This window comes from Castanea sativa, chromosome 11 (assembly GCF_040712315.1).
Source record: "Castanea sativa cultivar Marrone di Chiusa Pesio chromosome 11, ASM4071231v1".
NCBI lineage: Eukaryota > Viridiplantae > Streptophyta > Magnoliopsida > Fagales > Fagaceae > Castanea > Castanea sativa.
Window position 1 is genome coordinate 40776473 of NC_134023.1, and position 144179 is coordinate 40920651.

The following is a 144179-nucleotide window of genomic DNA, read 5'->3' on the forward strand; positions in this document are numbered from 1 at the left end:
TTGGTTGTGTATAATAATATATATATAGGTCCACAATAAATTATTTATTTGTTATTTTTTTATTCAAGTTGGGCTTACATATATATATTTCTTGATTAATTTATATTAAAATTATTTTAGTAAAACTTAAAATGATGCTGTTATTAATATATATTTAATAAAAAATGACCGATACACCATTCAAATTACAACCACATAAACATGATTTAAAAAAAAAAAAAAAAATAGGGCGGCAAAAAGAATGGCCAAAATATACCCCTTAAACCTAAGAAATGGCCAAAATACCCCTAAGCCTAAAAAAAGACCAAGATGCCTAAAAAATGCCCGAAATACCCCCAAAAACTAAAATATGACCATAATACCCACTAAACATAAAAATGTCCAAAATACCAAAGGGTGGTCCAACAAATTTGGAGGCCTAAGGCGATATATTTGAATAAGGGCTTTTTGTTATCATTCAAATAATATTTAACTAGTATTTAATATCATAATTTTTTTACAACAAAAATCTATTCCTTTTATTTTGTAATATGCTTTTTTTGGGGAAAAATGCTAAAGCTATAACAAATTTTGCTAAAAAAAAACATTTCAAACGATGTAAAAATGAATGCGATTAGTGATACTTCAAGAAGATAATAAACAAGTATTTGAATGAATGATATTAGGAATATTATAAATTTTACAACATGAGGGTTACAAAGATGTATCACTAATCACAAAAAATAATTCAAAAATGCATTTAATAGGTTATTGACGTATACATATCATATTAATTGCCACATCAATTTGTAAAGTTTTTAAGTAAAATTAATAATATTTCTAGCATTTTCCTATCTGAATTATTTCTTGCGATTAGTGACACATATATTTGTAAGGGAAAATGTGAGAGATACAAATTTTTTTACAAAAACTTTTACAAATTGATGATATGGTGAATGATTATAGATATATAAAAAAGTAATGTTATCGGTGCGCTCAAATGAGAACTAGTAAAAAGTTGGTCACAGCAAGAATTTGTAAAAATGTTGTAAAATAGTTTGTAACTGTAGCATTACTCTATTTTTAAGATCCATGTATTTAAAGTTGTATTATCTCTAGTATTACTCAATTCTTTGGGACTTCTCAAAAGTAGAGGAAAAATATAAAACTAATTTTTTTCCTATATCTCCAATTTTCTTTTTATAAAAAAATATCAATTTTTGCCCCAAAATTTGAGGCATTTCTCTAGTAAGGGGCCCTAGGCTGTGGCCTAAGTGGCCTAGGCCTAGGGCCGGCCTTGAAAATACCCCAAAATACTCCCTAAACTTCACACTAAGAACATTTCACCCTTAGAGGAAATATAATGTATTATTAAGTGAAAATGACTGAAGTATTCCTAAGACTAAAAGAAGGCCAACCAACTCCACAAACTTAAAAAAAGGCTGAGACACCCCTACCACCCAAAAAATGACTAAAATACCACCGAAGCAAGAAAATATCTGAAATACCATTGAAGCCTATAAAAAGACCACAATACTCTTGAATCATAAGGAAAAACCAAAATTGGAAGAAATATAATTCATTATTCATTTAAAAAGGACTAAAATACCCCTAAGACTAAAAGAAGGCCAACCTACCCCACAAACTAAAAAAATGGCTGAGATACCAAAATACCCCCGACAGCTGAAAATGAACCAAATACCCCATACGCATTAAAAATGTCCACTATAACGCTGCCTTCACAGCTTCTTCGATCATTTTATACGCTTTAGGGGTGTATCGGTCATTTTTTAGGTTCCAAGTGTATTTCAGACAGCTCCAACGATTACGAGGGCATTGTGGTCATTTTTTGATTTATGGGGGTATATTGGTCTTATTTTACTCATCGAAGGGTATTTTGGTCTTTTTCAAACATAGGGGATATTTATGGTTGGTTTCCATGTTTCTGGGGGTATTTTGGTAATTCTATGTGCTTTAGGGGGGGGGGGGTGTTTGGTCATTTTTTAAAGTTTCGAGAGTGTTTCAGTCATTATTTAGGTTTTAGAGGTAGTTCGGTCTTTCTTTTTTTTTTTCTTTTTTTTTTTTTATGTGATGCATTGGTCTTTTTCTCGGTATTGAGTGTATTTTGGACATTTTTTGTGGTTTCGAGGGCATTGTGGTCATTTTTTCAATTTATAGGGCTATTTAGGTATTCTTCAAGTAATCGAGGGGTTTTCCACCTTTTTAGGCACGGGGGGTGCTTTTGTCATTTTCAAGCTTTTAGCAGGTATTTCGGTCGTTTTTTTTTTTTTTTAATGTTTTGGGGGTGTATCAGTCTTTTTCTGGGTGTTGGGTGTGATTTGGACATTTTTTGTCTTTTTGAGGGCATTTTGGTCATTTATCAGACTTACAGGGCGTATTTTGGTCTTCAACTAGTAATCGAGGGTATTTTGGTTTGTTTCAATCACAAGGGGTACTTCGGTCATTTTCGATGTCTTGGGGGGGTGCTTGGGTCAATTTTGATGTTTTAGGGGTATTTCAGTCTTTTATTAGGATTCGGGGGTATATTGGTCCTTTTCTAGGTATTGGGGTGTTTTGGACATATTTTTGTGTTTACGGGGGCATTGTGGTCACCTTTTGAATTTATGGGGTATTTTGCTCTTTTTCAATGTTTTGGGGGGTACTTTGGTCTTTTTATAGGTTTAGGGGAATATTGGACATTTGTTAATTAACAAATCCCTATAGACCTATTCTAGCGCTTTTAAAAAACGCCACAATAGGATCTGTGTATGCCAGTGCTTTCAAAAGCCCTGAGATAGGTCTCTCCCATAAGAGAATGAAGTCATTCTATTCGAGCGCTTTTGGAGTGCTGATATAGGTGGACCCTATTCCAGTGCTTCAAAAATCGCCAAGATAGGTTTCCATCATATGGGAATAGGATAGTCCTATTCTAGTGCTTTTCTAAAATGACGAGATATGTTAACCTTGTGCTAGCGCTTTCAAAAGTGTCGGGATAGGTCTCTCCCATAAGGAAAATCAGTAACCTTATTCCAACGCTTTTAGAGTGCTAGGATAGGACAACCATATTCTAGCGCTTAGAAGCGCCGGGATAGGGTAGTTTCAAAAATTAAATCAATTAAAAAAATGAAGATAAACCTAACCTATAGCGGCGGTTATAAAACACTGCAATAGGGCTTCCTATACCAGCGTTTCTAGAAACCGCCGCAATAGGCCTCCTATTGTAGCGATTATTAAAGCGCTGGTTTTAAGCAACTGTAATAGGATTTCCTATACCAGTGGTTTCAAAAAGCGCTGGTACAAGCCTCTCTATTACGACAGTTTTGAAAAGTGCCAGGAAAAAAACGCTGCTATAGGCCGATTTTTTTGTAGTGCTAAAACTTGATTACCACCGGACCATAGACCTAAATATACGGGTTGGGTCGGGTTCTTCCCTAGAAAATATCGGGTCGGGTTGCAGGTGGCTGTGAACCCAACCTGACCCAATCTCAGCCCTAGACTCCTACTATTCATGAGTCATGATAGTTAGAAGTTAGTGCCCATATTAATGGGCATGTTTGCCTTAATGACCTTGAAGGATTAGCTAAGATAACGTAAAGTCAAGGATCGATTCTAGAATTCTGTAAGAGATGAGCATGATTGTGAGTAACCAAATTCAAATCCAAATGCTTAAAAAGATAAATTTCTATTATGCACACTCACATATATACATGGGTATCCAAAAAATGATTTTCACAATAAATTTCACAGCTAGTGAGTTAGCAAGTTAATATAGATTCAAACATAGGTCCACCAATGATATTACTTTATTATTCATCATTAGTAATTTACCAGCTTAAACAATTGTGAAATTTAACGTTCAGCTTGGGTCCAATGACTTGTGCACTGGACTTGATATGATGTTTTCATGCGTTCAAGAATTGTCACGGGGCAACATCCTATCGGGTTGAGTGCACAAAACGTATTGGACCTAAGCTTTTCCTAGAAAATATTGTAAATTTGGTGTGACTCTGGACTTATTGTAGCAGGTTATTGGCATTGAAATGACATGTTTGACTACAATAAAATAACTTTTGATATATAATAAAAGTAATTCAGCATATGCATCTAGTATAACTATGACTGAAATCAGTGAGGAATCACATATAGGTCAACCATAACATCAACTCTTGGTACATAATAAAAAACAATTTAGCACATATGAAAGCCCACTTAGTGTAAAAACACTAAAGCTTGTTCAGACTCCCAATAGCTTTTACTCTAACTTATTTAAGTGTGGAACAAGAGAAAAGGAGCGCAATAAACCGGTAACACTACTCTAAGCCATATACAACCACAATGAGCAATAAATGTAAAGCTTAAAGAGTAGGGAAGAGAGATGCAAACACAAGATAACACCGAGACGTGTTATCGAAGAGCAAAAAACCTCTCCGCGACCTTCCAAGTCGAAATCGATCCATTAGTAAATAAGTTGGAGTACACAAATATCAAAAAAGACCATCCAAGCCTAATCTATCCAACGTACTTGAGCCTTCCAAGCTCCTGCTACCAACGGACTTCTCGGAGTCTTGTCTTTACTAGCTTTTTAGATCCCGCAATTCAGCCCGATTGCATCTGCCAGTCAATGGGTTCTTCCAATGTTTCCCAAAGGTACCAAAACTTCTCTTAACACTTAGGGTCTGTTTGGATAGAATTTATTGTTGAAAACTGAAAATTGAAAACACTGTAGCAAAATAATTTTTAAATGTGTAAAAAATACTGTTCATGCCAAAAATTACTGTTCATTGGCCTAAAATCACTGTTCATGGCCAATGAATAGTGATAGACGCGCGTGAAAAAAAAAAAAAAAAAAAAAAACTAAACTCAGACGTGGACGTGGACGCCAATCCAAACGCCCTCTTAGAGTGGGTGAGATGTTTAGGCTAAGAACCTCTTAAGGATGTATAGATGGAGAGGTAAGAGTAGAGGAAAACCAAGAGAAAATGTGTAGATGATTATGGGTATAACCATCTCTAACTCTCAAGTGTTTTGCTAGGGTTTTCCCTTTGAAAAACACTCATATTTTGTGTGTAATGAGGGTATATATAGTGTGGGTAAAGAATTTGGTAAAACACTTTTTCATTTTGCCAAACAAAGAGTTTCGCAGGTACCTCGTGAGATGGCCTTTCTGGCGAAGTACTCGTGAATTTGACAACCTAGCATGACTCTTCAGTTTCTAGTCACGTGCTTCACACATGGCTTTTCGTAGGTTGCTTTACTCACGAGCTTCTCTTGAGCTAGTCACAAACTGCACTGATTCTTCTTTTGAAGCTTGGTTCTTCATCAATCTCTCATACTCATCCCTTACAAATAAACCCACATAAATACAGGGAAATGATTGAATAAATTACAATCAAATTTGGCATGGAATTAAAGCCAACAAAGGCTAGATGGGAATCACAACTTTACAACATACAACTAGTAAAACTACAAACGAAATCAGTGAGGAAGTTTTGACATTATCATATAGTCTTATGTTCACGACCACATAAGCTATTCACACAGAAGCAATGCAAGGCCCATCGTCTAGCATACATTCAAGATAGACCCTCAGGCTTAGGTTGGCACCTCCCAAGTAGTACTTGCTACCAATTGCCACATGTCCCGTGAAGAGGCAAGCTCTAGCAGCACAAAAAAATAATGTCGCAAGCTATTTTAGATAACTAGAAGATGAGCAAAGCACTCTTATTTGATCAAAACTAATTTTTAAATTAATCTTGGTCTCTTAATTACCTTGCCTAGTTTCTCAAGGTGGTTCTTACTTTGCTGTTGTTACCTTGAGATTGTTCTAAAAAAAACAACACTAGCTTAAAATACTATCTCAGTTCGTAGGGTTAAAAAATGACTAATTTAATCAGACTTTTGAATTATGCACAAGTTAACAACACAATAATGAGAAATGCTGTTGCGGACCAAAATTTGACAAAAAACTCATTCCATGAAAAGCAAAGAAAGACCATGGGCCTTGACAAAAGAATGCCCAACTTGTGAAGTTAAGAAGGAACATGAAGGCCCAAAGGCCTAAAAAGAAGAAAAAAGAAAGAAAAAGTTAAAAAAAAAAAGAAAAAAAAAGAAAAAAAAAGAAGAGGATCCAAACTTGGGCCACGAGCGAGATCCCTAGGAAGTAGGTCCTTGAAAGAACAAGCCACTCACAGGTATCTTTGAAAGAAGGAAAGATTCGTTAGATGTCTTATCAAAATCAAAAGGCAGAGAAAAGTGAAAGGGACGAGTGGTATCCTCAGGTTTAGTACTTGACGTAGGGACCGAGGGATCTCGGTAAACACAAAGGACAAGCAGCAGAGGGGAGGATGGTTAGAAGCTTTCCAAGCTCACCAATTGCAAAGAAGAATCTATGCCATTTCTAGGAAAAGGCCAAACTAAGAAGAGTCAACATCAAGGCCCTAGGACCTTGATGTGTTCTTTTAAAGCCTTGGGAAGAAAGCCTTGGGAATAAGACCTTAGCTAATACATGGGAAAGCCAAGGTGTATGTTCAGATTCCCAAAAAAAGCCACTAAAAATCCAGAAAAACCAAATATCATCTTTGTAACCCATGGTCCAAGCTCGTGGGATCTGGAGTTGGTAGTAAGGGAGAAGTGGTTTGGTCCATAGGGGAGTGATTTCTAATGAAAGGAGGATCCTAAAGTTTTCCCCTGGTTAATGTATTTGCTTGAATGCATAAACCAATAGAAAACTTAGTTCCTCCATGTGCATGGCATCTCCCTACAATTTCCTCAAAATTGTCATTTTCAATCAAAGCTGTCACCCATTTTCAAGAAGGCATCTTTCATTTGTAGCTAAAGTCAAATACTCATTTTTAGTTATAATTGTCAAATTAAGCTAAACCTCTATCCAATGCATTCTTTCAGATTCCCGTCAAAGGACATGGTTTTACCTAGCAGACCAAGGACGTCATTGCTTGGGGTACCAAACAATGTCCACTATAAAAGGAACCCCAAAGGATAATAGAGGGGTTAGTTTTAAAGTTTGGGAAACGGGGGAGAGTTCTAGAGATTGAAACTAATAATTCTACTGATAATTCTAAGAATTCTAAGAGTTCAACTGTAAAGTTGTGATTTCCAACTAACTTGTGTTGACTTTAATTCCATCCAAATTTGATTGTAATTTCTTCAATCATTTTCCTTGTATGTATGTGGGTTTATTTCTAAGGGATGAGTGTGAGAGATCGGCGAAGAACCAAGCTACAAAATATGAATCAGTGCAATTCGCGAGTAGCTCGTGAGAAGCAACCCGTGAAAAGGCCATGTGTGAAGCATATGACTAGAAGCTAAAGAGTCATGCCAAGCTATCAAGTTTGCGAGTATTTTGCGAGAAGGGGCATCCCGCAAAGTAGTCGCGAAAATTTTTGTTTGGCAAAAAGTTAAGTTACTTTACCAAATTCTTTACCCACACTATAAATACCCTCATTACCCACGAATTGTAAATAGTGTTTTTCAGAGAGAAAACCCTAGCAAATACACTTGAGAGTTAGAGATTGTTATACCCACAATCATTTACACTCCTACCTCTCTATATCTAGATCCTTGAGAGGTTGTTAGCCTAAACACTTACCACACCCATTCTGAGTGTTAAGTGAGATTTTGGTGCTATTAAGAAGCATTGAAAGGAGCCATTTAGAGGTAGATGCAATTGGGCTGAATTGCGGGGTCTAGAAAGCTAGAGAAGAGAAGACTCCGAGAAGTCTTTTAGTAGCAGGAGCTTGGAGCGCTCAAGTACTTGGTGTAAACTAGGCTTGAAGGGTCTTTTGTTATTCATGTACTCCAACTTTATTCTCTAGTGGATCAATTTCGACTTGGAGGGTTGTGGAAAAGTTTTTCGCCGAGTTTTTCAATTTCCTCTTCGATAACACGTCTTGGTGTTACCTTGTATTTGCATCTCTCTTACCTACTCTTTAAACTTTCATTTTATTGTTGATTATGGATGAATATGGCTTAGGGTAGTGTTATCGGTTCATTGCGCTTATTTACTCTTGTTCTGTCTTTAGTTTAAGTTAGAGTAAAAGCAATCTAGCTGTAATTCTTAATTGGGGGGGGGGGGGGGGGAGGGTCTGAACAAGCTCTTGTGTTTAGCACAAATCAAAGCTGTCACCCATTTCCAAGAAGGAATCTTCCATTTGTAGCTAAAGCCAAATACTCCTTTTAAGTTTTAATTGCCAAATTAAGCTAAACCTCTGCCTAATGCACTCTTTTTAATTTCTGTCAAAGGACATAGTTTTACCCAGTAGACCAAGGATGTCCTCACCTGGGGTACCAGATCATGTCCACTATAAAAGGAACACCAAAGGATACCAGAGGGGTTAGTTTTAAGTTTGGGAAAAGGTGGAGAGTTCTAGAGATTCAAACTGATAATTTTAAGAATTCTAAAAGTTTAGCACTGGAAAGGGGAGAAAGAAAGAATAAAATAAGAGAGCTAAGGAAGAGGACTTCATCCCATATCCTTGAAACCCTTCAAAATATCACTTAGACTCCAAAGAAACATATACAAAAACATGCACACATCAAATATCACTCTCTCCCACAAAATCCTCCTCACTTGACTATCTTGGAAGGAAATGTCCAAGCAAAGCTACTTGGACTTGAGTTCCAAATCCCACAAGTTTTGTGCCAAAGCACTAAGTTTGTGAGAGTTGGGGCCAGGATCCTCGTGGCAGACTCATTTTCGTGAATATTATTTACATATATGTATTTGTTTTACAATGTATATGCTAACCTAAGGAACTAACAATTATTTAAGGATATTTATATTGTATAATTCTTATGCAGGACCTACAAAGGTAAAGGGAAATGCCAAAATCTAGTAAAAATGGAGGAAGATCCTATGGCCACGGAACCAGCATTTCAGGTTCCCAGATTGAAAGGCCCCATGGTTCAAGGAACCAATGTTTTGGGTTCCATGGATTAAAAACCTAGTACCCCTGGGGACCACAACATTATGCTCGGGAAACCACAAACCCACATCTTGGGAACCGCTGGTGGAGGTACCACAACAACATCTATCCCACGTCTAAGGAACCGCTGGTGGAGGAACCATTGCAACATGATGGTGGAACCAGCTGAAGGAACTCTTTTTAAATTTTCACACAATAAAAGATAAGCCCTAAATATTTTATTTTAACCTCTTCCTCATTATGAACATCATAAATAATTATTTTACTCGTTTTATAAGAGTAATAAGTTATTTTACAACACTAAAACACTTACAATGATATTCTATTGCTTATGAGGAAATCACATTTTTGCCATGAGGAGCTCTATGTGACTAGCTCACAAACTAGTTCATATAATGACCCCAATAGGCCACAGAGAATTGGACCCAGTCCAACCATCTACCCTTGGAGGCCCAAGATCCCTTGTCATCAATGGACCTGGGTACCATCCAAAGAAAAGGAACCCTCAAATGCTAAGTGACCAAGCTTCTAAAATGACTAAGTTAAATTACTGAATTACGTTACAATGACTAGAAGATTAAAGTGCATCATCTCATAATTAAAGAACTCAAAGTAAATCATATCAATTGATAAACTACCAAAAATCATCTTGATTGAAGTTAAATCTCAGGAAATCAAAGGATTCAAACTTTTTGACACAAATTACTTCGATATGGATGATTAATCAGATCAAATCACCCCAAACAACTATAATTGCATCAAACTGTTGGATATTTGATTGAAATAAGAGTACATGTATAAGGAAACATTAACTTACAAGCATATGATGGTGATTTTCTTACAGGTCTAGATGATTACTTAATTACAAATTGCTTCTTAAGAATCTAAACTAATGATCTCTGAAAATGCTCTAATTTATGCTCTAATATGTTCTTTGGGTTGTGTGCAGTCCTTTCTCTTGTTGAATGAGTCCTCTATTCATAGGCAAAGGATGATGGTTTTTTCCACCCTATAACTACCCTATTATGCTTTTTTTTCCTGAGATAAGTGAGGAGGTAATTATTTGCAGTAATTAACTACCACATTTTTTTTTCCTTCATGTGATGAAACTTGTCCTCCAATTACAACAACCTTGAAAATTGTTCCAATCTTCTTCCATGATCCATAAGAGTCTTTGACATGGCATAAGTGTGTGTGCAGTGTGAGAGATTGTGCCCTCGAGTGGAGTCACGTTGGTGCCTCTTAAAGTGGTGGCTTGACTGATTATATATTCTCCTAGATCGAGGGTTTTACATGGAGTTGTCATTTATTTTATTTAAACAAAAAAAGAACAAAAAAAAAATTTATTTCATTTAATAATTGAACTTTACATTAAATAGAAAATAACATTACGAGGTCTTGGTCCTTGACACAATCTAAGAACCCTTAATTTAAGTTTGGAGACTAAGTTGTAAGGTGAGAAGGGGTTAGACACACACCTTGCCTGGTGATACTAGTATTCTAGGCTATGGTGGCCAATGGTTATGCACATCATCTATATATATCTAAAAGCTGAGATGTAGCATTTAATGTTGCTATGCTCTTGTTGAACCATATTATCAGCCACATTATACTCTTTTTCTTTTTCTTTTTAAATCATTTTTCCCTTTTTTGATTTTTTTTTTAAAATTTTATACAAAAATCAAATACCAATCACGGAAAAACATTATTATTCATTAGATACAAATATTTAACTATTTAGCTACCCAAATTAATTCCAACTTTTCATTTTCTTCTTTCTAATTTTAAGTAATTGTTAAAATTGAATAATTCATTATCTTTTTAGTGGATATTAAGTGTCTTTTTGTTTATCTACCGTTATAGTGTTTCATCTTCCAAAATTTCAGTTTTTCACAACCTTATCTCTCTCTCACTCATACATTGATTATCTATTTAAGTTTTACAATGTTATATATACCAATACACATTCTAGATACAATCACCCATCATCTACAACAAAAAAATTTAGCACAATACTAATTGTTCTCCATATTTTTCAATGATACTTTAGTTTTCACCATTTTGAGAAGACATCATTTGTTTTTGTCTAAAACTTTCAAAGTTAAGGCGACGATAGGAAGACGATTGAGGTGAACAAAATGCACAATCAAAAATGATTTTTTTTTTTTTTTTCGTTTTCCTTTCTTTTTGGTATACTTGCATTTTTTGAAGTTATTTTGTTGTTTTGCTTTCCGAAATTTTCAATGATATTGACTTTTGTTATTGTTAATTAACTTAGAATTGTTAATGCAGTTTTATTTGGCCTATCATTATTGTGGAAACTCGTGACGTTGATATGAAACATATTGATAATCAACATCTTTTGTGCTTATTTGTAGAGTGTCAAAAAGTATTCAATGCAGTAATTTTGTTATTGTTGCATCCCATGTGTTTGGTAAAATTTCTTTTAAAAATCTTATGTGTCTTTCTCAAATCTGTTTGTGATTTTTATTTTGGTGATTCTATTTCAAATAATAGGCATCTCAACTATTAAATTTTTAGCTAATTTGAGCTTTCTTGGTAAGCTTTTACTTTGTTTAGTTAATCATCTTTAAGGAAAAAGTCAAAAAGAGAATAAGACAAAATATAGTTTACTCTATAACATCATTATGTTATAAATGTTGTTATGTGTAGACACTTAAGGAACTTGATTAATTCTTTTTTGGAGTTCCTATTATCCTTACATCTAGCCTTTTAGATTAATTTTTGGAGGTTCAAGTGATAGCCTAGCAACATTCTTTATGGTGTACCTTGTTTGTGGTTCAAACCCCACCATCTACATATGTCTCACTCACTCACTCTCTCTCTCTCTCTCTCTCTCTCTCTCTCTCTCTCTCTCTCTCTCTCTCTCTCTCTCTCTTATATATATATATATATATAATCGGCTGTTCAAATTAAGAATTCTCATATGTTACTCTTTAAAGATTTTATTAGATGTATAGATGATATTTTTGGTTTATGAAACAAGATCAACAAAACGTGATTTTTATATAATTATATCTAGACTATTATACTTCAATATCATGTAGGATGGATTGGTCTTATTTTACTATAAAATCTAAGTAATCATATGGTTTATGAATTTGAAGAGTTATAAAATCTAAGTAATCAAATTGTTTATATGTTCATATGATGAAATAAAGTTTGTTTTTTGCATTTTATTTTATTTTATTTTATATTTCCATTTTATGATATATGATTTATTGATTATGATCTATCGCATAATTATCTTTATGTACTTTTTCATTTAGTTTCAATTGTGAGGAAGAAAGAGACGTAGATCTATGTTTTGGAGAAAAATTACCTACAAGTGTTGAATCACATACATCTATATAGTAATAAACAAAGTATACATGGTTAGAATTTGGTCTAATAATTCTCACACTGTAATTTATTTTTTAAATTATTGCATTGTATTTTCATACATACCTCACTATATCTATTACCCAACAACAAAATATATTTAATTTGTTAGTTGTTACAATACCACAAAAAAAAAAAACTTCTAATTTAAAACATAATTTTAAATAACACATAGTGACTTTTAAAAATATAAAATCTAATATATTAATTCAATAATTATCCAATAAAAAACATTCATATCAAATTTTCCCGCGCATTGTGCGGGTCTGCGACTAGTTCATATAAAGAACAAGTCTTCAAAATCAATTGCACATCAAGATTGAAAATAAATATGTCATGTGATCTTGATTGGAATTAAAATAGTTACATGTGATTGTGTGTGCATAGTAAAAAGCCCTAAGTCTATCATGTGAACATTTTATTTGGATTGAAATTTAAATCATGCTACTTGTGTGTGCCAAGTAATATGAATTAAATAACAAACATGTTTTAAATTGGAATTCATAGCATCCTAAGAACTAGTAGGGTTTTATGCATGAACATGTGAAGAACATCATACAAACATATGAAGAACATTTAAAGCATATTCAAACAACCAACACGTTTAGATTCTAATAGCTAGCATAATAGTACAAAAAATATGTTTTTCCTAACACTAAAATATAAAGAAATTAACCTACAACCAAATCTAGCAAAAAGAAAAATGAGAACAAAGGGGGGATAACTCATCAAATCCTAAAAATGGAACATTTAAATAACATTGGACTCCAAAGATTTAGGAAGACTAGATTTACAATGCTATTTCTTTACTTCTTCTTAGATTCTAGGGGAATTATTCTAGGGGTTTGGAGGGGAAATATAGAAGAGGTACTTACTCAATACCTCGAATTTTAGGAAGACCATGGTATGACAAGTACTCTTTCTCCTTTAGAGACGTAGGGGAGTGGGATTTTGGAATGAGCATTCCACCCTTTTTTATAATAGGGGAAGAGAATTCTAGAGGGAGGAGGCATTTAATTCAAAGTTAACATATGTGGGGGCTTGGTGCATAAATTCGTGGTTGGTGGGAGTGAAGAGCAAGCAAAAGGGTTGAAAATCTTGGTTTTCCCTAAAAATTCTCGAAATAGCTATTAAAGTCCATTAAAAAATCATATCTTGCTCGTTTCTTATTGGAACTACTTTGTTCTTGTGCTCAAATTGAAGTGTTGAATGTCATTTCATAGTGAGGATGTTAAAATTGATAAACATTGTAATTTTGGTTGTTTTAGGCTAGAGGTGCATTTGCTTTCATTTATATCTTCATTCCTAACGTTCATGGCCATTGGTGGATTTTCTTCTTTTGTGGAGGACATAAAGGTATTTTAACTTATTTTGTCGTCCAAAAGTGTTGGTTGAATTTATACATATTAGTACTTTAACTAAATTTGCTCATATGTTTTTTTTAGCATTATAAGTATTGATAACTTTCTCCAATCATAACCTAGGTATTTGAATGAGAAAGATTAATTGGGCATTATGGTGCTGCTGCATTTGTTATTAGCAACACACTCTCTATAGTGCCATACTTGATACTGGTGTCAGTTATTCTTGGAGCAATAGCTTATTACTTGCCTGAACTACTCAAAGGACATGAACATTTTTTGTACTTTGCTCTAGTGCTATTTGCATTTATGATGTTGGTTGAAAGCCTAATGATGATTGTTGCGAGTATCGTGCCCAATTACCTAATGGGCATAATATCTGGTGCTGGAATTCAAGGGCTAATGATATTAGTTGGTGGCTTCTTTAGATTGCCAAATGATCCACCTAAACCATTGTAGAAATACCCATTACATGAGACTGCTTTTCACAAGTATGCTTACCAAGGAATGTTTAAGAATGAGTTTGAAGGAGAAGTATATTCCAATAACAAAGCTGGAGGACCACCCATCATCACTGGAGAAGAAATTTTGAGAGATTCGTGGCAAGTTGAAATGGGTTACTCTAAGTGGGGTGATCTTGCTGTCTTGCTAGGGATGATAGCCTTTTATTGACTTATGTGTTTGGGCATCATCAAGGCTAATGAAAAGGTCAAGCCTATGTTAAGGCTTTCATTTTATTGCCTACTAAGCAAAATACACAAGTTATAGTGAATCCTTCTTCTACACCCTAACATGGAGAGATGATGTAGGGTCTGTTTGGATACCATTTATTGCTAAAAACTGAAAATTTATTGTTGAAAACACAGTAGCAAAATAATTTTTAAACTATGAATAGTGCTCGTGGGACCTAGATTTATTGCTTCTTGCTGTGTTTTCCGTACTTGCGGGTTCGTGAATAGTGCGCGGGACCTAGCGAAAAACGCAAAATGCCTGCCGTGTTTGCTACGCAAATGCACATGTAGTGTAGGATTTTTAGCGCAACGGATTCTACTTGAAAACAATCTATCTGAAGTTCTGCCTTTTCTTTTCAAAAGAACTAAGACTGGTTTGATTGGTAATGTAATAGGTTCTTAAACTATCTTTCAAAAATTTACAGAAAAGTTGATGTAGGCTCTATTTGTTTTGTTGTAAAAACTTGGTCAAACATAAAAAGTTCCTATTGATTAGAAAATGAATGTAACAGTTAAAAAAGTTTTACCAAAAAAATATGGGTTGGGTGTGCCAATCTAGTGGGTTGTACATGGAGGAAGATTGGGTTGTGAGATTGGAACATGTTTTCACCGAACACTTAAATTGGAATCGAATCCTAGATTTCTTATTCGTTGACAAAAGATTTTACCAATTTTATTAATAAGAACCCACAATTTTAGTCATACTAAAAAAACCAAAAAAGAGGGCTATAGCCGCATTTTAAAATTGCGGCTATAGCCCCATTTGGTCTATAGCTGTGTTTACACACACAGCCTATTCACCGCGATTATAGGTCCAACAGGTCTACAGTTGCTTTTCTTAAATGCGGCTATAGGCTGAGACCTATAGTTGTGTTTTAAAAATGCGGCTATAGACTTGTTTTGGCTGCGTTTTTACAAACACGGCTATAGGTACAGTTTTGGCTACATATTGGAAACACGGCTAAAGCCTCCTATAGCTGCGTTTTAGAAATGCGTCTAAAGCCTCCTATAGGGTTTTTGTCTATAGCTGCGTTTTATGAAACGCAGCTATAGGTTTTTTTTTCCTAGCTAAATCACAAATTCCTGCCCAAATACAAAACCATAGTGCAAGCATTCAAAACCAAATACAAAGATATCCATCCAACAACAACAACAACAAGATTACTTAAATGCTATATACTTAAATACTGTTGCAACAACAACAACATAAAGATATCCATCCAATAATAATATTACAGATTAGTCAAAAGGAACGTAAATAAAAATTTTATTTTTTGTTAAGATAACACAAACAAGTAACATAAACTACTTCTCTCTACATATTAAGTTCATAAATCTTATTCAGAATTGCTAGCAAAAATTTTTAGCATCCATGCGGATAATGCTTCGGATAAACTTCAGCATGTAGTCAAATGCTTTGTTGATCTTTGAGAAAGGGACTGAGTGAGTAACGAATTTATTCAATTTCAACTCCTGCAAAATCAATTGACGGTGTCATTGACCAAGTAAAACACTAAATTAGGCCTTGCTTGTTATGTAAAAGTAACAATCACACCCTCAAACCATTACCCATAATCATACAAAATAGCACTTAATCAAAGTATGTTTATTTCATAATAATCTAAGAAAGTTGCACTCTGCCTACTCCATTTTCAATTGCTCATAAAAGACCTGTATATGAAGGAGAACAATGCAATGGTTCAATAACAGAAACATAAGCTTACCTTATTCATGTACTTTTCTACCACAGAAGGAATATTAGTGCGGGGCTGGTAATTGCCAAAAAAGGTACCCTTAAGAGTCCTCTCATTCAAAAAATTCATAGGATGAGTCTTGGATGAATTATCTTTATTTGGTACCCCAACAAGTAATGCAACACCCCAACCCTGAGAAAAAGAAAATTTTAGTCTCCAAGGAAACATAATGCAATAATCGGAAGCACTTCTATAATAAGATAACATGGGTATAAATTCATTAAATGATTACATCATGAATGCATTCAAATGCTGAGATCATGGCCTGGATACTTGCAGTACATTCAACAGCCCGATCCACTCCTCCATCAGTCATCTCAACACTAGATACAAAAAAATTTCCAGTTTTTACTTAGTTTCTCGGCAACCAAAAACAGGGTCAAATCAAGAAAAATTATGAGAGAGAGTTCTGACCAATGGTAGAGGATGACGTAGACCACGAGAGCTTTAGGAACTCGAGTTTTTGATTAGGCAGCTTGAGAATGATGGTTATGGCAGCTGAGAGAGAGAGCTCTGAGAATTGAACTAGGAATGGGTTGGTGGAGTGGAGATGGAGAAGGGAAATGGGTGGTGGAGAGTGCGAGCTGCTCGACGGCATGGAGAGGTTCTTGGTGGTGGTGGCTTCAGATTAAGGTTCTCGGCGGCATCGATCAGAGCACAACGGTGTGGCTCAAAGCATGGCGTGGCATTGAGAGTGATAAAGAGCGATTTGAGTTTAGAGTGATTTGAGTTTGTGTGGAAGTGAGGGTTTTTTTTTTTAATGTTTTTTATACCAAGCCTATAGACGCGTTTATAAAACATAGCTATAGACAGGCTTTAGCCGCGTTTAAGGAAACGCAGCTGTAGGCCATTGTTTTAAAATGTGACTATAGCTGCGTTTTTGTGAATACACACACATAAATAATAAATAATCAATCTCACTCTAAATCTGGTCATGGCTTCTCTTATTCACTCAACCCTTCAACCTAACACAAACCTAGAAATCAATATTGCAATATTAGAAATGGAAACCATTAATCGACTACCTAGCAAAAACAAGGAGGTGCTTTAAACATGAAGGTGGTTCAAATTCAACCGGAGGATGGTGTTTTCTTGACATGGAAGGATCTGTGTGTGACTGTTTCCAATCAAAGAAGTGGCACCAAATTGATCCTTCAGGGTCTATCTAATTATGTCCTGCCTGGGGACCTTCTGGCTATAATAGGTCCTTCTAGTTGTGGCAAGTCTACACTTCTTAATGCATTAGCGGGTAATAACAAAGTCTTTTTTGAAAGCAATAATCTAAAAGTTTTGCGGTGCTTGTCAAAACTCTTAAAACAATATAACAAATTAACTCTCTCTCTCTCTCTCTCTCTCTCTCTCTCTCTCTCTCTCTCTCTCTCTCTCTCTCTCTCTCTCTCTCTCTCTCTCTCTCTCTCTCTCTCTCTCTCTCTCTCTCGTGCATGTGTGATTTACATGTACTAATTTCCTGCTTTGAATGAGAATACAATAATTTAAAATATTAATCATCACCCAAAACGTAGTACTTAAAATTTTAATCTATGCAACTATTGTAGGTTTTTGTTTTGGTTTTTTTTTTTTTTTTTGATAATTCAATAGTTGATGGTGGAATGATTTAAACTTTGATCTCCATTAAAAGCATCGATCAGAAGGTGTCAAGTAATTAAATTATGCTTGACCATAGTTATAAATTGCTTCCTAATTAGCGAACTTCACCAAACTAAGAGATCACCATTGGACATCACATGCTTACTAGCCTTGCATGAATCTTAGGAAACGCAAATATATATGTCAGCCCTTAACGTACTTTACACAATCTTTATTTATTGTTGACCAAACGGTACTCTAATATGCCTGGTGCGTAGTACTGTTTGCTAATACTTGCAGTGGCGGCTCCGGGATTGTTTCTTAGGGTGTTCCTCGGTGGGCTTGCTCTGTTACAATTTTTTTTTTTTCTTCAGATTCTCTATTACAATTTTTTATTTTTTAGATTTTAGTTCAAATTTTTTTTAGCTTTTTCTTTTTGCTTGAAAGCAATGTTATGAATACCGTTTTGGATCTTGTTTCGGTTTGTTTAGTGGAACGGAATATTTTGGTACCGATCTATTTCGATGTACCGTTTCAGGGTGTTTTGGGGTTTCTGAAAAAAATAAAAATAAAAAATATTTATATTTTCTTATACAACATAAAATTATTGATCCAAATAAGTAAAACTCAAATAAAAAAATCATTAGTTTTTTCTTTTTTGACACTCAAATCATTTAGTTATTACATAACAATTATTGTTTTAGAATAGTAAAACATAAATATGCAATTGAATAATGAAAAACAACAACAAAAAATAGTACAATAAGAGTGTATATATGTATATCATATTGGGAAGAGGCAAGACTCAATAAATAAATTTGAAATCAAAATCTTTTGTTAGCTTTTTGAGTTTTGTCATTTCCAAAGCTTTATCATGTGGGTGGGATCAGCAAGCTAAAAGTCTAAAAAACAAACTAAAGAAAAAACTTGACAAAGCAAAAGCTAGAGTAAAAAAAGAAAGAAGAGGTAGACTAGCAGAACGTTTGAGACGAAGCAAAGAAGAAGGGGCGACCTTTGCGATAGTTGGATTTGTTTTTTAGGTGTTCGACGCAAGTAATGACATTCTATGCTGACGAGTTTGTCAGTTTAAGAGTTTTTTTTTTTTTTTTTCTTCTAAAAATTGGTACCAGCCAAAATGTAACAAATAATCTACCAAAATTTAATTTTATTGGCATAACATTTTTTTGAGAGTGTTCCTAATTTTTTTGAGGGTGTTCCTAATTTTTTTTTTATAGGTAGATAAATAATTTTTTTTTATTATATATATATTAAAAAAAAAAAAAGAATTCAGGTCAGGGTGGTCCTGGGACCACCCTGACCTATATGTGGCGCCGCCACTGAATACTTGACTCACTAAACTACTTTACTATCAATGATTGAGAAAAAAAATGATTAAGTTGGTAAAAAAAAAACTATTTTTAAATGTTGATGTGGCTTTTTTTTTTACATGTAAGTGTTGATGTGAGTATTAAAATTTACAAATGTTATCATTAGAGATGCCAAAAGTGCACACTATTAACCACTTAGACATTTTCTGTTAATAAGTTAATAATTAAGGTTAAATTAACTGCTACCAAAATGTATGGATCAAATTTACTGTAACCCTAAAATGTAGGAACAAAATAGTATTTTTCACCATTAAAAAATGGTAAAATTTGTTGCCCGCAAAAAAAAAAAAAAAAAAAGTAAAATAGTAACTTTAAATTATGATTTTTGTGTGCGTAATAAATATTACTTTAAAAATATATGTTCAAAATGGGTATAGAGTAAAGGGCCTACAAATTACAAAAGTTAGAATATAATTTCTAAGAAGTTACCTTTGAACATTCAAAAAGGGTATATTGTGCTCCATTCTGTTACATTTGAGAGCCAACCTTTACTAATCAACTTCGAGAGAGATGATCTTTGAAAATATCAATGGCGACTCTAAATTTTTTTTTTTTTCAATGTAGTTATTAAGAAATTTAATAAAAAGATAACTTGAATATATCGATTTATTGAGTTCAAAAAAAAAATCTCAAATACTTGAAGTTTTACAATTTTCTTTTCAAGTCTACTTATTTTGAAATTATTACAAAGTAGTTTATTATCAATTGTCATTAATTATTGTTAATGTGGATAGGTGTGACCATTTTATTTTGTTAAGTTTGTATAATATTTTTATTTTTATGATGTTTTTATTATCTATTTGACATTTTTTCATATAAAAATATTTTAAACTAAATAACAAAACTCAACCCATTGCATTGTATTAAATTGGTGCATATAGCCACAATCATCCATTCATAAATAATTAATACACTAAGTGTCTTGTTTTTGTTTGTTGAGAAACACACTAAGTGTTTAATTAACCAATCAAATGCTTGAATAATCACTAATTTTACTATTTTGTTTTCCTCGAATCACTTACTTTATAACAAAAAAGTTGTTATAAAATGATAACAATACACACACATATAACAAACCCGATGCATTTCCTAATAACTAAATTATATAAATTTATATTATATTTATATTATACACACACACATCACGATTCACACAAATAACATTATAACAAAAAATAAATAAAAATAACACACACAATTAGTATCAGACACATACTCACACACGTATAATATAAATTTATAATAAAGAGAGACACTCATAACTCACAAACACTCACTTTTTACTCTTAGAGTTAGAGATGCCAAGTTAGTCAGATAGAGAAGAAAGATGAGATGAAATTCATGAGAATGAGGTTAGAGACTAGAGAGAGAGGCTTTTGATATATGTTGTTGTTTGGTTAATATTGAGATGGGCTGATCTGTGTTGTTGTTTGGCTTTGGCTGGGCTGATATGTGATTATAGAATGCAAGATTTAAGCTAATGTGTGCAAACATACGTTTAAGGGTAAATTAAACAAATAAGTAAATATATATATATATGTATGTATGTATGTATAACAAAAAATTCCAAGTCAAGGGGTTCAATTGTTCAAGTGAACCCTTGAACTTAAATGGCTTGTTTGGATTGACAAGGATTGAATGGGAGTAGAGGAGAGTAGAGTAGAGTTAGCTAAAAATTAGGTTAATTTCCGGCCAACTTGTCTACTTTACTCCCCTTTTCGCCCTCTCAATCCAAACAAGCCCTAATGCTGCCCAATATAGTTTTTTTTTTTTTTCCTTCTAAGCTCAATAAAGTTTATACATGAGTTATAGTGAGTAGTGACTATAGAATAGTACCTATGAAACTATAACTTGTGTTATTTATATTGCAGGGAGGTTGGGTTCAAACACATGGCAAAGAGGAGAGATTCTTATTAATGGTCGTAAACAGGCCCTGGCTTATGGAACATCGGTATGGAAAGAACATAATATAAAAAATTGCATTAGTAGTGCTCTTTCTTTTTTAAATAAAATATGGATTGAAATCAATATATATATATATATATATATATATATATATATGTATAACAAAAAATTCCAAGTCAAGGGGTTCAATATATTGTTCAAGTGAACCCTTGAACATAAATGGCTTGTTTGGATTGAGGGGGATTGAATGGGAGTAGAGGAGAGTACAGTAGAATTGGCTAAAAATTATGTTAATTTCCGGCCAACTTGTCTACTTTACTCCCTTTCTGACCTCTCAATCCAAACAAGCCCTAACGCTACCCAATATAGTTTTTTTTTTTTTTTTCTTCTAAGCTTAATAAAATTTATGCATGAGTTATAGTGAGTAGTGACTATAGAATAGTACCTGTGAAACTATAACTTGTGTTATTTATATTGCAAGGAGGTTGGGTTCAAACACAAGGCAAAGAGGAGAGATTCTTATTAATGGTCGTAAACAGGCCCTGGCTTATGGAACATCGCTATGGAAAGAACATAATATAAAAAATTGCATTAGTAGTGCTCTTTCTTTTTTAAATAAAATATGGATTGAAATCTATGATACATATTGTTCCATCATCGTAATTGTTCTTTCTTATCATGTAAAGACATCAAAGATTTAGTTTAGGTATAGATGGGATTTACTAAGACAATTCAGTTAGAGTTGTTGAAGGGTTATTAGAGATATTACAAAATTTACTTTATCAACTTGATAAACTCATCTTTCTCAACACAAAAAAAAAAAAAAAAAAATTATATACTCATGTGTCACTAATAATAATAAAATAATTCTAATATCTTTTATTAAAATGTGAAAAGTGAAATCAATCACATTTATTAACACGTGAAAGTGTAAATTTTTTTCTTGGTAGTAAAAATGATAATAATTTTAATATTCTAAAAATTAAAAATCATTGTATTATCTTTCAATGAATTAACTATACCCACAAAAAATACCGACTTTATGATCAAGTCAATTGTGTTGTGTGCGGGTCCACTGAAGTCTTTTCCTTCCTTTCTTTTTACCCCAAATAGTGCAAAGTCATTGCAGTTGGAAACAAAGTCATTATGTTGGAAACCAAGTCATATTTTATGGTTTTTGTAGGTGAGTGTGTATCATGTAAAACATATACATACATTCACGGTGGGATCAATATTGTTCTTTCTACCAAAAGCTTTCAAAATTGAACTTTATCATTTTTTTGTAACACAAGAAGATCAGAATATTATTCTAACTATTTTCCTTTTTACGTTCTATTGAACATAGGCATATGTAACACAAGATGATACATTAACGATGCCTTAAACTGTTAGAGAAGCCGTGTATTACTCAGCTCAGCTCCAATCACTTGACACCATGTCTAAATCAGAGAAGAAGGACAGAGCAGAAACAACAATAAAAGAGATGGGTTTGCAAGATGCAGTGAACACTAGAATTGGGGGATGGGGAGTTAAACGCATTACTGGTGGCCAAAAGAGAAGAGTTAGCATTTGTATGGAGATCCTAACACGCCCAATCATCTCTTCCTTGATGAACCAACAAGTGGGCTTGATAGTGCAGCATCATATTATGTAATGAGCAGAATTGCAGGCTTAGGTCAAAGAGATGGATTGGAAGGACCATTATTGCATCAATTCATCAACCCAACAGTGAAGTCTTTCAGCTCTTCCAAAATCTTTGTCGCCTGTCTTCAGGTAGAACTGTATATTTTGATCCTGCTTCTGCAGCAAATGAGGTAAGTAGTTGAAAATTTTCTTAATATATTTGTACCATATATTCATATTAGAGTTGGAATAAGTTATTAACTAGTCTAATTACTTCCAATTCAATGTAGTTCTTCACTTTAAGTGGTTTCGCTTGTCCCACTCACCAAAATCCATCATGTTGGGTTATAGTATAGATTGACTCCGGTTAATTAATTCAATTACCCAAGTTGATTAATTAAATCAAATTGCATGCAAATCGTAGAAGCACCAATAAATTACCAAAACAACTAAGATACAACGGAATATAAATTAACGTGGTAATTTGTTGACAAAAATGGGAAAAACTTCTCTCGCAAGGCAAAAACCCCACTGGGTGAATTTAAGGTCACCACTCCTAAGAATCTACTAATCAATAATCAAACAGTTATAAGTATAAAAAATCTTATCACTACCCTAGCCTATCCCAAAATACCAACCTACAGTTGAACCTTTGTTCCAATACCCAATTGGACTTGATCTTGTAGTAGTCTTCTTTCCTTTATTGCACAAATCTCCAATTTATGACTAACCCTTTTGCACATGTCTCAGTAAGTGACTAACTCCAGCAACTTGAATGATTGTTGTTGGCTGCAAAGTTCTTCACTTCATAAATGATGAAGATCAAGAAGCACTTGGTTCCAAAACCCTAAGATGTAAAAATGCAGTACCTTCACACAGAGTATATGAGTTCTAGATCTCTGTATCCATATATGACGGCTTTTAAAATATGTCTTATATATGACTAGGATTGTGAGAAAAGAAACCTTAATCAAATAATATAGCATTGGCCGAATTTTAGATCTAAAATTTTTGAAATCGTAATTCTCGATAAATCGAGCTTGTGTCGAGCTTCTTCATTTAACCTTGATAGTAGTATCTGTTGACCTTCTATTGAGACTTAATGAATCAGTTTTTCTTCACTTGTTTCTTGGATCAATCTTCATGACTTTAAAGACACCACTTGATTTGTTTGAGCAACATGATTCTTGATATATAAAATCTAACTTAGATCTACCCAATTACATAGAAAATATGACCCTAACACATCCGATCACTTCCTTAAAACCATAAACAAGGATTTCTAGTAGGTAAGATGTTAGGTTTTTAGATCCTTGTAAACTAGATTGTTTAACCTAATTAATTAACCAAGTGAATACTTAGGTTTATTATTTAGATCTAGGTTAAAACAATAAAGTCATATAATGTAAAGCAGCGAAAAATAAAGAACACAATGATATGATGACCCAAGAAAACCAAAAAGGCAAAAAACCTGAGGAGGATTTAACCTAGCTATCCTCAAGGTAAAAAACAAATCTACTAGAAAGAATTGAAGTTTACAATAAGACTTAGACCATTAACATCTGTTAAGGACATATTTTATGTAGTTGGCAAATCCTTTGACAAAACGCACTTTACTTGTATTTGGGTAGATCTAGGATGTGTTTAATACTTCAAAGAACATGTTGTTCAAGCCTAATATTAAAGCCATAAAAATTGGACCAAGAAACAAGTGAAGAAAAGGTGTTTACTAAAGCTGGACAGCTACACGATAGATAGCTATCTATCGAGGTTTAATGAGGCTCGACACTTGCTATCTATCGAGGTTACGGAAATCAGAATTTTCAGATCTGATTTTTGGGCTAGGCTTTTGTATTTGTGTAGGGTTTCTTTTCTTACAACCCTAGACATATATAAGGCTTATTTTAGAGGCCGTCACATAAGAGAATACAAGGAGAACATATGCAAAAGGTGACCGAAGCCTTATTCTCTCAAAAAGAAGCTACCACGTCTTTACGCCTTAGGGTTTTGTAACCAAGTGCTTCTTGATCTTCATTGTTGATGAAGTGAAGAACTTTGCAGCCAACATTCTTCTTTCTCAAGTTGGTGAGTGAGTCAGGTATTGGGATTCGTGCAAAGGAGTTAGTCACGTACTGGTATCCGTGCATCAAAGGGTGGCGTTCATATACTGAAGAGTTCAAACGTTCTGAAGCGGTAAAAGGTCTCTGCTGTGAGTTCACCTACGGGGATTGTAGAGTCTAGGGACAAATATTTTGTACTAGATCTGAAACTTCTCTTTACTATAGTGGATTGCTTTTCGGGAAGGTTTCCCCCCAGGTTTTTTACTGTGAAACTGGTTGGTTTCATTAGTTTTCCTAGGTTATCATATCTTATCTTATTTATTTTTTCGTTGCACTTAGTTTTGACATGATATTGATGTTTGTTTATTTTAACAATTTTTATGCATAATAAATCTAATTAACAACTTGGGTTTAAAACTTGTTAACTCTATCAACCGGGGTCTAAATTTTCCAACAAGTGGTATCAGAGCAGGTACACTCTGATTGGATTAATTTTCTGAGTGTGATCCTTGACCCCCGTTGTCATAGATCGTGGACAATCTCTTTTGATTCCTCCTTTATTTGATGGCACTAATTATACGTACTGGAAAGTTCGTATGAAAGTTTTCTTGCAAGCTCTAGGTGAACAGGTATGGCAAGCTGTTGAAGTTGGCTGGATTAAGCCAAAGGAATCGTCGGTGGATTGGGATGATGCAACAATCACAGTGAAAAATTTCAACAGTAGAGCCTTGAATGCATTGTTTTGTGGGGTGACCAATGAGGAATTCAAGAAAATATCATCCATGAAAGTTGCCAAGGAAGCATGGACAATTCTTGAGACCACCTATGAAGGTACCATGGCTGTGAAGAATGTGAGGCTTCAAAGACTCACTAGTAGCTTTGAAGAAATAAGGATGGAGGAGGATGAGACCCTTGATGAGTTTTATGCTAAACTCAAGGATATTGTGAATTCTGCTTTCAACCTTGGAGAGTCTATAGCAAAATCCAAAATTGTTAGGAAAATCTTTAGGTCCTTACCTGAAAGATTCCATGCCAAGATCACTGCCATTGAAGAAGTAAAGGACATTGATCAAATTCCTTTGACTGAGCTTGTAGGGAACCTTCAAACTTATGAGATGGGATTAGGCTCAATGGGGAAAGGTGGAAAGAGTAAAAACTTGACTCTTAAGGGTATAGAGGAATATATCGATGACTCTGAAGATGAAGATGAAGATGAAGATGAGGATGAGGATCTAACCTTCATAAGTGATGAGATTATCAAGCTTCTTCAGTTTAGGAAAAAGGATAAGGGCAAACCTTCTAGGAAATCTAAATCCTCTAAGAAGGGTAAGAATGAGAAACCCCTCATCCAATGCAAGGGTTTTGGTCATATGAGGATAGAATGCCCAAACTACCTTATGAGGGAAAAGGCCAAGAAGTCAGAAGATAAAAGGTTGGTTGCTACTTGGAGTGACACCGAGAATGACTCTTCTGATGAGTATGTGGATGAATGTAGTCATGTTATGGCCTTTGCTGCCTCAACCGATAAGGTGATTGTGGAGAGTGCTAGTGATAGTGAGGATTATTCTGATGATGAAGTATTCAATAAGATTACCCTTCAGGAAGCCTATGATAAGCTATGCACTGAATTCATAAAATCTGAAAAAACTTCTCATCTTTGTAGAAAAGAGCTTAATGAGGTAAAAACTGAAAAAGATGATTTGTTAGTCAAACTAGATGAGACTACAAGGTTAGTTGAGACTCTCATTGTGGAGAACACCTCATTAGAAGAGAAGGTCAAGAATCTCGAGGTTGAGCTTAGTTAAGCTAGAACTCAGAGGATGTCTAGTGCAAAGCTTGATGAGGTCTTGAGTGCTCAAAAGCCTAGTTCTGATAAGACTGACTTAGGATATGCTTTTTCCTCCGACCCCTCCTCTTCCACGGCTTCTGGATTAAGGACTGTCATTGTGCCTCAATCCGAGAAAGGTAATAAAGGTATGAAATTCAAAACTGTTTTGGCTAATTCTAAATCCTTTGTTAGACCTCATGTTTGTCACCATTGTGGTGTTTCTGGACATATTCGTCTTAATTGCTTTAAGTTGTATCCTTAAAAGCAAGTGTCCAAAAGGTCACAAGTTTCCTCTCAAGGACCTACACCTTTGTTGGAAAGTTATTAAAAGTCTTGAGTTTTTTAACTCAATTTCAGGAGAATCGAAATTCTTCTATGTCCTTTAGTAGACATACTAGGACATGTGTCTTTTCATCTTCAAGGCCAAAGACTCGTGCTATGTGGGTGAGAAAGGAGCCTAAGACATAATTGTCTTTTCTGTTTGTTCTCTGCTTTAATTCCTTCTATCTGTAGTAGGACTTTCTTTGCTTGATTTCTTATTTGCTTTTGGAATCATGCTTTCATGCATCTGCATTTTTCTATCATGCTTTCATGCATTTGCATCTTTCTTTCATGCTTTCATGTTTATCTGTTTTTGTTTGGTTGTTTAGTTTTTATTTTGTTTTGTTTTCAAAATAAAAAAAAAATGGAAAAATTAGAAAAATACAAAAACAGTGTGTGTATGTGTACATCGGTTTTTGTGAACCTTAAAATGGCCATTGAAACAGAGTTTTCTAAACTTTGTATCTCTTGTAGCTTAGATGAACATTCCTATGCACAACTAAGAAAGTGAGCTTAGTGGCTCTTTGTTTGTGATGAGTAAGGTTAAGTGATCTCTTGTACTTAACACTCGTATCACTCTATTTGATGAGTATGACTAGAAAATCCTAAGAGAAAGGTATAAATAACCATCTCACCACTGTTACTCGCCAATCATGATATGACATCTATATACTTCGGCATAGCAAAAGTGCAATGTCAAAAGCTTAACATGATTGGGTATTTCTTTTCTCTCTTTTATATACCCATGAATGGTTTGCTTAATAAAAAGAAAATATGCAAAGAAAATAAAAGAAAAAAGATCAAAAGGCTTTAAATATGATTGCAAGCGTGTTTTTTAAGAGATGTAGGAATTATAGGATGTACCTTAAAAGTGATAGTCCCCATCAAATAGTTATGATTGTGTGTGAGTTATAGTGATTTTCTCATATCTCAAATCGTCATAACATAGAGACACTTATGCAATCTTGCGATTTTCAAACACAACACACAATATTCTTTGCTATTTTTGATACATGTGCAGGTACAATGTGATTTGGCCATCACAAGGTTTACATGTGTTGATGTATGCTCACTAAATTGTCTTACTTATTTTTGAAATATAAAATCGGTTGGACTTGTTTAGTGTGTGAGTGTGTGTTTTTGGATCATTGTGCTTAAAATTGTTGTTGAGGGATGATTTTGAGAGTCTAATATGTTGATTGGATCATTGGCTAAGTTGCATGTTTGATTGCATTCATATCTGTGTTTTTCCTTTCTTGAAAAACTGTTTTCAAGCCATCTCGATACATTCTTGACACCTCTCGATACCTGGCTTATCTGTCAAGATCTTCAGTTGCATCTTATCGCAATCTCGACACCTCTTGATAGCTAGGTGGATTGATCGAGAAAGTTTTTGTCCCCTCGATAGCTTCTCGATAGCTGTTCGATCCATCGAGGTATGCTCGATAGCTTCTCGACACCGCTCGATCCATCGAGATCCTCTGCATGCATTGTTTTTCACATTTTTTGCATGTTTCTTTTATCTTGTCATCCATAGCATATTGTTTCATTACATTCATGCATTTTTATGGATTCTTTGTGCCCCCTGGATCATTCTTGATCATCTTTATGTTTCTCGAGTAAAGCTTTATAGCTTCCTGTACCCTTTGTCAATCATGACCAAAAGGGGGAGAAATTGGAGAATTTGTGGTTTCTTTTTAAGATTCTACAAGTTAGGGGGAGAAATATATTCCTTTGTAAGGGGGAGATGTGTTTCATCTTGTTAGGGGGAGTGTTTACCTCCTTGTTATTGTAGGAGCTACTTTTAGCTTCTTCTTCTTGTACCTAAGTCTTGTGACCATTTTTACATATACTATGCTTATCTTTGATAGATATGTGATGATGTATGTTTTCTTCACCTATCTCTACATGTGTTGTTTCTTTTCTATCTTTATACACATGTTTCTTTATTTGTATGCAATCTATTATTTCTGTTTCACACTAAGATGCCTTGATGAATTTTGTTTAAGTGTTTCAGAAATACAGGTTGTCAAAGTCTTTCAGGCCATGAACTCTCTTCTTGCAAAGTTTTTTAAGAGTTTGTGTTAGGATAGATTTTATTGTATTCAACAAGTGAATATGAGTTGAGTGATTTATGACTTCTCTCATATGTTCATTTGTTTGTTGTGGTTTTGTCACGAATTGCCAAAGAGGGAGATTGTTAACATATTTTATGTAGTTGGCAAATTCTTTGACAAAACGCACTTTACTTGTATTTGGGTAGATCTAAGATGTGTTTAATACTTCAAAGAACATGTTGTTCAAGTTTAATATTAAAGCTATGAAGATTGGACCAAGAAACAAGTGAAGAAAAGGTGTTTACCAAAATTTGGACACCTGCTGGACACCTCCTGGACACCTGCTGGACAGCTACTCGATAGCTGCTCGACAGATAGCTATCTATCGAGGTTTAATGAGGCTCGACACCTGCTATCGATCGAGGTATCTATCAAGGTTACGAAAATCAAAATTTTCAGATATAATTTTTGGGTCAGGCTTTTGTATTTGTGTAGGGTTTCTTTTCTCACAGCCCTAAACATATATAAGGCTTATTTTAGAGGCCGTCACATAAGAGAATATAAGAAGAACATATGTAAAAGGTGACTGAAGCCTTATTCTCTCAGAAAGAAACTACTGCGTCTTTGCGTCTTAGGGTTTCGTAACCAAGTGCTTCTTGATCTTCATTGTTGATGAAGTGAAGAACTTTGCAGCCAACATTCTTCTTCCTCAAGTTGGTGAGTGAGTCACATATTGGGATTCGTGCAAAGGAGTTAGTCACGTACTGAGATCCGTGCATCAAAGGGTGGCGTTCATATATTGAAGTGTTCAAAGGTTCTGAAGCGGTAGAAGGTTTCTGCTGCGAGTTCATCTACGGGGATTGTAGAGTCTATGGACAAAGGTTTTGTACTAGATCTGCAACTTCTCTGTACTATAGTGGATTGATTTTCGGGAAGGTTTCTCCCTAGGTTTTTTACTGTAAAACTGGTTGGTTTCATTGGTTTTCCTAGGTCATCATATATTGTTTTATTTATTTTTTTGTTGCACTTAGTTTTGACATGATATTGATGTTTTTTTTGTTTTAACAAGTTTTATGCATAATAAATCTAATTAACAACTTGGGTTTAAAACTTGTTAACTCTATCAACCGGGGTCTAAATTTTCCAACAACATCCTATTGCTACTACACGTAGAACTTACTACCACGACCCCATGATAGCTCCGAGTCCACGGACTACTTCTTTCCCTAGCCTTTGCAACATAAGCACCCACACTTATGATAGAAAAACACAGACTCTCATGTTTGTGACTGCAAGACCACCCTTGAAGGTTTAGATCATCAACACCTTTGATGACTAAAGAAGGCAGCAACTTCTACAATACTGAATCTTGAGATTCTTCAAGGAATAACACTAGTAGAAGACATGAGAGAGCTTTTTGGGTAAAAAAAACCCTAGATACAAAAGAGGCACACTCTTCTCTCTCTGAAAAGCCTTTTTAAAAAACGCGCTTAAGGTTTCCTTTATATACTAGGAGAAGTAGATTTGAAACCCTAATCCTTTTTGGGCTTGAACTGCTGTTCGGGCTTAATTAAAATTCTGCAGACTCGTATTTCGATCGGTCGAGCCTGTTCTTCAATTGATCGAACCAGGAAAATTTCGAATTCTCTTTTCTGCAAATTGCTTGTTCTTGAATCTTAACTTGTATCACCTTGGGCATTGTCTAATAATATCTATAGACTCCAGGATCTATATCTAGACAAGTTTGTATTCACGATATGCCAATTGTTCTAAACTTTTAGAACCTAAAATAAGACATTTCCTTCCTTGGAAACCCTTATTAGTCCTAGTAGTACCCCCACTCTTTTATATTTAATTTCAGTTATATGGTACATTTGGTATTTAATTAAATTTTGACATTTATTTCAAAATTATCGTATATTTTAAAAACTTTTAAACAGGTCTTTAATAAAAATTCATGAAATTGATGTCATTTGCTGATGTAAAACCCATGACATGGCATGAATTGCACTAGTCATGTTCATGTCAATACTCTTCGTCCATCAGAGAATGGTAAGACATCTTCAAAAAAGAGATTAAAAAAAAAATAGAGGATGAATTATGCATTTTAACCTAATATTATTTAGAGATGACATTGCAAACGTTAACTCAAATCCCATTTCAGGTACATAAAAATGGTAAGAAAACCTTATGAAGCTTATATTTTTTTTTTTTTTTGTATAGGACGTTGAACAAGGTTTAGCTGGAGCAGTATTGACAGAGGAAATAATTGAGATAATTCTAAGTTTGTGTAAGTTATCAGAGAGATGCATGGTTTTTAAACTCGAACCGTTCAAAAAACCGTAAAAGAGAGAGGTTCAAGGTTTTTAAGGTCGGATCGAGGTCAAACTGAGGTCGGATCCTGATGGCATCATAATTAATATAATAATTATTTTAAATATAAATAAATAAATAAAATTAATAAATTTAAAAATTTGACCAAAATAGTCCAAATAAATATAAAAAACTGTCTTACAAAAGTATTTTTCATATTATAACTTTCAAAAGATAAACAAAAAAAATTTAAATTTTAAGCAAACATAAATAAATATACAGTTTTTATTTATTTATTTTTTAAGGACGATAGTCTTAAATTTTTAGCCCATTATTATATATTAGATATTTTTTCCTAACCCTGGAGTCTTGATTTGGTAGGTGGCCTGACCAATAAAGCAAGTAAAGAAACGTAAAGAGTATTAATATAAAATGAAAGAGCTCAACTTCCAAGAATGCGTTGGCAGCACATCCTCCACGCAAAGTGCTCCAAATTTGGCATTTTACTGTTCAAAACTTCTCTTTACTTCTTTCTTTGAAAGTTTCAGATGCGGTGCCTATGAATCTTCTCTTCACTTGAGCATCCTCCGCCGTGTGCTAGTGAATTTCTGTTCCTTTCTTCCTTCACCTTTCTATTTTGTCAACAACTTCTTTCATTTTCTCTATCTCATCTTGCCCTCTCTTCTCTATCACTTGAGAAAAAAGATCCAAACTTTATGGAGAGACACGAAATGGAAGATCTGAGAGCAGAAAGAGAAAGAATGTGAAAAGTAATAGAGAGACATGCAAGAAGAAGGAGGTTCGACCATTTTTTTTAATGCTTTGATCTGAACTGTGAAAACCATGGACGGTTTTTAGACCCGAGCAGTTCCACCACGGTTTGAACGGTTTCATGCTTTTTATGCATAGAACGGTTCTTAGGGTTAAAAGAACCGGATTGATGAGAGGTTGACTGTTAACCGGGTCGGACTGTACGGTTCGGTCCAGGTCTAAAAACCGTGGAGAGATGTGAGCAAGTACGGAAGCAAGTAGTCGAAATACATAAACAGGTGAGCAAGTAATAATTTACCTAATAGTGTAGGTTATGTTTTGCATAATATGGTATACAAATTGATGATAGTCACATGACCAGAGAAATGGAAAATAGTTAACTGAAATTTACTTTGGTTTCAGGACCATGGAGAATTGGAGACGAAGAGAAGAAATGCTAGCTTCCTTACTCAGTGCTCTGTTTTAACGAGAAGATCTTTTGTGAACATGTATCATGATCTAGCCTACTATTGGTTGCGCATAGCAATTTATATCACATTAGGTCTAGGCCTTGGTACCGTGTATCACAATATTGGGCATAGTTATGCTTCAATTCAGGTAAGACAGTATCAAAAAAAAAATTGAGGCAAAGAGAGAAACTATAAATAATACTATTCAAACAAGCAAGAATTGAAGTATAAGTTGATTAAATTCATAATTTCTAACAACTTAAGTTTTTGGGATGATCAACAACTTAACATAGTACATGATTTTATGGGATAATCGACAACTTAACATTGTAACTTTGGTTATTTCAGGCTAGAGGTGCATTGCCTTCATTTATAGCTTCATTCCTAACTTTCTTTGCCATTGGTGGATTTCCCTCTTTTGTGGATGAAAGTTCACTTGGAGTGTAAAACACTAGTGAATGTTTAGATCTTCAATTTCATATATAACCAATACAAGCTTATACCCAAACAATAGATGTGCGGAATAGTAAGTACAAGCAAAAATCCAAACAAATAAACAACTCTACACTATAATTAATCATAACACAGCAGCAATTAAAAGGTAAGAGTAAGGGTTAGAGAGATGCAAACACACAGATAACACCTGCACGTGTTATCGAAGAGGAAACCGAAGAACTCGGCAAAAAATTTTTCTGCCGCCCACCAAGTGGTAAAAGAATCTACTAGAGAATAAAGTTGGAGTACACGAATAACAAAAGACCCTTCAAGTCTAGTCTACCCAATGCATTTGATTCCTCCAATCTCCAGCTACCAATTGGTTAAGCCTAACCGTGTCTACTCTAACTTTTTAGATCCCGCAATAAGCCCATTGCATCAACCAAATGAATTGGTCATCTCCGAACTACTTTCCAAGCACCAAAATACCTCCTCACTGATATAGGTATGGTGAGATAAGGATTTGGCAAATGAACCTTTCAAGGATATGTCAATGGAGAGGGTGAAAGAAGAGGAATTTGGAGAATCAAATGTCTAAGATTATGGATGAGTCAATCTTGGTTTTCTCTAGGGTTTCTCTCTCAAAATTCTCTTTGGAAGCTCTCTACATTTCTTGGGTATAAGGTTATTTATAGTAGGGTACGTGAGGAATGTGAAAAGTCACTTTTCTGCAAAACAGGGCATTCTGGCATCTCAGTCTCGCAAGTGGGATGAGTCACGTGTTTGAGTCTTGAGATAATTGTCAGGCCAAACTATACTTTTTGTCCTGTAGTGCTCCAACTGTCATGACCCTTCAGCTTCTTGCATGCTTCACATGTGTGACATTTTGGCGAGTTGCCAGTCGCGAGTCACTTGCGAGATCTAGTCGCGAGAAACCTCTTGAATGCTCACACACTTGAATTTCTTCATACACAACCCTTACATAGTTCCCGCCTAAATATAGGATATCTAATTGCTAAATTACAAGCAAATTTGGTACGGAACAAAACCAACACATGGTTGAATAAATTCAACCTTACAATCTCCCCCTTTGGCTATTTCGTGACAAAACCCTAAAATAGACTCTAGACTTAAAATGAGAGTTGGGAACAGTTGCCAAAACTCATTCACACCTAACTCTAGATTCTGTGAAGCTTTTGAACCATACGGACAAGTTTTCCTGAAAACAATAACACTGGAAGATCATTGTAAGCAGAAATCTTGAAATGCATATAGAGCAAGCACAATGCGATCAAGCAACAATGAATATAACAATAAAGCATAGCTTGACCAAACATGAACAAACACTATAAATAGTGATCACAATGATCATTCACACAAAGAATGAACATCCGAACATGCAAGCTAATAAGCTCAATGAAAGTATCATTTGCATGTCTAACACTCAACCGATGCAAAACACTAAGGTATTTGCTTCAAGGATACAAGATCCAATAAGGGCACAAGAGTACTAAAGATAATGCAAACATAATCTAAAAGTATTAAATAACTACAAAGCAAAGGTACATAATAAAGCATAGTTCAAATAGCTAAAACATTCAAGCATTTATAACACACCATATCCAAGTATCTTAAAAACCAATTACTAGAGTCATAGGTACTTAAAAACCAAACCAAAGTACTAAAAATGAGTGCTATGAAAACCCATAATAAAAACTAAAACCATAAAAGCTATTAAAAACTTGTAAAAGTTCTCCCACTCAAGGTAAGGCTCCCCTTCAAGAGTTACTCCATACTGCTCCCCTTCAAGAGTTACTCCATACTACTCCCCCTTTTTTACCGAAATGGCTAAAGGGCTAAGGCTGCAAGCAAGTTGATTTGGGCTTGAATGGTGGTCAGCCTGTCGGAGTGCTCAGTTTGGACTTATCTCAAGCTGTCAATCCTCTCAAGAATGATCCGAAAAGCATCTGGAGGCATTGCTGAAGATGATGAGGCTCTGCTTCTTCCTTTACCACCACCTCTTCGAGTAGAAGATGGTTGTCCCTCCGCTTTAGTCTCAGTGTCCATAGGTTGTTCTTGTGCAAGATCAACCTCCTTCTCATCGCCCGGAAGACGAACTTTGCTCCTTGTAATTGTTAGAGCATTGATAGTAGGAGGTGCAGGCATGAGGTTGATGTCTTGGGGAGTCTCCATACCTTTTTCATGAAGGATCCTCATGATTGGACTAGGGAGGATAAGCTTAGGCCATGAGGTTGTCCTTGTTGCATCAGCAAGGATGGAGAATAGATGAGCACCAATGTCAATGTAAGTGTTTTCTCGAAGTTCCATGAGGAAGATGGCTCTTGCATTGTTGATGGTGGTCATCTTCCTTACCCGATATAGGTTGAACACCATGATGTATGTAAGGCATCACAAATCCAGAGGGAAAGAATTTGTCTTGAGACATATTCCTTCTCTAACACCACCAATATGGGATTGCACCGTCTTTATGGAGAGCATTCTATCCTTGAAGGGAGTGAAGTCATAATCTATGTCCTCATGGCCAAGAACATTATCAATGTCCTCCACTTCAATTTTGAATTCATGGCCTCAAACCCAACAGTCTAGGTAATCCTTTCGTAGGATGACAGTGGCGTAGAATTCCCAAATTAGTGGTTCATAAACCCCGGGGAGATCACTAAGTAGCTTTTCCCAACCTCTTTTCGCAAAACAGCTTAGGATGAAGTAGTCCTTGAGATCAATAAGATCCATAAACCGCTCTTGAATGATTGGAGCTTTGTGAAAGTGCTACTTATATCGCTTAAAATGTTGGGTGGAGTGAAACTGAGTCTCATCCATGTGTTTCCTCTTGTCAGCCCATTGTGCAATGGTTTTCCTTGGAGCCATCTATAAAACAGAGCAGTAAATACCACAAAACAGAGCACAAAATTTAATAACAAACTTGATTAGTAACAAGTTAGTACCAACATAATGGACATTGAATTAAAACCCTAAAAATTTAATTTAAAGAGTAATTCAAAAAAATGACATGTGAAGACATATAACATCAAAACATGGTAGAATCATGGAATTAAGCACTAAACATGTCAAAGTGTGTGTGTGCATCATATGCAAAAGTGTGCAAATTAGGGCAAAATGTAAAAACACATAATCACTTAATGTTTCAAAATCAAAGAAACATGATTATCCCTACAAAATTTTTATTCCATGGAATACAAATAGACACACAAAAACATCTAAGAGACATTTTATCATCAACATGGTATGCACAACACAACACAAAACTTAGTACAATGCACAAAAATGAAACATAAACATGTAGAATAAGCATTATACTAATAAAGCCAACAAAACCCATATATCAAACTCATCAAAACATCAACAAAACCATATTCAACAACCATATTTCCATATTACAACATATATACAAAATCCAAGAAAACTAGGGCTAGAAACTTGAAATGCCTTGAAAATAAGTAAAAACCCATATCTTTTCTTGAAGATTGACGAAGAAAATGGAGGTTTTGGGAGAGGGAGAGGCGGACAAGACAATGTGGGTGCACGTGATGTAAGGGAAAACTGAAAAGTTTTCAAAAACTGTCTTGGATTTAACGCTATTTGTGCAAAACACACGATTTTTGCGACTAGACTGACCTGCGAGCAAGTCGCAAAAATGAGCTGCCAATCCCTTGAACAAAATTTTGAAAATTTTGTCTAAGTGTTTTTTGCGACTGAAAGGTCCACTCACAAGTAAGTTGCAAGGTGAGTCACGAATCCTTCTATGTAAGCTCGCGACTGGAGCTTCTACTCACGAACAAGTCATCAAACTGAGTTGCCAAAATGCCAAAAACCCAGAAATTTTGAAAAAAAATTTTAAGTATTTTTTTTTGACTGGGGAATTGACTTGCCAGAGAGTCGCGAGAGCATCTGAGTAAGCTCGCGATTGGGGTCTCGCAACTAGCTTGACTCGCGAGTGAGTCGCCAAAACAGAGTTGCAAAAAATTTTGGATTTTTTGAAAAATTTTAAAACAAACACTTTCCAAAAACAACTAAAAATACTCAAAAATCTTTTTGTGTTTTATCAACATATGATTGAGTACGTACAACACATTTAGTCAAGTACAATCACATAAATGAATAAGCCATTCATTGAACATAGACATGTGTGATGTGTGGGGGTACCAAATGTGAGATAGTCCTTAGTCTAATGTGAAGCTTAAATGATCAATTCAACCAAGATATACACAATTAGCACTAGGAAGAGTGACTAATTTCAATTATAGAAATATGCATATATGACCCCCCACAAAACTTGATTACATAACTTTGAAGCATTTTTTTTGGCTCCTTACATATCATAACATTTGATCATTTTGGAACAATACATCTCATTTTGAGATTAATGCCTGAAATTTTTTATATTTCATTTGATGATTAAGCCTTTGGATTATGGACACCATACATTTTCATTAAAAGTTGCTTTCCCTTTTTTCTAGTCAAATACTAATATGTGTGACAGCTTTTGCAGTTCATTATCTCTTTTCGAGATTTGACATATGTTGAGCTATAGGCAAAAACATAAAAGAGTGGGAAGATATTGCAAGTCTCAAGATCAACAAAACCATTGGCTAATCATTCATGACAAGTTTGAAGATCTATTTACAACAATCACATAGATGTCACAATTTTTCCCACAATGATATGAGTGCATAAAGAACAAGCTAAACTCGTAAATGCACAAAACTATTTGTACAAAGGTACAAGGAAAACATGCATGTGACAAAACAAGTAAAGATTGAGAAAAAAGAACAGAAATTCGAAGCTATTAAAAACAAACAAAACAGTAAAAAACATGCTAGAATGAAAAAATAAGCAAACAACCAAACAATGTCACAATATATAGAAGGAATTGATGCATGAACATGTTCTAATGCTTATGCATGTGTACCCTTCTTCACCCATACAGCACGTGCGTTTGGGGTGATATCCTTAGAGGATTGGGTATTCGAGTTGCGATTCTCAAACCTTAGGGTAAAGTTTTCCAAATAAGAAGTGATGGTGTCTATCATCTTCATCACATCACCAATATCAGAATCAACTTCTCGTCCTTTTGATTGCTTGAGGTTCCCCTTGCCATTTCTTTGTCCTCTTGGCCTTTGAGACTTTGTATTCTTCAATGCTTAAAGGTTGTGGCAATTACGTCTAGTGTGTCCTCGGATTCCACAATGGTGGCAAAAATGTTGAGTTTGAGGACCTCTTTGTGACTTTGGAAGATATTTCCCTTTAGCCTTAGGTTTGGTCACAAATGGATTTGGAGGTTTTGTCAAAACCCTTTGAGCAATCACATTTGGCTTCTTCTCAAAGTTCACATTCTCAACAATTGGAGTTGCTACCATTGGTTCCTTGGCTTTAACAAACTTCATCTCCTTAGACACATTGGCTCTTGTGCTACTTTCTTCGGTGTATCCTAAGCTGCTTTTGTCAGAAAAATGCTTTTGATGTGCAAGCACTTCATCAAGTTTCTTGGAGGCAACAAGCTCCACTTTGGCATTAGCTTGAATCATTTCAAGCTCAAGAAACTGATCTTGGAATAGGCTTTGGTTAGTTCTTCATTCAACGCCTCAACTTCACATCTCGTCTCAGCTCTTTTCATTTTTCTTATGGCTGCTTTAACCACTCTAGCATACTCTCCGAACTTCTCAAGAAGAGAATTATAGGTTTCTTGCAATCCCTTTACTTCTTCATCTTCATCATCGGATTCCTCCCCAATCCCCATACACTCCACTTCAGTGTGCTCACCGAGCTCTTCCACTAGAGTGCTCAAATCATCCGAATAGTCCACGAGAGCAATGGCCATAAATGCAGAGTAGTTTCCTTCTCTGTCACAACTTTCTTCTGAATCTGAATTGGAGCTGTCCGAGTCATTAAGGGTAATGGCAAAGACTTTACTCTTTACCTTTAAATAAGTGAGGCATTCCTTCTTCCCATGCCCATGCCCTTTGCACTCATAGCTCGTGACCGCTTGAGATGGAGAAGAATCTTTAGAATCCTTCTTCTTGAAGTCCTTTTTGTCCTTCTTGAAATTTGAGAATTTTCCATTCTCAGATGACTTCCCATCTTTTTTGAATTTTAAGAACTTACGAAAGTTCTTAGCAAGGTACGCTACTTCCTTTTCAACTTCATCCTCATCCGAGGAATCTTGAGCTTCCACTCTCTCATTAATCGTCTTGAGAGCAAGAGATTTGCTCTTCCTTTGTGATGGTAGAGATAGCTCATAGGTTTGAAGAGAATCGATGAGTTCTTGAATTTTAATCTCATCAAGGTCTTTGCTCTCTTCGATGGCAGTAATCTTAGCACGAAAGCTCTCTGGCAATGATTGCAGTATCTTCCTCACAACCTTGGAGTCCTCCGTCTTTTCTCCCAAGTTGAATTTTCCAATCACCACTTCATTTAGCTTTCCATAGAAGGAGTCGAACGACTCATCTCTGCTCATCTTTAATTCCTCGAAGTGAGTGGTGAGCATTTGTAACTTGGTGTCCTTCGCCTTTTTGGTGCCTTCATATGTGGTCTACAAAATTTGCCACGCCTCCTTGGCAATTGTAACATATGAGATCCTGTGAAATTTATCGGGTGAGACACCACAAAAAATAGCATTTAAAGCTTTACTATTTGCATTGGCCATTGCAAGGGCTGCCTTATCCAAGTAGATTTGGCAGCCTCCGGCCTAGTCCATCCAATCTCAACTGCATCCCATACACTATCGTCAATAGAGCATAAGAATGCACGCATACGCACTTTCCAAAAGGCGTAATTGCTCCCATCAAAGATGGGAGGTGCATTAAGGGATTGAGACCTTTTCATTGTAGGGTCAAGGATTACACTTAGGATGTAGAAATTCAACAAAGTGTACCCACTCTGATACCAATTGAAAGTTCACTTGGTGTGTAAAATACTAGTGAATGTTTAGACCCATAATTTCAAATATAACCAATACAAGCTTATACCCAAACAATAGATGTGCGGAATAATAGGTACAAGCAAAAATCCAAACAAATAAACAACTCTACACCACAATTAATCACAACACAGTAGCAATTAAAAGGCAAGAGTAAGGGTTAGACAGATGCAAACACAAAGATAACACCGGCACGTGTTATCGAAGAGGAAACCTAAGAACTCGGCAAAAAACCTCTCCGTTGCCCTCCAAGCGATAAATGATCTATTAGAGAATAAAGTTAGAGTACACGAATAACAAAATACCCTCCAAGCCTAGTCTACTCAATATACTTGACCCCTCCAAGCTCCTGCCACCAATTGGTTAAGCCTAACCGTGTCCTCTCTTGCTTTCTGGATCTTGCAATAAGCCCATTGCATCAACCAAATGAATTGGTCATCTCTAAACTGCTTCCTAAGCACCAAAATACCTCCTCACTGATATGGGTATGGTGAGATAAGGAGTTGACAAATGAACCTCTCAAGGATATGTCAATGGAGAGGGTGATAGTAGAGGAATTTGGAGAATTAAATGTCTAAGATTGTAAATGAGTCAATCTTGGTTTTCTTTGGGGTTTCTCTCTCAAAATTCTCTCTGGAAGCTCTCTACATTTCGTGGATATAAGGGTATTTATAGTAGGGTATGTGAGGAATGTGAAAAGTCACTTTTCTACAAAATAGGGCATTCTGGCGACTCAGTCTCACGAGTGGGATAAGTCGCAAGTTTGAGTCGCGAGATAACTGTTAAGCCAAACTGTACTTTTTGCCCTGTAATGCTTCAGTTGTCATGATCCTTCAGCTTCCTACATGCTTCACATGTGTGACATTTTGGCGAGTTGCCAGTCACTTGCGAGATCTAGTCGCGAGAAACCTCTTAAATGCTTACACACTTGAATTTCTTCACACTCTCTCACACACAACTCTTACACAATTCCCACCTAAATACAGGGTATCTAATTACTGAATTACAAGCAAATTTGGCAAAGAATAAAGCCAACACATAGTTAAATAAATTTAACCTTACAGTGGAGGACATAAAGGTAATTTAACTTATTTTGTGGTCCAAAAGTGTTTGTTGAATTTATATATGCATCGACATATTAGTATTTTCATTAATGGCTTATTGAAAAGCTTAATTTGCTCAAATAAGATTCTCATGATATTCTTTGCTCATATATTTTTTTAGAATTATAAGTATTGATAAACTTTTTCCTATCATAACCTAGGTATTGTTGGGAAAATTTGTTAAATCCCCTCAATGGCTATGTGTGAATTAAAAATTAATGACTACCAAGAAATAGCAATATTATGGAAACAAAAAAATTCTAGCAAGCACTACAAAAACATATCCACAAAAGAATACCAATTCTTACGTGGAAAACCCTCTAGTGTAGAGGGAAAAACCACGGGGCAGCTCCGAAAAATATCCACTATGAAATAGAGATTACAACTCTCAAATTTAACCAAACTTGAGTCCATAATAAATTAGATACACAAAAAATTAAATCTTAAGGAGTAAATACAATCTCACCACAAAGCCAGTAGAAAAATCTTCCTCTGAACACTCTAACTCTCCATAGTTGTAGCACTTAAAAACTCTAAGAGAACTCCACCAATTTTTCTTCTTTATGTGTAGTTTGAGCAAAGAAAAATGTCTCCTTTTTCTTTTTCACTCTCTCACATTCTCACTGTGTATCTCTCTATCTCTTCATTCGGACTTCACCTCAAATGGCTGAATATCTCTGTGTTTCTTGCTCACTCTGTGGAGCTCACACAATACTTTAGCTCTTTCTCTTCCAGTGTGTTTCTTCTCACCCAATAACACACAATGGCCGAATGTCCTTTCTTTTCTTTTCCTTCTTTTCTCCCTTGTCCAACACTCCTTGATCAACTTTTCATTAAACCAAAAGCTGATATTGGAAGCTTAAGGAAGCAAGCTCATTAATTGAGCTTTGACCAATGCATGTGGGTTGGACCCACACAGTGCTACACCCAACAATCTCCCCCTCTAGCCTACTACGGAGGAGATCTTCAACCCAAATCTTCAGTTAGAATTCATGCCGGCTAACTTGGCACAAAACTTTAGCTTCTCTCTAGATACAACCTTGGTCAACATGCCAGCTGGATATTCATCTGTGTGAATCTTCTCTAATTCAAATGACTGTTGCTCAACAACTAGTCTCAACTAATGGTATCTCACCTCAATGTACTTCGAGTGTGCATGGTACATAGAATTCTTGCTCATGTCTATAGCACTTTGACTATCATAATTAACTACATACCCATCTTGCTTTAAACTCAATTCTTGGAGAAACCCTTTCAACCAAAGCATCTCTTTACTTGCTTCATTAGCTGCAATATACTCAACTTTAGTTGTATATAAGGCAGCACACTTTTGCAATCTTGACTGCCATGATACAGCTCCCCCTGCAAAAGTAAATAAATACTCCAATGTAGATTTTCTACCATGAAGGTCACCTGCCCAATCTGCATCTACATAACCCTCCAGAACTAGTTTAGAATCAACAAAAGTCAAAAAAAATTTAGAGCTACCTCTTAAACACTTGAAGATCCATTTCACTGCTTCCCAATGATCTTTGCCAGGATTAACCATGAACCTACTGACAACACCAACTGCATGAGTAATATCAAGTCGTGTGCAAATCATAGCATACATCAAACTCCCAACTGTTGAGGAATAAATAGTTGATGCTATGTCTCCCTTCTTTTTCTTTGATGAAGAACAAGATCTCTTTCTTAACTTGAAATGAGAACCAAGAGGTGTACTGACTAGCTTGGCATGCTTCATATTGAACCTTTCAAGAACCCGCTCAATATACTTCTCTCATGATAACCACAAATTCTTAGCTTTCTTGTCACAAAGAATCTTCATACCCAAAATTTGTCTAGCAAGACCTAAGTCTTTCATGTCAAATGACTTGAACAAGTCCTTCAGATTTCCTATCACACCTGCATCTGGTCCTACTATCAACATATCATCTACATATAGTAGAAGAATAACAAATTTACCATTGGAAAATTTTTTGACATACACACAATGATTTGCATTTGTCCTTGTGTACCCGTGACCCACCATGAATGAGTCAAACTTCTTGTACCACTGTCTTGGAGTTTGCTTCAAGCCATACAAACTCTTTTTAACTTGCAAACCATATGTTCTTTCCCTTTCACTTTGAATCCCTCTGGTTGATCCATGTAGATTTCTTCTTTCAAATCACCATGAAGAAAAGTTGTCTACACATCAAGTTGCTCAAGCTCAAGATCCAAGCTAGCTACTAATCTCAAAACTACTCGAATGGAAATCATCTTGATTACTGGAGAAATTATCTCATCAAAGTCAATCCCTTGTTTCTGACTGAAACCCTCAACCACCAATCGAGCTTTGTACTTCACTAACTTATCACCATCTTTCTTTAGCTTGAACACCCATTTGTTTATCAATACCTTCTTGCCTTTAGGAAGTTCCACTAAGTCATAAGTCTTATTCTTGTTCAAAGAATTTATCTCTTCATGCATAGCCTTCAACCAAATCTACTTATCCTTATGAGACTGTACTTCCTTAAAACTTTCTGGCTCCCCTTATGATGATTGTTGCGAGTATCCTGCCCAATTATCTAATGGGCATAATAACTGGTGCTGGAATTCAAGGGCTAATGATATTAGTTGGTGGTTTCTTAAGATTGCCAAATGATATACCTAAACCATTGTGGAAATACCCTTTACATGAGATTGCTTTTCATAAGTATGCTTACCAAGGAATGTTTAAGAATGAATTTGAAGGAGCAGTATATACCACTAACAAAGCTGGAGGACCACCCATCATCACTGGAGAAGAAATTTTGAGAGATTTGTGGCAAGCTGAAATGGGTTACTCTAAGTGGGGCGATCCTGCTGTCTTGCTAGGGATGATAGCTTTTTATGAACTTATGTTTTTAGGCATCATCAAGGCCAATGAAAAGGCCAAGCCTATGATTAAGGCTTCCATTTCAAGGCCTCCGAAGCAAAATATACAAGTTACAATGAATCCTTCTTCTACACCTTTACATGGAGAGATGATGTAGTGCAGGATTTTTAGCATAATGGAATCTACTTGAAAACAATCTATGTGAAGTTTAGCTAATTCTTTTCAAAAGAAATAAGACTAGTTTGATTGGTAATGTTATAGGTTCTTTAACTATCTTTCAAAAATTTATGGAGAAGTAGATGTAGGCTCCGATTGTTTGGTTGTAAAATGTTATTTAGAAAACATATTAAACATTTCCCAATTTGTTCCTTTATAAAAACTTGGTCAAACTCAAAAACATTTTCAATTGATCAGAAAATGTGTGTAACAGTTATAAAATTTTACCAAAAATTATGTAGTAAATCATTCAATCTTGCCTCGCATGAACCCCCTACCCCAACCCTCTCTTCTTCTTTCTAGCTTATAGGGATCAATGGCTTGATGTCATGGGCAAGAAATGGTTGTTGGCACTAGGAGATAGCAGTTTGTAGTTATGTTTGCACTAATCGCAATTGTGTTTCGCCGATTTGCTACTAGGGTTACGCCGATGGTGGTTCGGTGTGTCGATCTAGTGGGTTGTACTTGGTGGTAGATTTGGGTGTGAGATTGAAACATGTCTTTACCCAATGCTTAAATATGTCTTTACCCAAGAATGAAAAACATTTTCAACTAAAAACAATTTACAACGAAACAAATGGAGCCTTATTACTGACGAAGCTATTAGTAACACGTCACTGATACTAAATTGAATGGAAGCTTTGCTCATGTGAAATTGAATTTGAAAGAAATTAAAATTGGAAGCAATACCAACAAGGATTTGATACCATGTTAAAAAATATGGAGTCCAAATGTATGGGTGAAATGGGTGGAACAAGGTCTGCTCAATTTCACTAGAAATAGAGAATCCATTTCATCATTAAGATTTTATTTTTGATCTAATAATGTAATGCCACATTATTTAAAATTTTAAATGACATGATAATTTGTGCACTTTTAGATTTGTAATTAATATTTAATCTGAACCATGAAATTAATCCATTTCAAATGAAGAAGATTCTTTTTCAAGATGAGCAAGGCAATTGATATAGAGTTGTAGGACCAAGGTGCCGGTATGCAAAATTCCAGTCGTACTAGTTGGTATGGTATAGTATCGACTCCCTTGGTTGTATGTCTATTTATTAACTTTTTGTAATGACCTTAAAATGTACAAAAAAAAGCCATTAGTTGCCGCATCCTCATCAAAATGGAAGAAAATAAATTTGGGTTGCTCTCTCTACATTGATTCCTATTAGGTTATTACCACTTAATGAAAGATGATAGTTGATTGTAGGGGTGGCAATTCGTGTTCGCGTGTCGGGTTCGTGTCGTGTCAAGTCATGAGTATTCAACTACATAGCTCAACACTAACCCGACATGTTTATTAAATAGGTCAAGATTCCTCAACCCTAACACGACTCATTTATCAAACGGGTCAGTCGTGTCGATCTGTTTATCAACTTTTATCAAAATGAAAAATAATAATTGATGAAAAAACAAAAAAATAAATATTTTTAATATAAAATTCAGAACTAACGAGTAACTGCATCACAAATAATCATCCAAAATTAAAGCATATCCCAATATCACAAATAATCAATCACAATATGTCAAAGAAAATAAATCACAACAACTAATAAGTTTATATACCAAAAGTTTGAAGGGTATATTGGTAAAATATCATTTAATTAAACGGGTCAGACGGGTCAAACGGGTTCTATGTGTTCAACACTAACCCAACCCATTTATTAAACGGGTTAGCCGTGTCAACCCGAATATAACATGAACCCGTTAAGCCTCAACCCATAACCTGCTAATTTCGTGTCGTGTCGTGTCGGGTTCGCGGGTCATGTCAAATTTTGCCACCCCTAGTTGATTGTCAGCTCTATTTTGCACGTTCATTTCATCAATATTAATTCTCTCAAAACAAAAAAGTTCATCAATATTAAATTTTCAATATTGATTAATAGTTGAGCCATTCTGTGATCAATATTAATCAATGAACCCGTGGCTGTTTTGTGATCGAAATTAATCAATAAAAATGGAATTAATTTGAGAGAGTTGGTGAGTTCATGAAAAAAAATTTGCTCATTTTTTTTTTCATAATAGATGTATCATTTGATAATAATAACTTTTATGGTGTTATTAATTTTTAAACAAAGCACACATATATTAATTATAAATTTGTTAAATTATACATAATAAATTAGATCCTTCTCCCACTTGTTGTTTTAAAAAATATGTTAAACTATGTCCATAAAAAGTGTAAATATAATTATATAAATTAGGATATTTTAGAAATTTTCAAATTTTTATACTTAAAAAATGTGCATAAAAGATAGATTTATAGATCAAATAGTAAACTGAATTTATAGCACAAAACATGATATACATGTTAAGAACATAGAAAACATATAATCTAACAGTGAAAATTTTGAAATATTAATCCAATAAAAAATTATTAAGTGGTGTAACTTTGCTTAAAGTTAAAAGTTAAAACAGGTGTAACTCTTACAATTTTTTTTAATTGAATGTAAATTTTGACAAATCCACAATTGGATTATGTTATCTTTGTATATTCTCCATTGTCATGTCATCAATCAATTGTAAACAATTTAAATTTTTGTAGTTTAAAATAATGTATAAAAAATAAGTTTATGAATCGAATGGTAAATAAAATTTGATTGTCATGAAATTTGGCATACATGTTAGAACATATAGAATACATAATCCAATGGTAAAAATTTTAAAATATAGATTTAATATCAAGTTATTAAGTAGAGTAATATTATTTAAAGTTACACAAAATATAACTTGAAATCAACCCTCTATATATATATATATATATATATATATATATATATATATTAAAATCTTAAGTATTCCAATCAGAAATTTCTGACTATATTCCTGTTGGTGACCTCCTTGAAACTAAAAGTCACCTCTAACAACTGTATTTTTGGCTTTTTCACGCCTAACATTTTTTTTTTTTTTTTTTGAGAATCTTTTCACGCCTAACTTTGATGGGAAAAGAGAAGTTTCCATAAATATCCCAAAAATATTGGACAACCAAAGTTTCGAGCTTCATAGCTAGTATTTCGCTTTTCATTTTTTATTTTATTTTATTTTTTGACGATAAGAAAAGAAATAATCATATATATATGGTAAATTGGATTGCATTAACAAGTATATAGTAGAGATGACAATATTATAGATACGGTCACAAAACAGACTGGAGATCTCAAGAGATGAAGTAGGCGAAAACAAAATAGAAGTTGGAGGAAAATAAAAATGCAGAATAAGGTTGTGGAAGAACTCCATTCCGTCTAAGGCATAAGTTTTCTTGAAACAATGTTTGATCCTAACTTAGAGGAATCTGGTCCACCAACACTTGAGTTATCAATAAGTGTACCAATTGATGTCTGTCAACACTTTGTTTCTTAGATTCACCTCCTAAAATTCACTCGTGTAACTACTTAACTAAAAAATACACTTTCATCTTATTAAAAAAAATTCACATGACAAAATTTTAAAAGGAGAACCTAAAGAACAATACCTAAATATTGTACTTAATTAAATAATAAGTTATTGGGTAGTGTAACATTGCTTCGAGTTATACCAGATGTAACTTGAACCCAATTATATATATGAGATGGGTTCAAATTATACCTTTTTAAACTATTGGATTTAAGTAGATCAAATGGTTAAAAAGAGACCCTCATTATTATAAATATTTTTATTAGAATATCATTAATTACCTTCATTTATTACTGTCTAAACCTATCTCTATACCCAACAAAATTTGGCGTCTGACTCTCTCTCTACGTTTCTGTTTCTCTCCGTTTTCTCTCTCTATACATTCTAAACTTACATTTCTCTCTCTCTATCTCCTCCTCCATTGCTCCTCCACCATTGGATGTCTGAGCTTGAGCGCCAGGAACAGGTTGCTTTGGCTGTCAAGGTCTTAAATTTTTGCTTCCATAGTACTTTTTGTTTCACAATCTCATTTGGGTTGCTTTTAGATTTTCAATTTTTGGGTTTATGATTGGTCACTCTCTCACTCACAATTGAAATAGTCATTGCTGGTCTTCTGGATGGGGAATTTACTTCGTATGATATGCAAACAAGTAATTTTTTGTGACTTAAGTATATTAAGAAGAGCAGTAAATGGGATGTCCTGTAAGTGTTTGATAAAATACTCTTATATGCTTTGATTTGATGACTGTTGAGAATTATTTTACTTTCCTGTAAAATGGAGGCTTCATAGAAAAAAGCAATCCGAACTATGTCCACTGAAGGAGGTCCTTTTAGTAGTCATTTCTATTATTGTGATATTGTCAATTGCATCTGTCAGTTCTCTGTCTCAAACAAGGATCTTAGTTAACATGCAAAGAAATAAAAGATCATAAAAGAAGTCTTTTTTTCCCTCTTTTAAATCATTCCAAATTGATAAATTATTAGCAATTGAAAAAGAGATAGTTTGTTTTTACATTTTGCGTTTAGTACGCTCCCTCAATATCAATGGAAATAATGACTCTGCCATCCTCCATTTCTGCAATTTTAATGTGGGCTTTATATTGTTTAAAGTTATGTTTCTTCATAGTCTAGAACGCACAGTTTGGATAGGCTATTTCGATAAAGTGGTCTCTGTCTAATTACATCAAATTATGCCTCATTCCAGTTATTTATTTTCTTATGCTGAGATTTTGATGTGGTTTACTTTTACTATGACCATACACTTGAGCTTACAAGCAACTCAATGAATTTTCAGGTGTTTAAGGTGATACGGAAGCAAGATTGGTACAGGCCTGATGCTTATCTGTATAAGGACTTGATCATTGCATTAGCAAAGTGTCAGAAAATGGATGACGCAATGCAGTTGTGGGAAGACATGAGAAAGGAGAATTTGTTCCCCGATTCTCAAACATACACGGAAATGATAAGGGGGTTCTTGAGGAAAGGATCTCCTGCAAATGCGATGAACATCTATGAAGACATGATGAAGTCTCCAGAACCCCCTGAGGAATTGCCATTCAGTGTTTTGTTGAAGGGACTTCTTCCACATCCTCTTTTGAGAAATAGAGTCTGAACGTTCGGATTTGTGTTAAAACACAAGAGCTGTTTAGACCCCAAAATAATAAAATAAGGCTCGGTTAATTTTACTCTAACTTTAACTAAGTGCGGAATAGAGTAAATGCGAGCGAACAAATAATACAACTACTCTAAGCCATATTTAACAAATCACAGTAGTAAAATGAAAATTAAAAGAGTAGGGAAGAGAGATGCAAACACAAGATAACATGGCGATGTGTTATCGAAGAGGAAACCGAAGAACTCGGCAAAAAACCTCTCTGCTGCCCTCCAAGCGATAAATCGATCCATTAGACAATAAGTTGGGATACATGAATAGCAAGAGACTCTCCAAGTCTAGTCTATCCAGTGCACCTAAGCCCTCCAAGCTCCTACTCCAACAAGACTTCTCGGAACCGTGTCTTGTCTAGCCTTCCGGATCCTGCAATGCGCCCGATTGCATCTGCCAAAACTTAGCTTCTTCCAATGCTTCCCAGCAGCACCAAAACTCACTAGACACTCAGTATGGGTGTGGTAAGTGTTTGAGCTATCAACCTTTCAAGGATTTGGAAATGAAGAGGTAGGAGCAGAGAAAACCCACAATGGAGGGTGTAGAAAATTGTGGGTATGACAATCTCACACTCTCAAGGGTTTGTGGCTAGGGTTTTCTCTCTGAAAAGCTCTCTACTCAATAAGTGGGTAATGATGGTATATATAGTGTGTATGAGGATGTAGTAGAGCAGATAGGACATAATAGCAAAACAGACTGTTTCGCAGGTATCTCGCGAGAAGACCTTACCCACGAGACACTCTCGAAAACTAGTTATTTCCATCATGTCCTGACTCTTCGCATTCTAGTCATGTGTTGGACATTTGCATCACTTCGCGAGATGGCTAGTCGTGAGCTACCCACGAAAACTCCTTTTGTCTTCAATAGATACTTTGAGTTTTCATACTCTCTCTCTCACACACAACCCTTACAAATAAATCCCACATAAAATACAGTGTACGAAAGATTGAACAAAATTACAATCAAATTTGGCAAGGAAATAAAGCCAACACAAAATAGTTGTAAACTACTACTTTACAATCTCCCCTTTTGGCTATTCCGTGACAAAACACCTTATAACAGACTCTAGACTTAAACATGAGTTTAGGAACAGTGGCAAAACTTACTCACACCTAATCTAGAAGCTATGAAGTACTTGCACAAATACACCTGAATCCTGAAACACTTGCACACAAACAAAACTTTCATTAAGCTCATGACAAGTTGAATACAAGGTACGTATAGGAGCAAGTATAATGCGATCAAGGTAAACATCAAGATATAAACTATGAAGCATAACTTGATCATACAAGAACAGTCATTAAAGAACGATTACAATGATCATTTAATTAGTAAACGATCATCCGGACACATAATGCAATTAAGTGCAAAGCAAAAATCAATTGTATGTCCAAACACACAATCAATGCAAAATAACAAAGTATTTGCATTAAGGTTACAAGATAAAACAAGGATACAAGTGTGTAGTACTCAAGATAAACTATAAGTATAAAAAAATGCTACAAAAGCAATGAGATAAACACAAAGTACTGAATATTAAACTGGAATTAAACCAAAGTACTTAAAGCTTTAAAAGAAAGCAATGTAAATAAAAGCGTTCTAGACTATGGCAAAAGAAAGTAAACAACTAAATCACCAAAAATTAACCAATACGTCTATGAAGTGCATGTGCTATGCTATGCTCCCCTTCAAAATGTGCAACTCCTCCTCAAAATTTTCTCCCCCTTTTTGACCGGAATGGCCAAAGGAGTTAGTCTTCATCTTCCTCTAGCTTTCTTTGAATTTGATCCAATTGAGTTTGGAGAGAAGTGAACTTCGTGTCGAAGCGAATGTGTTGAGAGTGCATGATAGATGCAAGTCCGGATAACTTGGTATTGATGTCTTGAATAAATGACATAATGATGTCTAACTTCTCATCAATGGCATGAGAGCTAAAGCTTGAGCTAGCATGAGGAGCATTACTTTCTTGCTTCGTTGCCTTCCGGGTTTGACTAATGCTTGCATTAAGAGAATAAGCGTTGATTGGATTAGGTCGAGGGTATGGTCTCTCATCTTCCAACAGGTGAACACCTTTAAGCATCAGAATTTTTGAGATAAGGCAATTGAAAGGAAGGTAGTTCCTTGATGCAGTCCTCTCGGCTGTTTTGCTCAAGTTGTGAAAGATATGAGAGCAAATATCAATTTCTTCATCATGTACCAGGTCATGGAGAAATAAGGCCTAACCGAGATTCATGAAACCGGTACTTGAGAGAGGATATAAGTTATGGAACATGATTGATGTGAGTAGCCTCAGTTCGGATGATAGTGACGCAACACTCACCGCTTTTCCATTGGAAGAGAATTCCAAGTTCTTTCCTAGAGTTTCCTGAAGAAAATCCTGCTTGGGATCTAACTCATCGTACACTGGAGAATTCGCAAACATAGGCCAGTTGATACACAGAATGTCAGCAAGATAAGTAGGTGTTATTGTGAAGTTCTTTCCTCTAACCCAACATTTTAGCTCATCTCTCTTAGCAATGGCATTCGCATAGAATTCCTTCACCATATTCTCGTACGTTTCATCAAAGCTTGATAAAAGGAAATTTCAATCCTTGGTAGCAAACCATTTTGGAATGCTTGTATCGAGGAGAGAGGCTTGGTCAACTGTCCTTTCAACCAACAAGGGGGCATCGTTGAAGTATTTCTCATAGTCTTGGGATGCGGCATATGACCTGAACTTGTCAACATCATAAATTCCTATTGATGGCCTCGTCCTCTTTGGCTTCGGGGTATCTAGATCTATCACGGGATCTTTTCCTTTGCTACTTCCCCCTTTTACAGTTGATTTCTTGAAGGGTGACATCTGCATAAATAAACACAAAGCACACAAAAAAAAATGCAGAAACACAAAGACAAGAATACAAACTTGATTAGCGTCAAGTTAGTCCGAAAAAAATAAGCACAAAGACTTAAAACAGAACATAACAGTGTTAAAACTACATGCTTTAAATGCTAAAACATGTAAACACTAAAAAATGCACAAAAATAGCAACTGAGCATGTGTGTGCATCTAGTGGCATGATGTGTGCATGGTGTGTGCCTAGGTGATGCATGGCAAGGCAAAATGAGGCACACGTGGGTCAAAATGTGTAAAACACACACCCAAAGATCAAAACATGTTAAACAAGTTCAATCAAGGGTAAACCCAAAAGTTGGAACTCATTGGATTCTAAAACAACTCAAAAATGCCACTTGAGCATTTTATCAAACACATGGAATGCACCACTACAGTACACAAATGAGCAATGCATGAATAGATGAAAATATGCCTAGATACAAGATTAGAATGCCACAAGGGGCCAACACAGATACAAACAAAACAAGTAGGACAAAGCCGAATCAAAATTTTGAAATTTTTTTTGCCTAAAATCATAGTTCCCAACCCCTTTTTCAAAATACCCCAATTCAAGAACCCTAAATAAATTCTACATAATTTGGAATGAAAAATTGAAAAGAATGTTAAGAAACATACCTTTGAAGAGATTTTGCAGAGATTTGGACTTGAAATTGGAGGGTTTTGAGTGAAAAGATTAGTTTTGGGTTGAGAGAGGTTCGAGTAAGGCAAAGGAGGCAACTCAAGTGTGTTTTAAAAGTTAGTCACATCAGTCTTATAAAACTAAAAACATGCGTTTTTCACGGGTTAGACAGTTGCGAAATTACTCGCAAAAAACACCACTGAAGCACAAAAAATTTCGCGGGAAGTTTTTAATTGTGAAACAGTCACGAGACAGTCGCTAAAGTCTCTGTTTGAAATTTGTATTTTCCAGTTTTTGCCTTTACCTTTTTTCGCAGGAAGTGCTTAGTCACAAGCTTCTTGCGAAAATGCCTCTGAATAAGATTTTGAAGAACAACACAAAAAATTCATTTTGAACAAAAATTTAAAGGAAGAAAGTATAAAATCACTTTCAAAAATATATAAAATACTCAAAAATATTTTTGGGTTTGATCGGCAAGCAATTGAGCATACACATCACATTTGAATACGTACAATCACACAAATGAAATAAGAATTCATTGAACAAAGTCTTGTGTGTTGTGTGTGAGTATCAAATGTGGAATGGTCCTTAGTCTAGAGTGAAGCTTCAATGATCAATTCAATTAGGTTATACACAACTAGTACTAAGTCAAGTGGACTATCTCAATTATAGAAATGAACATATACGATCTCCTACAAGAAAGTAATTACATTTATTTGAAGCTTCTCATTTGGCTTCTTTACAAATCATAACATTTGATCATTTTTGAACAAAATACATATCAATTTGAGATCGATGCCTGAACTTTTTCATATTTCAATTTTGAGAATGAGCATTTGGCTTTTTGAGGCACCATACATTTCAATACAAACCACTTTCCCTTTTTCTAGTCAAATACCAGTATGTGTGACAGCTTTTGCAGCTCAATATCTCTTTTCATTTTGAGATTTATATTTATTGAGCTCTTTAAGCAAAAACATAAAAACGTGGGAAAAGATATAGGCACAAGTCTATGCACGTATCAAGACCAACAAGACTATTAACTAATCATTCGTGACAAGCTTGAAGATCGATTTACAACAATCACACATAGATTTCAAGAATTTTCCCACAAATATAGATGTGCATACAAAACAAGTTAAGCTTGTAAATTCACTACGCCATTAGTACGAAGGTATTAGGCCAAACTCACATGTGATATACACAAAACAAGCGATCAAACTTTTTGGAGATTTTTCAATTTTTTTATGAGTTTTTGAATTTTTAAACACACTAAAAAACATAACAAGAAAAGTAAGATAAAAAAAAATGCAACTAGCAAAAAAAACATGCTATGAACCGGAAGCAATGACACAAGAAGATTTTGCATGACATGATGCATGAATCTATGACCCTAAACATCGAAAGAATTAATGCATGGGCATAGGGAATAATCGTGCATAAGTACCCTTCATCACCCACACTTTTCGAGTGTTTTGGGTGAGAGCCTTGGATGGAGGGGATACGACCAACATAGCTTTCCAACCTCGGAGTGAAGCTAGCAAGGCATAGAGAGATGTTCTTCATTATTTCCATGACATCTCCAATGAGATGTCCTTCATTTTCTCCCTTAGGTTGTGTTCCCTTTGGCCTTTCCTTTGAACTTTCTTGGCCACGCATGGAGTCAGCCTTCTTGAGAGCGTTAAGCTTGAAACAATTGGGTCTTGTGTGCCATTGAACGCCACAATGATGACACACATACTTCACATGAGGCCCCCTCTGATTTTTGGGTAGTGACTTCCCTTTATCTTTTGGTCTTACACTAGTAGTTCTCTTCTCAGCAATAGGGGTCTCAGCCTTAGGCTTTACTTCTTTAAGTTTCTCAATATTCTTGGCTGATATGAACCTCACTTCCTTCTTAGGTTCGCTGCTGGAGCTTCCTTCTCCGGTATAACCTAAATTGGTCTTGTCATGTGAGGATTTTTGTGAGGACAACACGCTGTCAAGTTTTTTGGTGGAGATACGCTCAACCTTGACATTAGCTTGGATTATTTCAAGCTCAAGAAACTTGATCTTAGAGTAAGCTTCAACCAACTCTCCCTTGAGTCCTTCTACTTCACATTTCGCCTCTTTAAGTTGCATAAGAGTACACCTATACTCTTCTTCAATTTTCTTCATCTTCTCACAGCATGGTTCGTAACTTTGGCATATTTTCCACAATCTTCTAGCAAAGAATCATATGCTTCTTGAAGGTTGCTCTCACCTTCATTTTGGCATTCATCTTCATCTTCCGATTCTTCAACTTCCTCACCCTCGGAATGCTCACCAAGTTCATTTACCAAATTGCTCAAATCATCCTTAGATTCAATGGAGGTAATTTCCATGAAGGCCCTATAGTTCCCGTCACTGTCACACTCTTCTTCCGTGTCTGAATTTGAGCTTTCAAAGTCGCTAAGTGTAGTGGCAAACACCTTACCCTTCCCTCTTAAGTAGTTGGGACATTCTTTCTTGATGTGTCCATAGCCGTTGCATTCGTAGCACACAACTCCTTGGGGGGAGGGGGTAGGAGTCCTTCCTATCTTTCTTCTTGAACTCCTTCCTACCACCTTTGGGTTATGAGAACTTTCCTTTATTGAAAGACTTCCCACTATTCTTCATCTTCAGAAATTTCCGAAAGTTCTTTGTAAGGAATGCTACTTCTTTCTCCACATTATCTTCTTCGGAAGAGTCGTCCATCCTCTCATTGATGGTTTTGAGTGCAAGTGATTTGCTTGGCTTGTGAGAAGGTAGTTCAAGCTCATATGTTTGGAGAGATCCAATTAGCTCTTGAATCTTGATCTCATCCAAATCTTTGCTTTCTTCTATAGCAATGACCTTCACACGGTAGCTCTCTGGTAAGGACCTCAAGATCTTTCTCACCACCTTAGCATACTCAATCTTTTCACTGAGATTGAGCTTGGCAATCACAATTTCATTGAACTTCCCATAGAATGAATCAAATGACTCATCGTCACTCATCTTAAGCTCTTCAAATCGAGTGGTAAGCATTTGGAGTTTTGTGTCCTTAACTTTCTTGGTACCTTCATAGGCAGTCTCAAGAATCATCTAAGCTTCTTTGGCGGTCTTCACATGCGATATCCTGTAAAATTCATCAGTAGACACACCACAAAAGATAGCATTAATTACTTTGCTATTGGCATTTGCCAAAGCAAGAGCTGCTTTGTCCCATTCGGACTTAGCTGTCGTGGGTTTAACATACCCATTCTCAACGGAATCCCATATGGACTCATCTGTAGCACAAATGAATGTCCTCATACGAACCTTCCAAAAGCATAGTTGCTCCCATCAAAGTATGGTGGAGCATTGAGAGATTGTGATCGATTCATCACAAAAAGGGTCTTGGATCGCACTTAGGTAATGAAACCACAACAAGTGCACCCGCTCTGATACCAATTGAACGCTCAGATTTGTGTTAAAAACACAAAAACTGTTTAGACCCCAAAATAATAAAAAACGGCTCGGTTAATTTTACTCTAACTTTAACTAAGTGCAGAATATAGTAAATGCGAGGGAACAAACAATACAACTACTCTAAGCCATATTAAACAAATCACATTAGTAAAATGAAAGCTAAAAGAGTAGGGAAGAGAGATGCAAATACAAGATAATAAGGCGATGTGTTATCGAAGAGGAATTGAAGAACTCGGCAAAAAATCTCTCTGCCGCCCTCCAAGCGGTAAATCGATCCATTAGATAATAAGTTGGGATACACAAATAGGAACAAGGCTAGTCTACCCAGTGCACCTAAGTCCTCCAAGCTCCTACTCCAACAAGGCTTCTCGGAACCGTGTCTTATCTAGCTTTCTGGATCCCGTAATGCGCCTGATTATATCCACCAAAGCTTGGCTTCTTCCAATGCTTCTCAGTAGCACCAAAACTCACTAGACACTCAGTATGGGTGTGGTAAGTGTTTGGATTATCAACCTCTCAAGGATTTGAAAATGGAGAGGTAGGAGCAGAGGAAAACCACAATGGATATTGTAGAAAACTGTGGGTATAACAATCTCACACTCTCAAGGATTTGTGGCTAGGGTTTTCTCTTTAAAAAGCTCTCTACTCAATATGTGGGTAATGATAGTATATATAGTGTGTATGAGGATGTAGTGGAGCAGATATGACAAAATATCAAAACAGACTGTTTCGCGGGTATCTCGCGAAACACTCGCGAGACACTCGCGAAAACCAGTTGTCTCCATCCTGTCCTGACTCTTCGCATTCCAGTCATGTGCTAGGCACATGTATCACTTCGCGGGATGGCTAGTCGCAAGCTACCCGCGAAAACTCCTTTTGTTTTCAATAGATGCCTTGAATCTTCACACACTCTCTCTCTCTCACACACAACCTTTACAAATAAATCCCACATAAAATATATGGTACAAAAGATTGAACAAAATTACAATCAAATTTGGTACAGAAATAAAGCCAATACAAAATAGTTATAAATCACAACTTTACAGAGTCAAACAAGATTTTGAGGAGCTATTTCCTACACGGCATGTGTACGATCCTCAGATTTGACCACGCTCTTCAATAATATGAGGGATAACTATTAAGCCCTGAAACCAAAATGAAGTCCCTCTAAAGAAGAAAATAAAGGGAAAAGGAAAAAGAGGATTATAATTTATCTTCAAATGAATTTTGATCATGTCCTCAGAAAAGAAGAAACCAATCTGCATACTAAATGAATCCAACTGTCTGATAATCCAAGCTCTGACCACTAAGAGCACGATGCAAGACTGCACTGGCTTAAGCTCTTAGTAATAAAACTATAAGATGAGATAAAAGTATAGAAAATTGCTAACACATAGGCATGTGGGTAATAATTGGAACAGGAAAGCTCTGGCTTCATTTAATGATCAAACCAATGCTACATGTTGAATACACGAGAAGTACTGATTTATCTGTCGTCAATTTCAGACCACCATTTACTTAACCAAGCTGATAAGTGTGATGCATTCACACTTTAAAGGACAACAAAAAGTTGCATGAGTAATAAACCATCATGAGCCCACCATAAGACTGAAGCATGAAGCAGTTAATTAAGATTCTGAGGTCAATCTTAGAGGCCGCAGAAAATATTTTCTTCAATATAAATTTTCGAGTATTTTATCATCTTAAGGAGCAATTGAATTTGTTTATCATAAATGATATCACGGAATTAAGACAATTATGTGCTAAAATGCTGTCTCCAAATGGTAAAAGCTTTGGGCGTATCCTTTCTACTATTATTAAAAGAAATGGAGGAAGCAACTTTTAGTCTTTTACAGAATCTGTTTCTTGGCTTATTTTCTAGACATCTTTAAACTGCTCATGTATTATCTTCAATATATTATCTTGATAAACTGAAAAGGTGGGTGGTTTTTGGCTGGCACCAAGTCAATCAGGTTCAGGTTGGTATCAAATTCCATTTCTACTCTCAAGCAGGTCCATAACAGAGTTATGACCTTTAAGATGTCAAGCTACCATCTCAGATTGAATTCAACTAGAAAGAAGTTGAACTATCTACAAATCCCTTGCCTACTTGTTGGGCAATAAAGAGCTTCGTTTACATTTAAAAAAAAAAAAAAAAAATTTGTATCCAAAGGAGTTTGATTCCATTCTATCTAAATATGCCAGTATATATTCTCAAAAAAGACACTATTCGAAAACAAAGCACCAATTGCAGCGATGGTCTTTGGGCCAACTAGCACATCCATCCTTGGTAGCAGGACATTTCTGGGGATCGATTCCCCTCAAAATCTTTAACTTCCAAAATAGGGGGGAAACACCAAATGCAAACCTTAGCGTAAGCCAAAGATCTCTTCTGGAGGATCGTACACATGCCGTTCAGGAAAGAGCTCCTCAAAATCTTGTTTGACTCTATTTCTCAAAAGGGGATGTGGAAGAAGTCCCTTCAACAAAATCCTGAATGGCAATTCCTCAGGGGGCTCTGGAGACTTCATCATGTCTTCATATATGTTCATTGCATCTGCAGGAGATCCTTGCCTCAAGAACCCTCTTGTCATTTCCGTGTATGTTTGAGAATCAGGGAACAAATTCTCCTTTCTCATGTCTTCCCACGACTGCACTGCGTCATCCATTTTCTGACACTTGCTAATGCAATAATCAAGTCCTTATACAGATAAGCATCAGGCCTGTACCAATCTTGCTTCCGTATCACTTTAAACACCTGAAAATTCATTGAGTTGCTTGTAAGCTCAAGTGTATGGTCATAGTAAAAGAAAACCACATCAAAATCTCAGCATAAGAATATAAATAACTGGAATGAGGCATAATTTGATGTAATTAGACAGAGACCACTTTATCGAAATAGCCAATCCAAACTGTGCGTTCTAGATTATGAAGAAACATTTAAACAATATAAAGCCCACAATAAAATTGCAGAAATGGAGGATGGCAGGCAAGAGCGAATAAAGCAAAGTAACTATAAAAGTCATTATTTCCATTGATATTGAAGGAGCGTACTAAACCCAAAATGTAAAAACAATCTCTTTTTCATTAGCTAATAATTTATCAATTTAGAATGATTTAAAAGAGGGGAAAAAAGACTTCTTTTCTGATCTTTTATTTCTTTGCATGTTAACTAAGATCCCTGTTTGAGACAGAGAACTGACAGATGCAATTGACAATATCACAATAATAGAAATGACTACTAAAAGGACCTCCTTCAGTGGACATAGTTCAGATTGCTTTTTTCTATGAAGCCTCCATTTTACAGGAAAGTAAAATAATTCTCAACAATCATCAAATCAAAGCATATTAGAAGTTCCCAAGAGCAGATATTTTCTTTAAAGAATTTTATCAAACACTTCCAGGACATCCCCATTTACTGCTCTTCTTTATATACTTAGTCACAAAAAATTACTTGTTTGCATATCATACGAAGTAAATTCCCCATCCAGAAGACCAGCAATGACTATTTCAATTGTGAGTGAGAGAGTGACCAATCATAAACCCAAAAATTGAAAATCTTAAAGCAACCCAAATGAGATTGTGAAACAGAAAGTACAATGGAAGCAAAAATTCAAGACCTTGACAACCAAAGGTGGAGGAGCAATGGTGGAGGAGAGAGAGAGAGAGAAACGTAGGTTTAGAATGTAAAGAGAGAGAGACAAACGGAGATAAAGAGAAACGTAGAGAGAGAGAGGGAGAGATTTTGTTGATTTTAGAGATAGGTTTAGAAGGAAATAAAGGAGAGTAATTAATAAGAATTTTAAAAAAATACTTGTAATAATGAGTTTTTTTTTTTTTTTTTTACTGTTATATTTACTTAAATTCAATAGTTAAAAAAAAGGTGTAACTTGAACCCAGTTTCTAAATAAATTTTTAAAAAAAATAGAAAAGGAAAAAGGGTATACCTTTGTGAGAGCAGAATGGAGATTGAAGTTGGTCAAATTGATGCATTGGGCACCTTTGACAGGGATCGGAGACTCAAAATGGGATTCTACTTCCTTTTATATCTTGAACACCATTGCTGAGAGAATGAGAGAGAGAGTGATGGAGGTTGGTGTGTGTGAGAGGGAGTCATGGAGGCTGTGTGTGGAGAGAGAGAGAGAGAGAGAGAGAGAGAGGACGGGGCGACTGAATGAGAAGGAGATGCTAGGGTTTTAGTTTTAGATGTTTAGTTTTATATAAATTCAAAACGGCGTCGTTTTGATAATAGAAACTTAAAAAATGAAAACAAGTTATTTTGAAGGTTAGAACCTGGGACAAGAACTTGAAAAACACACGTGCTTACTACTAAGGCAACATACATTTATCAAATGTAAAAAGAACAATATGGCTGCCCATGTTTTTGACTTTCAAACCAATTTTCAATCTCCATAATGGTCTAAAAGTCACTGCAACAGCGTCAATGTTCAGAGTTTGCCTTGTGAAAATCTTAGCAGCAATGATGAACTCCAACGTGACCATCTCTTCCTCTAGATCGAAAGTTGGGCCTTCCCTGTCAGTAATCGACAATCCATTATAGTGGTTTGTCCGATCCTCCATAGCTAAAAGTGATAAGTGTTTCCTTGGCCCTTGAAAAAATAACCCACAATACCTTAAACATAAACTTGTTATCTTAAGGGACTAAGACACCTACAAGGAGAAACAAAAGTTCTACAGCCTAGGAGACGTTTGGATATTCCTTGCTTTTGCTAGCGACAGAGAAAATTTACAGTGATTATTTATATGGTTATTTTTATAAAAATTTAATAAAAAAATGGAATATGACATTTTTTTCTCATATTTAACTGCTTTGGCAACAATTGAAACAAAAACCATCAAAAGGAAAAAGAAAATTTAATAATAAATGCAATAAAAAATAATTTTATTCTTAAAGTAATTGAAATAATCAAATATTTGTGATTTCACTAAAGTAATGTGTTCATATTTTTAATTATATCAATCCTAAAATTTAAATTCCTAAATAATTTTAATGACATATTATATATAGCCTAATTATTTAAGCAAAGTATTAATAGGTACATGCATTTATTTTCATGTATTTATTATTTATAAATCATGGATATTAATTTTTTTATGTAAAATGAATTTTTATGATAATTTTTAAAATATTGATATAACAAATAATTAATTAAAAAATAACATTCTTCTCATGTTTGACTACTTTGGCAACAATCGAAATCAAGTAAAAAAAGTGTAGAAACAATTTTAATTACATGCAATTAAGAATATATACAATGTTTTTTATTTTTTAAGAATATAAAAGATAATTTTACATTTAAAGTAGTACTAGAAACAACTAAATATTTGCCAATTAACTTAAGCAATTGGTTCATATTATTGACTGCCCTCATTTTCTAATGGCATGTAATATAATTGGAATTTTTTATAAGTATTATTGCACACTTTGTGTTTATTTTAGAGACATGTTTGTGTTATGTGGACAATTTGCCGCAAGAGGAATAACCACACTTCTAACAATACACACAAACAGAGAGTAAATACTTCCCAACACTGCCAACACACCAACCGGTCAAAAATCTCAGTTTCACTACACCAACTAGTCCCACCTTCCCTTCTTAATTTCCTTCTCTCACTCTCTAAATTCCCACATCGAACTTTTCTCCTTCTCTATATATATAATAAATTTTCTACTACACCATGACCATGTTGTTCAAAAAAGGTTCTTGCAAAAGGACAAGACATTAGTAGTAGTAGCAGTAGCAGTGACATGGAAGGAATGAAGCTCATGTTTCACTTGCTACTACCACTCTGTGTTCATTGGATCGCTGAGGAAATGACCGTTTCTGTTCTTGTTGATGTTATTACTAACGCTCTATGTCCAGGAGACTCAACCTGTACAGAAGCTATTTATCTTAGTGGTCTTCAACAAACGGTATGTAACAAATTCTGTCTTTTTTGTTTTTTTGGTTTTTGGATGGACTTTGTTGGGTTTAGCTGCAAGCTCCTGAGAAAAAAAAAATTTGAGGAAAAATGAGCCATGTATAGTTGGTTAAACACCTCGTACCAAATATCCAATTCAATCGTGGCGTGGGATATTAAAAAAAATGTTTTTGTTGTGTTATATCTGTTTAAAAAATTATGGTAGTCGAATTTTTCGCTTTCTTGTTCTTTGTGACATGTTTGAGTCTTGCTTTTTTTTTTAGACACCAAGACACTGAGAAACTCAAAATTGAGTTGAAAATTTTCTTTTCTGTATTTTCTCGGAAACCAAACGGGGTGCCTGCATGATGATCTGCTGTCCTAGTTCTTGATTTTTTTTTGCTTGGTGGACATGATTTGGAGTTGATCATACGAGTACTGTTTAAAATGGTCCATTTCTTGCATTTAATTTTGTTTTATGTATTTTATGCTCAAAGAATCGAATCAAGTTCATAATTCTCCTTTCTGTCACTGTCTGTTTGAATTTTCATCCACACCAAACAGCCCCAACTAATGGTCCCAAAAGGAATAAAAGAATTAAAAAGAACAGGGCCCCGCATATTGTCCATCATATTCCTGGAATTTATCGTCGATAGTAATACTTTGTTATTCTCAAAGTTTCAAGGATTTTTAGATGGATTAGACGACGTTGATTTCTTTATAAAAACAGTGTCAATGTCAACTTTTCTTTTTTCGCTCTCATTAATGAAATAGTGGTTGGAGAATTTTTAATATCTTGGTTTGAAATCTACGTATAAACGATAATTGCAATTGAATGAAAACGAATAACGACCCATAAAATTTGTTAGTCATTGGTTCTTATTCTACTTTCCCTTTGGGAAATAAAACTGGTGACAGTTTATAGATATTTATGAACTACAGGAATCTAAAAATGATTCCACATGTCGTACTCTCTACTAAAAAAAAAAAATTCAATTCTCCATTTATTAATTGGGTCAAGCTAGTCTAAAATAAAAAATTATTTTGTCAATTTCCACATATAGAAATTAGAAGGTTCATAAAATAAATTGATTAATAATATAAAAGTATTATTATATACCATTATCTTTTTTTAATTAAGGTTACGATTCAATTAGAATCTTTGACTCATGGTCATGGGTTATGCATGGTATATACAAAGTTAGTAAAGTATTATGTTTCATACAAACAATATCTGATAAGTTAGTTAGTGGCATTAATTATAGGTTACTTAATTGAGGTCTTTCCTATCATCATCTACACTCCCAAAATTATGAGTGAAGGTAGGCAGGTAGGATATGATAAGACTAGATGCTCTATTAGGTAAGTATGTTGGAAAAATAAAAGAAATATGCTTGTATGATTTTGATTTGGAAATGTCTTTAATTTTGAGCACTGTATTTGTAATTATGTAATGGCACTATAATTGTTCCTTGCAAGCAATGTTCACATCTTTTATTGTCGGGTGTGGGTCCTAGAGATTTCATATTCATGATCTGCTTTTTTTTGGTTTGTTATTGGCCTCTTGAATTTTAATGTATTTTGGAATATTTATCTTTTGTAAAAAAAAAAAAAATTAAAAAAACCTCAAAAAGTTGGAATAATTATTGTTGTTTCCTTCATCTTTAATATAGTAGAGTAATGAATAAATATGAGACAGAAAGTAATTGTTGTAGAATTGTAGTAGTACCTTCATCAATGTGACCAAGTTGTGTACCAATATATAAAAAGACAAGCAACCAGGGTCCCTCACCTTCTAGCTTTTCTCTTACCCTCTCAGTCTCACATTAGTATGTCTTTTTTATTAATTTGGTTCTTTATATATAGACAAGCGGCACACTTATCAAGACACTTCAGAGGGACAACTTGTGGTCCTTAAACTGTTCTCGGCTCAACTTTAACCTGAAAGGTCGCATACTGTTTTACTGTAGGCCTTCGTGTGATACCCTTTCTCATCATCGTGTGGCTTTACGCCTTTACCACGTGTAGTTTCCTTCAACAACCTGAGTCACAATTTTTTTCAAGGATAATTAATAAAGTGTTGTTAATAATTGGTTCACACAAGAACCAATTACAACTTATGACGTCCGCTCCTGATGAGGACTCTTTATTTCAGACTAAGACACCAATCAGTTTTTAGTATAAGCGGAGATTGAACCACAGATCTCATATTTAACTATCAGAGACTTTACTAGTTGAGCTAAACTCTCTTTCAAAAAAAAAAAAAAAAAAAAAAGAACCAATTACAACTTCCCAACTTAACAATTCTAAAATTTACTATGAAAAATATTATGTATAATACTTGTTGGGTCCTATTAACGGAGTGTCCTTAGTGCAATTGTTAACAAATTTTTTTATGAAAATTTTGATACCACTTTTATAAAAAAAATAAAAAAAGCTATCAAAACTTTTTTTTTTTTTTTCTCATAAAAACTTTTTAAAAATAGTTCACTGACAAAAGCCCTATGGGCTAACAAATTCCCTTAGCCCCTAGGGCAACCATTAACATTTCCCATGCTTGTTTTTCTTTATGCTCCTCGATTAAATTTCAATTATTTGATTGCATTGAGCATGAGTCAGAAAGCAGTTTCTTGTTAACATGGGATGCAGAAGAAGACTGGGAAAGACAACAGGGAAATTTTTTCTTTAAATTAAGTTTTGTCATATATATTTTAAATGCATGCAGGTGGTTGGAATTTTCAAGATGGTGGTGCTTCCACTGTTAGGTCAGCTTTCAGATGAGTATGGGCGCAAACCAATATTCCTTCTTATCATATCCGCATCTATATTCCCTTTTGGTATGTTTCATTTGAGTAACTTACTTGCTTATGTGAATTTAAATGTACAAACTGTTAGATATTTACTTCTGAACTTTGAGAATCAAGGATATGAAACCCCAAATATGTATGTCACTTTAAGTGTGCATTAGCCGTTTCACAATTATGGTTTTTTTTTTATTTAAATTAATATTTTAGAAAAAAAATGAATGTGATTTAGTCTATGAAATTTACAAATGCTTTTGAAGACAGTGGATGGGATACTATAGACCATGTGCATGTCAAAAGATTGATGGTTTAGCATTCAAACCTATAAACCATTTCCAAGGCATGAATAAGGCTTCACGCTAAACTAATTTGACAGAGTCTGGCCAAGAACCTTTTTTAAAAAAGAAAATGGGTAAAAGGTGATCCCTTTTGTTTTTGGTGGATTATACATCTGAAAACAAGGAAAATTTTGAATTCCAGCTGATGCTGATTGAATGAATGGATACTGACTATACCATTCATCTGAAACTGATCTAGAGTAAGATAAGCATCCTAAATGATGTATGAAAGATGAGAGACAAAGAAGAGTTAAATGTAATTATAGTTCAACTATACATGTTGAAAGAATAAATATATAAGGAAAAAAGGGGGAATTTCCATTAGAACTATACATGATTACCTTTTAAAATTGTGAATGATATTAATACTTTCTTTGTATGATGCTACTAGCATTACATTAATGATACTGTCAAGACCATATAGTGAATTTACAAATTTGATTTTTCTGCATTCCTTTTTCAGCTATACTTGCCTGTAATCAGTCTACAGGATATGTATATGCTTACTATGTGCTTCGTACAATATCTTATATTCTAAGTCAAGGGAGTATTTTCTGCATTGCCGTTCCTTATGCGGTAAGACTTGTTCCTCAATGATTGATGATCATGAATAGGGTATATTGGGGGTCACATTTTCCTTTCCATTGTAGGCGGATGTTGTTGAAGAGAATAAGAGGGCAGCAGCTTTTAGTTGGATAACAGGCCTTTGTTCTGCTTCACACGTCTTGGGAAATCTTCTGGCACTTTTTCTCCCAGAAAAGTACATTTTTCCAGTATGTTGCTGCTCTAAATTCAGCATTAGCCATACAGCCTTAATTCTGTCATCTTTTTCTGTAAAATCATTTTTACCAATTCAGCCTTTTGTTTCAGGTTTCAATAGCTCTCTTGATCTTATGTCCGATTTATATTCAAATCTTTCTGGTTGAGACGGTTAAGCTGGCTCCAAAGAGGGACCAAGATTCAGCTTGCTTAACTAAGACAATTAAAATTATCCAGAAACGATGCAAATCAATGAAAGATGCTGCTACATTAGTTAAGAGCAGGTAATTTTGTCTATAATTAAGACAGCTTAAAATATCCTCATCCTGCATTACGCAAAAACCATATCTGGAATCTCTTAGGCAGTATAAGCATCCAAACCTTTATACCTGCAAAACATTATAAATAAATTGTCTTTGTCTGGCTAAAAGTGCTTCGTTTTTCTTTTACAGTCCAACTTTAAGAGGCATTTCCCTGGTTTCTTTCTTCTATAAGTTAGGAATGTCTGGCATCACCTATGTCTTGATGGTATGTTTCCTATTAATTTATCATTTTCACAAGCAAATAGGTGGCTGCATGCTGACAATTTCCTCTTGGTACCATCATACAGCATCAGACATTTTATATATATAAAATTTCCTTTCCCTTTTTCCATAATTTTTTTTTTCTTTTTGACAAACGACATATTCTTTCAGCCTTTTCAGAATAGTTTCAGTCAGAATCTTTAAAGCAAATATTTTGAAACAAGACCTTGCGTGGAACTGAAATCTTTTGTGATGCTTCTTGTTGCTACCAATCTTAGTTTGGACAAAATCTAATTGTCATTATAAATAAGTAATTAGCACATTGTGTGATTTCGGGTTGAAAAAGAGGAGGAGAAAATAAAGAAAAGGGAGAAGGGGACTGCCCAGTAAACATACCTTGTTGGGATAGGATTGTATGCGATGTGCTTACCCCAAAAATATATAAAAATAATTTTGCTTATTATATAGAGACAAAGATGTCCAGTTTTGAAGGAAATATTTCAAAGACCTTATACAAATAGAATGTGGAAGGACTTGGGGAAAGAGAAATTGGTAGAGACTTAGACATGAAGCAGGAGCCCTAGAGAGCTTTATTCAGGGGAGTATGAATCAGAGGAGTCATGACTTAGTTGGTTAGCAGTTGTCATTGGCAAACAGATCAAGCACATGTCCTGAACCCACCAAAGTAATGGGAGAAATTGTGCTCTGAAACTCGTGCAGAAAAAGAAAAGGCGTGAGAGCTTCTGACTTCCTAGAGACTACAAAGCCAAAGGCTTTCTTAATCAATAGTTTAGGATAAGATAGTGCTAGATTTATCATCTTATAAGATAATTGCAACTAAACCAATCCATGAAGTTGAGTAATGAAAATTTATGAAACAATGTTTTTGTTTTGATTCAATGAATTGATGGTTATGCAACTACCTGTGCAGTACTATCTGAAGGCCGCTTTTGGTTTCGATAAAAATCAGTTCTCAGAAATTCTGATGCTCGTGGGAATAGGTTCAATTTTTTCACAGGTGAAGTATATTATGGAGCTAAAGTTTCCTTATATTTACTTAAAAGAGTTTGATATACCTTTATACTGAAGATTGTGAATTACTCTCATCTTTTGCCCTCAATCAAGGCAGCATATCAATATTTTCTAGTATGTTATTAACTTTATCTGCTTGGCATATGCCAGAGTTTTCCTATAAATCCTCTGCTTTGTTGCTCAGAAGTTACCAAAAGAATAATTCTTCCAGTTGGTGTTGTAATGGTTGATAATCTGTCTTCTCAACTAGAAAACTATGCAAAGGCATTGTGATTATAGAAATGAAACTATTCTTAGGGTCATATTCTGTTTAATTGTCTTCCCTTAATGAGCACATTGTTTTTTGTATGAAAATTTTGACAATTGAAAAGTTTATGAGTTCTGGAATTGAGAGTACTGTACCTTTTAGTACTCGATTCCTAATTGCTTATAATCCTTTCAAAGTCTTTGGAATTGAGAGTACTGTTCAGTGCTCATACTATGTGCATGAATGAAACCTCTTTTGTCAAAAATATTCCATATGATGATTGTGTTGAGCTTTTATGAACATTTTAAATTCCTTCAGAAATGCTCTTCCTATAACATGTTGGTTTGTGGTTCCAGATGTTGGTGCTTCCACTAATAAATCCATTGGTTGGAGAGAAAGTGATATTGTGCATAGGTTTACTTGCATCAATAGCTTATGTAAGTCTCTTATACATTTCTTTTAATCCTTCCAGCAAAAATTACAAAATAAAATAAAAACTAATGATTCTTTTGGCTGTGCAGGCATTATTCAATGGCCTTGCATGGGCGGCATGGGTATGTACATTCATTATGAATGCGTTATTTAATTCTATGCTAAAGGAAAATTTTCTGACACATAAACACTTGAGTTGGATTGCAAGCAAATATTTAGCCTTAAATGATTTTTGGACATATCAATGTTATTTCTATTTTCTTACATGAATCATGTTTAGATACGTAATTTGTAGTTTGAAAATTTTAAATTTTGGAAACAACTTTGTAAAACATACTACATGAGGAACATAAAAATACTCTATTCTCTAAGAGTTTCATGTGCATGTAGGGAACTTGAGTGCTTCTTTTATGAAAGAATGTGTGGTTCAAAAAGCACTAGTGACATTGATCAGAAACTTTTCTTTCTTTTCATTTTTCTTTATGCTATTTTGAATTTTATTAATTTCCTTTCCTCATATGCAGTTATAAATTCGATCATGTGTTAATCGTGGCTTTGTGAAAGTAAAACTAAAGTTTCCTAGTTCTGTTTATTATTTTTCAACTGTGGATACATTTCTCAATTAGTAATAATGCAAAATTGCCACAATGCAGGTACCATTCATGAGTGCCACATTTAAAGTTGTACTTGTCCTTGTAAGCCCTGCTGTAAGTATTGGAATCATAAATTTTTTCCTAAAATAATATTGAATGTGGTTATTCAGTTCACCTTTAATTCTAATGGTGTTTCAATTTTTCCTGTCAAATTATATGCAGACTTATGCAATTATTTCAAGAGCATCGAGCTCAGAAAATCAGGTTTGAAAAATACATGTGATCCCATTACCTACAGTTCTGCATTCCATAGTTCTTAATATTCTTTCTAGCAACCAAAAAATAAAATAATAATAATAATAATCTTCTACTCTTACTGTCAATACAAGGAAAGTCCTGGTTTCTGTATTTTCACCTTTCGTTATTATTATACATAGGGAGAGGCTGCTGAATTTGATAAAGTTGTTTGAGTAAAGCTAATGCATCTCATAAGTCACACTACTCATCTAGAACTGGCTGTTTTCTACTTCTTTAGATTGAACTTTGAACCCAATTAAAAAAAATGAGGCAGGTTCATCAACATGTGTTCAGAATGAATTAGATCAGCATGTGTCTTGTAGTGAGTTTTGGGTTTAAAATGGTGGCTTTCTACGACAATTGGTCCAATGATTTTTATCTTTTGTTCAGTTATCTGTGGTTATCAGATGCTTTATGCCACAAAAAATTGCTACTTTTACACCCGAAATTGCTGCATTCACTTTACTGATGGAGAATTTCAGGAGTATGCCAAACAAAAAAGAAATAAATGTAGACATAGGGTTCTCCCACATCAAAATAACTTGTTCTGTGTTGAGTTAGTTTTTGAGCTAAATACAGTACAAAGCACATGACCGTGGTCATTCCATTGACATGTACGTTCGATTGTTTGTGCAGGGAAAAGCACAAGGATTTGTGGCTGGTGTGGAATCAATAGCAAGTTTGTTATCACCGCTCGTAATGAGTCCATTGACTTGTGAGTACACTAACCCATCATTTTTTTTAGTTGAGTGTTAGAATCAATTCATATGTATTGCTAACAAGCTAAATTTTTATCTCAGCATGGTTCTTATCTAGCAGTGCTCCTTTCAACTGCAAAGGTTTCAGTATTGTATGTGCATCTGTATGCATGGTAAGCATACACCCCCCCCCCCCCCTCTCTCTCTCTCTCTCTCTCTCTCTCTGTCTCTCTCTCTTAACTAACTCTGCATCTTATTCTCCTCAGATGATTTCATTATGTTATGCTTGCCTGCTTAAACTTGGGGTACCTTCAAGCAGTGATTTAGAGGATGACATTGAAGCACCATTGCTAAGTGAGAGTTAATTGTTTGTCCTGAGTAATTTAAAATATTTTTTCTATGCTGGCTGATGTAAATAATTTGGGTCCCTTGCATAGAGCAGTGTAATTGTATTAGTGCAAACAAGCTTCCAATGTGTTTATCCCTCAGAAAGTTCTCTTAAACTTTATGCACCCTTGAGCTACAGATAGAGGCAAAGCCAAGGGGGGGCGAGAGGGAAGTGTCCCCCCTGACTCCTCCTAAAATATTCCATATTACTACTATTAGGAATTTTTTTAAATGCTTTACCTTCCTTGATGCAGAAATCAAACACAAATCAGGAAAAATGCTTACTGGCCTGCTGAAATAAAGGGAAAATGACAAGCCTACCTAATGCCCAATAAGTCAATGATAGCGTGTAAGGAAGGAAAAAAAAGAAAAAAGGGAAAAAGTTTCCTGACACAAGAAAAAATAGATGGAAGAATTTCCCTTAGGAACAAAAACACACTCCGAGCTTTGACTTGTCAGCTGTTAGCTTTTAATTATCATGCACTTACCATAATAATAATAATAATCATCATCATCATCATCATCATCATGCATTTTAGTGTCTTTCTTATGACATTTCAATTGATAGTCCTATATTTTACACAAATTTTTTTATTGTCCTCAATTTCTTGACATTTCAGTTTTAAATTGTGGGTTTATGTTATGAACAAAATTTTAATTATTTTAAAAAAAAAAAAAATTGAATTTTACCTATAATTTCAAAAACAATTAAGAAAAGATAGTGAAACGTGTATACAACTTTGCAAGTAAATTGCTATACTTTTAATATTTTTCAAATTAATTTATTTCCGCAATTTATTTTATAGTATTAACTTAAATGTCTAACTATAGTTTAGGTTTAATTAGTTTTTGTATGACACATATAGTTGTTATTGCTTTTTTTTGTTAATATAGATTTTTTCTGTTTTTTTTTTAATTTTTAATATTGACTTCTAATCTTGCCCCTCCTGAATTGAAATCCTGGCTCCACCACTAGCTACAAAGGATAACATTGAAGCTTCACCTCCGAGTGTTATAGTTCATTGTTGTATTTCCGAAGCATTTTGTAATAGCTTTTATAGGCATGATGTATGTATGCATCCCTTTGGTAGAGTAAGAATGTAATTATATTGATACATATAAATTTTGACCATGTATTTTACCTCAAAAAGTATGTTCTCTTCTCTTCAACATCTGTGTGTGTAAATGAATATGCAAACTTTATTTCAAACACTATAACTGAACAAGCAGCACTGCTGGATACTAACCTAAAAGATAACAAACAGCAACGCGTACATGACTGAAATACAACAGGAGTTGTTTATATGCAACATAAATCTTTGACTGTCACAGCAGCTAGACATTCCATATTTGACATCCAGCACCAAGTGGTGGAACCTGAGGTGGAGGGGATTATATTTGGTGTAACTTTGAATAAAGTTATACCACCTAATATGTTTTAATTGAATCCAAATTTTAACAAATGCATTGTTAGATTATATTATTTTCATATATTCTTCATGTTTACAAAATTTTAAGATAATCAAATATCAATAGTCACGTTATCAATCAGTTGTTTAAATTCAAATTTTTGCTATTTAAAATAATGCATAAAAGATGAGTTTTTTATCAAATAATAAATAACACCCAATTAGCATTAAAATTTACATTCATATTAAAAAAACATATGGAATATGTAATCTATCAATAAGATTTTCAAAATTTTAATTCAATAACAAGTTATTAGATGGTATAACATTACTTAGAGTTACACTAAATGTAACTTGAACTCAATCCTCTCTCTCTCTCTCTCTCTCTAAAATACAATATAATAGTCCTAGATTTTAAAGAGTTTCAATTAAAAACTCAAATTTTAAAATTATATAAATTTAACCATTCAAAAACTTCATGTAAATTGTTTTTACATTTAGACTCCTTAAACTAGATTGTTTAACCTAATAAATTAACCAAGTAATTACTTAGATTAATTATTCAAATCTAGGTTAAATAAGCATATTTCATATCATGCACAAATGCGGAAAAGTAAATAACACCATGATATGATGACTTAAGAAAACCAATGAAACGAACCGTTTCAAGATAAAAACTTAGAGAGGATTTAACCTACCTATCCTCAACGTAAACCAAATCCACTATAAGAGAATTGAAGTTTTTACAATCACATTTAACCCTAAATCTATTGCTACCTCCAGTAGTAACTTGATGACACGACCATGTGCAAGCTTCAAATCCATGGACTCCTTCTCTTCTCGGATTTACACCAACACAAGCCACCTTGCTCATGACTTTTTGATCCCATTCAAAGGTTTTAGATCATCATTAGTAATGATCTTGATGCAGCAACTATGTTCTACTAATGCTTGATTGTAGTTTTGGCTCCGATAGATTCTTGTGTAGTTAGAAGGTACAAAACCTCTCTGATCTCACAAAGAGTAACACACAAGACTTTTTCGGCACTCCAAAACGTGACTAGTGTTTCCGTTTTATATGTGGAGAAGTTCAGATGAAACCCTAAACGTTTTTACAGTCTTAGGCCTATTTGAAAATCTGCAGAAAAAAAACTGGAACTAGAATATTCAATTGGTCAAGCAAGGCAGAATCACACTCCCTTTTCTGAACTCAGCTGGACTTGAACCTTGAAACACGCACATTTAAATATTGCCTAAACACTTTAGACTAGACATGTTTTGTTCTCAATTTGTCAACACAATACAAAAATGATTCTAAATATTTAAATCTAAATCTTTAGATTCTAACATAAATATCAAGCGGAATGATAGTACAAACTAATTCACAAAATAATAGAACTCTTATTAAATTGTATTTTTCTATTAGAATTTTTATGTTGTTTTAAAGTACTTTTAGTGTGAAATTACCATATGCAATTTGATGGATAGTCATTTCATCATTAGTAGGCCATCAAAGATAGATGAGTAACCACCTAACATATTTAATAACAATCATCAAAGGCCTTAAACCCTCTCATCAAGACAAAAAATGTTACAATTAGGGTAATAATCACCCTCATCTATGTCCAATAGCTACCTAAGTCACCTATAAAAAGGACAATTTGTCCATTTGCTAAGGTACGTCAAAAACTACTACAAAACACTATCTATATATGAAAAATATAGGTCGATACTAACTTAAGCATCGAAGGCTCCCCCACTGGTCAGAATTCGGCAGTCTCTTCAATCAACTCTCTTTATCTTGTAGGTCCTACAAGATCGTCTAAAGCTCCGGATTGGATGAGTGATCCAATTAACGATTTTGGCATCATCACAATTCATATGGACTTTGTAAAGTTGTGATTTACAACTTTTTTGTGTTAGCTTTAATTCCGTCCTAAATTTGATTGTAATTTTGTTCAATTTTTTATACCTTGTATTTATTGTGGGATTTTATTGTAAGGATTGTGTTATAGAGAGAGAGTGTGTGAAGACTCAAGCATTTGAAGACAGAAGATTTCTTGCAGGTAGCTCGCGACTAAGCATCCCGCGAAGTGATGCATGTACCTTGCACATGACTGGAATGTGAAGAATCATGACAGACGGTGACAACTAGTTTTGTGAGTGTCTCACGAGTAAGGTCTTCCCGTGAGATACCCCCGAAACAGTTTGTTTTGCTATTTTGTCCTATCTGCTCTACTACATCCTCATACATACATACTATATATATATATATATATATATATATATATATATATATCATCATTACCCACATATTGAGTAGGGAGTTTTTTAGAAGAGAAAACCCTAGCCTCAACCCTTAAGAGTGTGAGATTGTTATACCCACAATTCTACACACCATCTATTATGGTTTTCCTCTACTCCTACCTCTCCATTTCTATATCCTTGGGAGGTTGATAACCCAAACGCTTACCACACCCATACTGAGTGTCTAGTGAGTTTTTAGTGTTGTTGGGAAGCATTGGAAGAAGCCAAGCTTTGGCAAATGCAATCGGGCGCATTGCAGGATCCGGAAAGCTAGACAAGACACGGTTCCAAGAAACCTTGTTGGAGTAGGAGCTTGGAAGGTTTAGGTGCATTGGGTAGACTAGGCTTGGAGGGTCTTTTGCTATTGGTGTATCCCAACTTATTGTGTAGTGGATCGATTTACCGCTTAGAGGGCGGCGGAAAGGTTTTTCGCCGAGTTTTTCGGTTTCCTCTTCAATAACATATCAACGTGTTATCTTGTGTTTGTATCTCTCTTCCCTACTCTTTTAGCTTTCATTTTACTGTTGTGTTTTATTGAATATAGCTTAGAGTAGCGGTTTTGTTTGTTCGCTTGCATTTACTCTTGTTTCCGCACTTAGATAAGTTAGAGTAAAATCAACCGAGCCGTAATTTTTAATTTGGGGTCTAAGCAAGCCCTTGTGTTTTAACACAAATCAAAGCTTTCAGACTTATAAAAGGATTTGACAAGAAGTTTTAAATACAGTTTATGTGAATTTGTTGCTTTTAATTTGTAGTGACTCACTTCACTTAGAGACGGATTTGGGTTTGAAAAATGGGCTCGAGTCTTTGTGGCTTGAGTTGTTGTATTTAATATACGGTGTTGATCAGTTCAGTAGTGATTAGGAAGACTTCATCATCAAGACCGAGATCCTCGGGTATATGCCTAAAAAAAATAGGATGTCTACAATTGCTTTTCTTTCAACTACGTCGCTTCTAGGAATGAAAGTTAAAAACTGAAGAGGACAATCCATTTGTTTCAACATATATACCTAAGAGTCTACCAACACATGCTTCTCTAGTTCACACAAACATACAATGGGCCATTAGGATACGACACAACATGTCGTTTGCTAACCCAAATGCCATAAGGTGTGAAACGAGGGCTGGCGTGCAAGCAAGTGGAGCGGTAGTCTCTACTCTAGGAGGATTAGCAAAATGGACAGAGGGCCATAGTGCAAGTAATTTTTTTTATTTTTTTATTTTAGAGATAATTATAATATACTGCTAATCTTATAGTTTGAATCCTTTCCTCTTTAGACCTCCAAGCACTTTGTGCATGGAAAAATGCCAATTTAGCTAAAGTGCTTGGCAAGTGAAATTCAACTAATCAAATGAATTTGTTGTTTAATAATACACTTAAATCTATCTAAAGTTCTAAACTGATGGTCTGAAATTTAATCCATTGTACTGAAATTTATATTTCTAAAATTGAAGATTATTTGAGGGTGGAATAGTCGGGTAAAATGTTAGGCTTCTACTTCCTTTTATTAAAATATAATGAAGATTATCTTATCATTATTTAAAATAAAATAAAAAGTTTATAGATACAAACAATTTGACACCCATTGATAAAAAAATGATTTCGTAGTGAATTTAGACGAGAACCAATACAACTTGTCCAGTTAGCAAAGTACAAAGACAGCTTGGCTAAGCCAATATCAGAAGGAGAAAATAGGCTTTTGCCTTTTTTTAATAAAATATCCAGCAAAATTCCCCCTGTGTGAAACTATTTAGGAAAATATCCCTGTTTTGAAATTTGATTTTCTAAAAATCAAGTTCCAATTTAAAGCTCCATTTTTGGATAATCGAGTTATAGCGAACTGAAAATAATAAAAATAAAAATAAAAATTTGTGGAACTCGAGTTCCTCAAAAATATTCAAATGGAACTCAAGTTCTTTGAATGGAACTCAGGTTCCAGAATTTTTTTTTTCTAAGTCCAATTCTTCTATAACTCGATTGTTCAAAAATTGAGTTTTACATTTGAAACATGATTTTCTAAAAATTGAGTTTCAAAATAGAGGTATTTCCCTAAATAGTTTGAGAAATAGGGCAAAATCCTGAAAAGTTTTTTTGAAAGGGATAAAACCCTATTTTGGCCATATCAGAATCACCAAACATCCACAAGCAAACAAGGTAATGCCACAAGTTGAACCCACACCAGCATGTGCATTATCTTGCAAAGCCTCGGATCACCACAAGATCTCTCATTTTTTCAGCTTATAAATACTTCCCAACATTGCCACCACACCAACCAGTCAAGTCTCAGCTTCACTCTCTCAATTCAAGTCCCACATCGAAATAACTTCTTTCATATAATAAATTTTCAACTAGACCATGTTGAAAATATAACATTTTGAACACAGTTTCCAAATAAAATTAAAAAAAAATAGAAAAAGAAAAAGGGTATACCTTTGTGAGAGCAGAATGGAGATCGAAGTTGATCAAATTGATGGATTGGGCGCCTTCGACAAGGATCGGAGACTCAGAATGGGATTCTACTTTCTTTATATCTTGAACACCATTGCTGAGAGAATGAGAGAGAGTGATGGAGGCCAATGTGTGTGAGAGGGAGTGATGGAGGCTGTATGTGAAGAGAGAGAGAGAGAGAGAGAGAGAGAGAGAGAGAGAGAGAGAGAGAGAGAGAGAGAGAGAGAGAGAGAGAGGAAGGGCGACTGAATGAGAAGGAGATGCTAGGGTTTTAGTTTTAGATGTTTAGTTTTACATAAATTCAAAACGACGTTGTTTTGATAATAGAAACTTAAAAAATGAAAAAAAAAAAAAAAAAAAAAAGCTGTTTTTAAGGTTGGGACCTGGGACAGGAACTTGAAAAACACACACGCTTACCACTAAGGCAACATACATTTATTTAATGTATTTTACCTATAATAATATATATATCGGTTGGTTTTGGATTGGTTGTGTGTAACAATATATAATGGTCCACAATAAATTTTTTATTTATTTGTTATTTTTTTTATTCAAGTTGGGCTTACATATATATATATATTTCTTGATTAATTTATTTTAAAATTATTTTAGTAAAACTTAAGATGATGTTGTTATTAATATATATTTAATAAAAAATGATTGATACACCCTTCAAATTACAACCACATAAAACGCGATTTAAAAAAAATAGGGTGGCAAAAAGAATGACCAAAATATACCCCCTAAACCTAAAAAATGACCAAAATACCCCCTAAGCATGAAAAAAGACCAAGATGCTAAACTTAAAAAATGCCCGAAATACCCCCAAAAACTCATATATGAAAAAAAATACCCCCCAAAACCTAAAAAATGACCAAAATATCCCTTGAACATAAAAATGTCCAAAATACCCAAGGGCAGCCCAACAAATTCGGAGGCCTAAGACGATATATTTAAATAAAGCCTTTTTGTTATCACTCAAATAATATTTAACCAGTATTTAATATCATAATTTTTTTTACAACAAAAATCTATTCCTTTTATTTTTTTAAGAAGAACATTTAAAGCATATTCGAACAACCAACACGTTTAGATTCTAATAGGTAGCATAATAGTACCAAAAAAATATGTTTTTCCTAACACTAAAATATAAAGAAATTAACCTACAACCAAATCTAGCAACAAGAAAAATGAGAACAAAGGAGGGATAACTCATCAAATCCTAAAAATGGAACATTTAAATAACATTGGACTCCAAAGATTTAGGAAGACCAGATTTACAATGCTATTTCTTTACTTCTTCTTAGATTCTACGGGAATTATTCTAGGGGTCTAGAGGGGAAATATAGAAGAGGTATTTACTCAATACCTCGAATTTTAGGAAGACCATGGTATGACAAGTACTCTTTCTCCTTTAGAGATGTAGGGGAGTGGGATTTTGGAATAAGCATTCCACCCTTTTTTAAAATAGGGGAAGACAATTCTAGAGGGAGGAGGCATTTAATTCAAAGTTAACATATGTGGGGGGTTGGTGCATAAATTTGTGGTTGGTGGGAGTGAATAGCAAGCAAAAGGGTTGAAAATCTTGGTTTTCCCTAAAACTCCTCGAAATAGCTATTAAAGTCCATTAAAAAAATCATATCTCACTCGTTTCTTATTGGAAACTTGTGCTCCAATTGAAGCGTTGAATGTCATTTCACAGTGAGGATGTTAAAATTGATAAACATTGTAATTTTGGTTGTTTCAGGCTAGAGGTGCATTGCTTTCATTTATAGCTTCATTCCTAATGTTCATGGCCATTTGTGGATTTCCTTCTTTTGTGGAGGACATGAAGGTATTTTAACTTATTTTGTGGTCCAAAAGTGTTGGTTGAATTTATACATATTAATACTTTCACTAATGGCTTATTGAAAAGCTTAATTTATACATATTAGTATTTTAACTTAATTTGCTCATATGTTTTTTTTAGCATTATAAGTATTGATAACTTTCTCCAATCATAACCTAGGTATTTGAAAGAGAAAAAATAAATGGGCATTATGGTGCTGCTGTATTTGTTATTAGCAACACACTCTCTGCAGTGCCATACTTGATACTGGTTTCAGTTATTCCTGGAGCAATAGCTTATTCCTTGCCTGAACTACGCAAAGGACATGAACATTTTTTGTACTTTGCTGTAGTGCTATTTGCATGTATGATGTTGGTTGAGAACCTAATGATGATTGTTGCGAGTATTGTGCCCAATTACCTAATGGGCATAATAACTGGTGCTAGAATTCAAGGGCAAATGATATTAGTTGGTGGATTCTTTAGATTGCCAAATGATCTACCTAAACAATTGTGGAAATACCTATTACATGAGATTGCTTTTCACAAGTATGCTTACCAAGGAATGTTTAAGAATGAGTTTGAAGGAGAAGTATATCCCAATAACAAAGCTGGAGGACCACCCATCATCACAGGAGAAGAAATTTTGAGAGATTTGTGGCAAGTTGAAATGGGTTACTCTAAGACGATCTTGCTGTCTTGCTAGGGATGATAGCTTTTTATCGACTTATGTTTTTGGGCATCATCAAGGCTAATGAAAAGGTCAAGCCTATGATTAAGGCTTTCATTTCATTGCCTCCTAAGCAGAATACACAAGTTACAGTGAATCCTTCTTCTACACCCTTACATGGAGAGATGATATAGGGTCTGTTTGGATACCGCTTATTGCTGAAAACTGAAAACTTATTGTTGAAAACAATGTAGCAAAATAAATTTTAAATTATGAATAGTGCTCGTGGGACCCATATTTATTTCTTCTTGTTGCATTTTTCGTACTTGTAGGTCCGTGAACAGTGCACGGAATACAGGGAAAAATGCAAAACGCCTACCGCATTTGCTATGTAAAAGCACACGTAGTGTAGGATTTTTAGTGCAATGGATTCTACTTGAAAACAATTTATCTGAAGTTTTGCCTTTTCTTTTCAAAGGAAATAAGACTGGTTTGATTGGTAATGTTATAGGTTCTTAAACTATCTTTAAACCTAAAAATGACTAAAAACACCCCCTCATCCTAAAATAATGACCAAAATACTCCCTAGTCATTAAAAAATGACCAATATACATCCTAAGGCAAAAAGTGACCGAAATACCCTGGAAACTTAAAAAACCAAAGTACCCCTAACCATAAAATGACCAAAGATACCCTCTAAGCCTTAAAAAAAGATCAAATTACCCCCAATAGCTAAAAATGAACCAAATACCCCACAGGCATTAAAAAATGTCAATATACACCCAAAGCCAAAAGGTGACCAAAATACCCCCGAAAGGAAAAAAAAAAAAAAAAAAAAAACAAAAAAACAGGACCAAATACCCCCTAAGCATTAAAAAATGTTACACACATACATGCCCTTGGAACTTCAAAAATTATTAAAATGTTTAAAGGGCATGTGGTCAATTTCTATGTTTCGGGGGGAGGGGTATTTTGGTAATTTTATGTGCTGGGAGGGGGGGGAGGGGGGGAGGGTTTGGTCATTTTTTAAGGTTACAGCGGTGTTTCGGTCATTATTTAGGTTTTAGATGTAATTCTGTCATTTTTTAGGTTTCTGGGATGTATTGTTCTTTTTTTCGGTATCAAGTGTATTTTGGACATTTTTCGTGTATACGAAGGCATTTTGGTCATTTTTTCAATTTATAGTGCCATTTTGGTATTATTCAAGTAATCGAGGGGATTTCCACCTTTTTATGGCATGGTGGGTACTTTTGTCCTTTTCTAGCTTTTAAGGGGTATTTCGGTCACTTTCGATGTTTTGGGGGGGTGTATTGGTCATTTTTTGGGTTTTGGGGATATTTTGGACATTTTAGAGTTTTGAAGGGTGTTTTGCTCATTTTAGAGATTTTGGAGGTATTTTGGTCATTTTGTAGGTTTTCAGGGTATTTTGGTCATTTTTTGGGTTTCAGGGGCATTTTGGTCATTTTCTTGGATTCTGGGGATATTTTGGTAATTTTTAGGTTTTGGGGTATTTTGTCATTTTTAGGCTTTGGGATATTTTGGTAACATTTTGGTAATTTTTAAGTTTTAGGAGTATTTTGGTAATTTTTGGGTTCCAAAGGTATTTTGGTTATTTTTTGGGTTTTGGGGGTATTTTGGTAATTTTTAGGTTTTAGGGATATTTTGATCATTTTTGGGGTTTTGGGGGTATTTTTGTAATTTTTAGGTTTCGGGGTTATTTTGATCATTTTTTGGGTTTTAGGGGTATTTTGGTCATTTTTTGATTTTTGGGGTATTTTGGTCATTTCTTAGGTTATGGGGTATTTTGGTTATTTTTTGAATTTTGAGGGTATTTTGGTCATTTCTTAAGTTTCAGAGGTATTTTAGTCATTTTCTAGAAATTTAGATTTTATGTAGTTTATTTAAATTTTAGAGGGTTTTAGTGGGTTTATCTATTAAGAACCATATACTTAAATAACCAAAATACACTCTAAGACAAAAAATTACCCAAATACACCCCGTAAACGCAAAAATGACCTAAATACCCCCTGCAATAAAGTTTACACACATACATCCTAAGCCTAAAAAGTGACGTAAATTCCCTTGGAACTTAAGAAATTAATAAAAATGTTTAAAGGGTATGAGATCATTTCTTATGTTTTGGGGGGTATTTCAGTCATGCTATAACATTTCTCTAATTTTTCTGTCATTATAATGCTGCCTTCACAGGTTCTTCGATCATTTTTTATGCTTTAGAGGCATATCAGTTATTTTTTAGGTTCCGAGTGTATTCAGACAGCTCCAACGATTACGGGGGCGTTGTGGTCATTTTTTGATTTTATAGGGATTATGCTTTTAAGGATAAGCATTAAATATTAAAATTAAGTAGTATTCAAAAAAAAAAAAAAAGATTAAGCAATAAAAGTTGAATCTAAAAGATAAATAACAAGAATAATTGCTAAAAAATCTCAAAGTTTTTTTTTTTTGGAGAAAAATCTCAAATCTTTTTTTATTTATTTATTTATATATATTTTTTTATCATTGTTATCAATTTCGGAAAATTTCGTATTAATTAGGTGACCAGTACAAATCAACCCTTTGTTCCACCTCGGATTAAATTTCGGTGGATTTCGGTCTGTTTTAGACATTTCAGCCTGTTTCAATAAATTCTAACCAGTATAGCGATTTCGGTTGGTACTGATATAACCAATATATTTTACCTTTTCAAGTTGAAAAATGACTAACAAACCTAGTAGAGTAGGTCACCACCTCGTTCTGGTTTCTTGAAGAACAATCCCAGCTCATCGCAGAATCGTAGATTAGTCTTCTTCTTCTTCTTCTCTGTTTCCTCTTTACTCTTTTATTCTTTTTGAGTCTTCTGACTTTTCATCTCTTGCTTTAGTTTCTCTGCTTTGTTTCTCTTTTATCTTTCTTTTTAGTTTTGTCACATGACAAAGCATTGGAAAGTAGCAAAGAGAGTTTGAACTTTGAAACTCACTAACTATTTTATTAAGTCTGACCCTTCCCCCAAACGTAAATGTACTATCTTTCTTTCTTTTTAAATTTTTTTTTTTAACTCGTGGCACAGCTTTTTTTTTTTTTCTTCATTATCTACGTACATTCTCAATGTTTTCCTTATCTCAATCACGTTTTACGGTGGGGGAGTCCTAATCATTGCAATGGGGTTTTTGAAAAAATGGAAAACCTTTTAATTGAATTTAAAACAAAATTTTGAATGAAGTGATTTGGATTAACTCCCTTATCACTCTCATATTTTGAAAATTCAACCATTGGATTACATGTTCTATATGGTCTTATGTGCATACCAATTTTCATGCCAATCGGATGTAATTTACCATTTGATATATAAACTCATCTTCTATGCATTATTTTAAATTACAAAAACTTGAATTTAAACAATTGATTGATGACATGGCTATTAATCTTTGATCACCTTGATATTTTGTAAGCATGGAAATATACGAACATAATGTAATCTAACAATAGATTTGTCAAAATTCACATCAAATTAAGAAATATAAGGATGGGTTCAAGTTACACTTGATGTAACTCTAAAAAATGTTATACCACCCAATAACTTATAATTGAATTCATATTTTGAAAATTCAACCGTTAGATTACATTTTATATATGTTCTTAACATGCATGCCAATTTTCATGTCAATCGGATGTAATTTACCATTTGACCTTTAAACTCATCTTGTACGCGTTATTTTAAACTACAAAAACATGAATTTAGATAATTGATTGATGACATGCCTATTAATTTTTTATCACCCTGAAATTTTTTAAACATGAAAAATATATAAGGATAATGTAATCTAACGGTAGATTTGTTACACACCAATAACTTATTATTGAATTCATATTTTGAAAATTCAACCGTTGGATTACATGTTATATATGGTCTTAATATGCATGTCAATTCTCATGCCAATTGGATGTAATTTACCATTTGATCTATAAACTCATATTTTATGCATTATTTTAAACTACTAAAACTTGAATCTAGATAATTGATTGATGACATGGCTATCAATCTTTGATCACCTTGAAATTTTGTAAGCATGAAAGTATATGAAGATAATATAATCTAATGGTAGATTTGTCAAAATTCACATCGAATTAAGAAATATAGAGTTGGGTTCGAGTTACACCTAACGTAACTCTAAAAAATGTTACACCATCCAATAACTTATTATTGAATTCATATTTTGGAAGTCCAACCATTGGATTACATGTGTTTATATGGTCTAAACATGCATGCCAATTTTCATGTCAATCGGATGTAATTTACCATTTGATCTATAAACTCATTTTTTATGTATTATTTAAAACTACTAAAACTTTAATCTAGACAATTGATTGATGACATGGCTATTAATCATTAATTACCCTAAAATTTTGTAAGTATGAAAAATATATGAAGATAATGTAATCTTACGGTAGATTTGTCAAAATTCACATTGAATTAATAATATATGGTTGGGTTCAAGTTATACTTGACGTAACTTTAAAAAATATTACACCACCCAATAACTTATTATTGAATTCATATTTTGAAAATCCAACTGTTGGATTACATGTTGTATATGTTTTTAACATGCATGCCAATTTTCATGCCAATCGAATGTAATTTACCGTTTGATCTATAAATTCATCTTTTATGTATTATTTTAAATTACAAAAGCTTGAATTTAAATAATTACTTGATGACATGGCAATTAATATTTAATCACCTTGAAATTTTATAAGTGAAAGCTCGAATTTGTGTTAAAAACACAAGAGCTGTTTAGACCCCAAATTAAAACATTACGGCTTAGTTGATTTTACTCTAACATAAACTAAGTGCATAATAGAGTAAATGTGAGCGAATAAACAAAACAACTACTCTAAGCCATATTCATTAAAGCACATCAGTAAAAAGAAAGCTAAAAGAGTAGGGAAGAGAGATGCAATTACAAGATAACACTCCGATGTGTTATCGAAGAGGAAACCGAAGAATTCGGCGAAAAACCTCTCCGCCGCCCTCTAAGCGGTAAATCAATCCACTAGACAATAAGTTGGGATACATGAATAGAAAAATACCCTCCAAGCTTAGTCTATCCAGTGCACGTAAGCCCTCCAAGCTCCTATTCCAACAAGGCTTTTCGGAACTGTGTCTTATCTAGCTTTCCAGATCCCGCAATGGGCCCGATTGCATCCGCCAAAGCTTGGCTTCTTCCAATGCTTTCCAACAGCACCAAAACGTCATTGGACACTCAGTATGGGTGTGGTAAGTGTTTGGGCTATCAACCTCTCAAGGATTTGGAAATTGAGAGGTAGGATTAGAGGAAAACCACAATGGATGGTGTAGAGAATTGTAGGTATGACAATCTCACACTCTCAAGGGTTTGAGGCTAGGGTTCTCTCTTTTGAAAAGCTCTCTACTCAATATGTGGGTAATGATGGTATATATAGTGTGTATGAGGATGTAGTGGAGCAGATAGGACAAAATAGCAAAATAAACTGTTTCGCGGGTATCTCGTGAGAATGCTTTACATGTGAGACACTCGCGAAAATCAGTTGTCACCATCTGTCATGACTCTTCGCATTCCAGTCATGTGCAGGGTGTTAGGACATATGTGTTTCACTTGTTTAGAACATATGTCATGTATTATTTATGTAATTGGCTAATCCTTTGTCAAAACGCACTTTACTTGTAATTGGGTAGAATTAGGATAAATTTTATCCTTCAAGAAACTGTGTTTCAAGATCAAGTGTTGAAATCATCAAGTCTATCCAAGAAACAAGCTTAGAAGTGCTCTTTATTAAAGCTCCGCAGCTGGCTCGACAGCTACATCTATCGAGCTTTAAGAAGCTGTTTTGGCCCCGAGGCTTGACAGCACGTCAACACCTTTAGTTGTCGAGATTTAAGAAAAACCGATTCTGAGTTCTGTTTTGATTCCAATTTGTGGATGTGTCTTTGGGCCATCTTTTCTCCTAACCCTAGACATATAAAAGGATTATTTTAAGGGCCGTCAAAGTGTGGCAAGTTGCACAAGCATTAAAAAAAATTCTTGTTTATGCAAATTGTAACTTGAGATAAAGTTCTTGCCTTAGTTCATATCTCTTATGAAGAAGTTTCTGTGTCTCTGCATCGTAGGGTTTTGTAACCAAGCATCTTCTTGATCTTCATCATGTGGATGAATTGAACAGCCAAAAATCTTCTCTAGTTGGTGATTGAAGTTGCGTACTAGGATCCGCTTAATTGGTTAGTCATGTACTTGGGAGCCGTGCATTGAAAGGAGAAATTGTCACTACAGAACAAGTTCAATTGGGTATTGAGGTAAGGGTTCAACTGTAAGTTGGTAAAGTACTTGAGATTCCTTTACTTATAACTGCTTGTTGTGATAATAGTGTAGTTTCGGGAGTGGTGACCTTAAATTTACCCGGTGGGGTTTTTGCTATGTAGGTTTTCCCTATTCATAAACAAATCACTGTGTCATTTATTTTCCGCTGCATACTTAGTTTAATTGGTGATTTGTTTGTGCTACCACGCTTTGTATGTTAACTTGATTAATTAATAACTTGGCTAATTAATCAACTGAATCCATCACAAGGGGTCAATACGTTTTTGGCTTATCAAGTGGTATCAGAGCAGGCACACTCTGATTAGGGTTTAATCTTTATCTATGATCCATTGACCCCTTTTTTTCATGGATAGAGGTCAGTCACTTACTATACCTCTATTGTTTGATGGTACTAACTATGCATACTGGAAAGTACGCATGAGAGCCTTCTTGCAGTCTCTTGATGAGAAGGTGTGGCAAGCTGTGGAGATAGGCTGGACCAAGCCTAAAGAAGCATTGGCCGATTAGGATGAAGCTAAGATCAAGATGGTAAACTTCAACAGTAGAGCATTGAATGCCTTATTTAGTGCGGTCACTAATGAGGAATTCAAGAAGATATTCTCCATGGAAACTGCAAAAGAAGCATGGACTATCCTTCAGACAACCTATGAGGGAATAAAGGCTGTCAAAGACTCGAAGCTATAGAGGCTCGCTACTAGCTTCGAAGAATTAAGATGGAGGAGGATGAGTCGTTCGATGAGTTCTATGCCAAGCTCAAGGACATAGTAAACTCAGTCTTCAATCTTGGGGAAACCATTCCTGGACCCAAGATTGTGAGAAAGGTGCTCAAATCTCTACCCAAGAAATTCCATGCCTAGATCACGGCGATAGAGGAATCAAAGGATATTGACAAGATTTCTCTGACTGAGCTGGTTGGTAATCTGCAAACCTACGAGTTAGGGTTGACAAGAACTAGCAAGTTGGGTAAAGGCAAAAGCATGACACTGAAGGCCAAGAACAATGAGACAGATGAGTCATCAGACGATGAAGACTCTAAGATGAAGTCCTACATCACCAGGCAATTCAAGAAATTCATGAAAAATGCCAATGGAAAGGGCTTCGACAAGGACCATAGGCAATCTAGCTCCTCTCAGTTCAAGAGTCAAGATAAAGGGAAGAAGGATGCTAGAGATGGTGGTCAGCATACTGTTCCTACAGGACCTAAGTGCTTCGGATGTCAAGGCTTTGGTCATATGAAACAGGAATGTCCCACATATCTCAAGAGCATTGGGAAGAGCAAGGCACTAGCTGCTACTTTGAGCGATACTGAACCTGATGATGATTCCAACAATAAGGATGACGAAATTTTGAATGCCTTCACTGCCACTGTCAATCCTACTGAAGGGATTGTTGAAGATGTGGATGAAGAAGAGGAATTGATGGAATCCAAGTTTGAAAAGATGGATGATCAAGATGATATTCATAAAGCCTATGAGAAACTGTACAAGCTCTCTAAGAAGCATGAGAAACTCTATAGGCTAGCCACCAAGAAGCTCAGTGATGTGGAACTTAACCGTAAGGAACTTTCCACAAAGTTTGATGTAGCAAATCAAACTATAGGGGCACTGAGATTCGAGAACAATTTCTTGACTGAGAAGATCAAGAAGCTTGAAGTGGAGCTGTTTCAAGTTAGAGCTCAATTGGAGAGGGCATCAAGTGTGAAGCTAGAAGAGATGCTCAGCATTCAGAAATCTGCTTTTGATCGAACGGGATTGGGGTATGAATTATTTTCCTCTAACATTGCTTTTGCTAGTACTACTGTTTTTGTTCTTCTTGCTAATAATATTAAAATTGAAAACAATGATGATAAAACTGAAATAGCAAGTGAGAACCTAGACAAGGGTAAGTCCATTTTAGGTGCACCCCCAAAGTTTGAGAAGAAGGAAACCAAAACCCCTAGGACTAATAAGGCTAACTCTCAAAAGCCTAAACAGAAGAAGTAGCATCTTTGTCATCATTGTGGTATTACCGGTCATACTCGACCAAATTGCTATAAGTGGTTAGCTACTCAATAGAGCAATGGCATGATATCATCTGGGAACTAGAATCAGCTTCAAACCTCTTTTGCTTCTCTTGGAGATCTTCTTAAAGCCCTCATGTTCCTTTCGAACTTGAATGGTTTCAACTCTTCCCCTTCATCACCTGTTCAAGGGTTTACTAAAAGGAAAGGTTCTTCCAAGGTGTGGAAGGAAAAGGGTTCCCAAGTAATTTAGTCACTTCTTCTCTCTCTCCCCTTCTTGTTTTTGTTTTTGCACTACTTGTGTCTTTTGCTTAAATATTTTGGGTCAGTCTAGTTTTATGCATTGTTTGCTTTATTAAACATGTTTTTGTTTGTGATTTTTCAATTTTTGTTTTGTTTTGTTTTGTTTTTCAAATATAAAAAATAAATAAAAAAGTTTTGAAAAATACAAAAATAGTGTGTGTTTGTGTACATCGGTTCTTGTGAACTTTAAAATGGCCATTGAAACAGAGTTTTCTAAACTTTATATCTCTTGTAGCTTAGATGAGCATCTCTATACACAATTTAGCAAGTGAGCTTTGTGGATCTTTGTTTGTAATGAGTAAGGTTAAGTGATCTCTTGTACTTAACACTCGTATCACTCTTTTTGACGGGTAGGACTAGAAAATCCTAAGAGAAAGGCATAAATAAGCATCTCACCACTGTTACTTGCCAATCATGTAATGACATCTGTATGCTTCGGCATAGCAAAAGTGCAATGTCAAAAGCTTAACATAATTGGGTATTTCTTTTCTTTCCTTCGTATACCCATGCATGATTTGCTTAATAAAAAGAAAATATGCAAAGAAAATAAAAGCAAAAAGATAAAAAAAAAATGCTTTAAATATGATTGCAAGCGTGTTTTATAGGAGATGTGAGAGTTATAGGATGTACCTTGAAGGTGATAGTCCCCATCAAACAGTTATGATTGTGTGTGAGTTAAAATGATTTTCTCATATCTCAAATCGTCATAACATAGAGACATTTATGCAATCTTGCGATGTTTTCACACAACACACAATATTCTTTGCTATTTTTGATACATGTGCAGGTACAATGTGATTTGGTCATCACAAGGTTTACATGTGTTGATGTATACTCACTAAACTGTCTTGACTTGTTTTTAAAATATAAAATCGGTTAGACTTGTTTAGTGTGTGAGTGTGTTTGTTTTTGTTCCATGGGCTTAAGATTATTTTTGAGACATGTTTTTGAGAGTCTAATATGTTGATTGAATCTTTGGTTGAGTCGCATGTGTGATTGCATTCATGATTGTGTTTTTCCCTTCTCAAAAAATTGCTTTGAAAAGTTGGCTCGACACCTCCTCGATACCTAGCTGTCTGTCGAGCTTCTCACCTTTTTCTTATTGCAATCTTGATAGCTTCTCGACACCTTCTGGATCGATCGAGAAACGTCCTGTGCTCTTGATAGCTTCTCGACACCTGGTGGATCGATCAAGCATTTGTTCTCGTGTCTTGTCTTGTTTCTCGACATTTTCTCGATAGTAGGATCTATAGACGTTGTATTTCTCAACACCTACCTCTACAGATGGCTCGACACCTCTCGATACCTGTATTTGTCGGGATTTACTGAGGTTCTATATAAAGGTTCTGTACGATTCGGTTCTTCATTTCTCTTGATCTCTCTCTTGATAGAATTGTCTTTTCATCTTCCAAACCTCTCTCTCACACTCCAAATCCTTTTCTTAAGGTTTCTTCAAGCTTCTTCAAATTTTTCTTCACTTGGTAAGCTTCTTATCCCTCATTCTACATGCATTTCATGTTTTTGAAACCTAGGTTTTGGGGTCTTTGAAAAAAAAAACTTTGGGGTTTTTCAAAATTGATGAGTTTATGTTGAAATTTTTGGGACGGGTTTTGAAGATTTGATTTATAAAAAAAAAAAACTCCATGCATTGCATCACATTAGCATTCTAACAGGTATTCTCATGTATTTAGATGTGTGCAAAATGTTGGTGTGCTGGTAGGATTGGATTGGGCTGAGCCTATGATGTTTTTCATATTGCATGTCACATGTTCATGCATTCCTCATGCATATGTTCCATCTATTCAATATACTTGTTATATTTGAATTGTGTTGGAACTTTTTTGAGTGTTTCTTTCTTTCCCCTCTCTTTCTGTTTGCGTTAGTAGTGTCTATGGCACCAAAATGTAAGTCTATTCCGACCTAGAACCCTCTTCATTTTAGGGCCTCTTCATCTTCTGATTCCACTCCTCTTTCTATTAAGTTCCGTGACGAGAAAGCCCATCAGGACTTCTTAGGGAACTTCTCAAAATGAGTTGTTCATTCAAAACGCCAAGTTGTTTTGGCAGACTTTGCCGACACTGACCTTCCTGATGTCTTTCATAAATAGGAATGAGAGTCACTGTGTAACGTCCTGATCACTTTTCCCTCTATGCTGATCCAGGAGTTTTACTCCAATATGCATGAATTTGATTAGTCTATACCTCTCTTTCTCACTCGCGCATAGTCATCACACTGGAGTTCGTATCCGATGTGCTCCATGTTTCGAGGGTTGCGCATCCTAACTACCCTGGTTGTGAGCGTCTATGGACTGTGTCCAAAAATGAGATGATCACTGCTTTCTGTGAGCGCCTTTCTATTTGGGGTGAGCGCCAGTTTACGTCATGTCGACCTTTTGCTAAAGATCCTCATTTCTTAAACATGGTGATGACTTTTGTCTTATATCCTCTCTCTCATTACAACCTATCACAGAGCCTCGTGCTCATTTTCTGTTGTCTCTTATTGAGGATCTTACCATTGACTTTCCTTCACATTTCATCTTTCCAATCATAGATGTGCATAAGAATATAGCTACCCGTGATAAGCTCATATTTCCTTTTGCTATCACGAGGATTTTACACCATCTTTCTATCCCTTTTTCTGTCTCTGATCCTTTTTCTGTCATGGTTACCATAGACCCCGCTACCGTAAAACGTAGTGAGGCACAACTTAGGTCTTGTCAAACAGGTTTAGCAGCTCCTTCCTCCCATTCTGCTCCATCCAGATCTGCTCGTGCTTCATCTGCTCCCTCTTCTTCTACGAGCGATGTGTCACTAGGAGACATCATGGCGTAGCTTCAGCGCATGGATGCTCGCCTTGATATGCTCTCTACAGAGTTGTATTAGGTGAATGTTCGTGTTGGTCACATTGCTAGGCGATAGGCGACCATGGGTGCTTTTGTTCCCGAGGTTTCTCCTCCACCACCTCTTGTGGCTTCCGAGTCTGGGGATGATGATGGTGATGACGATGATGCTTCGGATGCTAATGATGGAGACGCTAGCTCTACCGATGAGATGTTTACTTGACACTCTACCTTTTGTCACTCGTGACAAAAAGGGAGAGTAGTTTTGGGTTATGAGAGTAGTCATACTTAGGGGGACAGCTTGTATAAGATTTTTTTGATAGGCGGAGTGTTGAGTGTTGAGGGATGTAGTGAGGATTACTTGTATCTTTTTCTTTTCTCCATTTTAGATACAGTTTTCTTCCTGTACCTAGGTCTTGTGACCATTATTACATACATTGTGCTCATCTTTGTTATATATGTGATGATGTATGTTTCTTTCACCTTTCTTTTGCATGTGTTGTTTCTTTTCTCTCTTTATACACATGATTCTTTATTTGTATGCAATCTATTATCTCTATTTCACACTAAGATGCATTTATGAATTTTGTTTAAAGTATTTCAGAAATATAGGTTGCCAAAGTCTACTTGTCATAAACTCTCTTCTTGCAAAGTTTTTCAAGAGTTTGTGTTAGGATAGATTTTATTGTATTCAACAAGTGTATATGAGTTGAGTGATTTATGACTTCTCTCATATGTTCATTTGTTGTTTGTGGTTTTGTCACGAATTGCCAAAGGGGGAGATTGTTAGGACATATGTGTTTCACTTGTTTAGAACATATGTCATTCATTATTTATGTAATTGGCTAATCTTTTGTTAAAACATACTTTACTTGTAATTGGGTAGAATTAGAATGAGTTTTATACTTCAAGAAACTGTGTTTCAAGATCAAGTGTTAAAGTCATCAAGTTTGTCCAAGAAACAAGCTTAGAAGTGCTTTTTGTTAAATCTCGACAGCTGCATCTATCGAGCTTTAAGAAGCTATTTTGGCCATGAGGCTCGACAGTTGCTCGACAACACCTCGACACCTTTAGCTGTCGAGATTTAAGAAAAACAAATTTTGAGTTCTATTTTGATTCTAATCCGTGGATGTGTCTTTGGGCCTTCATTTCTCCTAACCCTAGACATATAAAAAGATTATTTTAAGGGCCGTCAAAGTGTGGCAAGTTGCACAAGCATTAAAAAAATTCTTGTTCATGCAAATTGTAACTTGAGACAAAGTTCTTGCCCTAGTTCATCTCTCTTGTGAAGAAGTTGCTGTGTCTTTGCACCGTAGGGTTTTGTAACCAAGCATCTTCTTGATCTTCATCGTATGGATGAATTGAAGAATTTTGCAACCAACAATCTTCTCTAGTTGGTGATTGAAGTCGCGTACTGGGATCCGTGTAATTGGTTAGTCACGTACTTGGGAGCCGTGCATTGAAAGGAGAAATTGTCACTATAGAACAAGTCTAATTGGGTATTGGGGTAAGGGTTCAACTGTAGGTTGGTAAGGTACTTAGGATTCCTTTACTTGTAACCGCTTGTTGTGATAATAGTGGAGTTTTAGGAGTGGTGATCTTAAATTCACCTGGTGGGGTTTTTCCCGTGTAGGCTTTCCCCATTTGTAAACAAATCACCGTGTCATTTATTTTCCGCTGCATACTTAGTTTAATTGGTGATTTGTTTGTGCTACCACGCTTTGCATGTTAACTTGATTAACTAATAACTTGGCTAATTAATCAACTGAATCCATCACAAGGGGTCAATACATTTTTGGCCTATCACAAGGCACATGCATCACTTTGCAGGATGCTTAGTCGCGAGCTACTTGCGAAAACTCTTCTGTCTTCAAATGCTTGAGTCTTCACACTCTCTTTCTCTATCACACAACCCTTACAATTTAATCCCACAATAAATACAAGATATAAAAGATTAAATAAAATTACAATCAAATTTGGCATGGAATTAAAACCAACACAAAATAGTTGTAAATCACAACTTTACAATCTCCCCCTTTGGCTATTCCATGACAAAACACCCTATAACAGACTCTAGACTTAAACGTGAGTTTGGGAACAATGGCTCTAGAAGCTATGAAGCACTTGCACGAATACACCTGTATCCTAAAACACTTGCACATAAACAAAACTTTCATTAAGCTCATGACAAGTTGAATACAAGGTACGTATAGGAGCAAGTATAAAGTGATCAAGATAAACATCATGATATAAACAGTGAAGCATAACTTGATCATACAGGAACAGTCATTACGGAATGATTACAATGATCATTTAATTAGTAAACGATCATCCGGACACACAATGCAATTAAGTGCAAAGCAAGAATCAATTGCATGTCCAAAACACTCAACCAATGCAAAATACCAAAGTATTCGCATTAAGGATACAAGATCCAACAAGGGTACAAAAGTGTAGTACTCAAGATAAACTATAAGTACCGAAAAAAATGCTACAAAGTAATGAGATAAACACAAAGTACTGAATATTAAACTGAATTTAAAACAAAGTACTTAAAGCTTTAAAAGAAAGCAATGTAAATAAAAGAGTTCTAGACCATGGCAAAAGAAAGTAAACAACTAAACCACCAAAAATTAACCAAAAAGTCTATGAAGTGCATGTGCTACACTATGCTTTGCTATGCTCCCCCTAAAAATGTGCTACTCCCCCTAAAAATTCTCCCCATTTTTTACCGGAATGGCCAAAGGAGCTATAATTGCTCGAATTTTGAATCGGATCCTTGCGCCACAACCATATCCTCAATCTGAGATGATAATGCAGTGATTTGGCCTTGGATGTAAGCAAATTGGTCTGCGATATGTTGCACATGAGGCTCGAGCGTGCCATATATCTGATCTACCATTGTAAGAAGGTGATCAAGACGATCGAATCCTTGTGTTTGAGCTTGGGAAGATGGCTGTGCAGAACTCTCTGGAGTAGAAGTAAATCTGTCAATCTCATCCTCTGTGTCTTCTCCTTCTTCTTGAACAGCAGTCCTTGGAATTTGAGAAGTGCCTGTCTTTGATCCTTTGATGTGAGCTGTGTGTCCACCAATAGGATGGTCCCTCTGAACCACAGTGAGACCACTTGGAAGTTTGAGCCTTGTCTTTGCAATTAGGCCCATTATGAGTGAGGGGAATGGCATGACTGTTCTAGAGTTCTGCTTCTCAATGCTCTTCTTCAAAAGGTGGAGGATATGTCCACAAATATCAATCTCTTTGTAGATGAATAGATCGTACAAAAAGATGGTCCTTGGCTTGGACAATGTTGTCAAGTTAGTGACTGGATACAAGTTGCTGATCATCACATGAGCAAGGGTCCTCATCTCTAGACTGAATAGGATTATATTCATGGAGGTTTTCTTAGAAGTACCACCAATTATCTTCACCATCTCCTCAATAGATTCCAATCTATCCTCATATTACATCGTGATTAGGTGTGAGGGAGGAAGAACTTCTAAGAACTCCTGAATGCTGTCCCTAGTGATGACAAACTCTTTGTGTCTTACCTAACAATTTATATTATCCCCTTCAATACTAGCATTGGCGAAAAACTCACTAATAATCTCCTAATACACTACTCCAACTGGATTCAGCAATTTTGTCCATGTCCTTTCCCTGAACACTGCAGGTATGCAAGTGTCCTCAAGGGTGTCTAACTTCACAATCCTTTCCATGATAATGGTAGCTCTTTTGTAGTAGTCATTGTAAGCCATATCTGCCTTAACAGATTTGAAGTTGTCAGAATCCGTGCGAGCACGCTTGGAGGATTTTTTAGCAGCATGCTTGGTGGGAGACATCTGCAAAATAGACATAAAGCACAAAAATAAAATAACAACACAAAACAGACCACAAAACTTGATTAGATTCAAGTTAGTCCAAAACATAAGTAAAAATAGTTTAAAACAGAGCATAACAAACTCAAAACAGAGCTAACAAACTTAAGACAGTATGCTATAAGTGTTAAAAACATGTACATAAAAGCATAATGCATGAAGTAAGTGACTGTGCATGTGTGTGCATGTGCTGATTTATGTGAGTGCAGCATGAGGTGCATGGGGTGTGCCTAGAGGATGCATGGCATGGCATTGTGAGACACAAAATGGGCACAATGTATAAAACACACACCCATTGACCAAAACATGTTAAACATGTTCAATCAATTGTAAACCCAAGCATTGGAACTCATTTGAGTCCAAAACAACACAAGGATGTCACTAGGACATTTTGTCAAACACCTAACATGCAACAGTGAACAACACCTATGAACAATGCATAAGAAGGATGAAATCTGCCTCAATACATGTTTTAAATGCCAGAAGGGGCCAACACAGATACAAACACAGCAAATGGGACTCAACCCAATCAAAATGTTGAAGAAATTTTCACAAAAAATAAGAACCCCAACTCATTTTTCGAAAATCCCCAAGTTTTAAAACCCTAAGCTAAAATTTGCAAAAATCTAAGACAAATGTGAAAACAATGTTTAGAAAAACATACCTTGAAGTGATTTTGCAGAGATTATGCTTGAAAATGATGGGGTTTGAGTAAGAGTAAGATTTGGGTTGAGAGGGGTTCAAGAGAGGCAAAGTGAGGGAAATGAAGTGATTTAAAAAAAAAAAGTCACATTTGCTAAATAAAAACTAGAAACACACATTTTTCGCAGGTTAGGCAGTTGCGATATTAGTCGTGAGACACATAGAAGCCTTTGCGAAAAGCTTTTAGTAGCAACACAGTGACGAGACAGTCGCGATAACCTTTGTATGAAATTGAAAAATTTTAGTTTTTGCCTAAAAACATTTTGCGAGAAGAGTTTAGTCGCAAAATAAGCAGTAGCGAGACTCTCTGTATGAAAATGTGACTTTTTAATTTCCCTTAAGCACGTTTCATGGGAAGCTCTAAGTCGCGAGCTTCTCACGAAACAGCCTCTGAACCAGTTTTTGAAGAAAAACACAAAAATGCATTTTGAACAAAAACTTAAAGCACAAAAGTATAAAAACACTTTCAAAAACATATAAAATACTCAAATATCTTTTTAGGTTTGATCGTTAGGCAATTGAGTATAGACATCACATTTAATCATGTACAATTACACAAATGAAATAAGCATTTATTGAACAAAGTCTTGTGTGTTGTGTGTGAGTATCAAATGTGGAATAGTCCTTAGTCTAGAGTGAAGCTTCAATGATCAATTCAATCAAGTCATACACAAATAGTACTAAGTCAAATGGATTATCTCAATTATAGAAATGAGCATATATGATCTCCCATAAGAAATTGCTTACATATCTTTGAAGCTTTTCATTTGGCTTCTTTACAAATCATAACATTTGATCATTTTGAACAAAGTACATCTCATTTTGAGATTGATGCTTAAAATTTTTTATATTTCAACTTTGTGAGTAAGCCTTTAGCTTTTTGAGGCACCATACATTTCAATACAAGTTACTTTCCCTTTTTCCTAGTCAAATACTAGTATGTGCGACGGCTTTTGCAGCTCAATATCTCTTTTTATTTTGAGATTTACATTTGATGAGCTCTTTAAGCAAAAATAAAATAAAAACGTGGGAAAAGATATAGGCACAAGTTTATGCATGTATCAAGACCAACAAGACTATTGACTAATCATCAATGACAAGCTTGAAGATCGATTTACAACAATCACACATAGATTTCAAGATTTTTCCACAAAGATAGATGTGCATACAAAACAAGCTAAACTTGAAAATGCACTACGCCATTACTACGAAATTACTAAGCCAAACTCACATGTGATATACACAGCACAAACGATCAAACTTTTGAAGATTTTTCAATTTTTATGAGTTTTTGAATTTTTCAACACACTTAAAAACATAACACGAAAAGCAAGATCAACAAAAGAAAAAACAAAAAGCAGCTAGCAAAAGAAACATGCTATGAAACGGAAGTAATGACACAAGAAGATTTTACATGACATGATGCATAAACCTATGACCCTAAACATCGAAAGAATTAAATCATGGGCATAGGAAATAATCACGCATGGGTACCTTTCTTCACCCACACTTTTCGAGTGTTTTGGGTGAGAGCCTTGGATGGAGGTGCACGACCAACATAGCTTTCCAACCTCAAAGTGAAGCTAACAGGGCATAGAGAGATATTCTTTAGCATTTCCATGACGTCTCCAATGAGATGTCTTTCATTTTCTCTCTTAGATTGTATTCCCTTTGATTTCTTCTTTGAACTTTCTCGGCCACGCATGGAATCAGCTTTTTTGAGTGCGTGAAGCTTGAAACAGTTAGGTCTTGTATGCCCTTGAACGCCACAATGATAAAACACATGCTTCACTTGAGGCCCTCTCTAATTTTTGGGTAATGACTTCCCTTTATCTTTTGGTCTTACACCAATGGTTCTTTTCTCAGCAGTAGGGGCCTCAGTCTCAGGCGTCACCTCTTTAAGTTTCTCAACACTCATGGCTGATATGAACCTTACTTCCTTCTTCGGTTCACTGCTGGAGCTTCCTTCTTCGATATAACCCAAACCGGTCTTATCATGTGAGGATTTTTGTGAGGACAACACATTGTCAAGTTTCTTGGTGGAGATACGCTCAACCTTGATATTAGCTTGGATTATTTCAAGCTCTAGAAACTTAATCTTAGAGTAAGCTTTAACTAGCTCTCCTTTGTGTCCTTCTACTTCACATTTTGCCTCTTTAAGTTGCACAATAGTACACTTATGCTCTTCTTCAATCTTCTTCATCTTTCTCACAGCATGGTTCGTAACCTTGGCATATTTTTCACAATCTTCTAGAAAAGAATCATATGCTTCTTGAAGGTTGCTCTCTCCTTCATTTTGGCATACATCTTCATCTTTCGATTCTTCAACTTCCTCACCCTCAGAATGCTCACCAAGTTCATTTACCAAATTGCTCAAATCATCTTTAGATTCAATGGAGGTAATTGTCATGAAAGCCCTATAGTTCCCGTCACTATCACACTCTTCTTCCGTGTCTAAATTTGAGCTTTCGGAGTCGTTAAGAGTAGTGGCAAACACATTACCCTTCCCTCTCAAGTAGTTAGGACATTCTTTTTAGATGTGTCCATGGCCGTTGCATTCAAAGCACACAACTCCTTGGGGGGATTGAGAGTCCTTCCCATCTTTCTTCTTGAACTCCTTTCTACCACCTTTGGATGATGAGAACTTTCCTTTGCTAAAGGACTTCCCACTATTCTTCATCTTCAGAAATTTCTGGAAGTTCTTTACAAGGAATGCTACTTCTTTCTCCACATCATCTTCTTCGGAAGAGTTGTCCATCCTCTCATTGATGGTTTTGAGTGCAAATGATTTGCTTGGCTTGTGAGAAGGCAGTCCAAGTTCATATGTTTGGAGAGATCCAATTAACTCTTGAATCTTAATCTCATCCAAATCTTTGCTTTCTTCTATAGCTGTAACCTTCACACGATAGCTCTCTAGTAAGGACCTCGAGATCTTTCTCACCACCTTAGCATCCTTGATCTTTTCATCGAGATTGAGCTTGGCAATCACGATTTCGTTGAGCTTCCCATATAATGAATCAAATGACTCATTATCACTCATCTTAAGCCCTTCAAATTGAGTGGTAAGCATTTGAAGTTTTGTGTCCTTAACCTTCTTGGTACCTTCGTAGGTAGTCTCAAGAATCGTCCAAGCTTCCTTGGCGGTCTTCACATGCAATATCCTATGAAATTCGTCAATAAACACATCACAAAATATAGCATTAATTTCTTTGCTATTGGCATTTGCCAAAGCAAGTGCTGCCTTGTCCCACTCGAACTTGGCTGTTGTGGGTCTAACATACCCACTCTCAACAGAATCCCATACGGACTCATCTATAGAACAAAGGAATGCCCTCATACAAACTTTCCAAAAGGCATAGTTGCTCCCATCAAAGAATGGTGGAGCATTGAGAATTGTGATCAATCCATCACAAAATGGGTCTTGGATCGCACTTAGGTAATGAAACCATAACAAGTGTACCCGCTCTAATACCAATTGAAAGCTCAAATTTGTGTTAAAAACCAAAGAGCTGCTTAGATCCCAAATTAAAAGATTACGGTTCGGTTAATTTTACTCTAACTTAAACTAAGTACAGAATAGAGTAAATGCGAGCGAACAAACAAAACAACTACTCTAAGCATATTCATTAAAGCACATTAGTAAAAAGAAAACTAAAAGATAGTAAAGAGAGATGCAAACACAAGATAACACTCTGATGTGTTATCGAAGAGGAAACCAAAGAACTCGGCAAAAAACCTCTTTGCCACCCTCCAAGCGATAAATCGATCCACTAGACAATAAGTTGGGATACACGAATAGCAAAAAATCCTCTAAGCCTAGTTTACTTAATGCACCTAAGCTCTCCAAGCTCCTACTACAACAAGGCTTCTCGGATCCGTGTCTTGTCTAGCTTTCCAGATCACACAATGCGCCCAATTGCATCCGCCAAAGCTTGGCTTCTTCTAATGCTTCCCAGCAGCACCAAAAACTCACTGGACACTCAATATGGGCGTGGTAAGTGTTTGGGCTATCAACCTTTTAAGGATTTGGAAATGGAGAGGTAGGAGTAGAGGAACACCATAATGGATGGTGTAGAGAATTGTGGGTATGACAATCTCACACTCTCAAGGGTTTGAGGCTAGGGTTTTATCTTCTAAAAAGCTTTCTACTCAATATGTGGGTAACAATGGTATATATAGTGTGTATGAGGATGTAGTGGAGCAGATAGGACAAAATAGCAAAACAAATTGTTTCGCGGATATCTCGCTGGAAGGCCTTACCCGTAAGACACTCGCGAAAACCAGTTGTCACCATCTGTCATGACTCTTCACATTCTATTCATGTGTAAAGCACATGCATCACTTCGCGAGATGCTTAGTCGCGAGCTACGTATGAAAACTCTTCTGTCTTCAAATGCTTGAGTCTTCACACACATTCTCTATATCACACAACCCTTACAATTTAATCCCACAATAAATACAGGGTATAAAAGATTGAATAAAATTACAATCAAATTTGGCACGGAATTAAAGTCAAAACAAAATAGTTGTAAATCACAACTTTACAATAAGCATGAAAAATATATGAAGATAATGTAATCTAACAGTAGATTTTTCAAAATTCACATCGAATTAAGAAATATAGAGTTGGGTTCAAGTTATATGTGATGTAACTCTAAAAATGTTACATTACCTAATAACTTATTATTGAATTCATTTTTTGAAAATCCAACCATTGGATTACATGTTCTATATTTTTTTTAACATGCATGCCAATTTTCATGCCAATCGGATGTAATTTACCATTTGATCTATAAACTCATCTTTTATGCATTATTTGAATGGGAAGAAATTTTTATTCACTTTTGAGAGAGAGAGAGAGAGAGAGAGAGAGAGAGAGAGTACAAAAGGCTGAAATTCTTGAATTTTAGGCTACCATTTTGAAGTTGAAAGTGCTATCATTTTTTTATGTGTACAATTGTTTAGAAAATAAGGACAAACCTTTCTTATATAGGATGTATATAAAATTTTTTTTTTTTAGATTGTAAACAAAAGGTTCATCTAAAGAATACAAAGTGCTATCTGTTTATATGTTTCTTTTTATTTTTCTTTGAATTTTAGAATAACTTTTATCTCCCAAAAAAAGTAATATTTTAATGATTTTTTGCGAAGGTCAATCGTCGCCCTTGCAAATAATTTCGTGTTAGTCAAGGCATATTTTTAGGCCACACAAAAAATAAAATTTTTGCGAGGGATTTTTATTGTCCCTTGAAAATAATTTGGTGGGAACATTTCCCCCCAAAATTTTTGACATTATAATACTTATTTGTGAAAGTTGATCCTAGCCCTCGCAAATAATTTAGTATTAGTGATGTCTTTTTTTTAACGGTCACAAATAAGACACTTTTTGCGAGAGATTTTTAATTGTCACTCGTAAATAATATAGAGGGAAAATTTCCCTCCAAAATATTAGTATTTGTGATGATTATAACACATAATTGCGACAGCTTTTCTTGTTGGTTACAAATATTTCACATTTTACCAAGTATTTGTGAGGGCTTTATTTTGCCATCACAAATAAGATTTTTTGAGAGGGCTTTTTGGATCTGTAAAAAATTCTTGGTCTCTAATAGGCATTTTTCTTGTAGTGCAAGAAGATCTTTTGTGAACATGTATGATGATCTAGGCTACTATTGGTTGCACATAGCAATTTATATCACATTAGGTCTAGGCCTTGGTACCGTGTATCACAATATTGGGAATAGTTATGCTTCAATTTAGGTAAGACAGTATTAAAAAAAAATTGAGGCAAAGAGAGAAACTATAAATAATACTATTCAAACAAGCAAGAATTGAAGTATAAGTTGATTAAATTCATAATTTCTAACAACTTAAGTTTTTGGGATCATCAACAACTTAACATAGTACACAATTTTATGGGATAATCGACAACTTAACATTGTAACTTTGGTTATTTCAGGCTAGAGGTGCATTGCCTTCATTTATAGCTTCATTCCTTACTTTCATGGCCATTGGTGGATTTCCCTCTTTTGTGGATGAAAGTTCACTTGGTGTGTAAAACACTAGTGAATGTTTTGACCTCCAATTTCAAATATAACCAATACAAGCTTATACCCAAACAATAGATGTGTAGAATAATAGGTACTAGCAAAAACCCAAACAAATAACTCTACACTATAATTAATCACAACACAGGAGCAATTAAAAGGCAAGAGTAAGGGTTAGAGAGATGCAAACACAAAGATAACATTGCAAGTGTTATCGAAGAGAAAACTGAAGAACTCGGCAAAAAACCTCCCTGTCGCCCTCTAAACTATAAAATGATCCATTAAAGAATAAAGTTGAAGTACATGAATAACAAAAGACCCTCCAAGCCTAGACTACCCAATGTTCTTGACCCTTCCAAGCTCCTACTACCAACTCATTAAGCCTAACCGTGTCTTCTCTAGCTTTCTTGATCCCACAATAAGCCCATTGCACCAACCAAATGAATTGGTCATCTCTGAACTACTTCCCAAGCAACAAAATACCTCCTCACTGATATGGGTATAGTGAGATAAGGATTTGACAAATGAACCTTGGAAGTTCAAATAGTGTATAAAACACCTATGAACGTTTTCACTCCTAAAAGCAAAATAACTAACACAAGCTTATAATCAAACAATATATGTGCGGAAAATGAAATATAAGCTATAACAAAATTGGTAACACACTCTAAATCATATTTAATAACAAGCACAATAGCAACTAAAAGGTAAAGAGAGAGGGAAGAAGGATGCAAACACAAAGATAACACACTTATGTGTTATCGAAGAGGAAACCTCAGAACTCGGCGAAAAACCTCTCTGCCGCCCTCCAAGCAGTCAATAATTTACTAGAAAATAAGTTGGGATACATGAATAGCAATAGACCCTCCAAGCCTAATCTACCCAATGCACCTAAGCCCTCCAAGGTTCTTGCTCCAACAAGGTTACTCCTAACCTTGTCTTCTCTAGCTTACCGGATCCCACAACAAGCTCCATGTTGCATCCACCGTCCTTGGCATCTTCCAATGCTTCCCAAAGCTCCAAAAACACTCTTAACACTCTAAATGGGTGTGGGTAGTGTCTGGGTACAAATCTCCTTTCAATGGGTATAACAATGGGAGAGGAAATGAGAAGAGACTACAAAGATTTCTCTCTAAGAATGAGTAGCTCTCTCTAATAGGGTAGGTGTGTTGTAGAAACCTCTTTTAGGGTTTTTCTTTCTGAATAGCCACACTTTCATTTCATAGAAATAAGGATATTTATAGTAGGGTATGAGATGGAATGTAAAAAGTCATTTTTTATCCAAACAGGGAATTCTGGTGACTTGGCCTCGCAACTGGAATGAGTCGTGAGTTTGAGTCGCGAGATAACTTCCAGGCTAGACTGTACTTTTTGTCCTGTAGCGCTCCAGCTGTCGTGACCCTTCAGCTCCCCTGCATGCTCCACACGTGTGTCACCTTTGGCGACTTGCCAATCGTGAGCCAATCGCGAGATCCAGTCGCGAGGCTCTTCTTAAGTGCACACATCTTAAGTTTTATTCACACTCTCTCACACACAACCCTTACATTATTCCTACCTAAATACAGGGTTTCTACATGTTGAATTACTTGCAAATTTGGCATGAAATAAAGCCAACACATGGTTGATTAAATTCAACCTTACAATCTCCCCCTTTGGCTATTTCGTAACAAAATGCCCTAAAACAGACTCTAGACTTAAACGTGAGTTTGGGAACAATGGCAAAACTCACTCACACCTAAATCTAGAAGCTGTGATGCACTTGGAACATATATACCTGTAACTCGAAATACTTGTACAAAACACATTTGACCCTCAAGGTAAAGCAAGTAATAAAATGACAAGTATAAAGTAACAAGTAAAATGCGATCAAGTAAACATGATGTGAAACATATGAGCAACTTGATCATACACCAAAACAATCATAAAGAAATGACTACAATGATCACATAGCAAAGCAAATGATCATCCGAACATGCATTCAATGAAGCACAATAGCATAGGGAAGTATGCATGTCCAACACACAACTGATGCAAGAACACAAAGGTAATTGCATCAAGGATACAAGATCCAACAAGGGCACAAGAGTACTAAAGAAAATGCAAAAACATTTACTAAAAGTACTATAAAGCAAACAAGAAAACAAACATAAGGAGAAACAAACAAAACAAAGTTTTCTTATAAACATAATGTTTTCTCCCCCTTGGTATATGCATCTCCCCTACAGTAATCTCTCCCCCTACGAATGTGCATGAGATAGAATTTCTCCCCTTAAGGATGTGCACAAGAGTCATATAGAAATGACAAAACTCTTCGGTATACTCTCTAGAGTATACTTTCCCCCTTTTTGTCACGAATAGACAAAGGGTCAAGGAGAAACGAGGGCAAGAGATGAAGGTACGAACAATGATAATGATGCATGAGGGGTGCAAGATGAATGAGAAAATGAAGCTCAAACCTAAGACAACAAACCGCTAAAAAGTATAAGGTAAACATGATATGCTAGGATGAAAAAACAAGGTATAGACCAATGCATGACAAGGGTAGCAAAGGTGTGTGCAAGAGCTGGCTATGTGCAATGCATGACTAAAGCATTGAAAATGCACATGTGGGGTAAGGTATGTAAAATACACAACCAATGAACCAAACATGATCCTAGTGAGGAAACATGAGAAACCCCAAAGTTTGGTACTCATCGGAGTCCAAACAAGTGAGAAAATTGCTAAGAGGCATTTTATCAAACACATAGTGTGCACCCTATGAACAACAATGTTAAACAATGCATGAACATCATGAAATCCACCCTTAAAACATGTTCTTTTTGCCACAAGGGGCCAACATCCAAAGCAAATCATCAAAAGAAACCAATCTCATACAAAAATTTGTCAAAAAAATAAGTTTTCCCCAACCCCTATGATGAAAATCCCAACCAAGAGCACAAAACTCTCCAAAACATAATTTAAGGATCCAAAACAATGAAAAGAATTTAAAATTACCTTAGAGATGTTAATGGAATGAAAAACCATTCAAATTGATTAGGTTTTGATGTAAAAATAATGAAAGAGGGGTTTAAAAGAGGATGGGAGAGGTTTAAAACAGGTTTCCCACGAAAAACACTTTAAAAAGTTGTTTCTGGGCGTTTCGCGATTGGGCGAGTCCCGAGTGAGTCGCAAAAGCTTCTAGATGAACTCGTGACTTATGAATTTTGCGACTGGTGAGTCGTGAGTGAGTCCCGAAAAACTCTGATACCTGTTTTTCAAAACAAAACATGTTTAAAACAATGAAAAACAAAGTAAGCACAAAACATGAATACAAAGAGTGATAAAAATCACTTCCAAATACATATAAAATTATTAAAAATCTTTTTTGTTTGATCCATATATAGTTGAGCACACACACACATATTATATTTAAACAAGTACAATCGAACAAATGAATAAGACATTCATTGAACATTAAGCATGTGTGTTGTGTGTGTGTGTATCAAATGTGGAAGTCCTTTGTCTAGAGTGAAGCTTCAATCATCAATTCAATCAAGTCACACACAACTAGTACTAAGTCAAGTGGTCTATCTCAATTATAGAAATGAACATATATGACCTCCCACAAGAAAATGATTACATATCTTTGAAGCTTTTCATTTGGCTTCTTTACAATTCATAACATTTGATCATTTTTTTTTATCTTTACATCTCTTTTTGAGATTGATGCCTGAAATTTTCAATATTTCAATTTGATGAACAAGCCTTTGGCTTTTGGGCACCATACATTTTCATAAAAGTCGCTTTTCATTTTTTCTAGTCAAATACTAGTATGTGCGACGGCTTTTGCAGCTCATTATCTCTTTTCATTTTGAGATTTACATTGGTTGAGCTCTTTAAGCAAAAAAAAAAAAAAAAATGAAAAAAAAAATAGTGGAAAGAGATATAGGCACAATTCTACGCATGTATCAATACCAACATGACAATTGACTAATCATTCATGAAAAGTTTAAAGATCGATTTCCAACAATCACACATAGATGTCAAGATTTTTCCCACAAAGATAGATGTGCATACATAACAAGCTAAGTTTGTAAATGCACTACGCCATTAGTACAAAGGTACTAGGCCAAACTCACATGAGATATGTGCTCAAACATATACGATCAAACTTTTTGAATTTTTCACTTTTTATATGTTTTGGATTTTTTACACACACAAAAACAAAAGCATAAAAGTAAGATCAAATGGAAAAAAAAAATGCATATAAAGAGATGCATGATGCACAAAGCATCTAATGCATGAAGGGTCCTACAAAGATTGAAAGAATTAGATCAAGGACCAAAAGAGCAAAAGCTCAACCATAGGAACCCTTCCTCATCCAAACCGAACGATTATTTGGAATGAGTGTCTCAAGAGAAGTGAGACGAGGGTTGGAAGAATGAGAACCGAAGATGCACATAGACAAAGAGGTAAGAACATCAAAAACTTTCTTCAACAACTTACAATTTTCCCCAAAAACCGGTTTTGCTTTCATAGCACAACTTCCAAAAAGCTCAAGTTTCTCTTTTCTTTTGATTCTTTTAAGAGCTTGAAACTTAGAGCAATGAGGTCTAAGATGACCAAGGGCACCACAATGGTGACAAACAATGGGTTTAGGTTTGCTAGGCTTTTTAGGGAGGGATCTAGCACCATGGTTTGTTATTTCTTCAACATGGGGCATTGAGGTCTTATGAGATCGATCACACCGCAATGATGACAATTAGGAATAAACTTAGATCCACTCAATTCCCTAGGATGGGACCTAAACAGAGGCTTAGGCTTAAGAGCTTTTCACTCCACTTTTTGTTTTCTTTTGTGTGGAGGAATGTACACCAATTTGTCCTTTGAGGTAGAACACACAATAGGCACAAAATCGGGTACCACAATATAATTGCAACAAATATTTTCGTCCTTTTTAGCAATAGGTTTAGCAATCAAACACTTGGCATGTATCTTAAGTGATTCATTTTCACATTTTAGCTCATCAACAAGTTTGTTAGACAAAACAAGTTTAGCATCCAAGTCCATATTTAAACATTCAAACTCTTTTAGCTTTTCAAGAGAATTTTTAGCAAGTTTCTTATATTTCTCAACTAATTTGTTGGATTCATTGAGCTTATCAATCAAATCATCATTTTCACAAAATAACTTGCTCAAACTCTTTTGAAACTTCAGAGCATTTTTCTTCAAGAGTTTGATGTTAGGAATATCAACAACATCCAAAGATTCATGTAACATAGCATCACAATCATGAGGATTATCACTCATAGAGGCATTTGCACAGACACGTGACATGTTACATTCATCAACATCCAAAACATGCATAGAGGCATACAAACCACTATCCATGGCAAATAAACACAAGGGGTCAAGGATCACACTTAGGTATTTAAACCATAACAAGTGTACCTGTTCTGATACCAAATGAAAGTTCAAATAGTGTGTAAAACACCTATGAACGTTTAGACCCCCAAAAACAAAATAACCAACACAAGCTTATAATCAAACAATATATGTACGAAAAATGAAATATAAGCTATACCAAAATTGGTAACACACTCTAAACCATATTTAATCACAAACACAGCAGCAATTAAAAGGTAAAGAGAGAGGGAAGAAGGATACAAACACATAGATAACACGCCGATGTGTTATAGAAGAAGAAACCGAAGAACTCGGCAAAAAACCTCTCCATCACCCTCCAAGCAGTCAATAATCCACTAGAAAATCAATTGGGATACATGAATAGCAATAGACCCTCCAAGCCCAATTTACCCGATACACCTAAGCCCTCCAAGCTTCTTGCTCTAACAGGGTTATGCCGAACCTTGTCTTCTCTAACTTACCGGATCCTGCAACAAGCTCCATGTTGCATCCGCCATTCTTGGCATCTTCCAATGCTTCCCAAAGCTCTAAAAACACTCTTAACACTCTAAATGAGTGTAGGTAGTGTTTGGGTACAAATTTCCTTTCAATAGGTATAACAATGGGAGAGGGAATGAGAAGAGACTACAAAGATTTCTCTCTAAGAATGAGTAGCTCTCTCTAATAGGGTGGGTGTGTTGTAGAAACCTCTCTTAGGGTTTTTCTTTCTGAATAGCCACACCTTCATTTCATGGAAATGCGAGTATTTATAGTAGGGTATGAGATGGAATGTGAAAAGTCAGGTTTCATCCAAACAGGGCATTCTGGCGACTTGGCCTCACGACTGGAATGAGTTGCGAGTTTAAGTCGTGAGATAACTTCTTGGCTAGACTGTAATTTTTGTCCTGTAGTGCTGATGTAGGCAAGGTGTAGGCATGAGGCTAATGTCTTGAGGATTCTCCACACCTTTTTTATGAAGGATTCTCATGATTAGACTAGGGAGGATAAGCTTAGGCCTTGAGGTTGTCCTTGTTGCATTAGCAAGGATGGAGAATAGATGAGCACCAATGTCAATGAAAGTGTTTTCCCAAAATTCCATGAGGAAGATGGCTCTTGCATTGTTGATGGTGGCGTTAGAGAAGGAATATGTCTCAACACAAACACCATGATGTATGTAAGGCATTGCAAATCCGGAGGGAAGGCATTTGTGTTAAGACATATTCCTTCTCTAACACCACCAATATAGGATTGAACCATCTCTATGGAGAGCATTCTGTCCTTGAAGGGAGCGAAGTAATGATCTATGTCTCCATGGCCGAGAACATTATCAATGTCCTCCACTTCAATGTTGAATTCATGGCCTCAAACCCAATAGTCTAGGTAATCCTCTCGTAGGATGACATTGGCATAGAATTCCCGAGTCAGTGGTTCACAAACCCTGGGGAGATCACTAAGTAGCTTTTCCAAACCTCTTTCACAAAATAGCTTGGGATGAAGTAGTCCTTAAGATAAATAAGATCCACAAACCGCTCTTGAATGATTGGAGCTTTGTGAAAGTGTTGGTTATATCGCTCAAAATGTTGGGTGGAGCGAAACCGAGTTCATCCATGCGTTTCCTCTTGTCAGCCCGCTGTGCAGTGGTTTTCGTTGGAGCTATTTGTAAAACAAAGTAGCAGATACCACAAAATAGAGCACAAAATTTGATAACAAACTTGATTAGCAACAAGTTAGTACCAACATAATGGACATTGAATTAAAACCCTAAAAACTTAATTTAAAGAGTAATTCAAGAAAAATGACATGTGAAGACATAAAACATCAAAATATGATAGAATCATGGCATTAAGCACTAAACATGTCAAAGTGTGTGTGTGTGTGTGTGTGCATCATATGCAAAAGTGTGCAAATTAGGGCAAAGTGTAAAAACACATAATCACTTGATGTTTCAAAATCAAAGAAACATGATTATCCCTACAAACTTTGTATTCCATAGAATACAAAGAGACACAAAACTTAGTACAATGCATAAAAATGAAACACAAACATGAAAACATGTAGAATAAGCATTATACTAACAAAGCCAACAAAACCCATATATCAAACTCATCAAAAACATCAACAAAACCATATTCAACAACCATATTTCCATATCTCAACATATACACAAAATCCAAGAAAACTAGGGCTAGAAGCTTGAAATGCATTGAAAATAAGTGAAAACCCATACCTTTTCTTGAAGATTGATGAAGGATTGATGAAGAAAATAGACATTTTGAGAGTGAAAATGGAGGTTTTGGGAGAGGGAGAGGTGGACAAGACAATGTGGATGCACGTGACGCAAGGGAAAACTGAAATTTTTTTGAAAACTATCTTGGATTTAACCCTATTTGTGCAAAACACGCAATTTTTGCGACTGGATTGACTCACAAGCAAGTCGCGAAAATGAGTAGCCAAAATCCCTTGAACAAAATTATGAAAATTTTGTCTAGGTGTTTTTTGTGACTAGAAGGTCCACTTGCGAGTAAGTTGCAAGATGAGTCACAAATCCTTCTGTGTAAGCTCGTGACTGGAGCTTTCACTCCCAAACAAGTCACCAAACTGAGTTGTGAAAATGCCAAAAATCCATAAATTTTGAAAAATTTTCTAAGAATTTTTCGTGACTGGGGGACTGACTCACCAAAGAGTGGTGAGAGCCTCTGAGTAAGCTTGCGACTGGGGTCTCGAACTGGCTTGACCCGCGAGTGAGTCGCCAAAACAGAGTTGCAAATTTTTTTAATTTTCTGAAAATTTTCAAAACAAAACACTTTTCAAAAACAACTAAAAATAATCAAAAATCTTTTTGTGTTTGATCAACATATGATTAAGTATGTACAACACATTTAGTCAAGTACAATCACATAAATGAATATGACATTCAATAATCAGCACTAGGAAGTGTGACCAATCTCAATTATAGAAATATGCATATATGACTTCCCACAAAACTTGATTACATAACTTTAAAGCATTTCTTTTGGCTCCTTACATATCATAACATATGATCATTTTGGAACAATACATCTCATTTTGAGATTGATGCCTGAAATTTTTTATATTTCAATTTGATGATTAAGCCTTTGGCTTTTGGGCACCATACATTTTCATTAAAATTTGTTTTCCCTTTTTCCTAGTCAAATATTAGTATGTGCGACGGCTTTTGCAGCTCATTATCTCTTTTCGAGATTTGACATTCGTTGAGCTATAGGCAAAAACATAAAAGAGTGGGAAGATATATAGACAAAAGTCTACGTAAGTCTCAAGATCAACAAAACCATTGGCTAATCATTCATGACTAGTTTGAAGATCTATTTACAACAATCACATAGATGTCAAGATTTTTCCCACAATGATATGAGTGCATAAAGAACAAGCTAAGCTCGTAAATGCACAAAACCATTTGTATGAAGGTACAAGGCAAAACATGCGTGCGACAAAGCACCATAACGCCGATCAAACTTTTTGGATTTTCTACTTTTTATGCGTTTTTGGATTTTTGACACAAAACAAGTAAAGATTGATAAAAAAGAATAGACATTCAAAGCTATTAAAAACAAACAAAACAGTAAAAACATACTAGAATGAAAAACATAAGCAAACAACCAAACAATGTCACAACATATAGAAAGAATAGATGCATGGACATGTTCAAATGCTTATGCATGTGTACCCTTCTTCACCCACACGGCACGTGCATTTGGAGTGATATCCTTAGAGGATTGGGTACTCGAGTTGCGATTCTCAAACCTTAGAGTGGAGTTTTCCAAACAAGAAGTGATGGTGTCTATCATCTTCATCACATCACCAATATCATAATCAACTTCTCTCCCTTTTGATTGCTTGAGGTTCCCCTTGCCATTTCTTTTTCCTCTTGGCCTTTGAGACCTTGTATTCTTCAATGCTTGAAGCTTGTGGCAATTAGGTCTGGTGTGTCCTTAAATTTCACAATGGTGGCAAAAATGTTGAGTTTGAGGACCTCTTTGTGACTTTGGAAGAGATTTTCCTTTAGCCTTAGGTTTAGCCACAAATGGATTTGGAGGTTTTGTCAAAACCCTTTGAGCAATCACATTTGGCTTCTTCTCGACCTTCACATTCTCAACAATTTTAGTTGCTACCATTGGTTCCTTGGCTTTAACAAACTTCATCTCCTTAGACACTTGGCACTTGTGCTACTTTCTCCGGTATATCCTATGCCGCTTTTGTCAGAAAAAGGCTTTTGATATGCAAGCACTTCGTCAAGTTTCTTGGAGGCAACACACTCCACTTTGGCATTAGCTTAAATCACTTCAAGCTCAAGAAACTTGATCTTGTAATAGGCTTCGGTAAGTTCTTCATTCAACGCCTTAACTTCGCATTTCGTCTCTTTGTACCGCACTAGAAGACTTTTGTAATCTTGCTCAGCCCTTTTCATTTTTCTTATGGTTGCTTTAGTCACTGCAGCATACTCTTTGGACTTCTCAAGAAGAGAATTATAGGTTCTTGCAATCCTTTTGCTTCTTCATCTTCATCTTCATCATCGGATTCCTCCCCAATCCCTATAAACTCCACTTTAGTGTGCTCACCGAGCTCTTCCACTAGAGTGCTCAAATCATCCGAAGAGTCCACGGGAGCAATGGCCATAAATGCGGAGTAGTTTCCTTCTCTGTCACAACTTTCTTCTAAATCCGAATTGGAGCTGTCCAAGTCACTAAGGGTAGTGGCAAATACTTTATCCTTTGCCTTTAAATAAGTGGGGCATTCCTTCTTCACATGCCCATGCCCTTTGCACTCATAGCATGTGACCACTTGAGATGGAGAAGAATCTTTAGAATCCTTCTTCCTAAAGTCCTTTTTATCCTTCTTGAAATTTGAGAATTTTCCCTTCTCAAATGACTTCCCATCCTTTTTGAATTTTAAGAACTTATGAAAGTTCTTAGCAAGGTACGCCACTTCCTATTCAACTTCATCCTCATCCGAGGAGTCTTGAGCTTTCACTCTCTCATTAATCGTCTTGAGAGCAAGAGATTTGCTATTCCTTTTTTATGGTAGAGATAGCTCATAGGTTTGAAGAGAACTGATGAGTTCTTGAATTTTAATCTCATCAAGGTCTTTGCTCTCTTCGATGGCAGTAACCTTAGCACGAAAGCTCTTTGGAAATGATTACAATATCTTCCTCACAACCTTGAAGTCCTCTATCTTTTCTTCCAAGTTGAATTTGCCAATCACCACTTCATTTAGCTTTCCATAGAAGGAGTCGAATGACTCATCTTCACTCATCTTTAATTCCTCGAAGCAAGTGGTGAGCATTTGTAACTTGGTGTCCTTCACCTTTTTGGTACCTTCATATATGGTCTACAAAATTTGCCACGCCTCCTTGGCAATTGTAACATGTGAGATCCTATGAAATTCATCGGCTGAGACACCACAAAAAATAGCATTTAAAGCTTTACTATTAGCATTGGCCACTGCAAGGGCTACCTTATCCCAAGTAGATTTGGTAGCCTCTGGCCTAGTCCATCCAATCTCAACTGCATACACTATCATCAATAGAGCACAAGAATGCACGCATACACACTTTCCAAAAGGCGTAATTGCTCCCATTAAAGAAGGGAGGTGCATTAAGGGATTGAGACCTTTCCATTGTAGGGTCAAGGATCACACTTAGGAAGTAGAAATCTGACAAAGTGTATCCGTTTTGATACCAATTGAAAGTTCACTTGGTGTGTAAAACACTAGTGAATGTTTAGACCCCCAATTTCAAATATAACCAATACAAACTTATACCCAAACAATAGATGTACAGAATAATGGGTACAAGAAAAAACCCAAATAAATAAACAATTCTAGACCATAATTAACCATAACACACAGCAATTAAAAGGAAAGAGTAAGGGTTAGAGAGATGCAAATACAAAGATAACACCGGCACGTGTTATCAAAGAGGAAACCGAAGAACTCGACAAAAAACCTCTCCACCTCCCTCCAAGCAGTAAAATGATCCACTAGAGAATAAAGTTGAAGTACACGAATAACAAAAGACCCTCCAAGCCTAGTCTACCCAATGTACTTGACCCCTCCAAGCTCCTGCTACCAACTGGTTAAGCTTAACCGTGTCTTCTCTAGCTTTCCGGATCCTGCAATACGACCATTGCATCAACCAAATGAATTGGTCATCTTCGAATTGCTTCTCAAGCACCAAAATACCTTTTCACTGATATGGGTATGGTGAGATAAGGATTTGACAAATGAACCTCTTAAGGATATATCAATGGAGAGGGTGAAAGTAGAGGAATTTGGAGAATCAAATAATTAAGATTATGGATGAGTCAATCTTGGTTTTCTGTGGGGTTTCTCTCTCAAATTTCTCTCTAGAAGCTCTCTACATTTCGTGGGTATAAAGGTATTTATAGTAGGGTACATGAGGATTGTAAAAAGTCACTTTTCTACAAAACAGGGCATTCTGGCGACTCAGTCTCGCGAGTGGGATGAGTCGCGAGTTTGAGTCGCGAGATAACTGTCAGGCCAGACTATACTTTTTATCCTGTAGTGCTCTAGCTGTCATAACCCTTCAGCTTACTGCATTCTTCACATGTGTAGTATTTTGGCGAGTTGTCAGTCGCGAGTCACTCGCGAGATCCAGTCGCGAGAAATACAGGGTATTTAATTGCTAAATTATAAGCAAATTTGACAAGGAATAAAGCTAACACATGGTTGAATAGATTCAACCTTACAGCGGAGGACATAAAGGTATTTTGACTTATTTTGCGATCCAAAAGTGTTTGTTGAATTTATATATGCATCGGCATATTAGTATTTTCATTAATGGCTTATTGAAAAGCTTAATTTGCTCAAAAAAGATTCACTAGATATTCTTTGCTCATATATTTTTTTAGCATTATAAGTATTGATAAACTTTCTCCAAACATAACCTAGGTATTGTTGGGAAAATTTGTTAAATCCCCTCAATGTCTATGTGTGAATTAAAAATTAATGACTACCAAACAATAGCAATATTACGGAAACAAAAAATTCCAACAAGCACTACAAAAACACATCTACAAAAGAATACCAAATCTTACATGGAAAACCCTCTGGTGTAAAGGGAAAAACCATGGGGCAGATCCAAAAAATATCCACTATGAAATAGAGATTACAACTCTCAAGTTTAATGAAACTTGAGTCCACAATAAATTAGATACACAAAAAATTAAATTTTAAGGAGTAAATGCAATCTCACCACAAAGTCAGTAGCAAAATCTTCCTCTGAACACTCCAACTCTCCATGGTTGTAGCACTCAAAACTCCAAGAGAACTACACCAATTTATCTTCTTTATGTGTAGTTTGAGCAAAGAAAAATGTCTCCTTTTTCTTTTTCACTCTGTCACATTCTCCCTGTGTATCTCTCTATCTCTTCATTCAGACTGCACCTCAAATGACTGAATATCTTTCTGCGTTTCTTACTCACTCTGTGGAGCTCACACAATACTTCAGCTCTATCTCTTTCAGTGTGTTTCTTCTCACCCAATAACACACAATGGCTGAATGGCCTTTCTTTTCTTTTCCTTCTTTTCTCCCGTATCCAACACTCCTTGATCAACTTTTCATTAAACCAAAAGCTTATATTGGAAGCTTAAGGAAGCAAGCACATTATTGAGTTTTGACTAATGCATGTGGGTTGGACCCACACAGTGCTACACCCAACAATCTCCCCCTCTAGCTTACCACAGAGGAGATCTTCAACCCAAATCTTCAGTTAGAATTCATGTTGGCTAACCTAGCACAAAGCTTTAGCTTCTCTCTAGACACAACCTTAGTCAACATGTCAGCTCGATTTTCATTTATGTGAATCTTCTCTAATTCAAATGACTGTTGCTCAACAACTAGTCTCAACTAATGGTATCTAACCTCAATGTGCTTCGAGCGTGCATGGTACATAATATTCTTGCTCATGTCTATAGCACTCTGACTATCACAATTAACTATGTACCCATCTTGCTTCAAACCCAATTCTTGGGGAAACCATTTCAACCAAAGCATCTCTTTACCTACTTCATTAGTTGCAATATACTCAGTTTCAGTTGTAGATAAGGCAACAAACTTCTGCAATCTTGACTGCCATGATACAACTCCCCTTACAAACGTAAATAAATACTCCGATGTAGATTTTTTGCCATCAAGGTCACTTGCCCAATTTGCATCTACATAACCCTCCAGAACTAGTTTAGAATCAACAAAAGTCAAACACAATTTAAAGCTAACTCTTAAATACTTGAAGATCCATTTCATTGCTTCTTAGTGATCTTTGCCAAGATTAACCATGAACCTACTGACAACACCAACTGCATGAGTAATATATGGTCGTGTGTAAACCATAGCATACGTCAAACTCCCAATTGGAGAAATAAATAGTTGATGCTATGTCTCCCTTCTCTTTCTTTGATGAAGAACAAGATCTATTTCTTAACTTAAAATGAGAACCAAGAGGTGTACTGACTAGCTTGGCATGCTTAATATACTTCTCTTGTGATAACCACAGCTTCTTAGCTTTCCTTTCACAAAGAATTAGCATACCCGAAATTTGTCTAGCAGGACCCTCTTTCTTATCAAATGACTTGAACAAGTCCTTCAAATTTCCTATCACACCTGCATCAGGTCCTACTATCAACATATCAACTACATATAGCAGAAGAATAACAAATTTAACATTGGAAAATTTTCTAACATACACACAATAATTTGCATTTGCCCTTGTGTACCCGTGACCCACCATGAATGAGTTCAACTTCTTGTACTACTGTCTTGGAGTTTGCTTCAAGCCATACAAACTCTTCTTTAACTTGCAAACCATATGTTCTATCCCTTTAACTTTGAATCCCTCTGGTTGATCCATGTAGATTTCTTCTTTTAAATCACTATGAAGAAAAGTTGTCTTCACATCAAGTTGCTCAAGCTCAAGATCCAAGCTAGCTACTAATCTCAAAACTAATTGAATGGAACTCATATTGACTATTGGAGAAAATATCTCATCAAAGTCAATCCCTTGTTTCTGACTGAAACCCTCAACCACCAATCTAGCTTTGTACTTCACTAACTTGTCGTCATCTTTCTTTAGCTTGAACACCCATTTGTTTATCAATACCTTCTTGCCTTTAGGAAGTTCCACTAAGTCATAAGTCTTATTCTTGTTTAAAGAATTCATCTCTTCATGCATAGCCTTCAACCAAATCTGTTTATCCTTATGAGACTGTACTTTCTTAAAACTTTCTGGCTCACCCTAATGATGATTGTTGCAAGTATCATGCCCAATTATCTAATGGGCATAATAACTGGTGCTGGAATTCAATGGCTAATGATATTAGTAGGTGGTTTCTTTAGATTGCCAAATGATATACCTAAACCATTGTGGAAATACCCTTTACATGAGATTGCTTTTCATAAGTATGCTTAACAAGGAATGTTTAAGAATGAATTTGAAGGAGCAATATATACCACTAACAAAGTTGGAGGACCAGCCATCATCACTGGAGAAGAAATTTTGAGTGACTAGTGGCAATCTGAAATGGGTTACTCTAAGTGGGGCGATCTTGCTATCTTGCCAAGGATGATAGCTTTTTATCGACTTATGTTTTTGGGAATCATCAAGGCTAATGAAAAGGCCAAGCCTAAGATTAAGGCTTCCATTTCAAGGCCTCCGAAGCAAAATACACAAGTTACAGCGAATCCTTCTTCTACACCTTTACATGGAGAGATGTAGTGCAGGATTTTTAGCATAATGGATTCTACTTGAAAACAATCTATGTGAAGTTTAGCTAATTCTTTTCAAAAGAAATAAGATTGGTTTGATTGGTAATGTTATAGGTTCTTTAACTATCTTTCAAAAATTTATGGAGAAGTAAGCGTAGGCTCTGATTGTTTTGTTGTAAAATGCTGTTTAGAAAACATATTAAACATTTCCCAATTTTTTCCTTTGTAAAAACTTGGTCAAACTAATACATTTTTAGTTGATTAGAAAATGTGTGTAACAATTATAAAATTTTACTAAAAATTATGTAGTAAATCATTCAATCTTGCCTCGCATGAACCCCATCCCCCAACCCTCTCTTCTTTCTTTCTAGCTTATAGTGATCAATGGCTTGATGTCATGGGCAAGAAATGGTTGTTGGTGCTGGGAGATAGCAGTTTGTAGTTATGTTTGCACTAATCGCAATTGTGTTTCGCCGATTTGCTACTAGGGTTGCGCCAATGGTGGTTGGGTGTGCCGATCTAGTGGGTTGTACTTGGTGGTAGATTGGGTTGTGAAATTGAAACATGTCTTTACCCAATGCTTAAATATGTTTTTGGGAGGATTTTCCAGAATGAAAAACATTTTCAACTAAAAACAATTTACAACGAAATAAGTGGAGCCTTATTACTGACTAAGCTACTAGTGACACGTCACCGATACTAAATTGAATGGAAGCTTTGCTCTTGTGAAATTGAATTTGAAAAAAATTAAAATTGGAAGCAACACCAACAAGGATTTGATACCATGTTAAAAAATATGGAGTCCAAATGTATGGGTGAGATGGGTGGAACAAGGTCCTCTTATTTTCACTAGAGAATCCATTTCATCATTAAGATTTTATTTTTTGGTCTAATAGTGTAATGCCACATTATTTAAAATTTTAAATGGCACGATAATTTGTGCACTTTTAGATTTGTAATTAATATTTAATTTGAATCATGAAATTAATCCATTTCAAATGAAGAAGATTCTTTTTCGAGACGAGCAAGGCAATTGATATAGAGTTGTACGACTAAGGTGCCAGTACGAAAAAATCCAATTGTACTAGTTGGTATGGTATAGTATCAACTCCCTTGGTTGTGTGTCTATTTATTAACTTTTGTAATGACCTAAACATGTACTAAAAAAAGCAATTAGTTGCCACATCCTCATCAAAATGGAAGAAAATAAATTTGGGTTGCTCTCTCTGCATTGATTCCTATTAGGTTATTACCACTCTATGAAAAATGATAGTTGATTGTCAGCTTTATTTTGCACGTTCATTTCATCAATATTAATTCTCTCAAAACAAATAAGTTCATCAATATTAATTTTTCATTATTGATTAATAGTTGGGTCATTCTGTGATCAATATTAATCAATGAACCCGTGGCTGTTTTGTGATAAAAATTAATCGATAAAAATGGAATTAATTTGATAGAGTTGGTGAGTTCATGAAAAATAATTGCTCATTTTTTTTTTTCATAATAGACGTATCATTTTATAATATTTATTTTCTCTTATAATAACTTTTATGGAGTTATTAATTTTTAAACAAAGCACACATATATTAATTATAAATTTGTTAAATTATACATAATAAATTAGATCCTTCTTCCACTTGTTGTTTTAAAAAATATGTTAAACTATGTCCATAAAAAGTGTAAATATAATTATATAAATAAGGATATTTTATAAAATTTCAAAATTTTATACTTAAAAAATGTTCGTAAAAGATGGATTTATAGATCAAATAGTAAACTGAATCTAATTAGCACAAAACATGATATTCATGTTAAAAACATAGAGAATATATAATCTAACAGTGAAAATTTTGAAATATTAATCCAATAAAAAAATATTAAGTTGTGTAATTTTGCTTAAAGTTAAAAGTTAAAACAGGTGTAACTCTTACAATATTTTTTAATTGAATATGAATTTTGACAAATCAACAATTGGATTACATTATCTTTGTATATTTTCCATTGCCATGTCATCAATCAATTGTAAACAATTTAAGTTTTTGTATATAGTTTAAAATAATGCATAAAAGATAAGTTTATGAATCGAATGGTAAATAAAATCCGATTATCGTGAAAATTGGCATACATGTTAGAACATATAAAATACGTAATCCAACAGTACAAATTTTAAAATATGAATTTAACAACAAGTTATTAGGTAGAGTAACATTATTTAAAGTTACACTAAATATAACTTGAAATCATCCCTCTCTCTCTCTCTCTCTCTCTCTCTCTATATATATATATTAAAATCTTAAGTATTCCAATCAGAAATTTCTGACTATGTTCCTGTTGGTGACCTCCTTGAAACTAAAAGTCACCTCTAACAACTGTATTTTTGGCTTTTTCTTTGATGGAAAAAGAGAAGTTTCCATAAATATCCCAAAAATATTGGACAACCAAAGTTTCGAGCTTCATGGCTAGTATTTCGCTTTTTATTTTATTTTATTTTTTGACGATAAGAAAAGAAATAATCATATACATATGGTAAATTGGATTGCATTAACGACTATATAACAGAGATGGCAATATTACAGATATGGTCACAAAACAGACCGGAGATGTCAAAAGATAAAGTAGGCGAAAACAAAATAGAAGTTGGAGGAAAATAAAAATGCAGAATAAGATTGTGGAAGAACTCCATTCCTGTCTAAGGCATTAGCTTTCTTGAAACAATGTTTGATCCTAACTTAGAGGAATCTGGTCCACCAACACTTTGAGTTATCAATAAGTGTACCAATTAATGTCTGTCAACACTTTTCTCCTTAGGTTCCTTTCTTAAAATTTAACAATGTGACTACTTATCTGAAAAATACACTTTCATCTCATGAGAAAAAATCCACATGGCAAAATCTTAAAAGGGAAATCTAAAGAACAACACCTAATGCTCTAATTGTTTCGCTGGAAAACCTTCTATAAAGATAGTTTTCCACATTTTTTAGTATTTGGTAGTATAAAAAAATTGGTCAACAAAAAACTATATTTAGTCAACGGAAAACTCTTATAAAAATAAGGCATATTTTCTATAGGTTGTTTTCCAAATTTTTTTTTTTGGAAAATAATCTCTCTCTCACATAGTGCATAGCTCCTATAAATGTTATCTTCTTCTAACCTAGGAAAAAATATTTTCTTTCGCTTATTCAGCCTTACTCACAATAAACTCTCACACTTCCTCTCCTCCCTTTGTTTTTGTTTTTTTTTTTCACACCCTCACTATCACCCCCTCTGGCCTCTTCTCTTCCCACAAATTTCTCTCTATCTACCTCTCTTCTCTTTTTTCTCCCTATTTCTTCAACCCTCTATAACACCGTTCTTTAATAAGGTTTTTATTTTTTTCTCCTCACAGATCGGTCAACGGTTCTATAACAATTTTCAGTATATTTATCAAACTAGTTGTACTAGATTAGTTTGGAAGTAAAACTATTTGGCCTGTGTGGCATTTTGAACTATTTAAAATGGAACTTAAGGTTATAATGGTTGTTTTGAATTATGAGAAGTATGGTTTATATATATATTTATATATATAATGTTTGTTACTGTTTATATATGTGAGCAAAATGAGTATTTGAGATCATGAATATTGGATAACTAATTTTGATTGTATTTGTTGTCAAACTTTTAGTTTGAAAACCAAATTCATTCTTGGTTTTTTTATTATTATTTATTTATATTGATTACATTAGGTGGGTTTACACAATACGCATATTATACATGTTTTAAATTATAAAAGAAATGTTATAAAAACTATGAAAACCAAACACCAGAAAACATTCTCAAGCCCATTTTTAAGGTTGTTACCAAACACTAGAAAATAAGATAGTTTTCCAGAAAATACTCTCTGAAAAATGAACCATTTTTCAGAAAACGTTAATATCGAAACAAACAGAGCGTAAGTCTCTCTCTCTCTCTCTCTCTCTCTCTCTCTCTCTCTCTCTCTCTCTCTCTCTCTCTCTCTCTCTCTCTCTCTCTCTCTCTCTCTCTCTCTCTATATATATATATATATATATATATATATATATAGCTTCCTCGATATTCCTTTACCATGAGTACTGTTAGCTAGGTCCATATGTAGCTAAAATTAAAAGTAGTCAAAAGCCAAAAGGAATGTGGATTGAAATTTTCCAAAAAATCCATGGTGTCACTCTAAAAAACTTTAGCCCCATTCCCTCTCTCTGGTATCCATAATACTAATAGTGCAAGATTAAATTTATTTTGGGAAAATTATACTTTTATCCTTGAAATTTGAGGTAAGTTCATTTTTTTTTTCCTTCAAATTTAAAAAGTTCGAATTATGTCCCCGAAACCTCAAAGGGGAACAATTTTGATCCTTCCTTAATAGTCAAAATTCAAATTATAATTCAAAACATAAGAGGTTGCTGATAAAGACCAAGGAAGTCAATACTGTATCAGAGGTTGTATTGGTTTGGCTAGCGGTACGATATATTTTGGGTACCGATCAATATTGGTGTATCGTTTTGGATTTACGGCTATCTTATATATTACACACACACACACACACACACAAAATCTCTAGAACCATGTTTACAAGATTATCCACTATTCTTCTGCCTCAAGAAGCAAAGCAATTACAACACAAAGGAACAATTTTGCCGAGGCAATTCATCATTAGAGAAAAGTTAATGCACAACAAGTATAAATTGGTCACATTTTTCTTTAGTGGAATTAAATAAAAATAATGTTGAAATTGCATTTCGTAATGAACCTGTAAAATTGTCTCTCCAAGGAAAGAAACAACTCCCCTTATAACAAATGAAAGTAAACCAAAATTAATTTTTAAAAAAAAACACAAAAATAAATTTCAGAGTATAGAAACTAAAAAAAAAAAAGCAACAAAACTAAAAAAGAAATTAAATAAATTCTATGTTTTGCATCAAGAAATTCTGAAGAAGGACATGATGAAACAATTGCAAGATATTCATATAAAAATTCCAATTTCTAAAACCTTATGCAAAACTTATATCATACAATGACAACAATTTTCAAATTTAATTAAGGTAAAAGTTTACCTGAGAGTGAAAAGCTGAGACCCGAGACAGAGAATGAGAAGTCGAGACATAGTAGAGTGAGAGACAAAGAAGCCAAGAGATGAGAGACATAGAGCAGCTGAGAGAGAGTGTGTGAGAAAGAAAGAAAGAGGGCTGTGTGGCTGGTACTTAGGGTTAGAATTAGGTTTAGCACAATTACTATATTGTCTTTAAAAATTTGTCAAAATTACAACAACAACAAAAAAAAAAAAAAGTTGCTTGGAGTGTTTGGGCCTGGTACGGCCGATACTCGTCCAATATGGTTGAATTTCGCTGGTACAGCCGGTATGTGTCCGGTATAGCTAGTATATTTTTTGATATGAAATAGAGAGGTACCTATACCTAGGGTTGTCCACGGGTCGGTCCAGGTCGGGTTTATGCCCAACCCGGAATCAACCTGCCCATTTCGGATTTCTCATTTCTAGACCTGCTGCCGACCGGTGATCAAAGTCGGTTCGGGTGGTCGGATTTTCTTCGGGTACAGATCAGTCCTCGGTCGATTTCGGGTTGTAAGAAAACATGCCGGATTTTGCTAAAAGCTACCCGATCTTGGTGAGATCTCGAAGAGATCAGGCCGATCCTAGCGAGATCTGGCCGGATCTCGGTGGATCTCGAAGAGATCAAGCCGATCTCAAAGAGATCTGGCCGGATCTCGATGAGATCTCAAAATATCTCGAAGATCAAATAAGTTTTAATGATTTTCCAGTCAGATGTGTTCTTGTTTTCTCTACAGATCAGACAAAAAATCGGTGACATTCCTCACAGATACGGTCGGGTCGGTTAAAATCGGTTTCTCAACCTCAAAACCGCCAACCGACCCGCCATTTTCGGGTTCAGGAGGCTGAGACCCGCCGCCGACCCGTCACTGGCGTCGGGTCGACCGGTTGTCGATTCGGATCGGATGGTTTTTGCGGGTGGGTCAGGTCCTGGTTTTGCTTGGACACCCCTACCTGTACCGATGCATTGGCCGGTACGGTATGGTATCTGCTTCACTAATAAAGACAACTCAGTAGATCCAAAACAAGAGGGGTTGCTGATAAGATAGAAACACTGCAAGTTGCAGCGCAAAAACGCAGAAAGTGAGAATGATAGGACCACTAAACTTCAAAATATCTACCGTGTTTGGTATTACAGGTCCGAGAAACTGTCTCGGAAACTCGATAAAAGGCATTATATATAATATAAGGTCCCAAAACAAATTTTTGAAAAACAAAACACAATTTGAAAAGGCAATCGTGAAAATTTGCCCAAAAACGCTCCATCAAACTGGCACATTATTGATTATCTCTAGCGTAGAGCAGAACAGCCAGAGACATAAATTGCCAACCCTATACTGTGGACATGAATTCACAAGTTGGAATATTCTTTGTAAATATGAACGGTGTCGGAACTAATCAGATGCATTCTAATTCAACAAGGATAAATACTGCTAAGGTGGTACAGATGATAACAAGGAATTCGAGGGCACGTGCCAAACGAGGGATCCCGACAACCGTGGATACTGTAGAAATGGACGAAAATATTCAGATGGATTTGGTGGCTTTTGATTTAAGGGAATGGTGGAAAGGGTTTCGTTGGGCTGCAAGTATCATAAGAAATTTTACTGAGATTGAGATGGATGGCACTATCCTCAAAAATTGAGCGTAGTAAGAAGGAACTATATCGAGTTGTAGCTTCAGGTGATCACAATATCTTCGCATGTTATTTGGGCAATAGGCTTCAGCAGTTTGCGCAGGGCAACACTGTATATTCTCCATGTTGCTGTACAGGTACAGCACAGGCAAAAGAAGATGGCAGAAGCGATCTTTGAACGTGAACCGTCACTTTTGTGTGGTAGCAACTGGGACAGCGATACTCCACTACATATTGCAGCTAGAACAGGGTCAGGGTGTTTGACCATTGCCACTAGTCTTCTATCAGGAAGTAGGATATAAGTACTAGCGAAGCAGGCCAACGACTAGTAGAGATGTTAAATAAAGAGGGCTATACGTAATGGTCACTTGGAGGTCTTCCAATTTCTACTCGAATGCAACCCCCGATTGACTCGTATTGAAAATCAAGCTGGAGAGTCCCCTCTCTTCCTGGCCGTGGATAAAGGGTTCTTCAATATTGCTGGTGAAATATTACAATCTCCTGGAATGTCACCTTCCATCAAGGGAAGGGACTACATGAATGCTTTAGCCCTTTCATTTATGAAAAATAAAGAAAGGCATACGCAAAAAACATTTGAAACTTTATATTAATTATTAGAATTAAAAATTTCAACTACAAAATTATGGAAGTGGATTAGGCCATTCATTTTATATATAGTTATTATATAATAGATTCCTTTTGTACTGTATTATTGGACATCATATATGTAAGCATGTCTAAAATTTTTTGTTGATGGATATTGTATGCGTATGAAGTATGAACTTAAGGCACTTGTCCATAAAATTTTCGTAGTTGAAAGTCGGCAGTTTGACAAGAAAAACAGTTTGATATCGAACAATTAATGGGTTTCAACAATGGAAAAACAAATTTAGAACTTAGAAATCTATGTATGATCCTACCAATTCATATGTAATTGAGCCAACCCATTGACATGGACATCTATTAATGAGTTTTCTACAGTAGACAGTCAAGTTTATAACTTAGACAAGAGGCTTGGGGTTGTAAGAGGTTGTTCTCATTTGAGTCAAAGGGGAAAAGGGCGGGGGGGATTTGAAAATAAAAAAATTACAGCTTCGCCTAGGTTCTTGGGTGAGAAAAATGGTTTTCCTTTTATTGTTTTCTTGCTAGATCTTTGGCCTCTTGTCTCCATTTTATATATTATCCAAGATGTCCTTATAGGGTATTGTCCCTTAGGACCTGGGTTTGGTCTAATATATGTTTGAGTAAACATCTTCTCTATACATTTTAGAAGCATGAGTAAGGGTACAAGACTAGCCTAGTTAAACCCAAAAGGAAAACTTGTACCTAAAACAAGCATCTAGTTCCTTCCCCTTGGATTTTGAAAAACTATCATAAACTCTGGACGTCCTACATTAGGTTGGGGCATCACTCGGTTTTAGGAAATCATTGTCCTCACAGGATTAGTTAGTTTATTTTAAGCTGACTATATGAAAATTGGTTAAAGGGTTTGCAATTCCCAAAGGAATTACTGTGATCGATAATAATAAATCGGGCGAGGTGCTTACAACTATGCAAGTAATAATCCTAGTTTGGGACATTAATCATCCATCCTCATTGTCTACAATTAGGGTATTAGGCGGATCAAGGGTGCCTACTCTGATGTCCAAGACAGACTAACTTGGTTGATCACCCAGTTTCAGTAAATAAGTAATGAGTGACATTCATGACTAACAAAAACAAAACAACCAAAATTTCGGGCACAAATTTTGCAGTCATTTATAGGGGTGTGCATGGATTGGGTTGAAGACAGACTTAACAATTTGTTGGTTGATTAGCAACGGTATGCCCAACCATTAGAGATGACCTCTAAAGTTTTAAAAAATATAATGGAAGTCCAAATATGTGGATCCTGAACTTAATCCATCTGATTCTATAAAGAAAATCACTTCACCTAAAAGAAAGTATGTGTAACCTCTGCAACTGAGTCTCATGACAGTGCTTTATATTGTTAAAGAGAGTGCTGAATCTGGAAACAGAGTTTGAAATTGGAAGAAGAAGATGATCAACGGCTAGTTTCTAACGGATAGTGCAATACGGTGTCGTATTAAATGAGCTTCTTAAGTTGTAATAGAAAAACGGTGACGTTTAGTTTTAATAGAACGGTGCCGTTTGAGTCTTCTTCAATGTAGAGATTCAAACTCTGTTCTGCCTCTTCGATGTCCAGGTTGATGAGCTATAGGTTTGTAACTGTTATGGTAACTGTCAATCCTGAAATCACGGAGAGTCTGTTACAGGGTAGTTATGAGTCTATTAGATGGAAGGTTCCAGAGGTTATCTAATTAGGGTCTTATAAATAGAGCCTAAGTTATGCACTGTAATTGTGAGCTTGTCAATTAAACAACTCGCTTTCAATGTGTTTGTCATCGCTGATTCCTTGGCTTTTGCTTTGGCATCAATGTGTTTGGTCTTTTATGGCATGTTTGGAAGTTTAGAGAGGGAGGAGAGTAGAGTAGAGTAGAGGGAAATGATTATCCCCACTTTGTTTAGATGTTTTTAAAATTAGTAAGGGAGAAATGAGTAATTAACCTTTTCTTTTATTTGGATATTTTTAAAATTAGGATGGAAAAAATAGAAAATGATTTAAATAGATAAATTTACTCCTATTTAAAAATGAACTTGCAATATTGGTTTATGATTAATTTGTTAGATTAAATAATTATTTAATCAACATTCTCATTCCATCAAATACCACTAATAAAATAACAAAACTACTATTAACTATTATAAAATAATTTTTATTACCTCAAAAAAAATATAATAAAAATAAAAATAAACTTAGAAAGCGGGTGTTCCTTATGAAAGCTACTAATCCTATATTTTTCTTTGATTCTTTCTTTTTTTTTTAATACGAAGTTATCAACAAAAAAAATAAAATATTAGTATATCACTACTTTGCCAGTTTAGGAAAAAAAAACATAAAAAACATAAAAGAAGAAAAATATACACCAACAAACATGTTCGTTTTTTTTTTTTTTAGTATAAATTTAAAATTTAAATATAAAAATAAGAAAAAGAAAACAGTGATAAGAAATGGATATAAAAAGAAACAAGAAAAAGCTTTTTGTGGCTTTGGATTCTTTTGGCAATTCGTGCCTGCCAGCTTTACTGGGGGCATTGTCTACAAATGTATAAATTACATTATCTCAAAACGAAGAGAGAGTGAAAATAACATCTGGGTGTGTGAGATTTTGGTCTCCGAGAGAGAGAGAGAGAGAGAGATGTTGGGGATTGGAAGGTGGTGTTGGTGGTCTTCAGCTTCTGCATTTTGGGTTGGAGACCCAGTTCCATTAATGGCGACACAGATCCAAATGATGGTCACGACCCAGTTCAATCTGCATCGTTTTGCTTCTTCTTTTTTTTAACTTTTTTTTTCATTTTGATTTTGTGGTTAGGGTTTCAATTTCTAATGGAATTTGTATTTCATCGTGAGCTTGAATTTTTCTTGTTGGGTTGCCTTATTTGCAGAGTCAGTAACAAAGGTAAATAGCATGGCTACATATTACTCTGTTTGGTTGCCCAGAAACAATGAGATTCAACAACAACAAAAATCATTCGACTTAAATTTTCTCAGGAAACAAACAAAGATTATTTATATAATTAGTTTGTAATTTTGTTAATTTAGAAAGGGTAAACTGGAAAATTCACGCTCTGTTTGTTTTGCCGGAAAACTTTCTGTAAAAATAATTTTTCACATTTTCCAGTGTTTGGTAGCACAAAAAAAAACTGGTCAACGGAAAATTATCTTTAGTCAATGGAAAATCTTAATAAAAATAAGGCTTGTTTTTTATAGCTTGTTTTCCAAAAAAAATTTTTGGAAAACAATCTTTCTCTCACTCTCACTCTTTCTCTTTTCCCTTTTCTTTTTCTTTCCTCACACTCTCATTGTCACTCACTCTAGTCTCTCATCTTTCATAGATCTCTCTCCCTCACTTTCTCTCCATATTTCTCTTTTCCTTTATAGCACAGTTCTTTGAGTAGATTTTTTTTCCCTCATTGCCCAGTAACTATTTCATTCTTCTTTACCAACTTGAAAAAGAATATATTTGCAGTGGTAATTATTCATTCCTCTCTACCAAAATCTCAATTCTTTATTTTGAATTTCAAACTTGATTTTATTTTTTTCTCTAAGAAACTTTTGGTTTGATGGATTCCATGTATAAGTTTTTTTTGCACATAAAAGTGCTAAAAAAATAAAATAAAAAATAAAAAAGAAGAAAGATGGAATGAATGAAGTAAAAGAAGAAAATTTTAAACATAGTGCCTAAATGACTCTAAATTGGTTTTAGATAAGATAATTTTTTTTGTCGATAGATACATTATGTAGATACCATGTAGTAATAATATATTATGTAGATACATTATATAACTACATAATTTTGAGTAATATTAAAGATTTTTGGTTGACCATAGAAGACAATTAGTGTACCAGCAAAAAGAGTAGACAATGAAAAGTTATTGTTATTTTGTACTTATTAAAGATGTATTCCCTTGTCAATTTTATGTATATAGACAAATAATTGATATATATATATATATATATATATGTGTGTGTGTGTGTGTGTGTGGACGTTTCTGTCCATATATATGAGCAAAATGAGTGGTAGAGATCATAAAAATTTGACAACTAATTTTTATTATATCTATTGTCAAAATTTTAGTATGAAAACTAAATTCATTCTTGGTTTTTTTTTTTTTTTTTAATATTGATTACATTAGTTAGTTTACATAATACGTATATTTTAAATTACACAAGAAATATAAAAAATTAAAATTAAAATTAAAATTTGCATACCAAACACCAGAAAACATTCTCAAGCTCATTTTCAAGATCATTACCAAACATTGAAAAATGATATAGTTTTCTAGAAAATACTCTTTGGAAAATGAACCATTTTCCAGAAAATGTTGATGCTAAAACAAACAGAGCGTCATTTGGGCAATAATTTATCTACTTTACTCTCCCTCCAAATCTCTCCAATTTGGGGGAATTAAAAATGAGGGGTTAGAGGGAGTTGAAATCCCTCCAAACCTCTCCCCCTCATTCCTTAAAAAACTCTCAAACAAGATAATTAAATTACTCCCCTTCCCTCTACTCTACTCCCCTTCTTTTTTAAACATCCAAACAGGCCATTATAGAGGAAAGCCCCACTGTTGTAACGAACCTCCGCAGATATGCTAGATTTATGACCAACATCTCCATTGCAGGAATGGTCATATATAGCTTTTGCTGCGGCTGCTTCTGTGGTGTTGACTCCATCTCGGTTGCTTTATACCTTCACCGTTGTATGTTGTGCTTGCTTCTTTTTGGGCCCAATAATTCTATTCCTGAGGATAATAAGAACGATGGTCAATTCAGTGTTTTCTAGGACTGAAAAAATTCCACCGACCCACGCGCAGTCCTGATAATATTATTATTGAAATACCGAACATTAATCTTTAGAAGCAGGGGAGCAAATGACACCCAATGGAGAAAGAGGTGTTTAACCATTCCCCTAGTAAACTCGATTTAACCCAAAAGTTTCGCTTCAACATTAATAAACTCTTGCTTTCTTGAGGTCATGTTAAACCCGAACTGTTGGAAAGCACGTACTCATGTTCCTGATAGGCCCTTTCATACTTATCTGCGTTCGTGTTGCAATGAAGAACCCAAGAACCCTATTGCTGCTTATCTTTGTAATATTTTTTTTTTTTTGTTATTGGAGGAAGTTGTATTTTGTGCTATCAGCACTTCTTTGTTTGGTGAATTATTTAGGGAAAAGGGGGCTGTTTTGAATCTAGGAAGACTAGGGTTAGAAATTCTCTCAAATTCCTGATTTGACTTGATTTATTTATTTTTTGGTAAATTGCAAATTACACCCCTGAAGTTTAGGGTTAACTGAAATTTACACCCCAAAGTTTCGAAAAGTTGATTTTACATCTTAAAGTTTGGTTTCATTAGTAATTCACCCCTCAAGGTTAATTTTTGCTGTTAAGTGACACATCATCATACTGATGTGTTTTATTTTTGACAAATCAATCTCAAAACTACGTTGTTTTAGTGATAACCAAACAAAGAGCTAGCATGCATCAAAACTACGTAGTTTTAAGGCTAAACTTAAAACAAAAACTCCCACTAAACGGCACAGTTTCAGCCAAAATCCTAAAATCTAAAAACAAAACCTCACACAACAAAAAACACAGTTCCTACAAACTAAAACCTCACGAGTCATGAACCAATCATCCTAACGGCATAAGCGGCACCAACGAAAAAAGGCTCTAACGGTGGTGAACCCAAACCCAAACCTCCCTTGCTCCGTTTCACGTTTGAAAAACTTGAACTTTCTTCTTATTACTCAATTTCTTGGCTGTGAAACCGAGCCTAAGCTTGTCAAGCACATGGTGCTTAAATTGTATTCTCTTTTATTAAGTATAAGTAATTACTATGACTACGACATAACAAGCTTGATCCAATTTGTTCCATAGGTAAAAGTCCCAACTTGGATTAATGGTATAGAAGACACTAAGTATGTTGACGTTGGTGCTCGATTTGGCCCTACCTTGGAATCAAAGGAAAAGTGTGCCAATCATACTAAAGTTGTTCTAGCCGACCCTCCTGATTATTGTAGCACACCCAAAAATAATGCATTCTCAGTTTGAACTATCCATATCATGTTCTGCCATGTCATTCTATGGAGATTCACATGTGGAGATTCATTGCTTAGTGCAAGTTTAGGTCTGGGTTCACACGTGAAACAGAGTAGGGAGGTTTAGGTCTGGGTTCACACGTGAAACAGAGTAGGGAGGTTTAGGCCTGGGTTCACCATCGTTGGAGCCTTCTCTGCCGGTGTTGCCGGGATGATTGGTTCATGACTCACAAGGTATTCTACAGTTACCACAGGAGTGTAGGCATGACAAAATTGACGGAAGCCAAGCAACGTCAACACGAGCCTTTTGATGACTTTATCACCATATGGATAAATCTGGAACTCTCCTGTGAGCAAGAGTTCTTCGAAACGCAACAACTTAAGATGTGCATCAATTGCTTTAGATATGAGTTGTCTCACATCTTGGCTTCTCAAACAACCCAAACTTTTGAAGAACTATTTTGTTGGAACTGAGTTTTTGTCATGTGAGGTTTTGTTTTTAGATTTTAGGATTTAAAATTGTGCCGTTTAAGGGAAGATTTTTGTTTTAAGTTTAGCCTTGAAATTTCGTAGTTTTGATACATGCCAGCTTTTTGTTTGGTCATCACTAAAATAACATAGTTTTGAGGCTGATTTTTCAAAAATAAAACACATTAGCACGATGATGTGTTGCTTAACAATAGAAATTAATTGTGGGGAGTGAATAGCTGATAGAACCAAACTTCAAGGTGTAAAATCAAGTTTTCGAAATTTTGGGGTGTAAAATCCAGTCAATCCTAAACTTTAGGAGTGTAATTTGTAATTTTCCCCTTATTTTTTATTGGGGTATAAATCAATTTCTATTCTTTGCAACTAAGAAAATGTGGACCAAATTCTATTTTAACAATGGCGTTATAAAAGTTTCTTTTTGCTTTTACATGTTTTGATTTTATTAGGTATATTGCTTCATGACCTTAAATATTTCCTCCAATATACATTGAAAATGTTTGCTCCTAACATTGTTCTAATTTATGCTTTGCAAGAATTGCCAAAAATATTGGGTACTTGCTGGTGTAGTAAACATCCTACTGAGTTGAATTTTGAACTTCTTGCACCTGGAGTATATATGAACAATATATTATTAAATATCATTCATGTACTTTTAATCATAAACAAAGTTTAGCCATAAAATTGGTTGTAGTTTAATACTACATCTTCTTTTAAAAAAATTAATAATATTACATATTTTAAAAATCTAACCTTAAATTACATGTTCTTTACACTCTTAATGCACATGTCAAATTTTGTACTAATTGAATATTATTTACTATATGATTTATAAGTTTAATTATTTTATCATAATTTTAAACTACAAAAACTTGCAATTTAAATAATTTATTGATGACATAACTATTAATCTTGGATTTTGTAAACATTTTGCAAGCTTGAAGGATATAAGAAGAAAAAATCCAATAGTAGATTGTCAAATTTACCTTCAATAAAAAGATATCGAGTAAGGTTGTAATCTTAAGCTTTCTAATTTCCAAGTATTTGCTTTAATAACAACCTGAGTTCAAATAAAATAAGGTTTCCTGATTACAAATCAGGAAATTTGATGTGAATTGCGAGTAGAGTTACCATATATGCTTGAAAAAACCAAGTTTTCTATACATCGTAGTGACAAGTGTGGCAACCTTTTTTTTTTTCTTTTTTTTTTGAGGTAAAAGATAGAAGTTTGGCAACCTTTAATCTTCACATCTTCTTATATGGTGGCATATGATAGATAGAATGAACAATATTTTGGCGCAGAAAAAGTTAAGTTACATAACTAATTGAGAGCTGTCTAACAAAAGTGTTAGCACTTTTAAGGTAGAAGCCAAAACCGATACAAACTCGGCCAAGATTAAATTATTCTTAATGTCTGATTTTGTTTTGTTTTTTTGAAAAGAAAAAAGGAAAAGAAAATAAAAACACCTTTTTTTGTTAATAATATACACATTTTTCACGCACAAATAGGGGATAAAAGGATTTTTCATTAGGATTGTGTAACAATGCCACGACGTGAAATCTTTACAAACGTTTTCATCTTGTCAATCAGTCAACGTTCCATTTATCTGCACAACCAATAATATTATCATCAATGATAAAAATACAACCAAAGATAACTCAACAATCAAAATTTAAAGTACAAACGCATAGATTTTTAGGGTGAGTCCATAAATGTTCAATAAAACATTAACTATGATGATATGATACTGAGGGGTTGTTTGATACTAGTGTTTAAACAACAATACTGTTTAAATAACAATAACACTTTTGACACATATTTTTATAACACTCAAACATGTATTTTCACAACACTGAAAACTAAACAACAATACTAAAAATCTCCAATCAAACCAACCTTAATTCTCAGAAACCACCTAGAGCCTTTTTTTGATAATCACTAGCTCATATGGCACTTTTTCGCATTTTTAATGAATACATTTAATTAATGTTCAAATTTTCCGTAATTGTAAATATGGAAATATCAACAATAAAATCAATATCAATATATATATAAAAGCAGAGACCTCATGTGAGAGTGCATGACGTTCTGCCATGTGGCAATCTAATATTGCATTTAACCTTTTTTTACCTTTTTTATTAAGTTTTTTTAATCATTACCCAATAGATCATAGTAACTTATTTTTACCATTATATAAATTTAGCATTTTTTACCTCTTTTTATTAAGTTTTTTTTACTAGTTATCCAATAGATAAAAGCAGAGACCTCATGTGAAAGTGCATGAGGTTTTGCCACGTGACACTCTAATATTGCATTTAACCTTTTTTTACCTTTTTTCATTAAGTTTTTTTTTAACTATTACCCAATAGATCATAGTAACTTATTTTTACCATTATATAAATTTAGCATTTTTTACCTTTTTTTATTAAGTTTTTTTTACTGTTACCCAATAGATCATAGTAACTTCTTTTTACTATTATATAAAATATGGACTGTTCTTGACAATTAGACCCATTAGACCAAAATTTGTTCACTATAAAATGGACTACATTTTAAAAGTAGACCAAAGCTTATGAAAAACTTAAGCATAGTTCTTACCTTACATATTATGACCTAAGTTTGACCATTCCCATGTATAAATCAAAGCAAAAACTCTTACCCTCTTACAAACTCTCTTCTTCCTCCCCCACGTATAGATGATACTTCTAGAAAATCTCATTCTCATAAAATCATGTCTTCATTTTTCCCCAATTTCAATTCAATATGCTTTCGTCTATTAATGATTTTCTATGCAATTTATGCAGACAAATTTCTGTCATTGACCAGTGCAACAAAAATATATATAAATCTTAAGATCCCTGAGGTTGCTGAAATAATTGACAAATGCATATTTCTAAAATTTATAATAACAAAAAAGTCTAATAGATATCATATACTATCTCACAAAATGCCATTAACTTAATATTTTCTTTAAAACAATTCAATGATAGGAATGGTAAAAAACATGATTCTATATAAGAAAAACCAAAAATACATGCAAAACAATTTTCATAGGAGGATTTATATTTAAATAATATGAAAATAATAGTAAAAATAAAATGCATTAAATGAGATCCTAAGAAACAGATATGTTAACCATTTCAAATTATACTCATCATTTATGTTAAAAAATAATAATACATCATATTATTTACATTAAAAAAATAATGCATATTAATTTCAAAGTTCTTTGCAAGATGTGAATTGCTAAAGTATTGCAATAATAAGTAACATTGAAACAACAATAGGTTGATATTACATTTTGTGCGTACTTTATGAAAGGAATGTCAAATCACAAGCAAAATCATTTTGGTGTGCAAAATGTGAAATAAAAATAAATCTTTCTATCCCAAAATTAGAGGCACTCACATTAACTACATACTCTCCAAATATTTATAATCTATTTATCTCACTATAACTTCTATATATATACAATTGCAAACTACCTCAAATACATGATTCAAATTGAAGTTTTTGATGCAACTAACAAAAAAAAATTTGTGATATTTGATCGAGATGCCAAGAAAATCCTAAATGAATCTACAAGAGATCTTGCTGAAAAATAAATTGAGGTATTACTTTTTTAAATTATTGTAAAAATATTGATATTAGAGAACGAATCCCGCGTGATTTGAAAAAAAAATAGGAAAAAAATAGATTTCTCTGCTTCATTTGAATGAATTCAATCTAAAGGATGGTTTTGAAAATTATATAGTTGCTAAGATTTTTGATTCACCTTCAAATGATAAAAAGGTATGGAAGAAAAAAAAATACACAATTCAATATGCTATATTAATTCTTTTTGCTACACTATTCCAAAAATAACAAAAAATAAAATAAAAATAAAAAAATTTACAAAAAACTATAACATTATTGAAATTTAATATAAAAGCAAATACTATGAAAAATCTTAGCGACAAAGTCCAAACTTTGTAAGATCCAATCAAGAGTCTCTTGATGCCAATTTATTAGCGATTAACACAAATGATGCAACAAAAGGAAAAAAATGATGAAAACTCAAAAATTGAACAAATATGGATGAACTAAACTTCAAACGTTGAAGATGGAGAAACTAATGATGATAAGAAGCATCACCATACCGCAATAACAAAAATTGAAGAAACAAAAAAAAATCGTAATAAAGCTTTTTATTACATCATATAATAAAAATCAGTAATATAGAATGAATTAATATGCTTTTATCAGCTTTTATTATACAATATTACTCCAAGTTTTTTTAATTATTATTCATTATTTGAATAAAATAATTATAATAGATATATGTGTGCAGTTTATAATTGTTACTTTTTATGATGAACTCATTACTAACAAAATTTTATAATAAATATGCTATAATATATGTATAATATTTTTCAAAAAAAAATTTACATAAAACATTACAACAGTATCCGTGCATCGCACGGGAAACTTACTAATATATAAATAAATGTATCCCAGAAAACAAAGAAATAAATTAGATAATTTGGTACCAGCGCAGTGAAGGAGACTAAGGCATATTGTTCCAACTCGTCAATCTCCTCCCACCAATTCAATAATACGCCAACACCGGCACCATTGTCAATCATCTCTCCCTCTTTAACCACAAAACTCTTTGTTCTCAAAGGCATTCACGCCATTTGAGATTGATGCAATGCAACACAACTCTAAAAAAAACTGCGAAAGAGAAAGAGAATGAGAAATAGAAATAGAGAGAAGAAAGAATAGTTTTTTGGTCTGTTTAGAAATAAGGAGAGCTAGAGCTGGACGTACAGCACGTGGAGGCAAGGAAGAGAGAACACGTATATGAAGGTTGAGCCATGTTGGACTAAATAACGGCCTGCACAACGTCCAGACATATTTTATAGGAAAATATTATTGCACACTGTTGAAGCTGTATCAAACAAGCAAGAACAAAGCTTAAACAACAGTGGAGTTAACGACAAAAGGAAGAAAACGACAGCAGATACTTTTGCCAAGAGAAATAAAGAAGTGCAAGAAACGGCAGGGTTTGCTTTAATGAACATACGGAGCCAGCACGTGCGAAATTGCAAGCCCAAGTCAGTTTCGAGCTTCATAGCTAGTATTTTGCTTTTCATTTTTTATTTTATTTTATTTTATTTTTTGATTATAAGAAAAGAAATAAGGACAAAGTTTAGCCACACAATTGGTTGTAATTTTAATAAAATAAATATTATTATATATGTTGAAAATCTAACCGTTGAATTGCATGTTCTTTACACATAATACACACGTCAAATTTTATGTCAATTAGATATTATTTACTATATGATCTATAAGTTTATATTTTATGCATAATTTTAAACTACAAAAACTTGCAATTTAAACAATTTATTGATATTGAGTAATGTTGTAACCTTAGACTACAACCAATTTTATAGCTAAACTTTTTTCAAAAAATAATCACACACATATATATATATATATATATATATATGGTAAATTGGATTGCATTAACAACTATATAGCAAAGATGGCAATATTACAGATAGGTCACAAAATAGAAGTTGAAGGAGAATAAAATTGCAGAATAAGGTTGTGGAAGAACTCCATTCCTGTCTGAGGCATTAGCTTTCTTGAAACAATGTTTGATCCTAACTTAGAGGAATCTGGTCTACCAACACTTTGTGTTATCAATAAGTGTACCAATTAATGTCTATGACCACTAACTCACAAAGATATATATATATATATATATATATATATATGGTAATTCTACCATACTCCCAAAAAAAAAAGAAAAAGGAAGTATGGTACCCACTAGTAGGTAACGTATTATACCAGGTTACCTTTTTCTCACATTTGACGATTTCATCCTCACATTGTGTAGTTCTAACCTCACATGTGACAGTTCTTTTGTCACATTCGATGGTTCCTTTACTTTTTTCTCACATTTAACGGTTCCATCCTCATATTCTACAATTTCAACCTCACATGTGACAATTCTATTGTCGCATTCGATGGTTCCCTTACTTTTTCTTTTCTTTTCCACATTTGATGATTTCATTTTCACATTTTGCAGTTCCAACATCACATGTGATAGTTCTTTTATCGCATTCCGTGGTTCTCTTACTTTTTTCTCACATTTGACAATTTCATTCTTACATTGTGCAATTACAACATCACATGTGATAGTTTTTTTGTCACATTTGGTGGTTCCCTTATTCTTTTTTTTTTTCACATTTGATAGTTTCATCCTCACATTTTGTAGTTCCAATATCACATATGACAATTATTTTGTCACATTCGATGGTTCTCTTTTTTTTTTTTTTTTTCTCTCACATTTGATGGTTCTATCTACACATTGTGCAGTTCCAACATCACATGTAACTATACTTTTGTCACATTCAGTGGTTCCTTTTTCTTTTTTCTTTTCTTTTCTCACATTTGACGATTTCATTCTTACATCGTGCAATTCCAACATCACATGTGACGTTCTTTTGTCACATTTGATTGTTTCCTTATTTTTTTTTCTCACATTTGATAATTCCATTGTCACATTAGGCAGTACCAACATCACATTTATTTGTACTTTTATCACATTCAATGGTGCTCTTTTCTTTTCTCACATTTGACAGTTCCATTATCACACTGAGCAATACTAACATTACTTCTGATCGTACTTTTGTCACATTCGGTAGAACCCTATTTTTTTTTTCTCATATTTGACAGTTTTAGCGTCACATTGATGGTTCCATTATCTTTTTTCTTCTTCTTTTTTTCTCATATTTGATGGTTTCATCCTCACATTGTGCAGTTCCAACATCACATGTCACTGTACTTTTGTCACATTCAGTGATTTCTTTTTTTTTTTCTTTTTCACACATTTGACGGTTTCATCCTTACATTGTGCAATTCCAATATCACATGTGACGTTCTTTTGTCACATTTGGTTGTTCCCTTATTTTTTTTCTCACATTTGATGATTCCATTGTCACATTAAGCATTACCAATATCACATTTATCTGTACTTTTATCACATTTAGTGGTACTCTTTTTCTTTTTCTCACATTTGACAGTTTCATTATGACACTGGGCAATACTAGCATTACTCCTTACCGTACTTTTATCACATTTGGTGGTACTCTATTTTTTTTTCTCATATTTGACAGTTTTAGCATCACATTGGGCAATACTAATATCACATCTAGCACTATTTTTGTCACATTCAATGGTTTTTTTTTACTTACATTTGACAATTTCATCATTAGATTAAGCTGTACCAACATTACATATAGGCGTAGCCAACTCAACCCAACTCCACTGAATTACCTAATAATCAACGAATATATATAACAAAAATACTCTTAAAGTCTCTAAAATTGCAAAATACCCTTAAATATACTAAAATTACCAAAACACATTCTAACAATTAAAAATTACCAAAATAACCCCGAAACTCAAAAAAATTATTGGGATATCCTTAAAACCTAAAAATGACTGAGATGGCCCTAAAATCTAAAAAATGACTAAAATACCCTCTAAACCTAAAAAAATAATTGAAATACCCTTAGATACTAAAAAAATTACCTAAATGACCATGAAATCTAAAAAATGACTTAAATGACCTTGTAACTTAAAAACTAACAATAATGCCCCTAGAACCTAACCAATGACCGTAATGCACTTTAAACCTAAAAATTTACCAAAATACCCATAGAACTTTAAAAATTACCTAAATGATCCTAAGACCTTAAAAATTTTGAAATACCCTTGAAACCTATAAAATGACCAAAATACCTCATTAAACTTGAAAATGGTCAAAATACCCCTGAAAATCCTCAACAATCACCATTTGGCTTTTATATTCCTGAATTGTTTTTAATTTTCTTTTATTTTTTATTTTTTCCTTTTGGTTTCGTAGGGTTGCTAGGAACAAAACTTAGAAGCTTCAATTTTTTCTATTATTCCTTTTTGGTTCCTAACAGGTGAGAGAATAAGTAATTGTATATACTTGAACTATTAAACTATCACTTTCCCCCCTCTCCCTTTTTTTTTTGTATTATTCTTCTTTCTCAGTTTGTGTGTGTGTGTGTATGTGTGTACAATTTGAATCGCATATGGTGAAAATATAACATTTTGAACACAATTTCCAAATAAAATTTAAAAAAAAATAGAAAAGGAAAAAGGGCATACCTTTATGAGAGCAGAATGGAGATCGAAGTTGGTCATATTGATGGATTGGGTGCCTTCGACGAGGATCGAAGACTCAGAATGGGATTCTACTTTCTTTTATATCTTGAACACCATTGTTGAGAGAATGAGAGAGAGTGACGGAGGCTGTGTGTGAAGAGGGAGGGAGAGAGAGAGAGAGAGAGAGGGAGTGATGGAGGCTGTGTGTGAAGGAGATGCTAGGGTTTTAGTTTTAGATGTTTAGTTTTATATAAATTCAAAGCGATGTTGTTTTGATAATAGAAACTTAAAAAATGAAAAAAAAAAATGAAAAAAAAAGAAGAAGAAGTTGTTTTGAAGGTTAGAACCTGGGACAAGAACTTGAAAAACACACGTGCTTACTACTAAGGCAACATACATTTATCAAATGTAAAAAGAACAATATGGCTGCCCATGTTTTTGACTTTAAAACCATTTTTCGATCTCCATAATGGTGTAAAAGTCGTCGCAATAGCGTCAATGTTCAAAGTCTGCCTTGTAAAAAACTTAGCAGCAATGATAAACTCTAGCGTGGCCATCTCTTCCTCTAGATCGAAAGTTGGGTCTTCCTTGTCAATAATCGACAATCCATGATAGTGGTTTGCCCAATCCTCCATAGCTAAAAGTGATAAGTGTTTCCCTGGCCCCTGAAAAAATAACCCATGATACCTTAAAGATAAACTTGTTATCTTAAGGGACTAAGACACCTACAAGGAGGAACAAAAGTTCTACAGCCTAGGAGAAGTTTGGATATTCCATGTTTTTGCTACTGACAGAGAAAATCTGCAACGATTATTTATATGGTTATTTTTATAAAAAAAAATTAATAAAAAAAAAATGCAATATGACATTCTTTCTCATATTTAACTGCTTTGACAACAATTGAAACAAAAACCATCAAAAAGAAAAAGCAAATTTAATAATAAATGCAATAAAAATAATTTTATTCTTAAAGTAATTGAAAATCAAATATTTGTGATTTCACTAAAGTAATGTGTTCATATTTTTAATTATATCAATCCTAAAATTTAAATTCCTAAATAATTTTAATGACATATTATATATAGCCTAATTATTTAAGCAAAGTATTAATAGGTACATGCATTTATTTTCATGTATTTATTATTTATAAATCATGGATATTAATTTTTTTATGTAAAATGAATTTTTATGATAATTTTTAAAATATTGATATAACCAATAATTAATTAAAAAATAACATTCTTCTCATGTTTAACTACTTTGGCAACAATCGAAATAAAGTAAAAAAAGGGTAGAAACAATTTTAATTACATGCAATTAAGAATATATACAATGTTTTTTTTTTTTTAAGAATATAAAAGATAATTGTACATTAAAAGTAGTACTAGCTAGAAACAATTAAATATTTGTCAATTAACTTAAGCAATTGGTTCATATCATTGACTACCCTCATTTTCTAATGGCATGTCATATAATTGGAATTTTTTATAAGTATTATAGCATGTAACAAGTATTAGAGCTTTCACATCAGACTAGTTAAACTAGTCCGATGATAAAAATAATCACACTTGGTGTTTGTTTTAGAGATATGTTTGTGTTGTGTGGACACTTTGCCGCAAGAGGAATAACCACACTTTTAACAATACATATAAGCATCTTATCTGATGATGTCGAAAAAATCACCAGTGAGTTGCGAGCACTCCTCAAACCAAAGCAATACCTGCGAAAAGAAAATAAATGACCTAAAAGAGAGCACCGGTGTGGTACCGGCCAAAAACCCTCCGAAGGTCAAGTTAGAATCTTGTTTCTTCAACCCTAGAATGCCAGAGTTAAGAATTTTTTATGTACCTTAATATCTAGGGTTTCTGGGGTATTTATATCGGGTAGAATTGTCTTTCTTTTAGGATACAACTTCCTTCTCAAGTTCCTTTCCATATAGGAGTCTTCTCAAACGTGTGTCGCAAGAAGTCCAAGTATACACGCTTGTGTGGAGATAAAGCAAAAGTCGATTTAAACATATCAAATGACTGGCAACCTGTGATCCGTAACTAATTCATATATGACAGATACTCAGCAAAATCGAACCGTCATATTCGCATCGTCTACGGTGTCGGTCCGTCTACATATTATCTGTCCCTTCAAGTTCAACGGAAAAACCCGTCTCCTATTTTTATCCCCTTCAATTGCCCCCTTCAGTCCTTGGATCCGTCTTTGAGATCTGACGGATTCGTGGACTGACTCAAAGCAATGTATTGAGATGGGACAGTCTTCATGTACCATGACGGATCGACACGTGGACTGCATTTCTAGTGTAGGACACGTGGTCCTTATGGATTGGCTGTTCCCCTAAAACAAGGTGTCGCTTCGTATTCCGTGCTCTTCATTCTATAAAAGCCAACCATTTCTGCCTTCATTTTCTCTTCCTATCAAGAATTTATGAGCAGAGCGCAACCGTCATAGCTATCGTGCCTTCTCGTCGTTCAGCAGATCTATCCGTTATTCCTCGTTAGAAACCATCTCGATCCGGTATGTACTCCAAACCTTTCTCCGTCTTTCTTTTTATTTCACTGTTTTACATATATGCGCCTTCTTTAGATCCGTCGGTGTCTTAGGTTATACCGTCATAAATGTTGGTAATGTCTAGTGCGTCAAGTAACCAGTCGTTTGTCCGCGAGGGGGCGGGCTACGATGAAAGGTTCCCGTCAGGTCCAAGAGATCCTAACACTTCAAGTGAAGAGAGGAATCCGTCCAGTACCTCTTCTTCCTTTGATGGTGGTCTGGAGACGAAGAGTTCAGAGTCGTCCAGTAATGGCTTAGACGGTGTGGATCCCCCCGTCCAGTCAGTGATTGGCCCAGACGGCCTTAGAGAGTTCGTCATGCTGCCTCTTTGGACGGTAAATGACTTTAGGTCATCTATGACTGAATCTCATCTCAACACACTTAGGACCAAGTATCAAATACCAGATAACATTCTTCTATGTCTCCCTAAAAAATCCAAAAAATATTATTATAGAGGGGTAGACGGTGTTGGGATCTACGAGCAAGCTTTAAAGGCGGGGCTCAGATTTCCCTTAAGTTCTCTCCACCGTCATCTTCTTCAGTACCTTGGCCTGTCCGTCATTCAAATCTCCCCAAACTCCTGGAGGGTGTTCATTGGGGTAGAAGTTTTATATGGGCCAATGTTTGACGGTGCCCGAAGGTTAACGATGGAAGAATTCTTCCACTGTTATCGTCCAACAGAGATCATCAAATCCAAGGGGATGTATAGTTTTGCGGCAAGAAGCCCGTTATTGAGGCTCATCAGTGATACTCCAGACTCAAATAGAGACTGGAAGAGTCGTTATTTCTTTTTGGAAGGGGATGAGTGGATGTGTCGTCCTGGGGATCGAACTTACATGCCCGTCGACACTACATGGGGCATAATGCCTCCGTCGGGTATGCATTCCTTTTGTTTTGGTCCAGTTGATCTTTGAAAGTTGGTTTATTCTTTAAAATCTAACCGTCTCTTGTTGCAGCTCGGGACCGTCCACAAGTTGACTTAGAGCAGTGGAGTTTTTTGGAGAAAATTTTTAACAAGACGAAACTGCAAGAGAGGACTTGGGCTCAACTCGTCACCCTTGATACTCTACATTGGTATTGTGACGGACCCGAACCTTCATCCGCTGCCCGTCAATACGATAACAGAGTCCGAAAACTTATGTTCGTCAAAACTCTATCCGTCTTCCTTAAGTGTATTTTTTTTTTTTTTTATAGTATTATTATTTTTTTACCCTTGCCTTTCTCATCCGTCTTTGATTTACAGAGATCGACGCCGCCAAGAGGAGAGCCTTCATTAAACAACAGGCCACAAAGAAAAAACAGGAGGTGGGTCAATCAAAGGGGACGATCCCACCTGTACCGTCAAAGCGAATTCAAGAAAAAACGGACCGTCCTCCAAAGAAGCAAAAGACCACGCCTGAACCCGTCGTGGCATTGGAGGCAGAGAAATCGCCCGTCAAGCATGGAAAGGGCAAAGGCTTGATGAAGGGTCCAGTACCCACCAGGGAGAAACCACCCATTCTCTTTCGGGAGGATTCAAGTTACGCCCTTAAGAAGTTATCGTCTATCCTGACGGCCGACGACTACGAGGACCTCGGCAATCATGCAACAGAGGCGATGGGAGAGACGGGCCTCTTTACCATTGCGCAGGTAATTTTAAATCCATCTTCTGGTTCCGTCAAGTTCTTTTTATCCGTCATTAAAATGGCGTTTGTATTCCCAGGCAATGCTGATGATGAAAGGGTTATTTGGTCGTTGTCTCAATCACGAAACTACCATGGACCGTCTGAGGAAGAAGAAAAAAACGATGGAGGATGAGCTTCACAACCTGAAGACCTATAAGATTAATATGGACAGAAAGCTCAAATGCTCGGAGCAGGTCAGGAGTGAGGTTGAAAAAGAGAATGAGCAATTGCGCCAGATTTTGAAAGACAAGGAGAAGGAGCTGACGGACACAAAAGCAAAACTCCAGGATGTAAAAGAGATAGCCGTCCAGGAGTATCGCGACTCCGACCTCCTTCTGGCAGAGCTTGGGAGCTCCTTTGCTGACGGATTCGACGATGCCATCCTTCAAGTTAAGTCGTCGTATCCTGGTCTAGACGTATCCCATATCTTGATTGAAGCTCAAGGGCAAACACTTGCACAGTCCGTCCGTTCAGAAAGCACAGACGAAGTGTTTGCCGTCACTGCTCCAGCCGACGGGGATGAAGCTCTTCCTCCAGGTCAACCAAACGACGACCAGATGATTAAGAACCCTTCTCCAAAGAATTAGTTTTTTTTTTTTTTTTTTTTTTAAGAATTCTTACAGTTGTAAGCAAACTTGTTGAGCCGTCGTTTGTACTCGTACAATTTAACTTGTTTAATCTTTATTTGCCTGTCGACTTGCTCATTATCCGCCGCACATTATATGCATATTTATCTTAGTTAGACAACCCGTCTGCTGTGAAGAATTGTATATGTCTGTCCTTTCTTTGGACTTTACCTTCAGATGTATTTTTCGAGACCTGTCCACTTTATGGACTAAGGTTTTCATTGTTTGCGACGGTCCGTCCACATTGTGGACTAGTGGGATTCATCCTTTGGATGATCCGTCCACTTTTGTTGACTGGTAGGGTTTCATCTTTTTGTGATCTGTCCAATTTGTGGATTTGTAGGTTTAATCCGAACCGTCCACTTTAGGACTCGTGGAATTTTCATCCGTTGGATGATCCGTCCACTATTTGGACTAGTAAGATTTTTATCCGTCCACTTTGTGGACTTGGAGAATTTTCATCCTTTGGATGATCCGTCCACTTTGTGGACTAGTAGAATTTTTTTATCCTTTGGATGATCCGTCCACTTTGGACATGTAGGTTTTCATCCCTTTGGGATGGTCCGTCCACTTTGTGGATCAGTAGAATTTTCATCCTTTGGATGATCCATCCATTTTGTGGACTTGTAGGTTTTCATCCCTTTGGGATGGTCCGTCCACTTTGTGGATCAGTAGAATTTTCATCATTTGGATGATCCGTCCATTTTGTGGATCAGTAGAATTTTCATCCTTTAGATGATCCGTCCACTTTGTGGACTTGTAGGTTTTCATCCCTTTGGGATGGTCCGTCCACTTTGTGGACTAGTAGGATTTTTAACAATATGCATATAAAAATTCCTCTCACTATATCAGTTCAACAGACGAAATTGTTAATGGAAAAAAAAAACTTGGGTTCTAGTAAGTAACAACTATGAATGTTTAAAATTAAACTGAAAATAGGGTGGCAGACATTGTCTTATGACTGTCGCACTACTGGTAGTACTTCTTTGGGTACTCCGTGTTCCAGGGATGGCCCAACTTTCTTCCGTCTAACGTCTCCAAGTAGTACGTTCCTTTCCTATGCCATGAGATAATTCTGTATGGGTCTTCCCAGTTAGGACCCAGCTTTCCATGGGATGCATCCTTCGTCGCGCCAAGCACTTTTCGTAATACCAAATCTCCCACCTTGAAGTCCTGGTGCCAGACCTTGGAGTTGTAGTGTTTTGCCATCATGTCCTGGTACCGCGCCAGTCTTTGTGCTGCTGCTGC

The 144179-nt window shown here is 34.9% G+C and overlaps 2 protein-coding genes, 1 long non-coding RNA gene and 1 pseudogene across 3 annotated transcripts; 2 read left to right on the forward strand and 2 right to left on the reverse strand.

Moving 5' to 3' along the window:
• Positions 1-15679: 15679 nt before the first annotated feature.
• LOC142614886 (alcohol dehydrogenase class-P-like) lies at positions 15680-16896 on the reverse strand. Its single transcript, XM_075787531.1, has 4 exons — positions 16584-16896; positions 16402-16492; positions 16140-16301; positions 15680-15888 (listed from the first exon to the last, which is right to left on the reverse strand). Exons 2-4 carry the CDS (start codon positions 16483-16485, stop codon positions 15766-15768), a joined length of 369 nt encoding a protein of 122 aa, XP_075643646.1. The 5' UTR covers positions 16486-16492; positions 16584-16896; the 3' UTR covers positions 15680-15765.
• A 207-nt stretch (positions 16897-17103) lies between these two features.
• LOC142615883 (ABC transporter G family member 1-like) lies at positions 17104-78953 on the forward strand (annotated as a pseudogene).
• Positions 58091-59773, reverse strand: LOC142617748 (uncharacterized). The gene is made up of 2 exons (XR_012841039.1): positions 59685-59773; positions 58091-58822 (listed from the first exon to the last, which is right to left on the reverse strand). It is a non-coding gene; the product is annotated as an uncharacterized LOC142617748 (long non-coding RNA).
• On the forward strand, positions 61631-70329 carry LOC142615886 (uncharacterized). Its single transcript, XM_075788803.1, has 14 exons — positions 61631-61999; positions 64712-64823; positions 65592-65704; positions 65779-65901; positions 65999-66171; positions 66340-66415; positions 67343-67429; positions 68047-68127; positions 68212-68244; positions 68776-68829; positions 68938-68979; positions 69649-69727; positions 69813-69883; positions 69977-70329. Exons 1-14 carry the CDS (start codon positions 61835-61837, stop codon positions 70073-70075), a joined length of 1308 nt encoding a protein of 435 aa, XP_075644918.1. The 5' UTR covers positions 61631-61834; the 3' UTR covers positions 70076-70329.
• Positions 78954-144179: the final 65226 nt, after the last annotated feature.

Bases quoted from the DNA above. Each gene is read 5' to 3' on its own strand.
- LOC142614886 (XM_075787531.1), bottom strand. From the start codon at position 16,485: ATGACTGATGGAGGAGTGGATCGGGCTGTTGAATGTACTGCAAGTATC. The intron at 16,302-16,401 runs GTAATCATTTAA...TCTTTTTCTCAG, and splicing joins CATTTGAATGCATTCATGAT to GGTTGGGGTGTTGCATTACT. The intron at 15,889-16,139 runs GTAAGCTTATGT...TTGATTTTGCAG, and splicing joins TAGAAAAGTACATGAATAAG to GAGTTGAAATTGAATAAATT.
- LOC142615886 (XM_075788803.1), top strand. From the start codon at position 61,835: ATGGAAGGAATGAAGCTCATGTTTCACTTGCTACTACCACTCTGTGTT. The intron at 67,430-68,046 runs GTGAAGTATATT...TTGTGGTTCCAG, and splicing joins TAGGTTCAATTTTTTCACAG to ATGTTGGTGCTTCCACTAAT. The intron at 68,830-68,937 runs GTAAGTATTGGA...AATTATATGCAG, and splicing joins TTGTCCTTGTAAGCCCTGCT to ACTTATGCAATTATTTCAAG.